This window comes from Equus caballus, chromosome 1, assembly GCF_041296265.1.
Source record: "Equus caballus isolate H_3958 breed thoroughbred chromosome 1, TB-T2T, whole genome shotgun sequence".
Classification (NCBI taxonomy): domain Eukaryota; kingdom Metazoa; phylum Chordata; class Mammalia; order Perissodactyla; family Equidae; genus Equus; species Equus caballus.
In genome coordinates, this window is record NC_091684.1 from 4,013,946 (window position 1) to 4,158,124 (window position 144,179).

The 144,179-nt window shown below is 47.5% G+C and overlaps 1 long non-coding RNA gene across 1 annotated transcript; it reads right to left on the reverse strand.

Moving 5' to 3' along the window:
* Positions 1-34,067: 34,067 nt before the first annotated feature.
* Positions 34,068-96,180, reverse strand: LOC138920534 (uncharacterized). Its single transcript, XR_011431904.1, has 7 exons — positions 96,064-96,180; positions 43,405-43,516; positions 42,219-42,403; positions 40,953-41,028; positions 39,415-39,606; positions 35,234-35,346; positions 34,068-34,911 (listed from the first exon to the last, which is right to left on the reverse strand). It is a non-coding gene; the product is annotated as an uncharacterized lncRNA (long non-coding RNA).
* Positions 96,181-144,179: the final 47,999 nt, after the last annotated feature.

Sequence of the window (144,179 nt, forward strand, 5' to 3'; positions counted from 1 at the left end):
AGGAGGGGCTAAACTAGAAGGGTGGGTTAAAAAATGAAAAGCTGGGACAGCTAGAGAGGGACAAACCCAAAGGAGTCAGATAATGATGGAGGATGAAAGAGGGCAGAGAGGGGCAAGGAGGAGCCTTTGTGCCTGGTGGTGATGAGGGTGCAGGAACTGGGGAGGGAATTTGGCGAGCTGAGCTTTGGGCGTGAGTGTGAACAGAGAGCAGGGTATGCACGTGGTAATATTAGTTGCAAACGAAAGTGAGGTGGAAGTTTGATGCTGCAGAGAAAGAGCCTCAACATCTGCCTTGGACTTCAAGTCTGCCCTGCCACCCCCAGCCTCAGTGTTCCCAGTCTAAATATAGAGATGTAATACTGAAGCCTCAAGGCCAAGCTAAGAACTGGAGATTGTGAGTCCTCATAACTGGGAGCAATGTGATTGTTGTTAGTGCAGGCCTGGGGTTTATTAAAAGCACAGGTTCAGGAATCATCAGCACAGAGGGGAGCCGAAGCTCTTAAGGAGGACGCGGCCAGTCAGCACCTTGGAGAGCGCCTCTGGCAGGCAGTAGGTTGGGCAGGGAGAACCCAAGCTTCCTTTCAGGCGATGGGAACGTGAAGGCAGAAAGCAGAGAAGGCTCCTTAGAGAAGCGCCCTGGTGACGTGAGGCATAGAAAGGAAAGAGTGTGAGGCTGCATGAGACGGGGAGAAGTAACCAGCTTGGGTTGACTCGCCTCCCCTGCATCCACCAGCTTCCCTTCCTGGATGCCTGGTGCCCAGCTCTCTCTGAGACCACAAGCCTGTGGCTGCCTTTTCTAGAGCCATCCACTGTTCTCACATGATCAGGCCAGTGGAGCTGAGTTGCCACGAACTGAGCCAATGCACAGGTCTCATGGATGATTTCCAAACTTGGCACCATCTTGGCAAAAAGAGGCTGGCAGAGATAGATTGGCATGACTTGCTGGAAGCACCAGCTTAGATCAGTGGTTGTAAAACTGAACCAAAAACCCTTGTTTGAAGAAAGAGCCCTCTGTGTCAGAAGGCCACCCTCTTTGACCAAATGCCCCATCCCAGGGGGCCACACCGCAGGAGGAGCCTGGTCAGCTGACTTAGCCAGGGTGAACAGGGATGGTATGCTCACATCTCACTGCAATATATGTGGTGGTTCCAGTGACCCCCGAGTTTTAGTCATAGAAATAGCTAACAATTAACGAGCACCCACTGCACGCCAGCATGCTCTCAATGCTCTACAGAGACTATCTTATTTAATGACCCAATCATGCCTGCAACGCCTGCATCATGGAGAGGTTATCATCCCCACCCCACAGATGACAAAGCAGAAACACAGAGGGGCTAGGGAAACAAGAGTCAATACACCTATTTCAGCCACTCAGGGATGAAGGACTGGCCATGATCACAGAGCTTGTGGAGCATGGACTTCAGGCCCTCCCCATGTCTCCAGCCTCCGTTGCTTCTTCCTGCGCCCAGATATAGTGGGGGGTGTTCCGTCAGGCCTCCTCATATTCCCCATGAAGGTTCCAGGGAAGTGGTTTTCATTCTCAAACAGGAGTCAGTGTGCTCTGTGGAATCTATGAGTGACATACCCACTTAAAAAAAGATTGTCTCGGGGCTGGCCCCGTGGCCGAGTGGTTAAGTTCGCGCGCTCCGCTGCAAGCGGCCCAGTGTTTCGTTGGTTCGAATCCTGGGCGCGCACATGGCACTGCTCATCAAACCACGCTGAGGCAGCGTCCCACATGCCACAACTAGAAGGACCCACAACGAAGAATATACAACTATGTACTGGGGGGCTTTGGGGAGAAAAAGGAAAAAATAAAATCTTTAAAAAAAAAAAGATTGTCTCATTTGTGTTGCATTTAAAATATCTATTGCAGTTTTACAAATAAAATGCAGATAACAAACACTGGGCATTGCCTCTACCCAAGGACTCCAGTGTATTCAAGATTTCCCACCATGAACATGTCTGTGAACACTGTGATTAAAGTTCTGATTTGCATGCAACGCTTTTCTGGTGTATCTGAAATAAATAGATTTCATTCGGCCCTAGCAGTGTCGTCTGTTAAAGGGTTGGTATGAGCCTGATATTGTTTATGCATCAAAATTGACAGGAAAAAATTGGAAGATTATTCTGTCTTCAGATACCCTGTGGACTCTACCAGCACATGTACACAATACCTTGAGATCTTGACCAACAAATAAGAGGAGAGTAGTCCAGCAAGGTAATAAACTGCAGAAGGTTCTGGAGCCTCCGGCTGGGGAGACCAGGCTGTCCTGGAAGCAAGGGAGCCTCATAAAGGGAAGGCAGATGAGGCCTTCTGGGGCAAACCCTCAGATAGTAAGCTTCTCAGACTCCAGTACAGAACTGAACCTTTAAATCAAAGATTAAAAGTTGTTTAAATTATTGAAGTTGTTTATTCTTTTCACATCTTCTGTAGCCCGTGGTATCATACTGCTTTGCTGAGGAGTCCTTTTGAACCTGAGTCAAATTCTAGGTTCACCTTCCTGATCGGCTCACGTTGATTTTTCTCTGAATCCCTCAAGCACTGGGGGCCTGGGCGCTGGGATCACCTGCACAGACCTCAGCCTCCTGAAACGCTTGCCTGTCTGGACACAGTCCAGAACAACGCAGGAACTAAAATGGGATTCTGGTGGACAGAGCTTATCGTGACCTTGGGTGTGGCAGTTCACAGCCTTTTGAGAAAGCCGAGGCCTTGCTCCAAGGTCACACCTCATGAACATTCAGATGCTTGGATCTCCAGATGCCCCGCTGCCCCTGTGTATGTTTCTGTCGGGGCTGCAAGTGCGGGAAACATTTGGACTTGAGTAGGAACACCTTTGCCTCTTGTCCTTCCTTCTAGCCAACAGTCTCTTTCTCCTTGGTCTGATTAACTTTCCAATCTGGCTGCAAGAAGTTTTCCATGCATATCAACAGTATTGTCATAGCAGCTATTTGTACCCTGGCTATGAAAGCCATAGATCATTGAGCCACTATCACCCCTGATTACAGTTATCAGCACTAAGACTCTAACTTATACTTGGGAGGAGGAGAGGAGAGTGATCTCATTCATCACATAAAATGATGGGATCCGATTTTGCAGAGAAAATCAATACCCTGAATAAACTCCTATTTTTACTAAAGTAGGACACACAACTTTGTTTGCTGTTATGAACAAAGCACAGAAGATGCAAAGCAGAGCCAATATTACAATTCCAAAGTTTTTCCCTTGAACTTAGTTTGGAACAGATCTTCCACGCAGTGTGTCTCGTGAATTATACTCATCAACCAACATTTGATGACTACTTAACCCTATGGTGACAGAGACTGTGTGGATGCCAGGGAACAAGGAATGGCCAGAACAGGGTCCCTGCCTTCCAGACCACAGTTTGGTGAGGGAAAGCCCTGCACAAGCAGGTTATGACTGTCTAGTAGATTCCACCAGGATCTGAACAAACATTCAGAGGCAGTAGCGGCTTGTGCTATTAACATCCAAATTCTTTATTAAGTTGAAAGTTAAGTAGCAACTCAATTGACTAATAGTTATATATTTTTAGCCAATGTATCATGCTCTGATGTACTGAGATAAAATTTTGGCTGAGACCCCAAAACCCAATGCGTAGACTCATAAGAACATTTCAGAAGGGAACTCTCTGGCTTCCTTCTGTTGCCACAGATAACAGGTTCTCCCCACCTAGTAGGAGTAGTCACCCTCTTGCAACATCTCTAGCACCTATTCTCACCTCCCTACCCACCCTCACCTCACCAGGGACCACATCTGACCTCTCTGCTCCCTATGGCTCCCTTAACAGGCCACTCTGGACCCAACTTCCAGATGGCTCCTCCTAAGGGCGGCTCTGGCCAAATCTCACCCGACTCAACCCTGCATAATGCTTCCCTTTCCCTGAGGTAAGAGGACTCTGCCTGACTTTCAAGGCTTGACACTCGCTATCCCCAGTCTCTTCGGTAAAGTGCAAACTCCAACGGAATGAAAACACATGTTCTTTTCCCATCACTCAGCCCACCTTTTTCTCTCCTGCCCCTCACTCTCCACCTGTTCCAAATGCACCCATCCTCCCAGGGTCAGTCCAAATGCCACCTCCTTGAAGTCCTCCCCAATTCCACCACTACCATCTCCCCACAACAACCTCTCCCCCTCTGAAAATTCAGAGCACTGGTCCACTCCTCTCTTACCATATACATCTCACGTGTTATCTCCCACTGTACTCACCCCTCCTCTAGGACGCTGTCAGAGTCTGATTTACACTGAGATGTCCTTCCCTCCCTCCCCACCCCTCCCTACCCTAGCACACAGCAAGGTCCTTGAACTAAGTGGGCCTCCCACACAAATGCATAATTACTGCATGAATTAAATTCAACTCGGGTTCAATGGGAGTGTGTAGACTCACCAGTTCTGAAATTTAGGACAATATACAAAAGCAAGTAAACAATAGGGAGAAAATATAAGACATTCAATTTCTGTAGAGGATTAGCACTTACTAAAGAATGCCTCAACTAATAGAAGAACGAAGGCAAAAAATATATACGGTATCCTCTCAAAAACTAGTGCACAAACAGATATTTCTCTAACATCCAAGTTTAATGGTGGTGGCATTCATTCATTCACTCATTCATTCAATCTCAAGACGTACTGAACACCAACCACACACCTGGCCTGTGTTGGGCTCTAGGAACCCACAGAGAACTGCAGACACAGTCCCTGCTCAGTGAGATCTTCCCCAGTGAGGAAGCTGCCACATGTAGCAGATAAACCCTCTTCTACATCCTCCTCAATGTTCCACAGATTCTGCTAGAAAAGCAAAACAACCAAAATTTTCATGGTCTGGGGACATTGGATATGGAGGCTAATAGCTCTGCATAGCTTAACAGCTTGACAGCATCGCTGTCCCAGCATGACATAGTGAGACGGCCAAACAAGGATACTTTACATTCTATACAGCCTCAAAGACCTAAAAATGTGGTATTTGATTTAGAAAGCTATCTTTCAAGGATTATTCTTTAAAAACTGTTGGTGTTTAGGAGAAGCTGCATTTTGGTTTGTGATTCAGATCTCAGGGAACAACATTTTCTCCTGGACACATCTGCCAAAGGGACTCTTGGAAGCAGCATGAGGCCAAGGTCCCCAACACTTCAACATGGTCCCCCAAAGGGATGGAGAGCTGAGCTTCAGGCTGCAGGCCATTCTCTCCTCCATGGGCACAGGCCTAGACCTCGCCTGCTGCCTGTGGTCAGCACCCCAGACATGGCTATGTGGGTTGCCACCCCTTCCCCAGAGACAGCCTTTCCAGGGACAAAGGCAAATATTGAGAGGCATTCTCAGGAAGACTTTGGTACTTATTTGGGATAAAGTCTTGAAAGAAAAACACCAACGAGCCCTGTATTCAGCCAGAGCCTCTAAGAAAGTAGGAGCACAGGTCCTTAGAAGCTCATCCACAACCCTCTTCCAGACTGGATGGCCAACCCCTCTGTGCCCAGTGACCCGCAGCCAGCGGCAGGATCATGGACAGCTCACTGGCCTCCAGGCTTCTAGTCCTGGATCTGCTCTGCTCCTGGGGAAGGAAACAATTGTCTCCATGCTAGCCCCCCTCCTCTGATCTGAAAGGAAACCCCTGGTGAGTGCTTTTCACAAAAAAAGGGTATTTGGAACATGATCTGTGGCTATTAAACATCAACATTCCCTTGAATTCTCAAATGGAAGGATTTTAATTGTTTTATCACATTCTGGTTGTCTTATAAGTCACTCAACTTCAAGACGATCTCAGAAAAACAGATGAGGGCAGTTGTATTGAACTCTTTCTTGACCATCTCTGTTGATGGGCAGAGAAGTGTCATCCCCCACCAACCACCCATCCAGGCAGGGACTCCTCATAGCTGACGGAAGGTCCCTGAGGGCCAGAGACACAACTGGTCACCTTGTATCCTCAGTTTCTATACCCACCTGGCACATGGAAGATGCCCACGAAAAGCTCAGCAAATGAATGGATGACCCTATCTCAGACAGAAAGGATATCTTCTTAAATTTTTCCCCTAAAATACATCCCCAGAGATTAATGATGCAGTCTTGAACTGTGTTAAAATCCATGGGAACTCTCATCCCACTCCTAATACATTCTGGGGGGCTTAATGTAAACCTGATTTAAGTTACTGCTCCTCAGTAAAATCGATCATGGATATTGGTCCAGTGACCCCATCACTTGCTCTGCAGCCCACCCAGGGGCATGCTCACTCTGGTCTGAGAGGCTCAGGCTTATGGGAACAGAGTGTGGCAGGTTAATAGTTTTCAAGTTACCTCTGCCAAGAAACCAGTCACTTGACATTTCTAAAATTTATATCTAAATAATTATATGTGGTAACTGAAAGCATTAGAAAGCATGCTATGTGCCAAGTAGTTAATTAAAAATAAAAAAGCGTGCAAACACAAACACTTTGCTGGTTAAACAACCTCAAATTGTAGCTTGTAATCAATCCTGCAGAGCCCGTAGGCTGACACAGACACATGAGAAAGGTTCATCCCTCCCATTCCTTAAGGTGTGTGGGGATTTGAGAGGGGGTAAGCGTGGGGTGGGGGAATGTTGGAGAGCCGGGGCCAGAGGGAAGCAGAATGCTCACCCTGGGTGGCCCAAGGCGAGTCTGGCAGTGCATTAGCTTCCCGCGGCTGCCATAACAAATTACCGGGAACTTGGTGGTTTAAGACAACATCAATTCGTTCTCTTGCAGTTCTGAAGGCCAGAAGTCCAAAATCAAGGTGATGCCAGAGTTGGTTCTTCTGGAAGCTCTGAGGGAGAATATGCCCTGTGCTTCTCCCCTAGCTTCTGGTGGCTGCCAGCAATCCTTGCCATTCCTTGGCTTGTGGCAGCATCACTCCAATCTCTGCCTCCGTCATCACTTGGTGTCCTCTGAGTCCCCTTGTCTTCTTATAAAGACCCAGTCATCAGATTTAGGGCACACCCTGGTCCTGTATGGCCTCATCTTAATTTAACTAATTACACCTGCAACGACTCTACTTCCAAATAAGGTCCCATTCTGAGGTTCCAGGGGGGGCATGAATTTTGGAGGGGGACACTATTCCACCCAGTACAGGCAGCAAGGACCTCAAGGTCCAGGCAAAAGAGTGAGAGCCATGGTGCTATCCACACTAAGAGGAAGTGACAGGACTAGAGATCTATGTGACAGCGATGCATCCAGCAAGGTATCTTCACATTCGCTCACATGCCCTAGGGCAGCTCGATAGGGAGGACGTCAAGGACTCTGCTTCAGGTCCTTGGAACTTTATTCCATCCCTGTTCTTCCCTTTCCAAAGAGTAAGGTGACGTGTCTGAACGTTCTCTAGCCACAAGCTCACTGAGAGCTGCTGGTCCTTCCAGGCAGGGATGGCTTCCTCGTGGTGAGTTTGTTATCCCTGAAAAGGGCCCTCACCCCAAAAGGCGTTGGTGTGTAGCACAGAGATTCACCAAGAACACAACATACCCTCCTGTTCCCTCCTTTCCATCAGGCTTAGCCCACAGCAGTGGCTCATCCGAGCTGCACAACCCTGAGCACCCCCTACCATACGGAGAGGGGCAGACACCGAGTTCTCCAGAGGCCTTGAAGAAGGGATGTTGCTTGCAACGGCCTTTGAATAGAGAGGAGAATGTTCCAGAAGGAGGAACTGCGTGAATTCAGGAAGGTGGGGGAAGTGCAGGGCATACATGAGAAGCTGAAATAGCCCTGTGTGGCTAAAGTCTGGGTGTGTGAAGGGATAGAGACCAACAGGATGCAAAGGGAGGCGGATGCCAGGGAACACCAGCCTGAGGATTCTCTTCTGAATCCTGGTGCCAGGGGTCCAATGTCCCTCACTGAGCAAGAAGACACAAAAGCCAGTTCCAACAAAGGTGGGTCTTACCACTTTGAGCCATGGGCCCTTTGGTCATCTGGCAAAGCCTATGGACCACTTCTTAGAAGAATGATTTCTAAAGGCATAAAATAAACACAGGATTGCAAAGGAAATCATTTATAATGAACTATGGTTAACAAAAAATGTTTGGGGAAAAAACTTGTGATATGGTAGCAGACCAGGTTCTTTACCAACATAATCAAATATCAAGCCCCAAGCAAGAGGTCAGACACTGCAGGAACGCTGAAGCAGGATGAGCACGAGTGAACGTCCAGGTATCTGCAACAACTGTAATGGGATATGAAAATATGGGTATTGTTCCCATGGGTTTTAATGAGGTTCATGGCTTCCAACATGCAGGACTATCAGACATGCAGGGGGAAACCTGAATTAGGGACAAAGTCCAAGGTATTTGCTAATACCACAGGGCATTGATGTCTGCATTCATAATTGAAGGAAATGCTAGATTTCAGTTAGAGGTTAATGAACATAAAGATGTCATTTTTTCACCTCCTAGTTCAAAGATCCTCTGGATTCTATCGTGATTGGAAAATGACGGCTAGCATCCACAGGAGGAAATGTCAGTCTGGAAAAGGATGGTGGGTGTGAGGATAGAGAAGAGAGGATGAAAAGAAAGATGCCAGGGTGGGACTGATGGGGTACACAAGCCCAGGATGGAAGGAGGGCTGAGATCCTCAGGGTGTGGGAGGGAGAAGGCGCCACCTCCAGGAAGAGGGACAGCAGAAAGAAAGGCAGTGCAGGCAGCAAAGCGACTGTGGCTCTGGTGACCACATGGTGGAAACATAACGCCCACAGGGAAAAGCTCAGCTGCCATTGGAAAAGCAGGCTTATAGATGGGAATCCTCTGGAAGCAATAACCAGTTTTTGAAATGGCATAGACTGCAGAAAATGACAGAAACTAATATTCTAGATGCTCCACCATTTGTTTCATCTTACTCTAAGACGTTTTATTTTTTATTTTTTAAATGTTTTATTTTTGAAATGATATGATAATATGTATAGCTCCCAGGTACTTACATATGAAATTTTTTTTTAATTTCCTGGAATACACTTAAAATTCCTTCAATGTTGTATGAACAACTATATCATTTTCTGATACTTTCTTTTCCAGGTTTATTGAAGTGTCGTTGACAAATAAAATTATATATATCTAAAGTGTACAATGCGATGACTTGCTATATGTATACACTGAGAAATGATTACCACAAATAAGTTAAACAAGACATCTATCACCTCACATCCTTACCATATATTTTGTAGTGTGAACACTTCAGAACTACTCTCTACGCAAATTTCATGTATACAATGCAGTATTATTAACCATAGTCACCATGTCCTACATTAGGTCCCCAGAACTTACTCATCTTATAACTGAAAGTGTATACCCTAAGACCAACATCTCCCCAATTTCCCACACCCCAAGCTCCTGGAAACCAACATTCTATCCTCTATTCCTACGAATTTGATTTATTTTTTTAATAAGTGAGATCGTAGAGCATTTTTCTTTCTCTTTCTGGCTTATTTCACTTAGCATAATGCCCTCAAGTTCCATCCATGTTGTCTCAAATGGCAGGATTTCCTTATTTTTATGGCTGATTAATATTCCATAAATAAATCACATATATCACATCTTCTTTATCCATGCATCCATTGACAGCACTTAAGTTGTTTCCATATCTTTGCTATTGTGAGTAATGCTGTTATGAACATGGGAGTGCATACATCTCTTCAGGATACTGATTTTGTTTCCTTCATATATATTCCCAGAGATGGGATTGCTAGATCATATAGTAGTTCTATTTTTAATATTTTGAGGAAACTCCATACCATTTTCCATAATGAATGTACCAATTTACATTCCCACCAACTGTGTACAAGGGTTCCCCTTTCCCACATCCTTGTCAACACATGTAATCTACTGTCTCACTGATGATAACTATCCTAACAGGTGAGAGGTGATATCTCCTTGTGGTTTGGATTTGCATTTCCCTGATGATTAGTGATGTTGAGTATCTGTTCATGTACCTGTTGGCCATTTGTATGTCTTCTTTGGAAAGATAACTATTCAGGTCCTTGGCCCATTTTTTAAAATTGGATTATTTGTTATTTTTACTATTGAGTTGTATGAGTTCCTTATGTATTTGGATATAAGCCCCTTATCATATAAACAGTTTGCAAATATTTTCCCCCATTACGTAGGTTGCCTTTTCATTTTCTCGACTGTTTCCTTTGCTATGATTTAATTTGGTCCCACAAGTCTAGTTCTGTTTTACTTGCTTGTGCTTTTGGTATCATATCCAAAAACTCATTGCCAAGACTGATATTAAGGAGCTTTTTTCCTATGTTTTCTTATAGAAGTTTTATAGTGTCAGGTCTTACATTTAAATCTTTAATCCATTTCAAGTTAATTTTTGTGAGTGGTGTAAGATATGGGTCCAGTTTCGTTTTTTGCACATGAATATCCTGTTTTGTCAGCACTATTTATTGAAGAGACTATCTTTTCCCCATTAAGTAGTCTTGGATCCCTTGTCAAAGATTAGTTGACCTTATATGCACGGGTTTATTTCTGGGCTGTCAGTTCTCTTCCATTGATCTATGTGTCTGTTTTTATGCCAGTACCAGACTGTTTTGATTACGATAGCTTTGTAATATAGCTTGAAATCAGGAAGTGTCATGCCTCCAGTTTTGTTCTTCTTTCTCAAGATCGTTTTAGCTATTCAGTTTTTTGTGTTCCCACACGAATTTTATGATTTTTTTCTATTTTAGTGAAAAATGCCATTGGAATTCTGATAGAAATTGCATTAAACCTGCAAATCACTTTCAGTATTACGGACATTTTTAACAATACTAATTCTTCCAACCCATAAACAAGGAAAGTCTTTCCATTTATTTGTATCTTCTTCAAGTTCTTTTATCAATGCCTTATAGTTTTCAGTGTATAGGTCTTTCACCTCCTTGGTTAAATTTACTTCTAAGTATTTTATTTTTTGATGCTATTGTAAATGGGATAGTTTCTATTTCTGATAGTTTTCTGTTAGTGTATAGAAATGCAATTGATTTTTGTCTGTTGATTTTGTATCCTGCAACTTTACGAATTTGTTTATTCTAACAGTTTTTTGGTGGAATGTTTAGGGTTTTCTATGTATAATATAAGGTCATCTGCAAACAGAAACAATTTTACTTCTTCCTTTCTGACTTGGATGCCTTTTATTTCTCTTTCTTGCCCAATTGCTCTGGCTGGGACTTCCAGTACTATATGGCATAATAGTGGCCAGAGTGGACATTCTTGTCCTGTTCTTGATCTTAGAGGAAAATCTTTCACCTTTTCACCATGGTAGTTTCTGCTGAGAAATCTACTGGTAGCCATACAGGAGTTCCTTTGTATGTGATGAGTTCCTTTCCTCTTGCTGCTTTCAAAATTCTTTCTTTGTCTTGTATTTTTCACATTTATATTATAATGTGTCCCAGTAAAGTCCTCTTTGGGTTGAATCTATTTGGGGACCTATGAGCTTCATGTACCTGGATGACCCTCTCTCTCCCCAGATTTGGGACATTTTCAGCCATTATTTCTTTAAATAAGCTTTCTGCCCTTTTCTCTTTTTCTTATTCCTTTTTTCTCTTCTGACTGGATACTTTCAAATGACCTGTCTTTGAGTTTGCAGGTTCTTTCATCAGTTTGATCAAGTCTGTTGTTGATGTTCTCTACCTCATTCACTCATTCAATCATTGTATGCTTCAGCTCCAGAATATCTGTTTGGTTCTTTTTTAAAATTTCTATCTCTCTGTTGAATGTCTCACTGTGTTCATATATTATTTTCCTGATTTCACTGAGTTGTCTATCAGCGTCCTCTTGCAGCTCACTGAGCTTCCTTGAAACAATTATTTTGAATTTTTTCCAGACATTTCACAGATCTCTATTTGTTTTAAGTTACTGGAAAATTATTGTGCTCCTTCAGTGATGTCATGTTCCCTTGATTTTTCACGTTCCTTGAGGTTTTATGTTGCTGTCTTCACATATGTAGAAGCCATCACCTCCTCCAGTCTTTACTGAATGACTTTGGGAAATATCTTCACCAGCCAGTCCAGCTGGCGATTCTAAGGCATTCTCAGACTTGTTCTATGGCTACACCTGCTCCACACTTCTTATTCCCTCTTTGGCGGGGGGCGGGGGGGGGGGGGGGTTCTTGAGACTGTATACCTTCTCTCTTTTACACAAAGCCAGGCCCAGTTCTGAGAGCCTCTTCTACGTTTTTCTAGTGAAGTGCCCTGAAAGGCTCAAGTTTGTGAGCCTTCGACCCGCCCTGCAGAGCTAGGCTGGCTTTCTGTTTGCTAACTTGCAACCTGTAAATGCTTGCTCTTGCCACCTTCAAGAGTCCACACAAGGAGCATACCACGGGGGTAGAAGGGTATGGGTTGGGCACATGGAGCTTTGGGCCAGTTGTAGTATTTATTAGCACTGTTCTGGGCCAGGTGGAGGGTCTGCAGGTGAGGTGTCCCCAGTGGCTCATGGTGGGCATCCTGGTGGAGTCCATAAAGTGATTAGGAGGACAAAATATGAAGTGGTTGGTAGCATCCTTTTGATGAGTTCCAAACCCTGGTTGTGCACTCCCAGCTTCTCCCAAACACCAAGCCATGCCAATTATCTCAGTATTCTGAGTGGGGCAAGAAAGCAGTGTGCCTCTTGGGTAGCATCCCACACAGCTCGAGAAGCCGGGCACTGACTCATGTTCACAAGCTCTCACTTTCCCATGTGGGAGAAATTGCCATAGGGAGAATCTGTCCCAGGCCTCCTCCTGTCTTCTGGTGGTTGCCAGCAATCTCTGGTGTTCCTTGACTTGCAGACGCATCACTTGACTCTTCTACCTTCACGTGATTCTCCCTGGGTTTCACATCATCTTCCCTCTGTGTCTGTCTGTTTCCCCTTTCTATAAGGACGAGTCATATTGGATTAAGGCCCACCCTCAGACCTTATTTTAACTTTCTTACCTCTGTAAAGACCTTGTCTTCAAATAAGGTCACATTCTGAAGTACTAGGGGTTAGGAATTCAACACATCAATTTGAAGATGACACAATTCAATGCACACTAGAGGGTGAAAGCAAAGATCTTGAGGAAGGTCAGAGAACGGGCAGCTTCAGGCAGATTATGTGTGATGAGGCCACCTGCCTCAGTGGGGGTGTGGGCAGGAGATGAAGCCATGGACCCATAATCCCTTTTTGCTTCTCTAGTTTAGGCTAACCGGCTTCATTAGAGCCTTCGCTTCTTAGACAGGCCTGGCATGTAAGACCAGTCCTAGGGGTGCTGCTGCCAGTCCAGTAGGTCTGCAAACCCACTTCCTCCTGCCCCCAGCTTGTTCAAGTCCCTGCTCCTGGAGTGGGCAGCTCGGATACCCCTGCCACAGACCAGACTAGAAGTCTCCTGACCCAACTCTGCCCAGAACTTCAGTAGTCACCATGAACCTCAGGTACAAATAATGGTATTTAGCCATAACCAGCCCCTGGGCACTGCTTCTCACCCACCTGCTTTGGGGACCCACCAGAGCACATCACAGGAGAGGGGGAAGCACAGAATACGTCTTAGTCTCCATATGCTGCTAATACTGATGTGGACAGACATTGTCAGACACTCCATCCCCCCAAAGGACTGAAATCAGGCTTCACTTTGACGTGCAACTTTCCAGGTCACACCTGCACTTTCTTTAGTTTAAAAAAATGCATAGTTAATAAACTATTTTCACCTTTAGAAACGGCATCAATGTTATTAGAAACTAACCTGAGCTTATTGGCTTTATTTAACTCTCGACAGGTATGGAATGCAACACTAAAAATGCAATTAACTTGGGCGTTGGGGAAGAAACAAACCCATCAGATGGATGTCTTTTGGGTGAGAGGAGATATTTACATTTCATAAATCTGAAAATTCCCAGTCACACTCCAAAGTAGGACTATAGTACCTTATTATACCGAATTTCTCAACTATTACAGGCAAGTTATTAGTCAGCTGTTACCATCGATCAGAGGAAAAACAAAGACTCTCCTCAAGTTAAACCATTTCCCAATAAAATAAAGTGGATTGGAAGTCAGAGAGGTTTGGCCAGGTCACCTAACAAAAAAACGCCAGATTGTCTGTGATGGTTGATTTTATGCGTCAGCTAGACTGGACCATGACGTTTTGTAAGACGTTACTCTGGGTGCGTCTGTGAGGCAAGAGTCATGTGTGAATCAGCAGCCGGAGTAAAGCAAGTTGCCCTCCCCAATGTGGTGGGCCTCATCCAATCAGTTGAAGACCTGAACAGAATAAAAAGGCTGACCCTTCCACAAGTAAGAGGGAGCTTTCTCCTGCCTGACTACCTTGAGCTGGGACACTGGAGTTTTTTTCTCATCTCGAACTAAGACTCGAACTGAAACCTGGGCTCTTCCTGGGTCTTGAGACTGTTGGCTTAGGACTGGAATTTACCCCATCAGCTGTCCCAGGTCTCCAGCTCACAGACAGCAGATTTTGGGCCTTGTTAACCTCTGTAATCATGTGAGCCAATTCCTTAGAATAATGATAATAATATATATGGATAGAGATAGAGATAGAAATAGAGATATAAATACAAACATGGATATAGTCTCCTGTTGGTTCTGTTTCTCTGGAGAACCCTGACTGATACACCCTTCCTGCCTCATTATTCATTCAGTGATTTAACAAATATGTATTGAGCACCATGGAAGACTGCTATTTTTGCACTTAGCATTGATTATGCATTCTTTAAAAAACAAACCCTGATTTTCTCTGGAGGCTGACCCCTCCCTTCTTCTCAATCTGTGTGGTTTGGCTGGGACTGACCCCACCTCCCTTGACCCCCACAATTCAGGGTCAGCACGTGGCCCGGGCCCAGCAGTTCCACACTCCATCCTGCAGCCATGGTGACTGGTTTAGGGCTAACCACAAGACCCAAGATCACCCAATGACAGACAAGCCCTGGACCCCACTTTGGGGACCATTAGGAGGAGACTGCTCTTTCTACTGGAATTTTAGGTGAAAACACAGCTGATGCTGGAGCTGCTGGGGCCAGCTTATGGGGCCTCACCAAGAGCTACGGCAACACAGACAGAAGCAGAGCCCACACCAAGACGAGCTCAGTGGAGGCCCTGGCCCTGATCCTCCCGCCCTTTTCAATTCTGTGTGCAAATGAATTCCCTGTTTGCCCCCGAGAGATGGGTGTCTGCCACTTGCACCCAAAGAACCCCACCTTCATGCCAGGTGCCTGGAAATGCTTCACTATGGGCTGAGAAACAAGACTACCTTTGTCAGGCTTAGCGGAGCTGACTTCAAAGATAAAGGTGAAGGTACCTTCCATTCTGCACCACACATAAATCTGAGAGGCCACAGATGACCCCTGTCCATTTCCCTTTCAAATAAGGAAGGCACACAGGTGTCATGTGGCCAGCTCCTGGCCACAGAGCAGGAGGTTACTCAGGCCCATGAGCTCTACTGGATAGACCTCCCTCACCTCCCCCAAATGAGGAAATGCTTGGAGGATAAAACCTATTGCCAGGAAGACAGTCTGGGACCTAGACAAAAAATATGGTGCCCACTGACCGCTGGATCTGGCTCAAGTCACTTCTGCTCAACATCAGGAAAAAATGGGAGATATTTCACACCTATTTATCCCAAAACATGTATGTTTCCTGCACACCAGCTATGACGGTCACTCTTTATATGTTGTAAATCTGATTTTATCCTACCGTCTCCCATTTCACTGACTTAACAGGATGGAAGAAATCATCCTATCCGACATGGACATCCATGAAAATCAGGAAGGAGAAAATGAAGGCCCAGAGCAGGCTGAATCTCTCTTTATGCTTTGATGTCTTCAAGGACACAGCATCTAACCCACACTTAATTTCACGGGTTACAGAACTGAATGGTCCCCTCTACCAGCTCAGACTACATAATGAGCTCACACATCTTTTAACAGTCAAATTAATAACCTGCGTATCCAAGCTCCACTTATGAGAATGACTTTCTTCCTTCAGCTTGAGACCTGCCTTTCACAAAACCCCAGTCACTCTCAGGGTTCACTGAGCCCACGATGAAGCAGGTAAGAACCCAGGCAGTGGGCTCGGTCTGCCAGGAGGCTCTGGCTCATGACTGTGGTCACTAGGGCAGCCACACAATGTAGTTACTGGCCCGATCCTGTTCAGCACAGATCCTGCCAAGATGGTGTCAACAAACCAGGTCTCACCACTGTACCAGCACTGGTCTCTCTGGGTTGAGGGAAACACACCTCTCTCTCTAGTGTCAGGCTCAGCTGTTGTCACTTCAAGCCACTATAGCCTTGGGCCCAATCCCCAGCCCTTTACAGACGGTTCTCTTAATTTACACACACATACAGCAATTTTCCTACAGCAACCCAAGGTGCCATGAGGCTGGGTCAGATGCTCCCTCATCAGCATGCACTGCATCTGGACATACAGACGTAACTCCTTTCTAAGTCCTTGGGGAAGGACACCACTTTCTTGATGCCCAAATGGTGATGTCGTTTGCCAAAGGTCATCATTATGACTGCACCACCATTAGCCCAAGATGGGGTGGGGCAGGGGGGACAGGAGCTGAGTGGTACCCCAGACTCTCGTTCACTCCAGGAGACCAGAAACAGCCCCTTCTTCTACACAGACACACAGAAGTACTTCTGCAAGACCTCCCATGTCACCCTCTCCCTACCCCATGGAAACTGGAAGTGACCGTTGTGTCCCCATGGCACCCAAAAGACAATCACAAGAATAACACAGCCCGATGTCACTCCACTTCCCAGAGGCCAGGCTGACCAGCCTTGGCAGGGGTCACCTTGTTAACTAGCATCATGCACTCAGACCTTCTCTGACACACAAAAGGCTTAGTACCAATCAGTGTTAATTGCAGGTTTCTGTGCTACCCTCCTGGCTCAGCTGTTTAGCAAAAATTACATTTCATTACATTGTCTACTAATCAGCTTCAAGAGCAGAGTACAAAATTAACTTGAAATAATTTAATGCTCTCAAGTAACCTTTATTTTCTAAATTGTGGTGCTTTGCAGTAAGTATTTGCTCCTACTGTATAATAACAGTGTTCTTTGCATTGGGGTGTAGCTCTTATAGAACAGCTGTTATCTTAATCAAATATCAATAGCTCACCTTTACTTCAGCATTCAGTCAATAGCACACGCCATTTGTTACTTCATAAACTTCAATACCATAAGTGTTATCGGTTAAATAAGTGCTCTCTGCAGTGTGGTTTAATGAATGAGAACCAATTTAAAAGATAGTCTGGCTTGAAATACTGAAATCTGCCAAATTTAAGACTTCTATAAAACATCAAAATCTTCAGGTGACCAAATGTTCTGCTGTATTTGGAACACGCACCCTCTTCTAACAAGACCTCACATCATGTGGTTTTGCTTAAAATATAAGGTGAAAAATGAATGTTGAGGAGCTACCCAGCTGCAAACCTGGCTTCTGCATTTGTATTTTTGCTCCTTCCGAATAAATTTTTAAAACACATTTGCCCAAACTTGTCCATCGAAAGCTAATATTGAAGCAAAGAAATACCAAGCTTATTATAGCTTAACAATCACGTATGTAAACAAAATTCAGGGGTTGCCATCAACTGTAAGTTCACTGCCAGACAGCAGAATAACACAGATTTCCAAAAGACCAAAGCAATATTGAGCTGCATTAATAGAATCATAATATCTAGGAAGCAGGAGGTAATAGCTATGCCCTATAATTGGAACTTGCCTGGAGTGTCATATTTAAATATGAGTCCCTCGCTTGGAAAGAAAAAGAAACAATAGAGAAGAACAACCTAGATGGTTTAGGGACTGAAAATAGGCCTTTAAGGATACAGAGGAAGGTTGATCACAAGATTCGCATACAAGTCACAGTGATAGGACTCGGACTAATCAGTAAAAACTGCAAGCTAGGAGAAGCTCACTATACACATAGCTGATCAGACATGGAATAAGCCATCTTAACAGGTCAACAACTTGTAGTTCTCTCATTCCAAAAGTGATGGAAAGCTGCAGAGAGAAGACCTAACAAGTAGTTTCCTTCTAACTGCCTAAAAAAGTCAGTGTTTCACTGAAATATCCTCTGGGCAGGGCCCAGTGGTCTCCTCGAGTTGAGGAGCTAGAGCTGAGAATCCATGAAAACCAAAGAGGCCAGAGGTTACAGCGTGCCAGGGAGGGGAGGGCTGCACACAGTGAAAGCTCCACAGACCTGCAGAGGGATCCCCTCAAATAGCAGAGTGCTGGTCAATGCACGCATGTGAAAAAGCTGCTCAAGACCAGGAAAAGGACCCCCCAAAAGCATGAGAGGGAACAGCATTGGAGCTCACACAGGACCAGCAATAGCACTTATTCCCACCAGCCAAAGCGGAAAAATCCTAAGTCACAGTGCCTAGGGAGGAGTACTCAAAAGAGTTTTACCTCAATAATGGAGTAACTTAGGGGCTGGCCCCATGGCCGAGTGGTTAAGTTCGCGCGCTCCGCTGCAGGCGGCCCAGTGTTTCATTGGTTCGAATCCTGGGCGCGGACATGGCACTGCTCATCAAACCACGCTGAGGCAGCGTCCCACATACCACAACTAGAAGAACCCACAACGAAGAATATACAACTATGTACCGGGGGCTTTGGGGAGAAAAAGGAAAAAATAAAATCTTTAAAAAATAATAATAATAATAATGGAGTAACTTAACCCTAGGTCAAAAATTGCTCAGCTCCCACCTAAGATGCATAGAAGCAAAATCTGAAAGGAGCAAACTATTTCCAAGGAACTTAGCCATGTCAGAACAAAGCTCAAGAATGTTTACAAGAATAGAAAAGTATCTAGCATACAGCAAATTAAATTCACAATGTCTGGCACTCAATCAAAGACTAGCAGGCACACAAGGAAGAAATAAAATCATACCCATCATGGAGAGAAAAAGCAAGCAATCAAAGCTGATCCAGCATTGACACAGATGAGAAAATAGTAGAAAAGGACATAAATCTGTTATTGCAACTGTTCTCTCTGTTCCAAAAGATAGAGGAAAGATTGTGCATATTATGAAGTGCTGTGAAAAACATTTAAAAAGACCCAAATTGAAGCCCTAAAAATGAAAACTACAAGGTGTGAGATTAAAATAAATAGGATGGATGGAATTAATATCAGATTAAACATTGTGGAAGAAAAGATTAGTGAACTTGAAGATATAGCAAGAGGTGAAATTAAACACACAGAGGGGGAAATGGCTCAAAAAAATGAATAAAGCATCAGGTGCTATGGGACAACTTCAAGTGGCCAGATATACATGCAGTAGGAACTCCTGAAAGAGAGGAGAGGTAGGGTGACAACACGGCCAAAATTTTCCAAATTTGATGAAAATACAAACCCATAGCTCAAAAAAGCTCAGCAAACCTCAGGCACAATAAACATGAAGAAAACTACACAAGGAACATTATAATCAAATTGCTCAAAGCCAGTGATAAATAAAAAGGCTCAAAAGCAGAGCAGCCAGAGAAAAAAGTCACATTACCTGGAGAAGAAATGAGATAAGGGCAACAGCAGATGTCTCAGTGGAAACAATGCCAGCTGAAAGACAATGAATCAACTTTAAATTATTGAAAAACACTGTCAACCTAGAATCATTTACTCCTTAAAAATAGCTTTAAAAATGAAGGTAAAATGGTTTTTCAGACATGCAGCAGCTGAAAACTACTATCTCCAGTGAAACTGCACTATAAGAAACAAGTCCTTAAAACAAAAGGAAAATGAGAGCGGATGGAAATCAGGATTTACACAAAGGAATAAAGAATATCAGAAATGGCAACTGTATGAGTAAATACGCAGACACATTATTTAAATCACTTTAAAATATAGTTGACTGTTTAAACCAAAATTAATAACAATGCATTGTATGGTTAATAATATATGCAGAAATAAAATGTACAGAAACAATAGAACAAAGGCAGGAGCGAGATATGGAAGTATCCTATCGCAAGGTTCTTATACTACACACACAGCCAGATACTATCACTTGGAAGTAGACTATGACAACTTAAAGATATATGAAGCAACCATTAAAATAACAAAAAAGAGGCTGGTCCGGTGGCATAGTGGTTAATTTTGCACACTCCACTTGGGTAGCCCAGGGTTCTCAGGTTCTGATCCCAGGCGTGGATCTAGTACCACTTGTCAAGGCACATTGTGGCAGCATCCCACATAAAACAGAGGAAGATTGCACAGATGCTAGCTCAGAGACAATCTTCCTCAGCAAAAAAGAGGAGGATTGGCAGCAGACGTTAGCTCAGAGCTAATCTTCCTCAAAAAAAAAAAAAAAAACAAGCAAGACTAAGTTACACACTGTCTATAAGAAACCCATTTTAAATATAAAAACATAAATAGTTTAAAGGTAAAAAAGATAAAGGTGGGAAAAGATATATCATTCTAAAGAAATAAATTATCAAAAGAAAGCTGGGGTGGATACATTGTATCAGACAAAGTGGATTTCAAAGCAAAGAAAATTAGCAAAGTCATTCCATAATGATGAAAGGGTCAATTCATCAAGATATACAATAAGAAGATATAACAATCATAAATGTTTGTGAATCTGATGACAGAGCTGAAAGTACATGAAGCAAAAACTAACAGATCTGCAAGGAGAAATAAATAAATCCACAATTATAGTCAGAGATTTCAGCAACTTTCTCTCAATGATTAAGATATGAAGTTGATAGAAAATCGTAAAGATATACAAGAGTTAAACATGGCCAAGCAAGTTCACCTGATTCACACTGATAGAACATCTCACCCAGCAACAACAGAATTTATTTTTATTAGATGGGCATGAAACATTTACTACAACGCACCATAGTTGGGGCCATAAAATGAGTCTCAAAACACTGACTAGGATTCACACACACGTCTAGGCCACTCTCTGACCAGAAGAGACTTACATTAGATCAATAACAAAGACATCTGGAAAATCCTCAAGTATTTGACCACTAAATAACACACTGTTTTTGGAGGGTAGAATAATGGCCCCACAAAGACGTCCACATGCTACTCCACAGAATCTGTGAGTATGTGACCTTACACAGCAAAAGGGCCTTGCGGATGTGATGAAGCTCAGGCTCGTGAGGGGGGGATTATTCTGGATTATACAGGTGAGCCCAATGTGATTATTAGGGTCCTTCTAAGAAGAAGGCAGAAGGATCGGAGTCAGTACTAGAAGATGTGACAACAGAACCAAGAAGCTGGAGTGAAGTAAGGAGGAGGCCATGAGCCAAGGAATGTGGGTGGCCTCTAGAAGCTGAAAAAAGCAAGGAAATGGGTTTTCCCCCGTGAAGTCTCTGGAATGAATACAGCCTTGTTGGCACTTAGATTTTAGGAGCTGTAACCTCCAGAGCTATAAGATAACAAACTTGTGTTGCTTTAAGCTACTCAGTTTGTGGTAATTTTTAAAGCAGACGTAGGAAACCAGTACAGATGGTAAGCTCCTGGGTGGCAGGTTCCTCCTCAGCAGGAAGCCTAATGCCTTCCCTGTCGGAGATGCCCAAGAATTTATGAACACACATCACTAGGTGGAAAGTTCTCCAGGAAAGCTAGAAAACGACAGGTTACAATATCATGGTCATTTTCCTTTAGTTGCATTGAAAAAAATAGGCTACACAGAAAATGGACTGTTTTAGAATTTAATTCTACCCTCTTAAAAAAAAAAAAAGCACTAAGAAGACATGAGATGGCAGAGCAAGGGGGTCTTCCAATCTGAGCCACATCTGAGGTCAGCTCCAGGAAAGTCTGTCATCAGTACAATGTGGGGGACAGAGAAGGCAAGTGAGGAGGTGCAGGAAAAAAGGAGATTCCTCCAGTGCTGAAATGCTTACCAAAGGCCCAGCCAGACTCTGAAAAACCACAGTGAAATCAGGCCCATGTGAACGAAGGGGTGCGGGGGTCTCTCGGCAACATTGGTGAGGATGCGGAGCGCAGGAGCTCTGATTCGCTACTGGTGGGAGTGCTATGTGGCGCAGCCACTCTGGAAGACAGGCAGCTCCTTAGACAGTTAAACATGCACGAGCGCAAGGCCCGCAATCCCACTTCTGCATATTTACCCAAGTAAAATGGAAAAGTGCGTTCACACAAAAATCTACTCAGGAATGTTCATACAGATCTATTTGTAATAGCCAAAAACTGCAAGCAACCCACATGGCCTTCAACAGGAGAGTGGATAGAGAACCGCGGCACAGCCACACGACAGACTCCTCCCCCGCGATGGAGAGAAATGAACTGTCAACGCAGAGGACTCATGGGAACGGCAAAGGCCTGGAGCAGAGTGAAGGACGCCAGACTCAGGAGGTTGCATACTGTCTCGCTCTGTTTCCATGGCATCCTCAAAAAGACAAAACCATAGGGGCGGAACAGATCCAGAGATGCCAGGGGTTGGGGAGGGTGACCACAGAGGCAGCAGGAGGGAGTGAGTTTTGGAGGTGAAGGAGCTGAGCTGTACCCCGACTTGTCGTGGTGGTCACATGAACCTATTCATGTGTTAAAACTTTTAGAACTCTATACTCTCCCAAAAAAGTCAATTTCACCATTTGTAAAATTTTTAAATAATTTTAAATGTAGTTTTTAAAAAGATAGAGACAACTCAAAGAGGAGGTTCCTCCACTCACGTCATCCTGGAGCGACACCAAGGCAGCAGGCCTCTGGGGCTCAGCCCCAGTGCCAGAGTCCAGGGGAATGGGGACAAGAGCACAGCCCCCCCATCCCGTTGCTGTGAGCCTCACCCAGCAGGAACGCCTGAGGTGGTGTCACAGCTAAGGGCACCCCTTTCTCCAGGGGTGCACAATCACCAAACAGCCTAGTGGCCAGCCACTTCTTGGTCACCAGTGAGGTCCAGGTCCCAACTCAGCCATGCTTACAAGAGGAGGCTGAATCATCAGCAGGCAATTAAAGACTGCTCTGCAAATTCACACGCAGTCTGCATGGCCTAAAGGTGCAAGAGGAGGCGCGCCTTGCAATGCCCTCTGCTGACTATGCAAGCCTGGTGCTCGAGCACTCTGGTCCCCTTTAGGAAAACTCAGATCAGACATGTCCATCAAAGCAGCAGCTCAGGTGGGCGCCCCTATTTTCCTTCGATTCCTGAAGGAAGCCAACCGGAGGCAGCTCCAGGCAGACCAGCTGTGTCTGCAAGGCCAGTTCAGAGCCTGTTAGGCTCCACCTGCAGAGCCTGGCCCTGCAGAGACAAGCTCTGTGCCCCACGGCCTGCAAACCTCGGGGCCCCCAGGCAGCGTAACTGCAAGTGGGCTTTCACTCCCTCGCTGCAGCCCTGGCTAAAAGCATCTGTGGTTGAAAAGCCTTCCTCTGTCCTTTCATCTAAAGACACTCAAACACTGGGCATCCCTCCGAGCACACATCGAACCCCAGGTCAGTCACCAGCAGAGCAGACAGGAGAGCCAGGCCGCCCCAGGCCTGCGGCTGCTTGCAAGTTCAACCCAGAAGATCAGGTTCACGCCATCCACCAGGCACTTATTTCTAACCCATGGTCCTTCAAAACCCACTCTCCAGTGGAGAATTGCAGCAGCAGTAACAGAGCGCACTGTTACTTAACCTCTCAGCACCCGTTTTCCTCATCTGTAAAAGGGGTAATAATGTCTAGTCCATCTGTGATTATGGTGGGGAGAAATGAGATCCTGAGTGGGCATCGGATGCACCTAAATACCCGTAGAAAGTGAGCCCCAGAAATACAGTAAGCCCAGTGGGTGGAGCTGTGCTGGCATCCTTGGTGCTGACACGGCTTCTGATAGGAAGTTCTGCCCAAGGCTGGAATTCTTTTCTATTAGTGACTCAAGTTTTCAATCACTCATTTCATCTTTTTAGGATAAACTTGTTACCTTTTAATCCTCTTTGGTTGATTTTTCATATTGCCTCCAGAGCCAAATTACTAAAACTTAAATTATGGCATTGCTCTGCTTTAAAACAAAGAGCTGGGCCAGCACCTGTGGCCTAGTGGTTAAGTTCAGCACGCTCTGCTTCAGTGGCCTGGGTTTGGGTCCCTGGCTCCAACCTACACCACCAGTCTGTCAGTGGTCATGCTGTGGCGGTGGCTCACATACAGAAAGGCGAAAATTGACAACAAATGTTAGCTCGGGGAGAATCTTCCTCAGCAAAAAAATAAAATAAAACAAAAGCCACCTTCAATGCCTCTCAGGTGCCTCCACAATGAGTCTCCCCTGCTTCTCCTGGCATTCAAGGTCCTCCAAGAATGCCCTGTTCCCCACAGCCCTCCACTGCACACTTCACACAAGCCAGCAATCGTGGATGGATAATGTGCTCAGAGCACTCAGCCCTGGGTCTAGTATATTGCAACGGTCCATCTTCTCTTAGGAGATGGAAGAATTCTTGAAATCAGAGACCATGGTTACTCATTGTATCCCTAGCACCTAATAGTGTTTGGCACATAGAAGGAACTGAACGAAGTTGGCAGAATGATGCTCCTCCCAAAAGATGTCCACATCCTGATCTCCAGAACCTGTTAGTATCTTACCCTTACATGGCAAAGGGAATTAAGCTGGCAGAAGCAATCAGCTGAACCTTGAGATAGGAAGATGATCCTAGAGTGTCCTGGCGGGCCCAGTGTTATCACAAAGGTCCTTATAACAGGAAAAGGGAGACAGAAGAGAGGGAACTAAAGAGGTGGCAGGGTGAGGAAGACTCAGTCAAAAGCTGATGCTTTGAAGATAGAGGAGGGGCCGTGAGGCAAGGAAGGTGGCTCCCTCCAGAAGCTGGAAAGGCAAGGAAATAGATTCTCCCCTGGAGCCTCCAGAAGGAACCAGTCCTCCTGACACCTCAGTTTGAGCCCAGTGAGACCCATTTCAGACTTCGACCTCCAGAACTGTAAGATAACAAATGTGTGCTGTTTCAAGCCACCAAGTTTGTGATAATTTGTTACAGCAGCCATAGGAAATTCATACATTCAACTCATTGAGTGAATGAGAGGATGGATGGATGCATGAATGGATGGATGGATGGATGGATGGATGGATGGATGGATGGAAGGATGGATAAAAGTGTCTGCCACCACCAAACTTGTGGCTTCTACATTATGCATCTGCTGTTTGGGCTTCCCCCGGTATCCGTTCCTTTTCCTCTGGAGAGCACCTCGATTTTGCTTTGGAAACCACTCTTCCTTCATCTTCAATCCACGCGTTCAGATGAGCTACCATGAGCGTCCAGCTTTAGGGGTGGCCCCTGGCCGTGGGGTTGTTGAATCAGAACACATCCCTATGGGCATTATTTGGTTCAGAATGGACACACAGCCACACTGGGACGTCTGCTGTAAGGTTAGGAACGCAAAGCTCTTTTCCTCCAGGGTATCGGAGAGGGAGGGGATGCTGAGTCAGTGGGATGTGCATGTGGAGCTCTTGGTGGCTATTTCTGTGAGCACGTAGGAAGGGTCTGCCTGAGAATGAAGATGATGTAGAGGAAAACACAACCGAGACATGGGACAAGTTCTTTATGTCGTTCCAAGGCCTAGACCTGGCCATGCTCTCCTTGGAGCTTAAGTTAGTTTGTTAGGTTTCTGTCATTGCAATAAAAAGGAAATGTACCCTCTTCCACTAAGGCCTTTGCTCAAGCCTCACTTCAACCAGAATTTGTCTGCTCACCCTGTAGAACTCAGCTAAAGCCATACTTCTCCAGAAAGGCTTCTCTGACCCCCAGATGGTACTCATCTCTCCTAACATTCCCAAAGCTTGATGCTCATTCACCCACTGAGAACCCGTTTCAGTGGGTCTTGGGCTGTGGTCACAGTTAGCACACTTATCCATCCTCACATAACGTGAACTCCTTGCCCTTGGACCATGACTTGCTCACCTTTACATCCCTCTCTCCCTACGGCCAGAAGCTGGCCTCGGACATGCAGGCATGCAAACGTCTGCTAAACCAAACTCTTTGCTAGAAGGAAATTTAATCACGTACCATCACTGCTGGGGGCTCCTGACAAGTCAGCAAAGACTGGGTGGCAGTTTCTGCCCTGAGGTGCTATTTTTGTGGAGGGAAGTGAATGAAACAGAATGCAAGCCTTCAGCACCAAGAACAGCATGCCAGCATGCATCACCAAACATCAGAAATTGAAATTCAGATTCTTGAGGCACTCTGTGGAAGCCTAACTTGACACAAAGCTGTTCATGAGTGCATCAAACAATTATGCAACATGAACGGAGTGCTTTCACAGTGAAACAAGAGCTGCAGCGGAAATGGCAGTACAAATACTCTTGTAAACACAGTGAAGGCACGTCCCTGCTTACAAGAAGTCTACATAAGTCTTTATGAAAGTGTGCGTCTGAGATTAGAATGTGAACTAGCCATTTTCTGTCATTTTAGGACACTGTGGACCTAACAGATCCCACAGAATGTGTCCTGAGTCAGGGCCCCATATTGCACAGCTCTGAGAGGCACCATGCTCGTGACACATAACAGATAGGGCGACAGCTTCATACTTGATCATACTGACAAAAATGGCACATCTTTTTTAGTCTTCTTGTAGCAAGATTGGCCCTACCAGTCATCCAATGGATCAGGTCAGAACTAGGATTTGTCTTTGACTCTTCTTTTCCTTATTCCCAACCTTGAATCCGTTAGTAAGTCTAGTCTTCTCTGCCTCCAAACTGTACACTGGATCCACCTGCTTGCCCTCCCTCCAACCACACCTAGACCCATCCAGCAGCATCACGTTCCTGCAATGTGCAACAACCTCTCAGGTCATCTTGATGCCTGTGGTCTGTCCAAAGCATGAATCAGACCACAACTCTCTCTTTAATCTTCAAAGAGTTGCCATGTCACTAAGAATCAAGCCCAATGTCCTGACTTTGGTGGATGAGACCTTCCCACCCCACCACTATGACAACCCCAGCACGTGCCCTCTGCCTCGGTCACCACACTCCAGCCACACTTCCCTTTTGCTGGTTCTCGAACAAGGTCAAATTCCCCACCTGAACTAGTCAGAGAGGAAAGCTCTCTCTTGCAACAGGTAAACCTGAAGTCTGGATGGCTGAACAAACAAGGTTTATTTCTCACGCATAGATCTCACATAAATTCATTGAGGATAAGGTGCTGTCCTCCATCCTGTAGCTTCACCATCTGAACACATTCTCCAAGGTCATGCAGGCAGACAGAGACAAAGCAGGCACCACAGCCCTGAAGTGCTTCAATCTGAGTGACACACATCATATTTAACAAAGTCCATTAGCCAAGTAGAACACGCAGCCTGAGCTCTGGGGTCTGCTTTCCAGGGAATCTAAACTACGACAGGAATGGAGAATGTAGGCAGGTGAGAGGAAGAGAAGTTCATAGATCATGTGGCCAGGGTAACCTACAAGGGAGTGACTTGGGAACATGGAGCTAAACATTGAGAAGAGACAGCCGAGCGAGAGTGTGACGGAAGAGCCCCCATGCTCAGGTCCCCAAGAACAGTCTGCTCTCTGAGACAGAGGCGGGGCCCCACAGGCAAGTGTGAGCTCGCTGGGACAGCACCTTACATCCTTAGGGACTTCCAAAGCTAGTCATGTATTCACCAAACACACTTATTGAGAGAACCTGTGTCCCCAAATCAGAGAGAGTTTTAGGCACTGAGATTCTAAGAAGGAGATCCAAAGTTAGTGTTGACTGCCTCCCAATCATTTTGGAAGTTGATGTGGTTATAAATATCAAAACTTCAAACATATGCATGTCCCATGAGTCAGCAATTCTAATTCTAGAAAATGATCAAGGATACGCCCAAGGATTTAGCTATAGAAATATTAATTGAAACTTACATTTTAATAGAAAAAACTAATCTAACTGTCCAAAAATAGGAGAATGTTGAGGACTGTTGGGAGCATCTATAAAGTGGAATATTCTTCAGATATTAAAAATAACGTTTTGGAAGAATTTTCAGACATGAAAAGCTAATTGTAATTTGTGGTTGACTGAGAAGAAAATAAACAGCTGCTCTATGAAAAATCAAAGATTACTATGAGTAATTATTATTACGGTCACTCACTACCTTCTTATCTTTATATTGGTGCTGTGCGGACTCCCTGGATGAACATTATCAAACGTAGTCTTTATAATAACTTTACTGGATGCAGACGTGCTCCCATTTTAAAGAAGAGGAAAGTGAGCTCGTCATCGACTGGTCATTCTCCATTTCCCTCCAGATCCACTTCTCTGTGCTGTGTCCCTGCCCTGGACTGTGTCATCTCACTCCTTCCTTCCCTCTGCCTCCTGGTCAGGATCAGCTAACGGGAGGCGCCGGCAGTAGATGAGAGGCTGGTAAGAGAAAGCTCAGGTGATTTGTTCCACTTGCTCCTTCACCACTGGCTGCAGCCCAGGGTAAAGTTTGTCTCAACATCACACCTACAGCCAAGGGGCCTGCTATGGACTGAATGTTTGTGTCCCCTAAAAATTCCTATGTTGAAGCCCTCATCCCCAGTGTGATGGTATTCAGAAGTGGGGCCTTTGGGAGGGGATTAGCTTAGATTAAGTTGTGAGGGTAGGGCCCTATGATCGGATTAGTGCCTTTATAAGGGGATGAGATCAGAGCACTCTCTCTCTCTCTCACCACCATTTAAGGACACAGCAAGAAGGCAGCTTCTGAAGCTGGGGCCTCACCAGACACTGAATCTGCTGTTTCCATGATCTTGGATTATAACAGGTGGTACTATTACTCCATCCATTTAAAGATGATAAACTGAATCCTAGAGTTAATAAATAATTCATCAAAGGCTATGGACAGATGTCCCACAATTCCTGACAATAAAGTGTTTCATAATATTCCCTGTTTATCCTTTCAGTGTCTGTAGGATCTGTAATGATGCCTGCTCTTTCATTCCTGATGTTGTGTCCTTTCTCTTTGTTTCTTGATAAGTCTGGCTAGAGGCTTATGAAATTTATTGATCTTTTCAAAGAGCCAGCTTTTAGTGTAATTTTTCTATATTTTTCTGTTTTCAATTTCATTGATTTCTGCTCTGATCTTTGTTATTTCCTTCCTTCTGCTTGCTTTGGAGTTGATTAGTTCTTCTTGTTCTACTTGCTTAAGAAAGAAGAAAATTCCTGGTTTGAAACCTTTCTTGTTTTAAAATACAAATATTTAAAGTTATAAATTTCTCTCAAAGCACTGCTTTAGTTGCATCTCACAAATTTTTTTTAAACAGTTTTATTTTATTTATTTATTTATTTATTTTAAAGATTGGCACCTGCGCTAACAACTGATGCCAACCTTTTTTTTTTTTTCTGCTTTATCTCCCCAAACTCCTCCTGTACACCGTTGTATATCTTAGTTGCAGGTCCTTCTAGTTGTGGGATGTGGGACGCTGCCTCAACATAGCCTGACGAGCAGTGCCATGTCGGCACACCAGGATCCGAACCCTGGGCCACCGCAGCAGAGCACACGAACTTAACCACTCGGCCACGGAGCCAGCCCCGCATCTCACAAATTTTTATATCTTGTGTTTTTATTTTCATTCAAGAGAAAAGAATTCTCATGTCCTGTGTGGCTTCCTCTTTGACCCATAGGTTATTTAGGAGCATGACTTTTGGTTTCCAAATTTGGAGAAATTTCCAGATATCTTTCTGTTACAGATTTCTCATTTAGTTTCTTTGTAGCCAAAGAATATGCTTTATATAACTTAAATTATTTTAAATATATTGAGGTTCATTTTATGGCCCAGAATATGGTCTATCCTGGTGAATGTTTTATGTGCACTTGAAAAGAATGTATATTCTGCTGCTGTTGGTGAGTTGTTCCGTAAGCATTAATTAGATCAAGTTGGTAGAGACTCCTGTCCTGGTCTTCTTTGTCATTACTGATTTTCTGCTCACTTGTTCCATCAAGGTGGAGTATCATAGTCTCCAACTATAATTATGGATTTGTGAATTTCCCTTTTCAATCCAATCAGCGTTTGCTTTAAATATTTTAAAGTTCTTTTATTAGTTGTGTACACTTTCAGGAGTGTCTCTCTTAGTTAATTGACCTCTTATCTTTATGTAATGTCCCTCCTTATCCCTGACAACATTCCTTGTTCTGAGGTCTACTTTGACTGACATAAATACGGCCACTCCAACCTTCACCCAATAAGTGTTTCCACGATACATCTTCTTCCACCTTTAACCTTTACCCTAGCAACATCCTCATACTTAAAGTGAGTTTCTTGTAGTGGCATATTGCTTGGTCTTGCTTATTTACTAATCCAATAATCTCTGCTTTAAAATGGTTTTAAAAGCTTAGAATGTGTAGGACATTTGAGTTTAATACCATTACTGATATGACTGGATTTAAATCCACCATTTTGCTAATTTCCTTTTTGTCCCAATTATTCTTTGTTGTTTTCCCTTTTTCTGACTCTTTCTGGATTATTTGGGTGTTATTTATGATTTCATTTTGTCTCCACTACTGGCTTATTAGTTATACTTCTTTTTAAATTGCTTTGAGGGTTGCTCTGCTTTAAAATGATTCAGTGAAGAAGAATTCAAATTTGCCAAAAGAGAGAACATGGAAGGTAACTGTTTACTTATGAAAAACTCCCCTATTTTGGAGAATGGATCCACTAGGGATTCTAAGCTCTAATCATCTCCACCAGTGTGTTGGCAGGGTTCTATTTGCACATAAAATTGATAACCAGCTTCCAGCATGATGGCAGCACATTGGTATCAACAAAGGGGACAGTGACAGAGTGAGGCTTCCAGGGCTGGTTAGAGCCTTAGCATCCTGGTGTCACTCCTGGCCTTCCTCACCTGCCACTCCATAGGGCAGTCCCTGCATGGCAGGCTGGACTGGACCAGGAGGAAAAGCCTCAACGTGGCAAATCTTTCTGCCTCCCTCTCTGCTACTCCTCCTGTGCATCCACCCTGTGACCACAAAGAGAAGCACCTAATCAACTCCATCTCTGCCCAAAAGGCAGCAGGGCATCCATCATCGCTCTCCTGAGGAAGAGCAATGGGTTCTGCTTCGTCGCACACTGGGATCTTTAAGGATGAATTGGGACAGCCCCATCCATTCCCAAATGTCAGTTAGCTGAGTTCAGACTCGCATAATAATACTCACATTGTCTGAGAAGCTGAGTATTCAAAAGGTGAATAAAATTCTCAAAGACAAGGAAAAAGATAATGTCCCAACTTCTAAATTAATTAGAAAGGCAAAGGCAGGTTCTTTAGACACTGTTGCTGGGATCGCTGAGCAATCATGAAGCTGTGCAGAAGCATCCAAAAATGAATATCCTTGCCTCAACAATGGAGGGTATGGCGCACCAATAATTCACTAAAACAAAGTCTCATTAAGAACATGATCCATCACCTTGAAAATCTAAAACAGAAAGACTTGACTTCCCAAATGCTTCCCTTTTAATTACGTGCTATCCTTTTGCCCTGTATTCTGATAAAACTTCAATACCAAGATTTCCCAGCGATGACACCGTCAACGCATCCCTGAATCCAACCTTGGGGCACACCCAGATGTTCTTCCAAGTCGCTAGGACTGAGCCCTCCCCCTGCTTTGTAGGACTTGGCAAGAAGCCGTGAAACAACCAAGGCTCTTGTGCGCCCAGATTAAAGTGAGAACATTCACAGCAGATGAAGAGGTCACTCCACGTGGTCAGGCGCTGGTCAGACAGGCACCGGCCAGTCCAGTGCTCTCTCTGGAATGTCAGTTTTGAACCGAATGGCAAAGCGCTGGTTCTGTCAGCTGCAGGGCCCGACATCCTCCCCCCTGACTCTCAGAGCTGCTGGGCCTGCCATCCTCCCCAGGCCTGATTTTTCTGTTTGTATTCCTGCTCCATCAGCCACATTCTTCTTCCTATAAATTCTCCTTTCACTTATGTTCACCTGAATTAGCTCCTATTTGGGGGCTTTTGTTGTTGTTGTTATAAAACAGCAATTGTTACCTGACAATAGGTGGCAGGTGACAGACCTTCAGGGAAATGAGGGCCATTTTCACCCGGTTACCTAGCTGAGCCGGCGGGAGAGCAGCGAACACCATTCCTATTCCAGGATGGGAACCGCCGTCCACAGCGACTGATATCAGCTCCGCTCCCCAAGCTGTCTGCTCTGCTCCCCCGGCCAGTGCTCACTGAGGAGGAGGCTCTGGGGATGGAGATTCCAGCTAGGAAGGATCAAGACGACAGTGGGAGGAGAGCTGGCTGCTTCTGATGCCCCAGCCACCTTGAAGTAAGGTCACCTCAAATCTGTCAATTCTCACTCTAGGCGTGGACTGAGCCCCAGTAATGTCCCATGGCCGTGCTTGGAGAATCTCATCTCCACCCTCTGAAGGGTGAGGTCAGCTGACAACTCGATTCAGGGTTTGTTTGGGTTGCTGAATTCTAGCAGCTGGTGAAAGGCAGAGTGAATCTTCAGAGCAGACACCAACAACTGTGACGGTGCCATTCGGAGGACATGGGAGACCCCAACCCACCCTGACGTGCTCCAAATCTGGGGGCCCCTTTCTGTATACATTAGGGTTCTTTAGTTGCTAGCAACACAATCAGTCTGGAAAATTCAAGCCATTAGAGAATTCATAGAAGCTCATAGAATCAAAGAAAAGGCCAAGGAGCCACGTTCAGAAAGGACAGAAATCTGGGCAGCTCCAGACACTCAAGAATTGCAACACTGACATGCCGCATGCGTGCCTCCACCGGACTGAGCATCTCCAGCCACTCTCAACCCTTTGTGACTTTGCTCAGGAGTCAGAGTCTGCGGAGCAAATATCTGAGGCTGTGCTGAGGAGGCATGCTTTCTCCTCGGCCAGGAAAGCTCAGGGTGCCTTCAGCCAGGTCCCACCAGACTTTGTCCAATGGGGTTAGTGGATTCCCCAAAAGGGAAATAATCAGATGACATGCCCAAAGGAAGGCGGAGTGGACACTGGGTGAAGGGTCAGCAATCAGGGGGCTTACTCGAAGGGCTCCACCCCAATGGGCATCTGGGCCTGGGTTCAAAGGCTCTCAGCAGGAAACAGCTAGAGCATCCACCGAAGTCCCTAGTTGTGCTTCTTACAGTATGGAGGTTCGGTGCACCCCCGGAGGCTGCCGTCTAAGACCCAAGGCCACGTTTAAACAAAATTACACAAATAATCACACATGTTCAGAGCTCAAGGGTCACGGAAGGGCAGTTCTTTAATTTGCCAGCTGTTCTTGCTGTGGCACATAAAGCCACTTTGCAGGCGGGAAGCATGAGTTACACAGTGGGTAGCATGTCCCATAAGGGTGGCCCGCAGAGTGGCCAGTCCCACGGGCAAGGCAGGGTCTCACTCAAGGTGGTGTGCCTGGAGCCCAGAGGGAGGATAGGAACATGGGTTTGCCCAGGACTGAGGGGGTTTCAATTTTAAAACCAGGATAGTCCCAGGAAAATCATCTTCATTTTCCTGGAATTGAAAGTATTCCCAGCAGTCAGGACTGTGAGTTTTAAAGTCAGGAAAGTTCTGGGCAAACCTGGGATGCTCTACCTGGTCACTCTAACCTGGGGTAACAGCAAAGACTTCAGTCTCTGACGCCAGCATTAACACAGCTCCTTCTCCATGAACAGTGGGTCCCAGGTAACCCCTGCTGGCCCATTCCCAGGGCTTTGGGACACACTTGGCCTGGAAAATCGCAGACATTAAAATGTAATTTAAGACATTTGATGTACAAGGCATTAAAAGGCATGAGTCCAGCAAATTCCTTGAAATTCCTAAGTTCCCATCCTACCTTTGTGTTGCTTCATCAACTACTCAACAACTTCAACAGCAACTACTGCAGCGTGTGATATGATGCGATGGGGCTGATAACGTTTTTGCCTGGTTTTCTACTATCTGCCTGTGCAGGTGCTGTCTGGGTCACTCAGTACCTGGAAGGCAGGCAGTGGGCCTCCATACCCTCGGACTCCCCAGGGGCCGGGCTAACGTCCGTTATTTACTATGGAGCAGAATAGCACAGATTCATTTTTGCACTCCAAAAAAATAATAATGACAGCTTCATCAACATTAGCATTTAGGTATGAAATATATGGCACCAATGCCTAATTAACATAGTAATTAGACATATTAATATATTTTCTTCTTCATTTCAAATCCATAATCTACACTAATTGCTTTTAATGTACTCATTTTGGATGGATGCTGATATTTGAGAGTGTAAAATTATAACTTACGCCATTAACCAAAATCCAGTGGCAGCAAAGTCGTCTCTAATGCAATTATGCTTCTTGTCTGTGTTGTTACCAGCCAGCGGTCCCGAAGAGACAAGGATATTTTCATTTGCCAATTACCCGAGCAGGACAGGGTGATTATGACTAGGTATTAGCATTTCTCTCCCACACTGCAGCTCCACACGGATACCAGACAGAATGGTGGCTGCAGCTCCATCAAGACTGAGAAAAGCAGCTCAGGACACGGAGTGTGTGTGTCATTCAGACACAGTAGTTTTCTTTCCTGAGTCAACAGCAAACCAAGTGGCATAGTCCTGAATCTTCCTGACTGGGTTCATGAAAGGCCTTAAAGGAAGGTGGAGAGCTTGAGCAAACTGGGACCTGGGATGTCTGGTTAGTGTCCAGGTGACAGGATGGGTTCTCTCCAATCGGGGTCCCATGTAACTTTCCTCGTCATGGCAGCCGCTCAGGCTCAGGACTGCCACCCTGGCACCCAGCCACTGCCCACCCCACATTGGGCCCCCCTGCTCCCCATCCCTCCGCCTGCCCCAGCATAAGCTGGTCTTGGTGATTTAGGGTCCCTCACCCGCTCTGTGCACGCGCTCAGCAAATCCCAGCTGATGGCCAGGCCCCCTTAGTGAAAGCGTAGACAAGGACTCAGAGCCCTGCATTTTATGGCGGACATAGTGCTACACGGCTGTCTCACATCTGAGTCAAGCACACATTCTCCCTCGTTCCACCTGAACAAAAGAGGATTCATCCTGCACCAAGGTAGGTGGGCCCCATGGCTTCAGAGCCCAGAATCCCTTGTGAATAACGTCGGCCTGACCGCCAGTAGGGGCAGATCCTGCGGGAAGACAGGGAGAAAGCATTGTGTGCAGAAGTCCTGGGCTCCAGTCCTGGCCGCTGACCACCGACCTCCCCACCCCCCGGGCTGGTCCCTCTCCCGTCTCTAAGGCTCCGTTTGCTCATGTGAAAGAAGAGAGGTGGAACAAGAGGCTGTAACCGCCCTACCAATGTCAACATTGGCTCAAAGGCCAACTGAATTGTGCCTTCTTTCCCAAGGGCCCAGGGCACCTGCACCAGGTGAAGTTAATCCCTCCTTTCAGGAAGCTTTGAGCACCTGCCTACAATGAGATGTACCTTAACTTACCCATATGCCGTCTTACCTGCGTTCCACCAGAAGGGGGAGTGCCTCTATTCTCTCTGTGCTTTTGCCCCGCAGGGGAGGAAAAAATACTTCCTGCATCCAGCTTCATTGACTGGGGCCCTGCAAATTAGACTGACAAGACAGATGAACAAGAGACAAACACACAGAAGTTTACTGACACACGCACGCTCAGACACAGGGGAGCACTTGGTGAGGAGAGACTCAGAGGGGTGGCTGGAACTCGGGCTCATAAAGCATCTTAACAAAAGGACAATAAATTTGTAGAGAAGTGACAAGACAAAGGAAAAGGGCTTTGAGTTTCTACAGGTGGCAAATTGTGGGAAGGTAAATATATGGGGAAACTAACGGTAGTTAGGGACTGGTTAGCAAAGTTTGTTACGCAGATTTCTCTGGGCTGATAAGAGTCTAGAGTTTTCTCAGATGATTAACTTCTGTCCTTCCTGGCAGAGAGAGGAGGGGGCACGCCTTTTCAAATTGATGGTCTGCTTTCAGGGAAATAGGGGGAGCGCAGAGAGCTTTTCTTGCATCAGCAGCTTCTCAATCGCCTTCAGCTCAAAATAACCTTTATGCCAAAGTAGCCTATTTTGGGGTGACGTGTTCTGCTCCCAGGGGCTACTCAGCACAGCCTTCTCAGGAGGAGAGAGCGTTACCCACGAAAATCTGCTGGAAGTTTCCCCTATTCTCTAGTGCTCCCACACTGTCGTAAATTTTATTAGTCTTAAACGCCAAACGCTATGCTAATGAAACATCAGCATTCCACATCTAACCTCTGCTGTTGGGAAGATGCATTTCATTTTTCAATTAAAAGCTGATTTTCGACGTTCAGCACTGTTCTGCATCCCCATTACCTCTTTAATTAATTTAGCATCTCTCAACCAGCAGTTGCTAAATTGCCCAAGAAGAGATGGGAAAACGAAACGGAAGCAGCTCGAGCCCAAGGTGAGCAGGCCTCTGGAGCGCCAGGAGACGCATGGCTATTTGAAGAGGAAAGCATTTATCTGACAACGCTTGGCTTAAACAGCAATTAGTCAGGAAGGAAAGACAAAGCCATTTAGAAGGGACAGTTGGCAGGCCCCAGGCCAGCGCCGGGGAAGATCTTCAGAACCCGATACTGCACTTTAACAGGAAGCCTTAATTAGTTCCTGGGGGAATCGGACAGAGAGGTTTCCTACGACCTTCTTATTTGCTTTCCTAGGGGTTTTGTTTTAGTTCCTTTTGTTCTTTAGAGCAACAGTTCCTCAAGGCCCATGTCAAAGGAGACATCCCCTAGTGGCCTGGGTGCTGCCGTGGACATCTGGGCCTGGGGCCCGCAGTGATCTGGACAAGAGTCTCGGGGTGACTGCAGAGGAGGAGGCACATTCAGAGGGGCCTCGTAGCCGCGCCCTCACTGCACCACCCTCCCCATGGAAGCTGCGCGTTAGCCACTCCCTGCTGATTGACCAGAAGAGCCCTGTCTTAGCAAGGCACTTTGGATCAATCTCTTTTGAAGAACCTAGAGCCCCACAAGCACCACCACTCAGTAAAGGGTCCACTTGGGTCATCGCCTCTCCCTGGAAGTCAGCTGAGGCCTGAAGACCTGAGGTTGTCGGGATGATGAGACACCCAGCGTCTGCATCCAGCATCTATGTGCTCCAGACACCCCACTGTGAGTGGAGGGAAATGCAGGCTCATCCCTCTGCCCTTCAGCTGGACCAGTGGTGCTCCCCCTGGCTGCACGTTAGAATCACCTGGGTTCAGACTCAGGATTCGGGATTCCATCCCCAGAGGTTCTGATTTACTGGGTCTGGGGTAGACCCAGACCTGGGGCGTTTTAGAAGCTCTGCAGGTGACTCCAATGCCCTCCCCTGCTGAGCAGCCCTATCCAGGTTAAGCCTCACCGCCTCCCACACGGAATTGGGCAGGGGAGGCGTCTATGCACAGCCCACTCCAACAGCCAGAGAGGAACTCCACAAAGCTCCATTCCTGTCCCTAGAAACCTGGTTCCCAATCAGCCTACAAGGTCCCTGCTATACGGGACTGCGATGTTAATGGAAGACCCGGTGCCCACCCCAAGGGCCTGGGACCACAGCAACATGAGGACAGGCAAGACTGCCAAACCCTTCACACCTGCAGGGAGCTGGACACATACCAGACTGTCTTAATTGGGCCAGATTTTTCTACCTTCAACCCTATTGCCTCCCTTCCTCAGAGATGGAGTCCTCTCCATTGCATGTTATATGTCATTGTGCTTTACATTACAAAGTATTCATTTTATTAATAATAATTATCCTGACTAGTATAATAATAATAATAATAGTAATAATAAGTATCCTGACTAGTACATCCCAGTACTGCACTCACCCTGACTACACAGTTGTGCTTGCAAAGAGCCCTCCGAAAGAGAGATGCGTCATTACGGGAAGGGCCCTGGTGTTTCTGGGAAGTCTTGCTGACAAGGGTCACAAATTATCCTTGCCTTCAAACATATTACCCACTGGCAAAGACCATCTCTCCTGACCTCTAGGGTCCCTGGCTTCAGGCTCTCCACAGATCCCCTCCCGCACTCTTCCTCCATCATGAACGTGAATTTCAGCCTGCATGACTGGGGGCCTGGCTCCCTCTCTGCTGAAGACGAATCCGGAGAATCATGCTGTCTGTCTGAAATCACTGTTCCCAAATCAGTAGAGAACACATTTATAACTGTGAAATTGCCCCAGACTAAAGCATTTCTTGCCAAAGGGATGCAGCATAATTAAACTGCAAACAATAGCAAAAAATTAAACTTTAATTTTTACTATCTTTAGAGGTGTCTGCTAAAAGCTTTCCTTTAAGTAGCTCACTTTTCCGGGGGATAAAATGGCACTAAGTGCTTTCACTAGTGGACATTTGGGGGTTTTTTTCTGGAGTAGATGTGAGAAATGTCAGATCTGCATCAACAATTAACACAAAATGAAAGCCTTTTGAATACTGAGTTTGTAGTTGGCTTTTTATTTATCTGTTCACACATAGAAGTGCCTACTATGTGCCAGACACTGGGAAAATGTGATCTGAACCAGAAACTGAGTTTAAAGTGATAATAAAAAGCAGCAGCTGGGAATAGGGATGAGTCCTCACTGAGAGGCGGGACCTTGGTCACCCTGGAAGGTCCCTTCTTCCTGAGCCTCTGTTTTCCCCTCTGCACCTGAGAAGCATGCGGGTCTGCTAATGCGTAAGCTCCTTTTCATTCATCCATTCCTCACTCATTCATTCACTCACCCCGGTGTTTTCAGAGCACTGACTCTGTCAGGCACTGCTCTCAGTTCTGGGGTTCAGTTGCACACAGAAGGGACAGACTCCACCACCTCCCAGAGCCTACATGTGATGAGGAAATGGACCATACGCAAGAGGAATGAAGAACACAGGCGCCATATTGGAGCATGGAGCAGGTCAGGGAGAGAGACGAGGCAGGAAGAGGGGATGTAAAAGGATTGGGCAGGGAGGGCACAGGATGTGTAGAGAGACTGGACGGTTGCCTCTGGAGCTCCCCCTTGGGGTTGTGCCCCACCCTTGCTCCACATCACCTCATCCAGTGGTCATTTCTCAACCCATCTCTCCCTTGACCACCCCATAGCCTTCGGCAGGTGGGTCTGGTCCTCCTGAAAGACCTTCTTCGTTTGGCTTCCAGGGCGCTACCATCTCCTGGTTTCCTCTCTTCTTTTCTGGCTGTTCCTTCGTAGTCTCTTTTGTGGGTTCCTCCTCCTCTCCATGACCCTGGCATGCCAGAGATCCTAGGGGCTCTGCCTCTGACCACTTCTCCCTCCAGCATCACTTACTCACTAGGTGGTCTCATGCAGGCTCTGACGGCTCCCACATTTATATCTCCAGCCAGGATCCTCCCCTGAGCCAATGGGTTCCGTGACTTCTGTGTATTAAGCACATCTTTTTATTCTGATGCTTTGACATCTGGGGACTTGTTGACCCTGGAGGGACTGCTCCTCCCAGGTCTATCCAATTCCTCGAGATAGTAAATGATTGAGTGCATTTTTCATATGTAAACCAACCAATCCAGAGTCCACACCCCCAACCACCTGCTCTATCTGGCTGTCTCACACTGGGGGACACTAGCCCCCTGCCATAGTCACCCCAGGTGCAGGTACCAGGCCCAGAGCCCACTAAAATTACTCAAACGAGCCAACCCTAAACCTGCTTGCTTTGCCTCACCTGCTTCTTCCTGTGGAAATCACAATAAAGGCTTTTGGCCATGTTTTCTCCTCACTCCCTCTGCTTCTGACCAGCCCTGGTGCTTCTCCATGTGACCCCCATTGCATGGTGTGCCCCCTTCTCTTGGGAACTGTGAGTCACAAACTATCTTTTCAACAGCAATCATGTCCCAATCTGTAGGCTTCATCACACCTGAAAAATAATAAAACCCACATTTTAAGTCAATCTATTCTGAATGTCAAGTTGACACTTTTATCAGTCATATCAGTGCTTGACAACCCACTCCAAATCTTAATGATCTAAAAAATCTGTTTGCTGTGATCCTGTGGATGAGTGATTTGAGCTAGGCTCAGCTGGGCAGTTCTTCTGTTGGGGTCACTCCTACAGAGGCCATCATCCAGCAGCCCGGCAGGATTGGAGAGACGAAGGTGGCCTCACTCATGTGGCGGGTGCTTGGTGCTGGCTAATGGGCAAAGAGTCTGGGAGCCTCAGCCAGGAGAGCTCCTTTCTGTTCCACATGGACTCTGACCCTCCTGTGGGCTAGACTGGGCTTCTTCATGGCCATCTCAGCACCTCAGGGCAAGTTCCTAAGACAGTAAGAGCAGAAGCTGCAAAGGCTCCTGAGGCAAAGGCTCTGATGCCACACGTCACTTCTGCATTTTGTTGGCCAAAGCAAGTCTCGAGACCAGCCAGACTCAAGAGTTGAGGAGACAGACCTCTTAATGGAAGGAGCAGCAAAGGCCCATTGCAGAAGGCCGTGGATTCAGGGAAGGGAGGCATTGCAGTCACCACAGCATCTCCAATGTGGCTCAACTCAACATGCCCTAATATGTCTAAAACTGAGCTCTGATGTTCACCCCAACCAGCCCCTCCCGCAGCTGTCTTCTTCCCATTAGGGGTAGCTCCATTCTTTCGGGAATTCAGGCCACACCTTAGTATGATGCTTGACTCCTCCCCTTCACTCACACCTCACATCAATCCAGCAGCAAAATCTGTTTCAAAATCTTCAAAATGAACCAAGAATGTATCCATTTCTCACAATGCCCATTGCCACCAACTTGGTCCAAGCCTCCAGTCTCTCCAAGCTGGATCATCCCAGCCATCCCCCTTCTAGAGCAAACGTCCCCTGTTCAGTGGTGATTACTGCTGACAGAACCTGCGGATTCTTGTTCTATTGGCTTTGCATCTCACCAGACTCATTGCATCCCATCTCATCTTCAGCAGTTCCAAGCAACCCATTTCTATGCCCTATGGCCTCAAATGTCTTCACCAAATTCTTAGCAATGGCTGATGAGGTGTCAACATTCTGTCCTGAGATCTAATTATTTGAAAGTCATCTTTCAAACCCATGGTTTCCAGAATGTTTTGATACTTCACTCCCATCTGTTAAAGAAGAAATGAGTATAGTCTCCTAATGATGTATATTTATTTCTTGATTAAATCTACATATCAATGACCAAATTAATACATAGCTATGTGCTAGATATTATTAACCAGACCCTCCAGACCTGTGCCCCACCCTTCTCCTGGTTCTGTACCTGGAACACTGTCCAGCATGGACTATATCAACAGCCCCCACATCTTTCGGCTTCCATTGAGCAGCCCTCAGGGAGCCTGGAAGATGCGAGAGAAGAAACAGTATGAGGCCAGGATACTACTTCCCAGCTACCTCCCTGAGGGATGTCATGGCCTTCACCTGCCCAGCTCCTCTCTGGAGATCCCTGGGTGCTGCCTATGCCTATGGTTTCTCAACACCCTGACCACATCTCCTAAAGGGACCCCTTGTCATGGGGTCCCAAGAAGAAGTGTATGGCTCACAAAATTAGAATAATTCAATAAGAGTTTAGTAAATGCACTGTTTATAGTGATGAGAGCAGGATGGAGAAGAACCACAGTGGATTTCACAGTGACTCAGGGCTAGTTGCCGAATCACACTCACTAGACCCACCAAACAGGGAGAGTGGACCTGAACCCCGAAGGGCAGAATTCTGCAGAGAGGCTGCCTGGAGAGGAGCAGGGCCCTCGAGTGGAGGAAGTCAGCCACCCGATGCAATCCCCTGGAAGGAGGGGAGTGAGCCAGAGGAATAACTACCATGTCCTCCCACTCCTTCCTCTTTCCAAAAGCCAGCCAGGGCTCCCCACTGCCCAATCCCAACAAGAGACCAGAGGGTGGGGGTCCAGACAGAGCTCACATAGGGTGGGGGCGGAGGGGCAGAAGTGAGAGTCCTTCTGAAGGGGAAAAGGCATCCAGCATTGCCTTTATTCAAGGCTCCTCGGATCATCTCGATGTTGAGGGCACCGCCTCTTCCCTGCAGGAACTCCCACGGATAAAACGTATATTATGGACATACAAAAATTACCAAGTGTAATTTCTGCAGAGTAAAGATAAGTATCGACGGATTGATGGATGTTCTGGTGTTTTCTGACCACACTTGGGGCTGGTGTTGTGCACCTTCCAGATGCACGCACCCCACTTGGAGGACCCCTCTGATACGGGGCCTGCTGGGGTCAAGAGCCGGGAAGGCAGGTGAGGAGTTGAGAATCCAGCCACCACCCGCTCCCTGGAGGTCCTCAGCTCCGAAATTTGAGCCCAGCAGCCCTCTGCTCAGAGGCTGATCTCTTTTGCTCAGAGCTTATCTGCCACACCGCCCTCCTGTGCTGGTCAGACAAATCTCTCTGGGGGAAGGAGTGCACGGGGAAGCTTCATATGACCCGTCCAGCCGCTGGTCAGTCCCTGCACACAGCTAGGGCACTTCAGAGATGATGTAGGAGTTGCTTTCCTGGCCTCATCAGGTTCCACTCACCTTACCGCGTGCATCTGCCAGTGAAGAGATTTCCCTGATTGTCTATGCACAGCCGGCTAGGGGAGCAGTAGGCCACTTGGTCACATGCACGGGAAGGCCAATGGTCTCTGCAACCATCCTCAAGCTCAAGGGATTGAGCTGAGTCAGCCCTGTGGCTCAGACAGGCATCCGCTCCTCTTCCACCACTGGAGTAAGGGAAGGCGCATGAGTTTCTTATGGCTGCCAAAACAAATCACCACGAGCTGGGTGGTTTAAAACATAGAATCTACCCTCTCATAGCTCTGGAGACTACAAGTCTGAAATCAAGGTATCATCGGGCCAAGCTCTCTCCAAAGGCTCCAGAGGAGGATCCTTCCTCGCCTCTTAGCTGCCAGTGGCTGCCGGCATTCCTTGGGTGATGGCTGCATCACTCCAACCTCCACCTCAGCCTTCATGTGAGCACCTTCCCTGGTGTGTCTGGGTCTCCACGTGGCACTCTCCTCTGTGTCTCTTCGTATAAGGACACTCATCCTGTTAGACCAAGGGCCCATCCTACTCCAGGATGACCTCGTTTTCACATACACACTAATTACATCTGCAAAGACCCTATTTCCAATAAGAACATTAGGAGGTACCAGAGGTTAGGACTCCAACATACTCTTTGGGGACATAATTTAACCCACTGCAGAGGGGTGCAAGGCAACAGGTGGCTCTTCAAAAATGAACGTGAAGAGTATGATTTGGGCGCCACCAAACACCTAGGAGTGTCCTTTTGTCTGGACTTCTTCCCACAGGGGACACTCCAACTGCACCCAAGAGACAATCTGGGGTCCAGTGAACTCTCCTCTCTAAGGAGCCCAATTTAAGAGAACACCTTTTCTAACACGTGTTCTATTACATGGTATTAGAGAAAAAGATTTGCCTAAAAGCCCCAGGAATCGCTATAAAGGTTTCAGAACAAAGCATTTAATTACCTTTCACACACTATGGCAATTTTTACTTTAAAACGCCTTCTGCATTAATATGAATTCCTCCTGAACACCCCTGGTAAAAATAACCTTGTAAAAAGCATCTCTCTGAGGCAAATAATCAGAGTCTATCCCGCGGTTACACCATCTGCAAACCTCCCTCGTTAGCCCCCACACAAATGTATTTAAGAAGCGGTTTCAAATGCATAAAACCAGGAAATAAGAAGTCACTTCCTCACCGAGGTCCAGCCAAGGAATATATTAAGGATCTTCAAATCCTGACTTTTCTGAAATCTCTCAAATTCCTGCTTTCCATGGAGAAATTGATAAGTTCACCTCTGTGTCCCCATCCTATAAGCCAAAAGAAAATGAATGAATTTTCTGAAGAGTTCAACTGAGTTTCATATAAAGAGCATCAAAGTTCAAAGTCTTTATAAAACAATGTCAACACCAATTTCCAAGAGAAGAAGGAGATATCCAAGTGTCAAAAAAAATTATATCTAGGAGTCTCTGATAAAAAGGAGCATAGTATAGAGAAGAGGACAAAAATGTTGAGAATATTGGTTTTGACTGTCTTTGTTAAATATTCTCCGCCATAGGGTCAGCATGGATCCAGAGGGATCTTCCCGCAGGTTTACCCAACATTCACTCCACGTTCACTCACCTCTCCAGGGGAACGACTCACAGATGGTTCACCAACACCAGGAGAGGTCAAAATACTCAAACTCATAAAGCAGACCTGAAAAATCTTGCTAAGGTCATGTTTATTGTTAAAGATTGTTTTTTAATTTTTCCTTTTTCTCCCCAAAGCCCCCCGGTACACAGTTGTATATTTTTAGTTGTGGGTCCTTCTGGTTGTGGCATGTGGGACACCGCCTCAGCATAGCCTGATGGGCCGTGCCATGTTCGCGCCCAGGATCCAAACCAGTGAAACCCTGGGCCACCAAAGGGGAGCGCGCGCAAACCCAACCACTCAGCCACAGGGCCGGCCCAAGGTTATGTTTAGATATGAAAATATTTCATAGATTTATAAGTCAATGTGAAAAATTTAATATGCAAATATTATACATAGGTCAAATAATTTGGTTTGAAAATATAACCAAAATATCTAAGGTAGCGATGCCAAATAAAGCTGAAAGAGAACAAGATAGCAGCTCATGGTTGGAGAAATGAAGAGAGATGAAGGCGCCTGCAACGACACCTGGATGAAAACAGAGAAGGAGGGGCAGATTAGGAAGAGGAATGTTGAGCTTGGGATCAGCTTGGAAACCAGACAAATGAAGTTAACAGAGCAATTAACTGAAGCACCCAATAAACAAGGCAACTACCTGACAGCCCAGGGAATAATTTAGAAGCAAACACGACACTGTGTCTCCATTTCGTGCAGATCAGCCACAAAAAGGTGCTCGTGTTGTCACATTTCAGCCAAATGAAACACCAGGAGACCATAAGAGAGGTGATGAGAGAGCGAAATAGTCCATCGAGTGATGAAAGGCTAATATAGAACCTATCCATTCCGTTGTTTATCACATTTGACAACAAATTGAATCCAGGAAACAGAAATGGTAACAAAACTAACACACTTCATTAGGGGGGAAAGCTTAAAGCCTGTGTGGAACAGCTCATCTGCCCAGGTTCAATTTCTTCTGAGATCTTTGCAGAAGCTATGGCGATTGGAGAAGGAAAAGATTGTGAGCTTCAGAGAATTACGAGATTCGTCGGGGTTTAAAATTTGCCAGCGAGAAGTCCTATGCGACAGAAAATGGAGCTTCAGAGGCTGGCACAAGCAACAACAAACGATGCAAGCATCCAGCCGGAGGGAGGGAGCTCATAATGAGATATGTACCCAAATTGTTCAGTTGCTGCCTGGCGGGGAAGCAGAAACTTGGAGTGCAAATTAAAGGACATTGGGATAATGAGGACAGGAGAGTCACCTTGCATTTGCAAAGTGACTCATTGAGGAAGCCGATGAACAGCAGCACAGAGACGTGAAAACAGAGTTCATCCCAGTTCAGGAGAAAACCGTGTTTAATTGCGAGGGAATTAGGAAAAGATTCTCATAAAAATATATCTCCTAAGACAAAACCCCATTTTCAACTTAAATAGACTTTTACGAACCGCATTAAGTATCATGGCTGTCGGAAGAGAAATCCCACAACACAGCGAGAGGCAGCATCAGTTAAATTCAGAAGCCAGGGATTTGGAGATCTGAATCATCAAGGTGTCTTCATAAAGTGTCCTCTCTACGAAATACACAGGCACAGAGAGTCTACAAGTTTCCAGGAATTTGCTCCTTAATTGTATTTGTTTGGTGGAGAAACAATCTTCCCGGGAAAGAAGGGCAGATTGCTAACTCCAGAGAGTCGCTTGGGCTTGGGGGTCGGTTGGTTTGTTACACTGCTGTCCCGCAGATAATCTGTGGTTCATTGACCTGTGTTTGTCCCCAGAGCTGAAAGAGGCTGCTGGGAATGGGCCATCGCCTCCTCCCCATCCCCACCAGGTGGCCGCGCTTTGCCTGTGACATCTGAGCTCCGCGTCCCAGCATCTCATAAAGTTTTCAAGTTGAGTTGCTGGGCCCAAAGTGCAAGTTGCCTGAACCCCTAGAGGATAAGACCCATCAGACTCTGTTTTTGTTTTGAAATTTGGGGGTCGGAGAGAGACACAAGCAAGCAGCACCGCCCTGGATCTCTCCCCTGGAGATTGAAGTTGGAGCGTTCTGTGGGCCCTGCCAGGAGCAGGGGCAAGCGCCCAGCCCCAGCCAGACATGAGGGGCGCCGACTGCTCCCCACGTTGGCGCAGCCTGGGAGGGGCACCCTCTGCTCCGGACCAGCAGGGGTGGAAGGCAGCTTCGCATCAAGACAGAGTGGGAAGAGGTGGTTTCAGCCACCCTCTCCTCTACTCGCTCGGGGTTTGGAGCCACTTCACAAGCTGCAGGGCATGTGCTGTGCAACATTAACTGTGCGCCAGAGCCCGGAGGGAAGCAGGTGTGGGGTCAAACTGATGCAGAGGTTTGCAACCATGAGCTCCCCCAAGGAGACATTTGGGCACTAAATGGACCTTGCAGCAACAGGAGGGGAGGGTAAGACACAGCTCCCCTCCAGCTGTGCGCTGCGTGGGGGGGCGTTCGTGCACACTCGCTCCACGCGACCGTGGCTGCACTGTCCTCCCCAGCCTGAGCTGCGGGCTAGTCACAGGTACGCCGCTACGCCGCGAAGAAAGAATTCTGTTTAGAAAAAGTTGCAAAATGCTTCACCCCGTTGGCCATTCCAAAGCACATCCACGTCTTTTAGTCTCTGAGAAAGCCACCACAGACTTCCCTTCACTTATTTGAACACAGGATCTGTCTTAAAGCACAGTATGATGAATAAATGAGGACTCGTGCCTCCCCTGGGCCCCCTCCCTCAGTAAAAATGAGCTTTACTGAATTTGCATCCGTAAGTGTTTTCATTCAACAACAAAAACAAAACAAACAGAGATAAAATCTTCAAGTTTTGAAAACGAAAAACAAGCCAATATACTTCTGCTTTCTTGCCTGTGGTTGTGTTTTCACACGTCGGGCAGAAGCCACGGGGGTCCCCTCCCAGGGCCCACCCCTGGTCAGAGCTGGCTAGGTTTGGGGTTAGCAAAGCAACTTTCTGAGATGGCAACCTGGACCCTGCCGGGAGCACCTACAGCACTGGGGCATCTTCCCGAAATCCTAATGTCATATCTCAACTGCCATCATTCGTGATTCACGTCTAATTAAACTCTTAACCTCATGGTTCACTTTGAAAATCCATCCAGGCCACACAGTGAGCATGGGGCTCTTTGCTTTGGACTCTGCCCTCCACTGTGCAAAAGCAGATGACCCCCTTCCTTGGAAATCCAGAGCCACTGCTCCTGCCGTGCTGCCCACAGCCCCCAGTCTGGGCCTCGGCGGGGGCGGCATCCTGCCCACCACTGTAACCAGCACCACAGGCTGTCCTGCACGCCGACAGTCACTGTGCACACATCACAGTTCTCAGCAGCCTTTCCCCCATAATGCTTGAGGGAAGCAGCAGCCCCTGCCCTCGGGGTCAGGAGTAACAGAGGCAAGGGGAGGCCCGGGCAACCAATAACGTAAGGGGGCTTGGAGAGCCTGTCTTGGGACCGGTGAGGCTGGGGCCACCTCACAGGAGAGAGTGTTAGCAGGAGGGGCCATGCCGGTCCAGGAGTGCCCATGCCCCAGCCGGGAGGAGTTAGCCGACAGTTGGTGTAGGAGGTAAGGCAGAGCGGACGCATGCAGCAGCCTCCAGGAGAGAGAGGATGGTGCTCGGGGTCAGTGACGCTGATGGGCAGCTCAGCTTCTGAATGTGCAAAAGGGCAACACGCCAGGCCTGCCTCTCGCTCCGTCCTCCACCACTGCGAGGCCTTCAAAGCAGAGAAGCCTGGGCGTCCTAGGGAGGGTTCAGCACATCCAGAGGGCAGCTGGCCAGGGAACTCCACAGCCAGGAGATGGTACTGCCCACAGGCCTGACCCAGCGACTACCCAGCGAGCCAGAGTCCACCAGGGAGGCCTGCCCCTGCAAGCAGGGCGCCCAGGCTTCTCTGCGGCCTTGAGCAAGTGACCGCCCCAGAGGGTCAGCTCCTACTAGAAAAATGGACACAACAATAATATCAGTGAGAGCCCCTCAACATTGCTGACCAGCTCAAGTGAGAAAACACGCACGAAATACTTGGGAAACTGTGCTACTGCTCAAGCAGCAATTACAGGAGATGCAAAACCAGCTGGCTGCCCGCTCGCAGCCACTCTCCTCAGGGCTGTGTGGGACCCCGCACTTCTTCAGGGATGCAGCCTTTCCCCCTGGCCTCTCTGGTGGGCTGTTACCCAGGCTGAGTCTCTGCCTGCCTGGTTCTGGGACCCCAGGGTGGGCACAGGGCCTTGGTAAGCTGATAAGGGCCCATAAAGACACCAGGTGGCAATCCCTGCAGCCTGTCAATGTGACCTTAAGTGGCAAAGACTTTGCAGACATGATTAAATTAATGGTCTTCAGATGGGGAGATTATCCTGGATTATGTGGGTGGACCCCAAGTGCCATCACAACTGTCCTTAGGAGGGGCGGCAGAGGGAGATTCCACAGCACGCTCAGAGGAGAAGGTGGTGTGACCAGAGAGGCAGAGACTGGGGTGATGCAAAGAATGCCTGGAGCCCCCAGACACTGGAGGAGGCAGGAAGGACCCTCCCCTAGCGCCTTCACGGGACCCCAGCTCTGCGGATACTTGGATTTCAGACTTCCGGCCTCCACAAGTCTGAGAGGGTAAACTTCCATTGTTTTAAGCTGCTCAGTTTGTCGTGATTCGTTACAGCAGCCACAAGAAGAACTACAAGCCTGAGCTAGGCCAGTCAGAGTCCCGTCTGGCTTTTTCAAACTGAAACCAGGAGAATTTTTTCCCTTGTCGAGTGTCCTGGCTGGGAGGATTAAGGACCGAGCCTCCTAAGCCAGCGTCCCTCCCGCCGCATGAAATAAAGCTCGTTTACAGTAGGAAAGAAGGAGGTCACGGCTTAAGAGAAGCAAAACCAGACGTGAGAAGAATTAACAGTGACCCCTGAGGGCAGCTTCCCGAGGTTTGCCTGCAGCCAGGGTGCTCTCCTTGGATGCTTAAGCCAGTCCGTGCTGGGTTTCTCGACAAGGAGCTCCGATTCACAGACCGCTCATGCAGAGAACTTTAGACCTGAGCGATCAGACCCGCTTTCTGAAGACAAGCACGTCCCTGCCTGAGAGGAGGGCTGTGCCGTCGCACAGTGGCCATCTGCCCTTACAGAACCGAGCAGGAGCAGAGCAGGGAGTGTGTGTGTGTGTGAGTGTGTGTGTGTGTGATTTCTATTTTTACGTCTTAGACAACCTTTCTGGCTGGGGAGGGTCTGCCCCTCCCTGAGCTACACAATCCTTGGAGACAGCAGGGGCCCAGCAGAAACACGCCTGTGACGTGCGAACTAGCCATCCCAGAGCCGGATCTCCTCTACCCGGCCAGCACACCCAAGAGGCACTGTTCCTCCACCTTCCTCATCCCAGGGCCAGGTGCCAGGCAACTGGGGATCACCCCCATAGCCCAAAGCCCCCCAGAATGATTCAAACCTGCCAGTCCTAAGTGTTCACCCCTCCCTGCCTTGCCTGTCCCTCAAAAACCCCAACAAAGCCCATCGCCTGGGCTCCCCTCATTCCTGCTTCTGCCCCCTGACCCCCTGGGGCTTCCCCGTGTGGCCTGGCGTGCCCTGGTGTGCCCCATCTCTAGGACCCATGAGACTAATCTGTGTCTTCCTGAGCCTCTCCTCTGTCTCCTTAGCCACACCTGACTGACCATCTCATAAAAACACAAACAAAAGCCCTGCCCAGCAATGCGAGCAGGCAGGGACACCACGAGGAGCCCGGGGGTGAGTCAAGGGCGTGAAGGAGGGAAGGACACAGGCAACCGATACAAAGGAAGACAGTATGAGGAATGGGAATTCAAGAAATGAAATGCCTTTTACTCAAGCAAAGAGAGTGGGCAATGAATGAGGGTCTATTTGCTCTTTATGGAGTCTAAAAATGCCTAAGTGTGAATGCATCCTCTCCTATTTTGTTTAAAATGAAAACTGAGATTCTAGAAGTTTCCAGAATGACAATCAGTAGGCTGTAACCCAGACACCAAGTCTATCTTGGGCAAAGTGGAAGGAATGGCATGTATTTTAAACATATATAAAGTAAAAAGTCTTACCAGTAAGCTGATAGGGTGGTCGTCCCATAAGAGGCTGTCTTTTCTTCCCTGTCCACTGGGAAGACTCTTGGCTTCCAGGATGGGTGGGAAAGGAAACTCGGCCTGCTCCCCCTACAGTTCCCAGATGGGGACCACTGGAGGTGTCTGAGCAGCTGCACCCTCATGCAGAGTCCAGAAGCAGGGAGACGTTGGGACCTCCCAAGTTCAAAGAACCAGTCCCCAAGTCACATGCAATCACGTAGACTTTGGGGGGCTTCAGAAAGTGTCCTTTCAGGACCCTCACCCTCACAGACCGTGTCTTATTTGTTCCCTGTTATAGACCAAGAGCCTCACGCAGCACCCAATATGAAGACGTGCTCACAAATACCTGCTGAAAGGTTGAAACAAGAAGAAGAAGACAGCTTGTTCTAATAGCAGAGAGAAGAAAGAAAATGTAATACTTGGAGTAACATTCTTTGTAATCCCCAGCAATCAACAACTACAGAGGCAGAGGACCAAGACCACAGCACCTCGGCTGCCCAAGAAGCCTGGAGTCCTGGATGCCTGGCAAAGAGCAGCCTGCTTTTCTCCATGGGAACTCCAAGAAATTGGCCCCCCTGGAACCCTCACAAAGCCCCCTCTCGGCCTTGTGTTCATCTGCTGAGAACAGGAAGAATGGAAAACAGCAATTCTGACTCATCCTATTGATTGCAGCGTCCTTCACAAAAGGCAAAGTAGGTGCTAGCAGCATGTTGTAATGCCTTATTCATAAAACTCCATAGTGAGAAGGAAGTAAGTACACAATTTTGCTGCATGATGGAGGGCAATACAGAGCTATTTGCAGCTAGTTTGGTTGTTAATATTCATTGAAATGGGGCAGGATGAGCTGCCCCTGTTAGGATAATGGTCCGTGGGTCCCAGAGAAGCAGAATTCTCTACGTTCCACTTTCCTTTGATTTTAAATGATGACAATGCCAGGAAATGCTCATTTCAAGATGGCTTTCGGTTGTTAAATTTAATTCTAGATCATGCAAAGATAAAGAAAACATGTAACCTCAGGTACAAGCAAACAGCATCCAGACAATTCCAAGGGCCAACTCAGAGAATTCATCCTCCCAGCCTCTCAAATGTGTCAGGACCACGCAAATGAAGGGGGAGGATGGCAATTTTCTGGCGGATCAAGTTACCCAGTCATCATCATTCCTGCACAACCTTCCTGGGACTAAGAGAAAGGCCGGAGAAAGATCTGCACTCTAGTGTATGCTGTTTACCAGCGTATTAGCTTCCCGTGGCTGCCATAACAAATGACCAGAAACTGGGCGATTTAAAATAACAGAAATGTGTTCTGTCAGAGTTCTGGAGTCCACAAGTCCAAAATCAAGGTGTGGGCAGGGTGGGTTCCTTCCAGAGGCTCTGACAGAGAATCTGCTCCAGGCCTCTGTCCCGGCTTCTGGCGGCTGCCGGCGGTCCTTGACATCACTTGGCCTGTGGCTGCATCACTCCAGTCTCCACCTCCAGCTTCACATAGGTCTCTCCCATGTCTCTGTGTGTCCTCGTCTCTCTTTACAAGGACACCAGCCATTGGGTTTAGGACCCACTAAATCCAGGATGACCTCATCTGACATAACTACATGTACAAAGACTGTACTTGCAAATAAGGTCCCGTTCACAGGTGCTGGGTGCTAGGACTTGGACAGATCTTTTGGGGGGATACTTTTCAACCCACCACCACCTGCATTTACAAAAATGTGCCAGCAAAGGCAAGGGTGGGCCAGCCGTGAACTCTCACCCTTAGACATCCATACTTTGATGAAGCCTTTGCTCACAGTGAATGCCTTTGCCAGTATTTTTTTTCTTTCAAAGATTGGCACCTGAGCTAACAAATGTTGCCAATCATTTTTCTTCTTCTTCTTCTCCCCAAAGTACCCCAGTATCTAGTTGTATATTGTAGTTGTAGGTCCTTCTGGTTGTGCTGTGTGGGACACCGCGTCAGCATGGCTTGATGAGCAGTGCCGTGTCCGCACCCAGGAACCGAACCTGCGAAACCCTGGGCTGCCGAAGTGGATCATGTGAACTTAACCACTCAGCCACAGGGCTGGCCCCTTGCCAGTATATTTTTATTAACACAGAACTTACTAAGTACCAAGCACTGCACTAAGCTCTTGGCCCACGTCCCCATTTAGCATAAATGCATCTAGAACATCAATCTTCCACTTTGATATGAATCAAGTGTCTGAGAGGATCTTTTCCTAAGTGTGAGCACAGAGAAGATGAGGTTCCTGGTGGGGACAGGGGGGCTCAGGAGAAGGCCCTATAAAGGGCATGTGGAGAAACCAAGACAGAAGCCCTGACCTCAACATGGCTCCTGAGACAAGTCATGTGGACAAGGCACAGCCAAGCAGATTCCATCCAGAAACTTCTCCCAGCAAGCTGTTGCTCGGGCCCAGCTCACTCTGTCCTATTCTGGAAGCATGAATGGTGGGAAGGGAGTGGAAAGACCAGACTCCCTCACAAGGATTTACAGGCGTCTGCCCAGCAGAAGACCAGGGACACAATGAGTCTGCCTCCAGGTTATTTAAGAAGACCCCATCAGCAGGGTGGCACGGGATGTTGCTGTCAATTTTAACCTCCACATGCGTGAAACTGACGTACTTGACAAAAGGAATCCACACCTGTATGGGTGTCACCAAAACAAGTAATCACGAGAATAATCTGCTTCAAAACTTTGATAAATCAGGTGGAAAAAAAAGCATAAGTGCAGGAAGACAATTTAACGTACAATCTAACAGAGGACAACAGCAGAAACAGACTTTTTAAAATTCATAATAAATATGTTCATAATTCCATGATAATATATTTGAGAACCTGGATTTAATGGGCAATTTTCTAGGCAAATACAAATTATAAAGCTGACCTGAGAAGAACTAGAAAACCTAAACCAGTGGCTCTCAAACTGGAGTGTGCGTCAGGATCACCTGAAGTCTAGTTAAAACACAGATGGCTGGGCCCACCCAGAGTTGCTAATTCAAGAGGTCTGTGGGCAGGTGGGGTGGGAGTTTCCAAAAATGTGCATTTCTAACAAGTTCCCAGGTGACGCTGATGCCGCTGGTGCAGGAAACACACTTGGGAACCAGTGTCTAAACACTAAGTCCCATGAGACCAAGGATCTTGGCTATATGGACACAGTCACTATAATTGGTTCAATTAATAAACGAATGAATAGTTCAATATTAGGAAATTGAATATAGTTCATTATTATAAGAGAAAATCCATGTGCTCTAGGATCTTTAATGTCTATACGGGTTTTGTAGCTGGAGGAGACACTCATACTCTTTAAAATGTAATTCTCAAGGTACTGAACACAGTACCTTATAAATAAAACTTAGACAATAATTGCTCTTAAGCAATGTTTAAAAATGAAATTATTTCAATTTCCGTAAATTATTTGAATTATGTCTACAAAAAAATGATGGACTATCTGGAAGCCTTCAGGCACGTAAAAGGCAAAAAAACATTCACGAGTAGGATGATTATATAAGTTATTACTGCATCCACTCGGTCCAAGCGTGAATATTAACAGCAGGGGTTTAAGTGACTTCGTTATATGTAGTCTGAATCTCGTCAATGTTACAAAATCTTACAAGATGACTTGTTTTTCTACCTTCCTAGGTTTAGAACCCAAAAGGAAGAAGGGAAAGAACATCCCGGTCTAGCCAACGCTGTGGGTCCTGGGCTGCTGGTCTACTGATCCATGGCCCGGACAGAGACCAGCCATGCCTCGGAGGCGGGTGGAGCAGCCTGCCATCCCGGGCGTGGCTGGACTGTGAAGCCTTCACTCTGGACATCAGGCAGGCTTGTCACGCTCAGACCTTTCGTGGAAGTTTGAATCTTCCAAATCCTAATGTTCTTCAAGGGGTGTGTTCTTAATTCCCCTTGGCCATCACTATACAGCATGTGTCCCATCCCTGGTACCTGTGACTGGTGTGTTAACATGATTGGAAACACGCATAGTTCACTGACATCCTATTACAGTGAACAGAATCACTCAGTTTTGCCTCCCGGTCAAGGGTCTCAGGTGAAAGGGACTTTGACTAACACTGTTTTCCATAGGCGGCAGGTTCTTCTGTTGCATTTGCTACTGTTACTCTCAGCGAGCACTAGAGAGGAGATGAGGACAAACCACGCCGAGACTGTCTTCACTTGTAATGACATGCCATTCAAATCAAACCGTTTTTTGTTTCCCAGTGTTTCCCCAAAGCCTATTTTAAAATGTCTTTTCCAATCCCCATCAAAGCTCCAACAACATTTTTCACAGAAATAAAACAAAGAATCCTAAAATTTATATGGGACAACAAAAGACCCCGAATAGCCAAAGGAATCCTGAGGAAAAACAACAAAGCTGGAGATATCATACTCCCTGATTTCAAATTATGCTACAAAGCTATAGTAACCAAAAGGGCATGGTACTGTCCCCAAAACAGACACACAGATCAGTGGGACAGAATCAAGAGCCCAGAAATGTACCCACACATCTATGGACAGCTAATTTTCGACCAGGGAGCCAGGAACATACAGTGGAGAAAGGAGAGTCTCTTCAATAAATGTTGTTGGGGAACCTGGACAGCACATGCAAAAGACTGAAAGTAGGCCGTCATCTTACACCATAAACAAAAATTAACTCAAAATGGATTAAAGACTTGAATGTAAGACCTGAAACCATGAAACTTCTAGAAGAAAACATAGGCAGTACGCTTTTCAATACCAGTCTTAGCAGCATATTTTCAAGTACCATGTCTGACTGGGCAAGGGAAACAACAGAAAAAATAAATAAATGGGACTACATCAAACTAAAAAGCTTCTGCACAGCAAAGGAAACCATCAACAATATAAAAAGACAAGCTAACAATTGGGAGAGGATATTGGCAAACCATATATCTAATAAGCGGTTAATATCCAAAATATATAAACTCACACATCTCAACAACAGAAAAACTAACAACCCAAGTCAAAAATGGGCAAAAGATCTGAACAGAGATTTCTCCAAAGAAGATACACAGATGGCCAACAGGCATGTGAAAAGGTGCTCAACATCATTAACTATCAAGGAAATGCAAATCCAAACTACAATGAGATATCACCTCACTCCTGTCAGAATGGCTATAATTAGCAAGACAGGAAACAAGTGTTGGAGAGGATGCCGAGAGAAGGGAATCCACATACACTGCTGGTGGGAATGCAAACTGGTGCAGCCATTATGGAAAGCAGTATGGAGTACCCTCAAAAGATTAATAATAGATCTACCATACAATCCAGCTATTCCACTGCTGGGTATTTATCCAAAGAACATGAAAACACGAATGCATAAAGATACATGCATGCCTATGTTTATCACAAAATTATTCACAATAGCTGAGACTTGGAAGAAACCTAGGTGCCCATCAAGGGACGAATGGATAAAGAAGATTTGGTGTATATACACAATGGAATACTACTCAGCCATAAGAAATGATGAAATCCGGCCATTTGTGACAACGTGGATGGAACTTGAGGGCATTATGCAAAGTAAAATAAGTCAGAGGGACAAAGTCAAACACCATATGATCTCACTCATAAGTAGAAGATAAAAACAACGACAAACAAACACATAGCAACAGAGATTGGATTAGTGGTTACCAGCGGGGAGGGGGGAGGGAGAGGGTGAAAGGGGTGATTAGACACATGCGTGTGGTGATGGATTGTAACTAGTCTTTGGGTGGTGAGCATGTTGCAATCTACACAGAATTCGAAATATAATGATGTACACCTGAAATGTATAGAATGTTATAAACCAATGTTACTGCAATAAAAATAAATAAGTAAATAAATAAATAAAAATATGTCTTTTCAGGGCCAGCCTGGTGGCGTAGAGGTTAAGTTTGTGCACTTTGGTTCGTTGGCCTGGGGTTCACGGGTTCAGATCCCAGGCACAGACTTGTGCACTGCTCATCCAGCCAGGTTCTGGTGGCATCCCATACACAAAAAATAGAGAAAGATTGGCACAGCTATTAGCTCAGGGCCAATCTTCCTCAAAAGAAAAAAAATCAGAGTCTTTTCTTGTGCTGTTCCCTTTTCCTGAAGCATCTCACCTCCTCTCTCCCCATGTCCCAACCCTGCCTCCCTGAAGCCGTGCACCCCACGAGGAGAGACACAGCCTGTCTTGTTCACCATTACATTCCTGGGGTCTGGCCCAGTGTCTGGCCCTTACCAATGCCAAGTAAACATTTTTTGGATGGATGAGAAAGTGACTGACATACTCTTCAGGTTGAAATGGTGCCATGTGCATGAGGCCTGCCCCAGCACAACCCTGAAGACGTCCAATGTCCTCCAGGCTCTGTGGACGTCTTCCATGTCTCCCTTCCACACGTAGCACATTCTGCCTGCTATCAGGTCTGGACAAACCCCTGCAAGAGCATCAGCACTGTGAGGACAAGGACCACCTTTGCCTTTGTGTGTCCCTCGTCAAGCTCTTGAGCATGGTATGTGCTCACCAAAGTTTGTTGAATGAATGAACAAGCGAGTGAATGAATGAAGCCACGAACAGACGTTTCGTACAGTTCCCCTTATCTCAGGGACAGTCACAAGGAGACCAGCTGGCAATAAGGATTTGGTGAGAAGGGAAGTCTCTCCCGGGGGTGAGGATGTGACCCAGGCCCCGACACTGAGCCCAGGCCTTGCACGGCCTCAGATCCTGCCCAGAGGCAGGGAAGCCCTGATCTCACTCCTCCAGGAGCATCAGCCAGCAGGAGCATAATACGGCTGCCTCAGTAGGGACACGGAGCACAAAAGATAACCAGGAAGACCCGTCATCAGGTACCATTTATACATCAAGACTTAGGAAGTTTAGAATAAATCTGTTAATTCCTGATAAGCCTTAACATCCTGCCCCTGACACCACTCCATTCCTACTCTGCCAAACATTTAGTTCCCAGGTGTAACAGTCAGGTTTTGCTGTGTAACAAACAACCACAAAAATCTCAGAAGAGTCCAGCATAAGCATTTGTTTCTCACTAACAAGTATGAGGGATGACAGGCAGCTCTGCTTTGTGCTGGGGTCATGTCTAAGCTGCTCCACGTGTCTCCTCCCAGAAAGGCAGACACCTGGGGCATGATCTCGTGGCAAACAATGGAAGTTCCCCAAGGGATAAGTGGAAACATGCGATGCCTCTTAGGGACTGGGCTTGGAACTGCCTCCCACACCATCATTTCCTCCCACATTCCATTGGCTAAAGTGAGTCACATGGCTGAGCCCAACACCAAAGGCAGGGACTGGGGGGCAAGGAGCAATCACAGAGGCGGAGGGGACAGGGAGTGAACAAACACTGAGCACTGATCCAGTCTGCCCTCCAGGCCTGGGTTTTGCCATCTCAGGAAGCACCAGGCTCTTTTTGTGAGCTTACCACCTAAGGCTCTTATATTATTTAAATAAAATTATATTGATATTTTTAAAAATATAACACCAACAACAAAATTCTGACTTTGGAGATGGACCACATGGGCTTGGATCCCAGCTCTGGGACCCACCAGCTGCAGTACTCATGCAAGTCACTGGGCGTCTCTAACATCCATTTCAGCATCTTTAAAATCAGAGCAATAATAGTACTGTGCAGTCTAAATGAGACAGTCTACGTAGAGCTTTGGCTCAGTGCGTGACACCTAGAAAATCCTTCTCAAACGTGAGCTGTGCACTCATGCAGATAATAAGTGCCTCCAGATGTCATGCCACCTTCACTGCAGAGCAACAGGGGATCTTGACTATCCCTCAGAAGGTCAGCAGGGTCAGCAGAATGGCCCCCCCAAAGAGGTCTATGCCCGAGTCCCAGGAATCTGTGAGTACATTATATCACATGGCAAACAGGACTGAGCAGACATAATTAAGGCTACGGATCTTAAATAGGGAGATTATCCTGGATTATCAAATCACGTGCGTGCTCAAGAGCAGAGGACTTTCTCTGGCTGAAGCAAAAGAGATGCAGCAGAAAGGGAGTCCAGAGAGATTTCAAGCCGGAGAAGGTGCACCGTTGCTGGCTCGAAGTAGGGACCCACGTGCAAGCACCTGAAGGAGGCCTCTAGGAGTGAAAGGCAACTCCCAGCTGACAGTCAGCAAGGAAATGGGACCTCAGTCCTGCAACCCCAAGGAACTGAATTCACCCAACACCCTGAATGAGCCTGGAAGAAGCCCTAAGGAAGGAGCACAGCCCTTCTGATACCTTGATGCTAACCTGGCGAGACCCAGGTCAGACTCCTGACCTCCAGACACTGTGAGGTGACGAGTTGGTGTTGAGTTCAGCTGCTAACTCTGCAGCGAATTGTTACTACAGCAATAGAAAACTAATACTGTCAGCCTCATGCCGACTCGAATCAGTGAGTACCTGCTCTGCCATGTAGAACCAAGCCCTGAGTTAAGCAGTAGACACACCTTAGCTCCCCTTGTGCTCACATGTGTGGCACACGTATGTGTAGCTGTCCTGACAAGCAAAGACATTGAGGAAGGAAACTAGCGAGTGTTGGAGCCAGGATTCAGAGCCAGGTCAGGAGTCTAGAAGCCCATGCTCCTGACCGATGGGCTGCACAGCCTCTCCCTCTGGACCCTGCAGATGTCCTGAGGGCTGGGTCTGGTGGACACAGCCTCTGGCTCACCATTGCTTCCAGCACAGAGGCCCAAGCCTAGCTTCACAGCAGCCCTCGAGGAAGAGACGGCCTCTCAGCTAGTTAATGGTGGCCTGAGAGCATCACTCAGGTCTCCTGACCCCTAGGCAAGCATTTCAACCTAGGTGCCCTGCACATGTTGGCACCCTGGTTCCCATTTATGGAATAACGATGCCTGAGTGTGTGTTTCCTGAGTCCTCTGCTAACCTTGCTCCCACCCCAAAACTGTTCCACTTCATGGATGGGTCCTCATTCATTGACTACTTTCTGCATTGGCAGAGCACCTTGGGACATGTTGTGATTCCCAATAAGTATTGATTGAACGAATGTTCCCACTCTGGACAATTTCCTAACTTGTTTTCTTTTGCTTCTTGACTAATATTTCATCTCTGGATTAGACCACTCCGTGATAGAGCCTGTCCGTTCACTGAAATCTCCAGTAGAGGTCAAAGAGAAGCAGCGTGTGTCATGGCTGGGATATTTCTGCCGTGCCGGAGATGAATTACATAGGTAATGAGCTGGACTTGGGCCCCGGCGTGCAGCTTGTACACTCTGCAGCCCGGGGAAGAGGACTCAGAGTGAGCAGCATGTCTGTCTCCTGCAGCCGTGCCAGGGTCCCCAGTCCCCCTGCAGAAGGATGCTCCACCAGGCCCCTGCATGGCCAAGGACCTTTCATGCCAAGCACTCTGATCATCGCTGATATTGATTATCTGGGCAGACCCGAACACCTGCTGGCATGAGCTAGCCAGTTCTCTGTCACAGTCGAAGGTTGATCTGCTTCAGAGTGTTTGAATATTCTAATCAGAACAGAGAGATTACTCAGAGCAGGAACCCTGATTTCATTAGCCTGGGAGAAGCATGTTTTAGCAAAGACATCACAGTAAACTGGCCGACTTTAAATTATACTATGCTTCAAAGTCCCCTTAGCCCAGACCACATGCCTTTCTGCTTCCTAGTCTTCAAACTTGTAGGTTGATGTATTTCTACCCCCTTCTGAGTTTTGCCAGCTAACAGGAAAGCCTTAATTTCATCAAACCCTTGAAATTTCTATTTCCCATCCATATTAACACCTTAACGAACAGCACAAGGCTCACGGCCCAGTGTGAACACAGAAAGGGCGGCCTCCTGGCTGAGTGCTAACAGGGAGACAGAGCTCTGTGCCTTCATCATTTGGGAACTTGTGGGGAAGGCACAGGCCACCTCCAATTATAGCACATCCCAGTGGAGCAGTCCTACCTGTATTCAAATGCAAGCCAGCCAGGTGTGCAAGGAGCAAGAAGACCACCAACTGTGTGACAAGGGCAAACGGTGAGTCAGCAGTGCGCTGTTTTTCTCAAGCCAGTCTTCCTGCTTTCAGGTGCAGAGGGGTTTAGTCACTGAGAGAAAGCATCTCAGGATGAAAGTGTCCCTCCCCCGCTGGGCCAGGTCCCACCTGGGGGACCTTCCGGGATCAGACCCAGTGCTGGAGGCCTCGGGCAGCAGCTGGTGAGGCCCTGGTGGTCCTTCTGGCTCTGCCCGCTCCTCCAGCAGGACCAGACAGGTTCCCTAGGTGCACGTCTTCCATCCACAGATGGGGATCCAGGGCTCACTGCCTGCCTGGTACAGGGGTGTGGCAAGAACTGATGAGCGAGCAGCTTGACGGCGGCATTGCCAAAAGGCACTGTAGAAGGACCAAGAACTGCTCTTATTCATCAAACGGAGACACCTCCCGGGACGCCACTTTGTCTGCTGACTACAATCGACCGAGAACTTGCTTGACTCTGCATCAAGAACTGAGATCAATCCACTAATTGTTAAGAGACTGGCAGAGCCTTGAAATAAAACGAGGGTTTAACCTGGTGAGGTTTCCCCTCTCTCAGAGTCTAAGCGAGGTGGGGATCAGCCCTGGGAAGCTGAGGGGAGGGATGGCTGCACGCTGTTGGTCTCCCCTTGGGCTGCAGGAGAGAGAAGGCATATAGGAGCCCCACGGCTCTCCAGAGCCAGCTCTGCCCACCTCTCAGAGAGAAGAAGGAGGCCACGGAGGTCTGTCTGCCAGGAATCCGCATCGCTGCAATTTGCACAAATGCATAAATTTGCATGGTAAATTCAGGTAGCCTCAGGCCAGGTATGCTCTGTAAAAACTATCCTCTTTAGGGCAACTCAGGGCAATTGGGCCACAGCTGTCTTGGCAGCTCTGTGCCTGGTGAGTGTGGTCCTCTCTGGCTCTGGAGACAGCACAAGGACACATCAACGCTGGCCTCTGGAGGGCCATCCTTGCCCACCCACACAAGCCCAGGGCTGGGCCTTGCCGTCTCTCGGCTCCCCAGGAACCGGAGGAGGATGTGTGCCACGCTGCTTCCTCCTGGGACCCCTGCCCCACCCAGGGGCTCTCCCTCCTCTTCCTCCATCTCTCTTAGGAGGCCCTTTTATGGTGGGCTCCCTGCTAGGCACCTGATCTACCTCATTGTCATCTCCATGGCCACCTCCAGGTGAAAGAACTGAGGCTTGGAGAAGTGAAGCAGTTTTCTAGAATGGAACACAAGGAGCCCAAGGCTGAAACCCGTGGGCAGGGGTCTGCCACCCCTCTGAGAGCTGTCTGCCTGTTCATCTCTGCTTCCTGGACCACAGCACAGACTGGGAAATTGCAGCATCGTGCCCCGGTTGGGCTCCAAAGGCCCCTTCACACTTGTCTTTGCCCTTCTGCAGGGCTGGGCAGCCCAGCCGCCCTGTGTTGGCCCCAGGGCCCCTCCGTGATGGCCTCAAGGCCCTTCTGTGTTGGCCCCAGGGCTCCTTCATGATGGCCCCAAGCTCCAGGATCCAGGGTGCAGGGGGAATGGGATTAACCACTCTAATCCACTTGTCTGACCTCCAAGGGTGGGAGCACTAACATCTTGTTGGAAAGGTGGTCACTCTCCCTATTGCCTTCACACCAGGGAGGCTACAGCAAGTGTGGGCTGCCAGGACCCCCTGGAGAGGGTGGATAGAGGGCTTTGCAGAGGGCCAGGCTTTGAGGGAGCTGAGATGGCTGCCCAGATGCTGCCCGACAAAGCCAGAAATGCCGCTCTCGTCCACAGAATGGAAGAAGCACTGAATTACATATGTGCCTGGGGTGCAGCCCTCATTTATGTAGCTGAGATCCCGATGGACACTTCCTGGGACTCTCCCCTCCCCCCACTCAGGCCCCTGGGTGTTCCTGGCACGTCTTGGAGTCGGGCTTGATGCCCTTCTCCTCCTTCCTGCACTGTCTTTCCCACTCTCTCCATCAGCTGCCCACCCTTGTCCAGGGTGTGCTCATATCTCCCTGCATTATTGCATCAGCCTGCTAAATGTTTCCAGGCTCCTCCTAACCCTAACCCAACCCTGTACTGTCCATTCTCCACCCATCATCCGGGATGGCCTTTTAAAACTGCCAGGTCATGACCCTCCCCTCTTCAGCAGCCTCCAGTGGCTCCCCCCCACAGAATGGAATCCAAAATCCTCACTGCGGCCACAAGGCCCACAGGACCCAGTCACCCACCACCCCACCCACCCTGGCCTCTCACTGGTCATCCCAAGTCTTTGCTCAAAGGTCATTTTCCCAGCGATGCCCATCTGACCACACTGTTGAACTTTGAAAACAGCACCCTCCCCACGGGCAATCCCCACAGCTTGCTTTATTTCTTCTCTCCCCCTGATAAGCGCTCTAACTGTTGTGTGCATCATTTCTGTGCCTTATGCCTCCCACAGCCAGCCCTGGAGCAGCCAAGGCCAGGCAGGGGCTTCTTCACCCGTGAGTTCCAGATACCTGCAACAGCGCCTCAGCAGCCCTCTGCTGAGTGAACAACATATGACACGAGGAATCTAAGATCAAAGTTCCGTTTCTGGTGTTTGACCTTTGAAGCGAAGCTAACAGTCAACAAGAGCTGGCTTCCGCTTTCCCAGATGCGGACACGTTTAGCACAGACAGATGGCTGGATTTGCCCAAGGATCTTTCCTGCTATAGAGTTTATTCAATATTTGGCCTTTAGACACACAGTCAACACAAATCAATACAATAGCAATTTCTAGTCAAATAAATTGGTTTTAAGCAGATTTTTGAGCCCCATGCCTACTTGAAAAGGTAGGCTGTCAGAGCTTCATGGAGGTTTGCATGTTGATGACTCGGACCCACCAGGAGGTCCCAGCTTCAGGCACAGCCTCCAGCTGCCTGCGGCCCCACCCTGCAGGGAGAGCCTTGCATCTCACCTGTCTGAAACCAGCTGGCAGCTCCCTCAGCCACATGAGCACCTCCTTCTCCTGAACCCCTGCCTCTACCAACAGGGCCACCCTTCAGGCGCCAAGCCTGGGAGCCGTCTGCATCCACACTGCTCCCAGACCCCACGACCTGGCTAGCCGACCCCATCTCTGGGAAGTGACTTTGACTCTGTCAGCTCCTTATTAGAAACAAAAGAAGGAAGGGAGGGGTCAAGAAGTATGGACCCTGGCTACCAGACCGAATCACAGAAGGGAAAACAGACAGCAAAGAGAAAAAAATAATTTCTCAAAATTATCTTGCAGAGGTAGTCTGTATTAGTTTCCTCGAGCTGCTGTGACAAGATACCACAAACTTGGGGCTTAAACAACAGAAATTGATTCTCTCGCAGTTATGGAAGCCAGAGAGCCAAAATCAACGTCTTGCTGGAACCGCACTCCTTCTGCAGGATCTTGGAGAGCATCATCGCTCCGTTCCTCCAGGTTTCAGCAGCTGCTGGCAATCTTTGCCATCCCTTGATTTGTGGCTGCATCACTTCAATCTCTGCCCCCATCATCACATGGCCTTCCCCCCGGGTGCCTGCTCCTGTTCCCCCTTCTCTTGTCTTATAAGGGCTTGTTTTTGGAGTAAAGGCCCACCCTAATCCCGGACGATCTCATCTCAAGATCCTTAACTTAATCATATCTGTGAAGACCCTTATTCCACATAGGGTCACATTCTGAGGTTCCAGGCAGACACACGTGGTGGGGGTCACCATTCAACCAATTACAGTCCAGACTCCAGCCCCCAAAATTTCACGTTCATCCCATGTGTTGATGACATAGTAGCCTGCTTGATAAATCTACCGTGGTCCTGCATCTGCTCTGGGATCATGGCAGAGAGAATGAGCACCAATCCCATGCCCAGCCTCCACGGCGGGCTTTCCTAATGCCCACTGGTCTCGAATCCTCCTAGAAGAGGAGGACTGGCTCCCCAACTCCCCTGAAGCCAAGGGCAATCACGTGTCCAGTTTGGCCACTGCACTGTGAGCAGACGTGTCCTGTGCCACTCCTCAGCCCAGGCCTTTAACTGCCAGTGTAGAATGCTCTTGTTCCTGCTTCCCCATCAGCTGTGACTGGAGCCACCGCTGACAGTGGAGTCCAGGTCCCTGAGTAAGGACAACACGGAGTAGAGGCCCCAGCAATGTCTGATGGAGAAGCAGGGTAAGTGAGGAAGATAAAGCCTTTATGGTTTTAAGCCACTTAGATTTAGGGTCACTTATTGACACGGTGATACCTGGCCTCACCCATCCCTCAACAAGACAGCACCTAAGCTGTGATGTCCTTAGTTGGCCTTCCGTTGTCACCCAGAAGAAGTAACACGTCTTTTCTCCAAACACCCAGGTGTTTTTGGACCAAAACACAGATACACACATATTTGTTTACCCACACATACACTTAAGGGGATGTAGGCAAGTGTACATGGATTGTCACAGAATCGACAGGGTGAAGCCTTATGACATGAAGCAACATGACTCAGAAACCCTCAATGTTAATGTCCTATTTTGAAAAAATGTTCATCTCTTTCATATTCTGGCTGAAGGATATCTATAATAAATCCCACAGCAGGGATAAATCTAGAGGAAGTCCTCGCATGGAACAGGATGGAAGAACAGCAGACCCTCTGGGGTCAGAGGTCTAAGGGCATTTATGCCAGTAATCTCCTTCCTTCTTCTCTTTATGTAGGATTATTGGCTTCATCAGATTTGGTTAATGATCAGATTTCCCAATTCTTCAACCTTGCCTCAGCCTCTCCCTGTCTAGATTGATTTGTGAATGAATCGTATGTCATTGTTGCATTATTCCATGGCCGTAAATGTGCTTTATTAATTAACTCGGTTTCCAACACCCAGACGGTTAATGATAGAATGAAAGTTTGAAGAGCTGTCTCCATCCACTACATCACTTTTTGTCATAACGTTGGCACCTTGATGTCAAAAGTCTTTATAAAAGTGGGAAGCTTTTCTACACGTGTCGCATAACAATCCATTGCATTTACAAAGGACTTTATGACATATTGTGGGAGGCAGAATTCTAAAGATGTGCCCTTCAGATTCCCATCCGTTGGTTTTTCCATCAAGCACTAGTCTAGAATCATCCCAGATGGCAGAGCAAGACTCTCATTTCAAGGCGGCAACAGCCTCTCCATTGCATTCCCAGAATCTGGCATCCTGGAGCAGCACCCTCCTAGGAGAGCACAGCCCCGCCCAGGCCCAGGCCCTCGATGCACCCCGCAAGAACTGCCTGCAAAGCTTATTAATTTATTCCATATCTAGGGGCATGAAAATCGTGCGATTAACTCTGAGTGATTTTGCATTGCTTTGAAGTAGGAAGAGCTACTTTGTAATGACATTAACAAAGGGCTTGGAGAGCACAGCTCTACAGGCAGAGCCTGCTGGAATGCTTAAGCAGGGCGCGCACATCGGAGCTCCTTGTTTGAGGCACAACAGGATCCGTGTCTGTTTCCATTTGCTATGGTCATTATTAATGATTTAGAGGCCTCCTTGCTCTCTGCAGTTGCTGCAGCCAACTCTGGGCCTTCATAAGAAGGGCCGCCAAAGAAACCCAGGGGCCTGACGGCCTGTTTATTCAAGAAGCTAGTGACCGGCCAGAGGCCATTTAAAATATTGATCCACATTCACTTTCAGCGAATTTCCCATGATGGTGACTAGGCCATATTATTAAGCTTGTGTCTACACATGAAATATTTCACGTCTTCATAAAGTTGGCACACAACTCTAAAATCCAGTAAAAAAAAAAAAAAAGTCAGAGGCAAAGATAACATACACAGCATTGCCTGATAACCAATTTCCTGTGGCTGATGATCATGTAGGTTTTGTCATAATTCATCTTTCCTGATACAATTTGATTATCAATTTAATTATCTAATTTAGATAAAGTAAATATTTCTCTCTATCTCCTTCCCTCCGTCTTCCTCCTCTCTGCTCTTTTTCTTCTTCTTCCCTCTTTGCAAAAATGCAGCTTCATCAGGGCAGCCAGCCGCCCATTCTGCCTCGCTCATTCACTCTTATATTCCTAGGGCAGAGCCCAGTGCACAGCAGACAGCACATGCTTCAAACACAGTTTTTGAATAAACAGATGCGTGACTTCAGAGACTGTGCTCAGAAGGCAGCTTTCGTCCCGGTGGACATGGGGTGGACAAGGAAAGGCTGGCTGTCATCTCTGCAACGTCCAGGGCAGCTGCAACATCCACACCAGTCGCAGATAGTGCATCTCAGGATAAATGTCTGCACGTTTAGCAGCCCTCTGCAGAAATCACCTTCAAGGAAGAGAACTGCCTTGCCTAGGCCCTACCCCTCCCCGGGCAGCCATGTCCAGTGACTGATCCACACGGGTGAACCTCGGCCCAGCCCTTTGCCCCAATTCAGGGTAACCAAAGGCCCTTGGGACATCGGAGCTCCCTGTGGGGTAAATCGAGACCTTGGTGGAGACCCCGGAGCCCACCCCTTCCCCCTATCCCTTCCCTTCCCTCCCAAGGGAACTCTTTAATAAGCCTTCTGTCCTCTAACCTCCCCACACAGTCCCCTTCCCGGGTGACAGTGAGCGAGCAGGCACATCCGCCCAAGTAGGGCATCTACAGCAAATTAGGAGCCATCTTGCATGTTCTTCTTATGAGACTTAAGTATCAGAACATCTCAGATGCATCAAGGTGACCACAGCTGACATGGCAGGGTGGGGAGGGGCCAAGGCACTCCCTAGGAGGGAGACTCAGGACCAGGGAAGATGGAAGAGAATGACATTGCTCCTCACTGGCCCCCAGGCTTGTGAGCATGCCTTTAGAAAATGCATGTGTGTCTGTGCACATGCGTGCTTGAGCACATGTAAACAACAGTGGAGTTACTAAACAGCCGATCCTACAAGGTTATTCCAAACACAGATGCCCCCAAGCACGTGGCTGTGGGTATCCACAAGCCTAGAACAGCACACACTCTCCACTTATACCCTGGAGTCTGGGACAGGGGCAGCCCCGCGACTTTTTCTCTCCACATACCCACAAGAGGTACAGTCAAGGGGCCTTAGGATGTCACTGTCAGAGCCTAGCCAGGTAAACGGCCTGGCTGTCAGTCCATGGGGATGTGAAAGACAGGGCTCAGCCAAAGGCCTCTAAAGCCCTCTGTCCTTGGGCCATCCACCTCCCCCCGCCCCCCATGCCTATCTGCAATGCCCATCAGCCCCTCCATGCTGGAGGGCACCTGGGGACAGGGTGTGCCCCCTGCTCAGGCTGGACAGCCAATAGGGTTCCAGGATCTCTTCCATCCCACTCTCCAGAATCCACAAATCTGGCTGACACAAAGAAATCATCAAGTCACAGAAGGGACAGGGGATCCTGACCACCAGAGGGGTCAGATGCCAAAAGCCTCTGGCCCCCCTCAGCAAGTGGCAGGAGAAGGGAAATGGCAGCGTGCAGCAGCCCACGAGCTCAGCCACTCCCCGTGATGCACATGGAACCTCCAGCACAGATCCTTGCAGGTGGAAGTAAGAACTACCTTCTTCTGTGGGAGTCAGGGGCTTCATATCCAAGCTCAGGAGTGCACGTGTGTGAGGCCGTCCCACAGGACACCCCTGTCCGCTGCAGAGCTCCTGCTCCAAGCACCTTCCAGCCACGGGCTCATCCACCCACCCGACATGACTATGACCCCACTGTGCTGATGAAAAAAGTAAGATCAAGTCACGGCAACCTGCTTGAGATGATGTGACAAGTAAGAGGCAACAGCCGCCACCTGCTCATGAGCTGGCCCTGACAGCCTCCTGGATTTGCAGCTAGCCTCCTGTACGTGTTTTAATAAGCTTTTTCAATGATAACTAAAATTCTTGGTTGCTTTAAAATCAGAAACAAAAGTAGCTCTTTCAGTCACTCATTTATTAATTCAACAACTATTTGTTGAGTTCTGACTATGTGCCAAACCAGAACTGCCCTCATGTTGAATCAAATTGATACCAAAACAGCTGTGAGGCTTGTCCCAATGGGCCAGACTCTGAATCAGACCACCTTGTGCCCCTGTATGCCTCCCACAGTGGCGAGACCAGACGTGGAACTCTGTGTATGCAGAGCTCCACATGGGGGCACGGGCCAGGGAAGGTTCAGGGGGAGTGTGGACAGGAGGGCGGCAGGGAAGTGTCCTCAAGCAGAATGGAGGTGAGTCTCAGACCCAGGCACTTCCCAGCCCAGCTCAGGTGCCATGTGGATGGTACAGCCCACCCCAGGGGCAGGGGCTTCTAGAAGACACAGTACTGCTGGTGGGAGGGCAACTCACCAATGGAAGGTTCCTGGTGACTACACTGGGGCCACTGGTAATTGGGGTCTCATCAGTGTGAAGGCCACTGAAGGTGTGTCTGGGCCCCAGTAGTAGTATCGACCTTGCCTGGGAGCAGGTGAGCCAGCCAGGCACCAACGTGCCGCCAGCCAGGCCTCAGCCAGCAGAGAGACTCAAGCCCATGCCTGGGAATTCAGGTAGAATCCAGGGCACCCACTGTTCTGTGCCTCGAGAGCAAGCCCTTATTTTAAAGGCTGCACTGTGCGTTGTGGATGAGACATCTGAGACAGGAGAAGGGGGCTGCAATCAGCCCGCCCCTGACTACACAGAAGCGGCTGCAAGAAGAAACCTACAGTTATGGGTTGTGAGGTCGGACAGGAACTAAGTCACCATGCGACCCTCAGATCCAGGCCTCAGACCGCGATTCACTCCCTCCTGGAAAAATTCAGAACTATGTTGCAGAGAGGGAGGCTGGGGTCTGGGACGGGGGCAGCCCTGCGACTTCTTGTCTCCCCATGACTACCAAGAGGCCTCACGGTGTCACTGTCAGAGCCTAGCCAGGGGGAGCCACGGGCCCCAGAACAGATACCCACATGGAAGCTGATACTTTCATGAGACATGAAACCAAAGGAAGGAGGTAAGGACCAAGATCTGAAAGCTCAAAAGGGAAAAAGGACAAGAAAATAGAATACAGGAAGTGGAGCCCTGCGAGGGCTCAGATCCCACAGCTGCCCTAGGCCAGTTCCTCAGCCTTGGGGAGCCCCACGGCCCCTGCTGGAGCTGCCCAGAGGCCATACAGCCAAGCCTGCCTAGAAACGGTCCATACAGGGTCATCCAGGGCCTGTTCTGGCTTCAAGATTTGCATAGGTCCTCAGGATACACAGGGCTCTCAGGACACACTGAGCTCTCAGGATGCACTGGGCCCTCAGGACGCGCTGGGCCCTCAGGACACGCTGGGCCCTCAGGACGCGCTGAGCTCTCAGGACGCACTGGGCCCTCAGGACGCACTGGGCTCCCAGGACGCACTGGCCTCTCAGCATGTGCTGGGCTCCCAGGACGCACTGGGCCCTCAGGACGCGCTGGGCCCTCAGGACGCGCTGGGCTCTCAGGACGCGCTGGGCTCTCAGAACTCACTGGGCTCCCAGGACGCACTGAGCTCTCAGGACGCACTGGGCTCCCAGGACGCACTGGCCTCTCAGGATGCACTGGGACCCCAGGATGCACTGGGCCCTCAGGACGCACTAGGCCCTCAGGATGCGCTGGGCCCTCAGGACGCACTGGGATCTCAGGATGCACTGGGCTCCCAGGATGTACTGGGCCCTCAGGATGCACTGGGCCCTCAGGATGCACTGGGCTCTCAGGATGCGCTGGGCTCCCAGGATCACTGGGCCCTCAGGATGCACTGGGCCCTCAAAATGTGCTGGGCTCTCAGAACTCACTGGACTCCCAGGACGCTCTGGGCCCTCAGGACGCACTGGGCCCTCAGGATACACTGCTTGACCATCACTCACTTAATCTCACAACAGCCAGACCAGTCATTTTCACCCAAAGACAACTTCTACAGCAAGTAGTTTCCCCTCCGAGGAGGAATCAGTGCTGCCTGTTAGAAATCCCAGCTACACATCTGCAGCACGGCGTCTGGTAGGATAGCTCGGGCACGCCAGGTGCATGTACACACAGGATCTCAGAGGCATCCGAGGCTGGGCCACTCCTCTGGTGAATGATGCTAACGTACACTGCTGCAAGGGCAGATGAGGGATCGAATCAGTCCTTCCTTCAGTCACCGTGGAAACGATGGGGAATGCCCGATCGGGAGCACGGGGGACATGTAGCAGCAAAATATTCTTACTTGACATGGTATCTAAAATGTGGCAGCCACAAAAGGATGCCATTTGTGGTCTTAGATGTCCCCCTGAGCCGCAGGAGCACCGCTTCCCATGAGGAGCACACAATCTTGCTCTGGAGTTTTCAAAGAGCAGAATTTCTCACAGGGGAAGAGCACCTTTGAAGTTGCTGGGAAGCCTCTGGAGAGAGAGAGAAACGCCCTCCTCCCACAGAGAGCTTCCAGGGTAAAATCCATGCGGAGGGGTCCTTCCCCTCTACACTCCCCGGGCCTCCCCGCCCCAGGGCGCACGGCAGGCTGAAAGAAGGTAGGACGCGAAAGGCCCTCTCTCCGAGCAGGACAACGCCATCATGATAAACCTTTCAGGAAAAACAGCTTCTCTAGGACTCTCTGGAAGAAGGTCCAGAGAGGCAGAAAGAAAGCAATGAGCTCACCCCATCGCAAAACATCCAGCAGGTGCCAACTCTCTGAATCTGCAGAGGGACTTTGCTGACCTACTTTAGTCCCACCCTCAGCTAAGACCAAGACAAGGACAAAATCCTGGACCATGAAATTCAAGAGCTTCATGACTGCAGGAAAACCGCCCAGTCTTATCAGAAATCTCCCTGCACTCTGCTTCATCGTGGTCTCAGGTTTGGTTAAGAGGAGCTTGATTTTGAACTCTCAGGGGTGGGTAGTGTCGAGCCAAGGGAAGTTTATTATTTTGTTAAGTCATGTTACGTGGATGGCAGCGTGTCTCATAGGAGAGTCTGTATGGAACAAGGCCCATTGGGATTCTCACTGGGTTTTGGGTTTTTAGGCAGAAAGGAGGGCACCGACTTGGCAGGGAAATGAACACACTGCGGTCAGCGGGAAGAACACGCGGCTGAGATGCTCGGGGACTGAAATAGTGAAGGCAAAGGGACCACACAGGTCTGGTATGTGCTGTGACCGCGAGGGGAGGATGGACTGAGGGGGCTGGGAGGAGCCCAGCTAGAGACAGTCTGAGACCAGCTGGGCAGGATTCGAGTTAAGGGTCAAGGGGGAGGCCCAGGAGTTGTGAGCTTGGCTCCCACCGAGCTGGAGGCTCCTTCCCCGGCTTGGGCTGTAGCGAAGGGAGATTGAGCCGTCCTGCTCCCTGCCCCTGGCCTCGGCCAGAGAAAATCAAGACCTTCCAGAGAAGGTAGGACAGGGACCAAAATCTCATAAAATTCCAAGTAAAATAAGCCACAGTTTCAACAACCAAGAGCAGAGATTGAGGGGGCAGCATCCCTCTCTCACTGCAACATGGTACATTCGGGTTTCACCCACAAAAGCATCAGCACGCTCCCCAATTTCCTTTGGTTTCTGCTGTGATGAAAGGCGGGTCCCAGAGCACAGCCGATGATTAGGGGCTCTCAGACGGCACGTGAGCGCTCAACTCCGAGCACCTCAGAAAACTGTCCCCAAAAGAGGACCAGGCCAGAGGCCACCCCAGGACAGCAGCAGGGAGGGCCAGTAAAGGGGGTGTTTCCCCGACGTGGCAGAAACTCCAGTTGGATGTAAGAATTGAGAAGACAAGAATGGATTAACGAAACAGTTGATCACCGGATCCACAGGTCTTCCTTAGGCTTGCTCTCACACCACCTCTTTACTCATGGAAGAGGAGACGTCGGGCCTTCCTGGTGCCCCAGCTGAACGCGGCTCTGGGAAAGACCCCCGCCTCCATCAAAGACTTCGCCAAGGTGGCCACTCCTGCGAGGAGCTCACCTTTATTGTGAGTGTAATGGAGAGGAAATAAATGCAATTTAAAAGCAAATTGACTGCCATTTCTCACCTCCTAAGGGAGCAACATGGCTCCTCTTCAGAGCAGATTGTGCTTGTAGGTAAAATACCTTGATGAGCCATGTTGGCTTTAGAGAGAAAGGCCACAGGGCAGTGTCTGAAGGACAGTCACACGAAGGGAGGGCTAAGTCACTCTGTAGGAGACATTAGCCAGCGCTGGGAGCCAATACGGGGACAGCTGACCACATTCGGGGAGGAGAGTGGGGCCGGCAATCTCTTCTGTGAAGAGCCAGATAGTGTGTATTCTCAGCTTTGCAGATGACACAGCCTTCGTATTGCAGAACCGGCCAGGACACACGCAAACAACGTGCGTGGCTGTGTTCTGATTCATTTGTTATACAAACAGACCTGGAGGTGGGTTTGACCTGTGGGCCCTGGTGTGCTGACCCTGATGGGGAGGGACACTGGGTTTTGACAACACGGGCTATGGGGGGGGCAGTGTGCTCGTGTGTGCTGGGGTGGGGGATGTCTTGCAATTTCATTTGAAACAAAGAACACCCCCCTGGTGATGTCAGGATTACAAAAGCAACGTGTAGATCTGGAAGCAAACAGTGATTCCCCCAAATAACCTCCTGTAAGTTCATATCTGGAAAATGTCATTCTGGGGTTTTCTTATTTGTTCATTGTGTTTTTACATCTAGGTGTGTGAACAAACATTTCTTGCACCACTTCTGGGAGCCACAGTGAGCAGCACAGACTAGGTCTTGGCCTCCAGACTCCACGTTCCAGAGCCCACATTCCAGGACGAGGTGGGACCAGGCGGCAGCCCCCTAGTGCCACTGTGCAAGCTCAGGGGAGCAGCCCTTCCCCAGGGCCACTTGAGCTGGCCATTCCTGGCCAAGCTGTGGCCCACAGTTGTGAATGCATGGCCTGGACTGGGTTCCAGCCGCCCTGCCCAAGGCTGTTGTGGCAGAATAAATATATCTGGTTTTTGCCCCCAGTTTTTGGCACAGAGCTTCAAAATATCTTTGAATTTCTTGAGTGACAGAATGTCCGTCATGCTAATGAGGTGCCTCTTGGAGAGGAGAGAAAGAGCCTCAGGATGAGACTGGTCTCCAGAGAAGGGACCACCATGGGAATAGAGGGCTGGACCTTTTCGGCCACTGGCCTCCAGGAGGGTGGGGCTGGAGGCTGAGTTCAGTCACACAGCAGGTGATTTAATCAATCACACCTGCTTAATGACACCCTGATAAAATCTCTGGACAACAAGGTTGGGGACCATCCTAGTTGGTGAACACATCAATGTACCAGGAGGGCAGCACATCGCCACTCCATGGGGACAGTGGCCCCTGCACTTGGGACCTTTCCAGATCTTGCCCCATGTAACTCTTACCTGGCCCATGATTTGTATCCTTCATGGTAAAATGGTCCTTGTAAGTACAGCACTTTCCTGAGCTCTGTGAGTCATTCCAGTGAATTATTGAACCTTAAGGGAGGTTATGGTGTCGATGAAAATAATCCATAACAAATCTATAAATGAAAATTGGAGTGAGTTTATTCTGAGCTAAATGTGAGGATCAAAAAGCCCTGGGCCTTCCTTCCTCGAGGGAAGGGTACCCAAGAAGTGGGGTGTACGGAGTGGTTATATACCCTCTTGGAACAAAGAGCATACATAACATACGACAGGAATGTCCCTTTTACAACAGTCACGAGATTGTTTAGCCAGCACAGCACAGCGATTCACACAGCAGGTAGCAGGTCTGCCGGGTGTCAGAGGGTGGGCCCAGCAATCAATCCCTAGCCCAGGGAGAGATGCTTATCCTTAAGGAAATGCCAATGTAGGGGAAGTTGCACCTTTATCTTAAGGCTATTTGTTCTTGTCTGTGGGACACAGCAAACTCTTAAAGCCAATGTACAATGCATGCTCAACGGCCACGTTAGGCCCTTTTGGAAAAAAGGTCAGGCTGAATTAGGTTTACACCAAATGGCTTCCTCATACACTCCAATATCCTATTGCTTGCCCTTTGTTTATCAATGGGAACCCCTGAATTTGTGGTCAAGTCCAACAGAAGTGTGGGTGGCCTGGGGAACCCCATCTGGGGCTGACATTGAGGTGAGGGCAATCTGTGGCACTTGGCCCTTTAACTTGTGGGGTCTATGCTGCCTCTTGGCAGTCAGCGTCAGAACTGCATGGAATTGTAACTCAGAGAATTAGAGAGAAGTGCTGTGGAAGCGGAGCCACAGAGGGGGTCACAGGGGCCAGCAGGCCCACCCCTCCACCTCCTGCTGTCTCAGTCACTGCCCAGCTCCCCTCAGGGCCTGCTTCTCCATCCAGGGCCTAGGGCTCATCTTGAAGCGTTCTTTTTGGAACCTGCAATAAAATCAGGGTTCTTTGAAGGTATCTACCTTCCGGCATCAAAGGTCCAAGGACTCGTTTCAGTGATAAGTGAAATACAGGATCAAAGGACAACAGAGCAGGGGAGACCAGATTCTATTGGCAAAGTGATAAAAGGCATTCATAATATATCTGTGAGGTACCAGCCGGGGAGGGGGACTCCGCGTGGGAAACTGCCATCTTTCCTCTCAAGCCCACGAGGTTTTCCAGGAGCTATTCCCGAAATTTGTTAATTAAGCCTAATTAGTTCTATCAACCCTGCAGACGCCATGCCTCAGAATTCTGTGTTAGCCTAAGGGCTGGAAAGCACACATTTTAATCATGGAAGCTTACCCCTGCGGTGACGGAGACTTCCGGCTCTGATGGAGCATTCAAAGAGCACCTCAGGACGCTGGGATGGAAGATGACGGAGGGGACCTCGCAGGGACCACACGCCTCGCTCTCACTGCAGCCCCACCACCCACTTGGGCAAGCCACTTAGCCGTTCTTTGAAAGAGATCCAAACCAAGAAAAATGTTTACTCTCCTGAGGTCCTGGGAGGGAAGAAGACCCAGGTGCCTAGTACACCAGGGGTCTTCAACGCTCCAGGATGGAGGTGCAGGGAATGAAGACCTGCAGAGCTGGGGCAGGGCACAGGGGGCCGGCTTGGGCCTCTCTTTTACCACATTTTCTGTTTTCCCATTGTAAATTGTTATCCATATCACTGATTTTACAGACTGTTAAATACTCAATTAGTCTAAAGAACACACATTCCACTGTATTCCAAGTCACACATTAATTACCAACCTTCATGAATACTAATTAAAACAAATATAGGGCTGGGGGTCTTCAATCAACTGGAACCTACACTCTTCATAAAATAGGTTTCTCCCAAATCCTGGAGTGGTTGCAGAAATGAAACTGTGGCTGTGCACTACAATTTCCACTGGAATCTGAAAATCTAAGTTTCCGGAGTTTCTATAAACCTATTGATGGTAAAAATATTTGCAGAGTCCAAAAGAAGGTAGGACATCAACAGGTCAGTTTTTAAAGTTCACGGCATTAGTCATTTAATGAAAATAATAATGTGATCACAGAGCCCCAAACAATAGTCATTTGCACCTAACGCTTCATTCACTTCTGAGTAAAATAAAATCACCCAAGATCCGTCTTTTCCAAAAATGTTTTAATTATAAATTAATCTTCAGTTGGGAAACAAACAGGTTTTTTAAAATGTTTTTGAAGTAGTTTTATCTACTGCCATAATGAAATTTGTTTTCCAGGAAAATACTTTCATTTTTCAGATAAAAACATTAATCCTAAATACATTTTATTGTAATTCTGCCACCATATTAGAGAAAAGTCAATAAGTGAGTTTTGTGAGCTACTCACAAGGGCCACCACCCAAAGCAGAGCTCTGCTGGCTGGGAGGGCGGAGGGTAATGCCCTCTAGCGATGGGAAGGCCAGCTCTCCAAACAGAAAACCCAAAGGGACCCAGGCCATGGCCAGGCTGGAGGGCTCCTGGGCAGAGAAGCTGTCAGAGCTGGGGAAGAAGTCCCCACATCTGCGCTGCTCCAGCCCTGAACTGCCACCATGGAGCGGCGGCTCTGAGCCATGGAGAGCGACAGGGGCCTTGTGTGGGGCTCCCTGCAGGAGAGCTCTGCTTTTCCCCACCCAAGCAGCCTCTGGACACAGGGATGGCTCACTTCAGCGCTCAGCCCTCTCGCCTAACTCAGTTCTCCCCTTCCCCTTAGAACAGTCAGCGGAAGAATATTCCTCCCCCGTACAGTCTTTGTCTGGTTCCCGTCTTTCGGGGCACCATTATTCCGTGACTGGGTTTTCTTCTCCAGCTGCAGCACCAGCTCATTTTCTCTGCCTGTGATGATCCCCATGCAGGAGCCACAGGCAAGACCAAAATGTAGCAGAGAAATGAGATTCGAACGCACCCTGTGATCCGTGCCCGTGCACGCAAGCACACCAGGGCCTCCACTCTGCCCAGCTGTGCTTGGAGGATGGCAAGGCCAGAGGGCCTGCGGGAGAGGACAGGGTAGCGTTGGGCCCAGGAAGGCACAGTGCAACCCCTGCGACAGGGCTGGGCCAAGGGATGCCTTTCATTGCCTGAAAAGGGCCAACAGCTCTTGGATTTACTAGGCATAGCAAGGGACATCTCTGCCGGGGGACCACCCCACCCAGGACACTCACTGAGCACATGCCACACTGGCCAGACTCTGGGTGTTTCTGCAACAGGCCCAGCACACTGTGCATGCCAGCAGGACAATACTACACATACAAGCTCAAGTGTGGAAGTGGCGGGTCTCTGAGCAGATCCAGCAGGAGGCCTTGCTCTGTTCTCAGATCACACCTCATAGGGGCCAGACAGACTGGAACAGACCAAGGCCTGGCGCCTGGGCTCTGAGGGGTGTGGGCCTCATGTCCTGTGAGTCCAGGTTGAGGGAACAGACATGGTTAACCAGCAGGCTGCCCGGGTCCCAGCTCTTCACCCTACTGCTCACAACTGCCTCCCAAGTGCTCAGTCAGTGGACATTCTCAGGCCTTCCCTACAGACAGGTGACCACCCGGACCACTCGCTCTTCTCACAATTTCCGTCTTCTCCCCTCCCTCTCTAATCTTGCCTTCCCAACCCCCTCCACGGCTGCTCCCTGCCCCTCCCCCAAGGATGATGCACAGTTTGATCTGACCTCGCCTCCTGCACACCCGTGTGCTCTCCCTCTACAGGGCCGGCTCCCTGCTGGGCCCCCTCCAGGCCCATCATGCCCCAGTCCTGTCTCCAGACATGTGTGGCCAACACCAATTAGACTCTCTGTTCAGTGACCTTCTCAAACTGGAGATGCGCCGAACAGAGCTCAGCTTCAACATCTTCTGGTGGGACACAATTCACTCTATAACAACATCCTCGAAGGGCCACAAACCAAATCCCACCTGCTCAATATGTCTGAATCCGTCCCTCCCTGTATACCCCATGGCTGCTACCCCAACGCCTGATCCTAGCCTGCAGCAGGGACCTGCGCCCACTGTGATCCTTCTGGACACCCCACCCCATCCCGGAAGGAAGCCCACTCTGCAGCAAACGAGCCTCCTTGGGCCCCGCCCCCCACAGCTTCTGTAGACTCATGTCCACCCCACCTGTATGTGTCCTGAGCTGTGGCCACCCAGTTCCCCAACACACCTGGCCCGTAATTCACAAGCCCCCAGCCTGAGGACTAGGTCCCCACGCCTGCCCCCTTGGCCAGTTCCCACTCCCTCTCAGCCCGGCGTTACCTCCTGAATGAAAAGCCCCAGTCTGCGCTAGTCTAGCAGCCCCGCCACCTCTCCACTGACTGTACAGACTCTTTTCTCCTCTGTGAGCTCCTTGCAGGCAAGGACCACATCCTCCTGTGGGTCTCTCCAGCGCCCAGCCCAGATGCTCGCAGAGTAAACACTTAAGAACTGTGTGTTTGAACTGAACTGATAGATGGGATTTGACATCCATTATACAAAAGGGCAAGCACTCCTCATGCCAGAGAGACCCCAAAGCCAGGGCCCTGTGTTAAATGGGCCCCTTGCCAGCACCCGTGTAGAGATTCCTAACCAAACAACTCTGAGCAGGAAGAATGGATGAACTTCCGCTTCCCTAATATCAACCAGTTCTTCTCACAATCGAGACGCTTAGTGTGTCATTTTACACATTTCCCAAATGCGTGCAAAATCTGTCAAAATCTTCACTTAGAAAATGGCATTAGGTTAGAAAATTCTGCTTCCAAACATTTAAAATGTGCAGCTATAGACTTAAGAGACTGGCAGATCGACTAACATTTCCAAACATCAGCTTTTGGTTTTTTCATGCTTTCTCCACAGCACAAGTTCTTTTCAAAAAGTAGTTTCTCTCTCGTTGGTTCGATAGCATCTTTACTTTGAAGGTTCAGATTAAAGATACGCATTTTTCTCAGAAGTCTATCCTAGGTGGCATGCTCTAAGACCCACTTGTCATCACAGAAAATGTCAGCAAATTTAAAACACATTCTTGTAAAAGAAAAATTATGTTTGTTTGACAAATCTTTTAACCACACAATATTTTCATAATCACATTCCATTTCATTATGAAATACTATAAAGGTTCTACTATATTCCAAAGTCCTCACTTTCATAAAATTAATCATATAATTGATTTTCTATGGCACTTTGTACACTTCTAGTCTCAACTTTTTTGCTGCACTATTTTGACATTTAACGAGGTAGAGGATGAATACTCCACATACCCTAGCCTCTAACTTTGTCCAGAAACCCTCTACTTCTTAGTTCTAGTCCAAGCTACCATCTGGGGCTATACTTAGACTGATTTTCCTACAACATTGTTTTTATTAAAAAACTACTTACTGAATAGACACCTTCTCCTAAACATCTTCCCTTTATTGACTCAAGAGAATGGGTTCTTCATGTATTTCCAAACTAAGATAGATGTTAGCAAATATCAGAGGTCAAGATATACAAGAATCATCCATGTTTTATGCACCTGCATGGCACGCCTCCCAGAAAATGTGTAATTTTTTCCTATTCTAATTTGTTCAAATATTCATCAGTGTCTTTTACGCAACTTCCAACAGTATTTGCTAACAAAGAATGCATTTGGGTTTGTCACCATATTTTTTTATGAAAATTGTTTCAGCCATTTCCGCTTAATGGGAAGAACAAATCTACCTCAGTGCCATTATGAATTATTGTCGTTCACTATGAAGTCACAAAACAAGCTTCTAACTATATTAATATGTTTAAGTTATATAAAATGATAAATTAAGTATGGCATGATTTCAAAATCTCTGATTTCATTGGGTTTTCCTCATATTCTTAAAGCTTAATTTTTAAATGGCTTGTTGTATCTTGTTCTTTATTCCATCATTTGTTGGTATATAAAGGCATAAAATTCAGTTAAGTTGAGGACAATATCACTAAGAATAGTGGATGTGGATTTCCACTTGTGGCCATGATGGAGAAGCTGATACAAAATTGCCCTCCCATCACACAACTAGAAAACAAGACACAAGTGTGGAACAACAGTTTTCCAGATGACAGGTAGGACCTCCCTGAGCATGTGCAGGATACTACGCTGTATATACACAGGGTGAAACCCCACAAGGCTGGGAAGAGAAAGGCAGGGAAGCTGTAAAATGAACAATTCTCAGAGTTCACATTGAGCTGGGCGCCATGCAAGTTCCAAAGAGCCAGAGTGGAGAGCTCTCGCTGAACCCCAGGTGAATTCAGTAGAGGCCATGCGTCAACTGTAAAGCTGAGCAAGCCCTAGAAGAAAGGCTGCTCTAGACCACCCTAACAATACTTAAAAACAAGCCTTGAAGGAATAACACTGATTGACAAGTAACTTAATTGCCTGCCAGAAAATAGTCCAACACTCTTTAAAGGAAAATAACAAAATCAGCACTCAACAACGGAATATTCAAACTGTCAAGTATTCAGTCAAAAAATTACTAGGAGCAAGCCCAGGGGCACAGCAGTTAAGTTCACACGTTCCGCCTTGACTATCCTTGGTTTGTCGGTTCGGATCCCAGGGGCTGACCTAGCACTGCTTGTCAAGCCATGCTGCGGCAGGCATCCCACATGAAAGGTAAAGGAAGATGGACACCAATGTCAGCTCAGGGCTAACCTTCCTCAAAAAGAAAACAAAATTACTAGATATGTGAAGAAGCAGAATAACGTGACCCATTACTAGGGGGAAAATCAGTCAATAAAAACAAGCCAAGAAATGATAGAGATGATGGAACTTACAGTAAACCTATAAAACCTATTATAAATAGGACAAAGATTGAAATGAAAATATAAACATAATAAGGAGAAAAATAGAAGACATAAAAAAGAACAAAATAAAACTTCTAGGCTAACACATAGACTAAATAAATACTTAATTGAAATTAAAAATTAACTAGATAGATTTAATAACAAACCAGGCAGTATAGAAGAAAACATCAATGAACTTGAAGACATGCCAGTAGAAACCATACAGACTGAAGTGAGACAGAAAAACCAAACAAACAGAATGAACTGAGCTTCAGGAAACTTTGGGACAATATCAAGAGGCCTAACATGTAATCGGAGAAGCAGAGGAAAAGAAGGAATGCAATATGATTATTTAAAGAGACAGTGGCTCCAAATTTTTCAAATTTGATGAAAACAACAAATGCATACATCTAAAAATCTCAATGAAACCAAAAAAAGACAAACACAAAGAAAACCAAGCCAAGATACAGAATATTCAAATTGCTAAAAAACTAGAGATAAAGAAAAAAATCTTTTAAAAAGAGGCACTTAAAAGGACCCATATTACCATTCTCATGAGTAAAACAAAGTACATCACCACAAAGCCTGTAAATATTATAAGGATAATAAAGGACTAATACCAACCACCTGATGCCAAAAACATTAAAAACTCAGACAGAATAGACAAATTCCTTAAAAGACACAAATCACCAAACTGACTCAAGAAGAAATGGAAAATGTGAATAGTTATGTATCTACTAAAGAAATTTAACTCATAATAAAAACCTTCCATGAAGAAAACACCAGTACCAGCTGCCTCCATTAATGAACTCTATCAAATATGTAAAGGAAGATAGCACAAATCTTACAAAAATTTTGAGAAAATAGAAAAGGAGACAACTTCTCAAACTATTTTGTGAAACTAGCAATACTCTGATACCAAAACCAAATGAAGATATGAGAATAAAGATACAAACCTACAGATAGATATCACCCCTGACATATAGATGCAAAATTCCTTAACAGAGAAAACTACTTCAAGTCAAGATGGACTAACAGGGACTAGATTTATTCACCTGCCTGAAGCAACTTAAAAGAAAAACAAAATATATGAAACACAAGACATTGGAATTAGATAACCAAGAACAGTAACCCATAGAGACAAGACACAAATGAGGTAAGCCCTATGATGCCCAGCTACTTCCTGGAGGAAGTTTCCAGGTCTCAGAGAAAGAAGGGATGCCCAATCAGAGCAAGGTGGTCTCCCTCAATCAAGGACACATCTTTCAAAGTCTGGGAAAACCAAGGCAGCTAGAGTTCATGAGGCAGAGTATCACAGAGGACAGTTTCACAGAGAAGGAAATCCGGAGATCAGCAGAGGGTCCCCTCTGGGATTCAGTTGAATGCTGACCAGTGCATGTGTGTGAGGACATACTGAGCCTGGGGAGAGAACCAACCAGAAGGATTAGTGGGAAGAGTGCCTTGTGCCCAGGCAGGGCCTGGAATAGCACCTGTTCCAAACAGCCAGAGTTGAAAACCTTATAATTCAAGAGGCATTAAGAGACTATTAAGACTATTAGATAGACTATTAAGAGACATCTTGACTCAGTAGAGGGGGGGAAATTAACCCTAAACTAAATGCAGATATAGTCCCAAATAACAAAGTTTAACAGCCAGATGCAAATGATCAAACTATTTACAAGCAAACGAACCATGTTCAAGAACAAAATTCGATTCTCTTTATAGGATACAAAAATACCAACCATCCTACAAGCTAAAACTTACATTGTCTGGCAACCAATCAAAAATTACCAGGAATGCAAAGAAGCAGGAAAATACAACCCACAATGAGTGCAGAAAAATCAATGAAAACTTACCCAGAATTGACATAGATGATATAACTAGTAGACAAGCACATCAAAAGAGTGATCATGACAGTATCACATTTCTTAAGGAAGCTAGAGGAACAACTGAACATGTTAAGATCATGTTAAGATCTAATACATGACATAGCCATTCCAGTCCTAGGCATTTCCCAAAGAGCGATGAGAGAACATGTCCACTCAAAGACTCCTATGTGAATCTTCCCAGAAGCTTTATTGTAATAGCCCAAACTGGAAACAACCCAAATGTGTATCAACAGGTAAATGGATGAACCATGACACATCCATGCAATGGAATACTACTCAATAATAAAAAGCAATGAACCACCAATATACACAACAAACTAACTGTACCTAATGAAAGAAGCCAGACAAAAAAATCCACTGTATGCTTTCTAGAAGATACCATCTATATTGATAGAAAACACATCAATGATTGCCTGGAGATGAGGGTAGAGGGAGTCAGGAAGGTGGGGTCTAGGAATTACTAGGAGATACGAGGAAACTTTCGGAGATGATCTATACGTTTATTATCGTGGTTACAGTGATGTTTTCACTAGGGTACGCATATGTGAAAACTTAGCAAATATACACTTTAAACATGTACAATTTATTATATATCAATGATACCTCAACAAAGCTCTTAACATTTTCTCAACAAAAGATTAGCAAATTGAACATACCAATCTACACAAAGAATGATAACATTATAAACAAGTAAGGTTTTACCCCATGGCTGATTTTCCATTCTGTCTGTTATGATATGTTGTTTCATTTGAAGGATATGAAGAAAATCAGATCTGACAACAATAAAAAAAGAGCAGAATTTTAATAGCTCTTTCAGATAATTTGATACCACACCATAAACTGGCAGGAAGTGGTTTCTTAAATGTTGGTTGTTATGTGCCATCTAAAGCCATCAGTTATAAAACCCATTAGTCATTTTTCTACTTTCAATGTATCTTTTATCCACATTGGTCATTTGGAAAATATTGGTTTGCTGAGTTATGCAGATCTTTATATTGTTGACACAATTCTTATCCAACACTAATATATCACATTGTTAATATCACCACTGATCTCACCACAGAGATGGATATATAGTTTCCAAAATTCTAATTTTTGCTTGAATGCTCAAATTTTATTATTAGCAACAAATATCATCAGTTACTTTCCTTAAACTAACAAACTCACATTGTTCATTTTCAAGAAAATTATGTTAACACCCAAGTCAAAATAATCATAATTTTGTGTCAGTTTTTCTTCTAAGTAAATATTGTATTTCATGGAAAAGTTGCTTCTCAGCTTACAACTCAAATGCCATCTTCAAGCCAAGGATCGTACGTCACAATCAGCGGGAGTGCTGTATGTCTGCTTCCCATTTCATCACACAGAATATTAAAATTTTGCTCTTGTGGATTTAAAAGTAATAAAAATTATTAATTTTTACTGCTACATTAAGTGAACCTGAATTTTGGAATTTTACTGTGAGTTCAAGGAAGTGAAGAATGCAGTGGCTACAAAGGCAGTGTAATATCTCCACCTTGATTCACACTAAGGCACAAGCATCTTTACCCATCGCTGCTTTGCACGTCAGTGCAAATACCAACACAATAAAAAAGGAAAATAATATGTTAAGATATGTTTGAAAATAGTTATGACCCCATAGAGACCTTGAAAGTGCCTCAGGACCCACCAGGGATCTATGAACCACATGTTGAACAAAACTGACATAGAAAATCCTCACAAAGCTGCAAAAAAGCTACTAGAACTAACATGTAAATTTAGCGGGGCCATAGGATACAAGGTCAGCATGCAAACATCAATCGTATTTCAATATAATAGCAATAAACCTTTGAAAATGGAAATTTAAAAAATACCATTTACAATAGAAAAAATATGAAATATGTAGGAGTAATTTAATAAAATATGTGTGAGACCTATACGCTAAAACCTATACAACATGCTGAGAGATCAAGGATTATTTTTAAACTTTGAGATACATACCATGTTCATAGATTGGAAGACCCAATATTAGTAAGATGTTAATTTTTCCCAAATTGATCTATAAATCCAACGCACTCAAAATCAAAATTCTAATAGGATTTTCTGTAGAAACTGAAAAGGTGGTTCTAAAATACATATGGAAGTGCAAAGGACCTAGAATAGTAAAAAAAAAAAAAAAATTTAAAGAAAAACAAAGTAGAACTTGCACCACCTGATTCCAAGACTCACTATACAGCTGCTGTAATCAAGAGTGTGAGCTGGTGTGATAGACACAGAAGTCAGCAGAACAGAGTAGAGAATCTAGAAACAGACCCTCTTCTAAAAGGTCAGTTGATCTTTGGTAAAGATGTGTGGTATAACAGAAAATATATATTCAGCCTTTGTCCCTGGATCACAGAGCTCCTAAAACCCTTGGAATTTCCTGAGTGATAAGAGAGAGGAAAATATTTTGTAATTCATAACAAGCTCCTTTCATCCATACCTGAGTTTATGTTAATGAGGTGACTCCTGTCACCCCCGGATAGCTTCAGGATGGGGGCTGGTCACCAGAAAGATCAAGCCATGATTAGAGGCTTGGAACACTCAGCCCCACCCCCAACCTCTGGGGAAGGGAGGGGGCTGGAGGTTGAACTGAATAACCAGTGCCCACGATTTGATCAATCATGCCTGTGTGACAAAGCCTCCATAAAACCCCTCAGCAGTGGAGTTCAGTTTCTGGGTTGGTGAACACATCACCAACTGGGAGTGTGGGGTGCCCAGAGAAGGCATGGAAGCTCCACACATCCTCCCCACCCCCATACTTTGCCTGTGCATCTCTTCCATTTGCCTGCTCCCAAGTGGTATCCTTTATAATAAACCGGTAAACTTAAGTAAAGTGCTTTCCTGAGATCCATGAGTCGTTCTAGTGAAACATCAAACCTGAGAGGAAGTTGTGGGGACTCCCAAATTTGTAATCAGCCAGGGCACCCCATTGCAGCTAATGTTTGAAGTGGGGACAGTCTTTAGGGACTGAGCCCTTAACCTGTAGGGTCTGAGAGTTAGTGTCAGAATGGAAGTGAATTGTTGGACACCCACTTGGTGTCAGAAAAATGACAACACAGATGCCAAGGTAATACAATAGGAAAAAGAGAGTCTTGTCAACAAATGATACTGGGGGAGAAAAAGAGATATTCATATTAAAAAAAAATGAACCTCAACCCTATCTCAGATCATACACAAAAACTATCTTTAAAATAGCTCATAAGGGACTTATGCTTCCTGAAGAACGAAGGATATATAGTTTTCCTATTCCTCCTGCTGAGGACTACTAAAAACCCTGGACACTATATGTAAGACAAATATGAGAAGACTCTGAAAGGTGGAAAGAAGAATGCAGCCCAGCTAGGGATCGTGGGACCCAAAGAAGGACATGGTGGTGAGTTTCCTGGGTTTTCTTTTGCCCTCATGTATCCCAGAAGCTGACAAAGTCGGCAACCTGGAAATGCCAATAGACGCAGACAAAAAAAAAAAAAAATGCCCCAACCAAAGCCTACTCTCTCTATGCAAAGGACAAAGAAAAGAGTAGCCTAGCAAGACAGAAAAAAATCTAGACAACTGCTCTACTCCAACCAAACACCACTGGTAAACTGTGACCCCACCCTCACCCACACCAGCAAAGGCAGAGCGGAAACCTTTGACTTCAACCCTTGTGATGCTATGACAAGACATCCAAAAACTCCCCTAGGTTGATGTCAGAGCCAGAACTTTCTTTCCCAGCAGCTGGAAACAAGGCCTCTCCCTCATCTGCAGTGTCAGTGGAGACCATGTGGGAAGCCTAGGCTTCCATCCTCACTGAACAGTAAAGAGGTGTCCCTCCCTCTCCCCACCACGGTGGGGCCACAGTCAGAACTTCCACCACCACACAGCAGTGACAAGGACATCTCCACCACAGTAACAAAGTGCCCTCACTCCTCGGATGTCAACAGAAGCCAAGTAAGAACCTGGATTTCTACATCCACCTGGCAGTACTGAGGTAGCACCCCTCCCCTACACTATTGGAGTGGGATTTTTTTTAAGTTAAAATAGAAAGTTTAATAAGATACAAATACATATAACATAAAACAAAAAGGGCTATGTTTCAATAGAAAACCATTCATCATAACAAGAAACAGGAAAATCTCAAACTACATTTTGTGAAGGCAGCATTACCACAATACCAAAACCACACAATGAAAACACACACAAAAAAAGAGATCTACAGACCAGTATACCTCATGAATATAGATGCAAAAATCCTTAACAAAATATCATCACATAGAATTCAGCTATAGATAAAATAATTATTTACCCTGACCAAATGGGATTTATTCCAGGGATATAAGGCTGGTTCAATATTTGAAAATGAATCAATGTAATCCACTACATTAACAGGCTAAAGAAGAAAATTCTCATAACCATATCAATCAACACAGAAAAAGGGGCCGCCCCATGGCTGAGTGGTTAAGTTCACGCACTCTGCTTCAGTGGCCCAGGGTTTCACTGGTTCGGATCCTGGGCACGGACATGGCACCACTCATCAGGCCATGCTGAGGCTACATCCCACATGGAACAACCAGAGACAATCACAACTAGAATATACAACTATGTACTGGGGGGCTTTGGGGAGAAGAAGAAGAAAAAAACAGAAGAAGATTGGCAACAGTTGTTAGCTCAGGTGCGAATCTTTATAAATGAAAAAACAGAAAAGAATTTGACAAAATTTAATACCCATTTATGATTTTTTAAAACTCTCAGATAAATAGAAATAGAGGGGAACTTCCTCAACTTGATAAAGAGTACTTCCAAAAAGCCTGCAGTTAACACTATACATAATGATGAAAGTCTGAACGCTTTCCCACGAGGAACAGGAGCAGGCGAGGATGTCTGCTCTCACCACTCTTATTCACCACAGTGCAGGAAATTTTAGCCAGTGTGATAAGACAAGAAAAGAAAAGAAAAGAAAAGTCATAGAGATTGAAAAGAAAAATAAATGAATAAAACTATCCCTATTTGCAGATGATGCAATTGTCTACATGGAAATTCCCAAGGAATCTGCAAAAAAGACCTCTTAGAACTAATAAGTGGGTTCAGAAGGGTACAGGTGTAAGATAAACATTCAAAATCCAATTTATTTCTATATACTAGCAATGAAGATGTGGACATCAAAATTAAAAATATGAAATCAATTATAACTTTCTCAAAAAAATGAAACAATTAGATGTAAATCTAACTAAACATGTATAGGGCTTGTACGATGAAAACTATACTATGTTGATAAAAGACATCAAAGAAGACCTAAATAAATGTAGAAACATACCATGTTCATGGATTGGAAGACTCAACATAATAACAGTGTCAATTCTTCTCAAATTTATATACAGGTTTAATGCAATTCCTATCAAAATCTCAGCAAGAGATTTTACAAATATAGACAAAATTACCCAAAAATGTACATGGAAAGGCAAACTATTTAACTAGACTAGTTAAAACAATTTTTTAAAAATGAATAAAGTGGAATGGATCAGTCTAACTGATTTCAAGACTTTTTATATAGGTACAGTAATCAAGACTACATAGTATTGACAGAGAGCTAGACAATGGAACAGAACGAACAGCCCAGAAATAGACCCACACAAATATGCCAAAGTGATTTTTGCAAAAACAATTCAATGAAGTAAAGGTAGCCTCTTCAACAAATGGTGCTGGAGCACCAATTGGACATTCCACAGACAAAAATAATAATAATAAAAGAGGGACTTTGATCTATGTCTTGTACCTTATACAAAAATTAACTGCAAATAAATTGAGAGCCCAGAGATAAACCCACACATATATGAGCAACTAATCTACAACAAAGAAGCCAAGAATATGCAATGGAGAAAGGAAAGTCTCTTCAAAAAATGGTGTTGGGAAAACTGGACAGACACATGCAAAAGAATGAAACTAGGCTATTATCTTACACCATATGCAAAAAATAACTCAAAATGGATTAAAGGCTTGAAACTAAGACCTGAAACCATAAAACTCCCAGAAGAAAACATAGGCAGTACACTCCTTGACATTGTTCTTCGCAGTATCTTTCTGGATATGTCTCCTCAGGAGAGAGAAACAAAAGCAAAAATAAACAAATGGGACTACATCAAACTAAAAAGCTTCTGTACAGCAAAGCAAACCATCAACAAAATGAAAAGACAACCTACCAAGTGGGAGAGGATATTTGCCAATTATATATCTGATAAGGGGATAATATCAAAAGTATGTAAAGAACTCATACAACTCAATAAAAACAAAGAAACCAACCTGATTAAAAAATAGGCAGAGGATCTGAATAGCTATTTTTCCAAAAAAGACATACAGATGGCCAACAGGCCCGTGAAAAAATGTTCAAGATCACCAATTATTAGGAAAATGCATATCAAAACCACAATGAGATACCACCTCAAGCCTGTTAGAAATATTATTATCAAAAAGACAAGAAAAAACAAGTGTTGGAAAGATGGGGAGAAAAGGGAACCCTCACATACTGCTGGTGGGAATGTAAACTGGTGCAGCCACTATGGAAAAGAGTACGGAGCTCCCTCTGAAAAATTAAGACGAGAACTATCATGTGATCCAGCTATTCTGCTTCTGGATATTTGTCCAAAGTATCAAAAAATAGTAATTCAAAGAGATAAATGCACCCCTTTCTTCATTGCAGCATTATTTACAGTAGCCTAGATATGGAAACAACTTAAGTATCCATTGATGGACAAATGGATTAAGCAGATGTGGTATATATACACAATGGAATACTACTCAGCCATAAAAAAGATGAAATCTTGCCATTTGTGACAACTTGGATGGACCTTGAGGGTATTATGCTAAATGAAATAAGTCAGACAGAGAAAGACAAATAGCATATGACTTCACTCATATGTGGAAGATAAAACCAAATAAAACAAATGAACAAAATATTAAATAAAAACAAACTCTTAGAAGCAGACAACAGATCAGTGTTTTCCAGAGTGGACTGGGGGTGAGGGGAGAGTGAACTTGGTAAAGAAGGTCAACTATATGGTGATGGATGGACATTAGACTTTAGGTGGTGAGCACACTGTAGTATATGCAGATGTCAAACTATAATGTTGTACACCCGAAATTTATATAATGTTATAAACCAATGTTATCTCAATAAAAAAAGTTAAAATAATATTTTTAAGAAATTAAAGGCAAATGGATCACAGACAAATGTAAAATACGAAACTTTTAGAAAATCAAACATATGAGAAAATCTTCATGATCTAGGAATAGGCAAAGAGTTCTTAGACTTGATACCAAAACACGATCCATAAAAGAAAAAGTTGATAAACTGAACTTCTTCAAAATTAAAACCGCTTGTCTGCAAAACACCCTGCTAACAGGTTGAGAACACAAGCTGCAGGCTGGGAGAAGATATCGGTAAAGCACGTACTGACAAAGGACTAACAGGTCTGGAATACATAAAGAACTGTCAAACTTCACAATAAAAAACAAACAATCTAATTAGAAAGGGAGCAAAAGACGTGAAGAGACATTTTCCTGAAGAGCAGATACAGATGGCAGGTAAGATCGTGAAAATGTGTTCGCCATCACTGGCCACTGGAGGAATGCAAATTAAAGCCTCAATCTGTTAGCACTACACACCTGTTGGAATGACTAAAATTAAAGACATCGACCACATTAAACGCTGGCTAGAATTCACAGAGACCGGATGACTATAAAATGGTACACCCACTCTGGCAAATGTTTTGCCAATTTCCATGAAAACTAAATGTCCATAAAAACTAAACCACACGACCCAGCAATTGAACTCCTGGCCACTATCCCAGAGAAATGAAGACTCACACTCAGCTGGAAACCCGCACGCGAATGTTTATAGCATCTCTATTCACATCAGACAAAAACTGGAAACAACTCAGATTGTCCTTCAGTGGATGAAGGGTTAAAGAAAACTGTGGTACATCTATCGCATGGAATCCTACTTAGCAATACAGAGCAATAGCATACTGCTACATGCCACAACCTGTATGAATCTGCAGAGAATTATGCTCAGTGAAAAAAGCCAACCCCAAAAGGTTTCATATTGCATGACTTCATTGACATAATATTCTTTAAATGGCAAAATTACATACTTGGGGAACAGATTAGTGGTTTGCAGGGGTAAGGGGGGCAGGAGGCAGGAGAGAGGGAGGTGTGGCTGTAAAAAGGCAACATGAGGGATCCTCGGGGTGGTGGAACTGTTCTGTATCTTGACTGTATCAATGTCAATATCCTGAATGTGATATTGCACTACAGCTTTGCAAGATGTCACCATTGGGTAAAGGGCATGCCGGACCTCTCTGTATTATTTCTTACAGCTGCATATGAATCCACAATTACCTCAAAGTAAAGAATTTAATTTAAAAAAGGAAAAACTCTGCACCTCCAATCATAACAGGCCCTGGGAAGCAAATAACAGCTTTTGCCTAAAAGACAAAATGAGGTATGGTTGGGGGGAGCTATGGTTACATTTGCAGCCAACTCTCGCACATAGTAGAGTTCCAACAATACCCCAGGTTATCTGCACTGTCACAGAGACACAGGAAGGGTATTGGCAAAAGCTGATCATAGAATAATTTTAAATTTGTGTCTCTTTCCCAATCTATACCGCCTGGAGCAAATTATTACTTAACACTTTTTTTTAATAAATCCTGTAATTACGTTGAGAATAGAAGAATCTTATTACTTTTCTCTATCTTAAAGCATTATTTTATTGAATGTCAACCTGTAAAATGTCCCACAATTTCTGTGACTCTGCTTGGAGATCTTCATGTCTTAATAAACCATGAACCTCAAAAAATGAAAGAAATAAAAAGAATATTGTCCTAAATGTAAAAGCCAGAATTATAACTTCTAGGAGGAAATCTTTGAGACCTTGAGTCAGGCAAAATTTCCTAGGACCCAAAAAGCATAAACCAAAAAGAAAAAAGTGAAAATTGAACTTCATCAGAAAGAAAACTTTAGGGGGCCAGCCCCAGGGCCGAGTGGTTAAGTTCGCATGCTCCGCTTCAGCTGCCCCGGGGTTTCACCAGTTCGGATCCCAGGCACAGACATGGCACCGCTCATCAGACCATGCCGAGGCGGCGCCCCACCTGGCACAGCCAGAGGCAGTACATATAACTATGTACTGGGGGGCTTTGGGGAGAAGAAGAAGAAAAAAGAAGATTGGCGGGGCTGGCCCCGTGGCCGAGTGGTTAAGTTCGCGCGCTCCACTGCAGGCAGCCCAGTGTTTCGTTGGTTCGAATCCTGGGCGCGGACATGGCACTGCTCATCAGACCACGCTGAGGCAGCGTCCCACATGCCACAACTAGAAGGACCCACAATGAAGAATATACAACTATGTACCGGGGGGCTTTGGGGGGAAAAAGGAAAAAATAAAATCTTTAAAAAAAAAAAAAGAAGATTGGCAACAGTTGTTAGCTCAGGTGCCAATCTTTAAAAAAAATGAAAGAAAATTTTAGTTTTTAGAAAGACACACAGCATCTGAAAATCCTTGGAATCTTCAGAGTGATGAGGGTCTTTCTGCATGTAAAGGAGCTGGTTGATCTAAGTAATAATCTAAAATATAATGATCTAAACTTTTCTTCCCACAGCGCACTCTGCAGACCTCAGCCTTAGAGCATAGAGAGACTCAGGCAGGCAGAGAGGTGGAAAGAGGATGAAAACGAGGCCAAATCCTGTGGCAGGAGGGAGCTCAGCCGCTCTTATGTTTCAGTCGCATTAAATAGAAGGTCATTTTGTCTTGAGATGTTCATGATACGCGTTGAAATCACAGATGCTCCTCGGCGTCGCCGGACGGTCTGGCCGTGAACGGTGAGCATCAAAGACTCTGCCCAGAATAACCTTGCAATTTTGCACAACTTTACACACGCACTTTCACCTCCGTTATTTTATGCACTCATCTTTCCACTCGATGTTTACAACAGCCATGGGAGGAAGACAGGAGAATGGATATGATTTTTATTTAGAGATGAGCCCGCTAAGCAAGGAATGAGCGAGCCAGGAGAGCAAGAGAGCCACCTGCTCCTGCTTCAGCAGGGCGGCAGGACCTGTGCTGGGCTTTGCTCATTCTCCTCTGCTGTCTTCAGGGAGACACACACAGGTGTACACAGACACACATACCACAGTCACACCATTGCCACGTTCTAGACTGGACAGGTGCGGTCTGGGCTTCTCCATCAGAACTCTCCAGCCCCCAGCTCCTGTCTCCTCTTGGCTTCACTGATTCTCCTCCTGCCTGCAGCAGCCAGCAGGAAGCAGCCCAGCAAAGCTCTACCCCTATCTCCTCCCTTCTGCTCCACATGAGCAGGGTGGGGGATGACGAAGGTGGGCGGAATAGGCAGAGTTCTGCCTCCTCAAAAGGGTACATGCACCTCCTGGTTTTCCCACTTTCTATTTCAACAGAACTCCATTCTTGTAGCCAGAAGGAGTATGGAGTTTGGGGCAGTACAGAGAACCCCGTAGTGAACAAGCAACCTTCAAGCAGAGGGCCCACATTTTTCTGAAAACACCGCGGCTCACCCCATTCTCATTACAGGGGCCTGCAGTGAGCGAGAATTTGACCCCAAAACAGCCCAAACACTGATGCTCAATCCATCCTCTGAGCCCCCAGCAACCTGGAGACGGTTTTAGGGAGACTCTCCCAGCAAATGGCTGCCTTTGGCTTCATCACGAGCTCCGTTTTGCAGATCTACTTGACAAGGGCACACTCTGAACTGGAACCCTACGGCTTGTAGATTTCCACTGTGTGTCCAAGAGAACGCAGCAGAAAGATCCTTGGGAGATGCTGTGCTCTTCAACTTGTATTCATGATTGATTCCCAGGGACCCTGACTGTCAATGTTAACAAATCCAGTGGGCCTCCTACCAGAGGGAGCAGTACTTCCTGCGGGCAGAAGTCCTTTGCATGTAAGGACTAGTCCTTCTGTCATCAGACACCAGAGCTGCGTGGCCCTCCCTCAGCTTCCATGCAGAGCTAATCCATCATTTCCAGCCCTAGAGACGCAGAAAGGAATGTCACCACTCTCCTCCCACAGAGGGTTGTAGTTTAACTTTCTTACTTTTTCTAATGTCACATTTAGAAATAGGAAAAAAAAATGGCTCTGTTCAGTTGTTCTCTGTTTGTCCCCCTTCCTGGCTTTAAAAAACCATCCCCAAAGATGAAGCTGGTCAGACAGAACTCCAGCGAACAGCCTGGACCACAGCCCCATTGGCAGGGCTCAGCAGGAAGGGTGGCAGGATGCAAGCAGGGAGGCCAGAGCTTCCTCAACTTGGAGACAGAGCCAGCCCAGGCCAGCTGCAGCTAACCCCAGAAGCCAGGGCTCAGGGGGCCATCCACCCAGCCAGCCCGCCCAGGAGTGGGTCCAAAGGCAAAGAGAGCTGGCAGCCAGCCCAGCCATGCCCCTCCTCAGAACATGCCATGCTGGGGGCAGAGCTCCACCACTGCACCTTTCAGCCAGGCTGGGATTCAAATTCTCCACTTGGAAACAAGTCAAGGGCAGGTGCAGAAGGAAAGAATAGCAGCGGGTTGAATGGCGCACCCCCAAAAGACCTATGCACGTCCTAACCCCTGAACCTGTGAACGCAACTGCATTTGGAAAGAGGGTCTTTGCAGATGTAATGAAGGATCTCAAGGTGAGACTGTCCGGACACAGGGTGGGCTCTAAACACGGTGACTGGTGTCCTTATAAGAGAAAGGAGAGGGAGCTTGGACACAGAGACACGGAGGCAACGATGGGAGCATTGTGTCTACAAGCCAAACCCCATCATGGACTGCTGGAGCTGCTGGAAGCTGGGGGTGACGTGGGGAACAGGTTCTTCCTCTGAGCTTCCAGAAGGAACCAACCCTGCAGACACCTGGATTTTGGACTTCTGGCCTCCAGAACCGTGGGAGAATACATTTCTGTTGTGGTAAGCGACCAGTTTGTGGCATGTTCCCACGGTCGCTCTGGGAAGCTAACACAGGGTTCAGGTGCTAATCCAGAGTTCGTGTCATTTGAAAAGTGAAGTCTGAGCTATAACTACCTCCTGGAAAGGGCCGTGCAGAGCTGCCGGCAGACAGAGGACAGGTCAGTGCATTTCTGGATGAAACGCATCAAATGCCTCCGTGGGCAGGATCTTTGACCACACACTTTATTTCTGGAAACTCTAAGGAAACCATTGGACATGCTCACAATGCCACATGAACTAGGATGTCATTGCACCGTGTGTGTATAGCAGCAAAAAAGGGAGGGCGCGTGGCCTCTGCCATCATCTTACACAAGCAGGAACCCTCCCTGAGCCCTTCCAGGACCCCTCCCCAGCAGAGCCTCTGTAGGTCTTGGGCCAGTTCCAGTCACCTGCAGTAGGTGATTCCCAGATGCACTGTCTGCCCACGGTGGGCAGGACAGGACCCCCTCAACCCCAACATGCTCTGCCCAGGACAGTGCAGTGGACGCCTGCTCATCCACTGTCCCATCCAGTTTTGCATTTGTCCCAGCAATTTTTATTCTTAATGAAGTAGGATCATTAGGGGCAGCATCAAGGTGAGTCCAGACAGGTTTGCAGGGCCCCATCTCTGCTCCCAGCTTCCCATGGCAGGGCCCTGGTTTGGGAGACAGAGATGTGCTGATCGGAGCCCACTCTTCAACAGCTGAAAGACGCCAGTGACAGCCTACCCCTCTCTCCAGGTCCCTGCCATATTGAAATGTGTGAATACCTCAGTATGACGAAAACACTAAAATAACTCCCATTTAGAAGAATTTTCTCTAAATTTGCCAGAGTAATTAAAATAGTATCATCTGCAGAAAAGAAAGAATTCAAGGTGCCAACATCTTCAATCTATTAACAATAAAACACAACTTGGAAAAAGGCTGCAGGGGGCTGGCCCCATGGCCAAGTGGTTACGTTCATGTGTTCCGCATCAGTGGCCTGGGGTTTCACAGGTTCAGATCCTGGACACAGACTTGGCACCCTTATCCAGCCATGCTGAGGTGGCATCCCACAGAGCACAACCAGAAGGACATACAACTAGAATATACAACTACGTACTGGGGGACTTTGGGGAGAAGAAGAAGAAGAAAAAAAAGGTTGGTAACAGTTGTCAGCTCAGGTGCTGATCGTAAAAAAAAAATTGATTTCAGGGGCCGGCTCCGTGGCCGAGTGGTTAAGTTCACATGCTCCGCTGCAGTGGCCCAGGGTTCAGATCCTGGGCGCGGACATGGCACTGCTCGTCAGGCCACGTTGAGGCGGCGTCCCACATCTCACAACTAGTAGGACCTGCAACTAAGATATACAACTATGTACCAGGGGGTTTTGGGAAATAAAGCAGGAAAAAAAAAAAGATTGGCAACAGTTGTTAGCCCAGGTGCCAATCCTTAAAAAAAAAAAAGAGAGAGATTTTTCCTCTTAAAAAAAAAAATGATTTCAGGTAATTTGTTGAAAAACTAAAGAAAACACCATGTTTTTAAAAATTTATTTTTTAGGACCCACAACTAAAATATACAACTATGTACTGGGGGGATTTGGGGAGAAAAAAGCAGAAGGGAAAAAAAGAAAGAAAAAGGAAAAAAATAAAAATTTATTTTTCAGAAAACTACCAGTGACACTCAGTTAACCAACAAGGAAGGCCACATCCCTGAAGGAGTAATCCATCATTAAAATGCGAGGGGACTTCTGGCAAAGTCAGCACAGAGAGAATGATGCTCTGGAAGGGGCTGATGCAGGCTCTGTATTTAGGCTAAACTCCCGACAGATAGAAAACTGCGTGGGGAGCGTCCACTGCAGGATTTAGGACATCACTCTGGGCCGCACAGTCAGAAGCAGACCCCAGGTTCCCTTCCCTCTGCCTTCAGTGCACACCCTGTCTCCCCACAAAGGCGGTGGGACCCATGGGGCAGCCAGTAGCCCTCCCATCCTGAAACCCTCAGGGCAGGAGGAGCTGTGTCTTTATCAGAAGAAACCCAGAACTTCATTAGCATATCTGGTACCCATAAAGGGTATTTTCAAAGTGCCCCCCACCTGACACCCACTCTGAGACATGCCAGCCTCATTCGGCGGCTCACCACCCATCTGTTTTCCATGAGGCCCATGCTGGCCCAGCTGGTCCTTCCATCGGAACCTCCACAGGGCTGGGGGGGCCACTGAGTTGCGATTGGACAGGCCCAGCAAGGTGCAGGGCCCCACACAAGTTAAAGGGCCAGATTCTTGGTCCAGTCCCAGGCTCTGGGATGCCCTCCCCTGGCCAGACACTTAAGTGTCTGTCATCCTGAGTCTGGGCTGCCCCGGGGGACCTCATGCACCCCGTCCCAGCTGGGGCACCAAGTCCTCACCGAGTCTTGGGTTTCTCCTCCTGCAGAGCTGTGGGCAGCTTTCTTTACTGAGGTCAGAACCTGGACACGCCTGGGCCACCAGGAATCAAGCAGCTTCCAAACTTAGCTGGCTCCATCCTAGTGCAGGGGGAGGGGGACAAGGCCAGGTGTAAATCACCAACCAGATCAAGGAAAGAGCGAGACTGTTGTCAGTCATATCATGAACATAAAAGACTCCAGCAGACCCACACAGACAAACACACACTCACACACACGTACGCACACTCACACTTGTTCTCACACATGCCAAAGGCAAACACTGGAGCTCTCCATCTCGCACAGAGAACGACCACAGACAGGCGCCCCCTTGGCACCCTGCACTGTGGTGGGGTCACGGGTGGGGGCTGAGCTGGGATCCGCCAAATCCCGGCCGGGCCAGGCCAGACATGAACTCCCAGACAGATGACCAGGCCAAGGGGTACAGCCCAGAGTGACCAGTCCTGCCCAGCCCAAGGCAGACTCGTGTGGGGTCTCCTGTCTGGGAGGCAGAGGGCCTCACCCTTAATTTGTCCATCTAGGAAACACACCTCGCCGGCCCCCCACAGCCTGTGAGCAGTGTCTGCAGGCCCTTGCGTGAGGACCTTCTGAAGAAGGGCTGTGAGCTGGGACTTGTGTCAAGAGGGCCAAGCCAGCAGCCCGACCTGCTCCTCGACCTGTGTTAGATCCTGTGACCATGCTGAGCCAAGATGGTGAAAAAGCTGATACAACAAGCAAAAATGGCAGCTGCACCAAGCTCTCTCTCTTCCCAAATTGTGATGCTAATGAGATTAAAGTGTTGGCACAGCAGGGAGGTCGGTGGCCTGGGCGCTGGCCTTGCTGCCAGGGTCCATGTCAACAGCTCCGTGCTTCCAGGCGGCTGTTTTGCCATCAGGGCTGAAAGCCTGGGAGTTGACCAGGTAACTTTACCTCTGTGCCTTCTCCTGAGGTGCCAGGCTGCAGATGGACACAGGTGAGCTCCAGGACACACGGCAGCACATGGTTTTAAATGTCAAATGCCCAGAAACAAATTCAGCATGCAACAGTAAAAAGGAAATGCTGGAATCACTCCTGGTGCGGGTCAGAGATTACCTGAACATCAAAAATGACACCAGGGGGGCTGGCCGCGTGGCCTAGTGGTTAAGTTCGTGCACTCCGCTGCAGGCGGCCCAGTGTTTCGTTGGTTCAAATCCTGGGCACAGACATGGCACTGCTCATCAAACCACGCTGAGGCAGCGTCCCACATGCCACAACCAGAAGGACCCACAACGAAGAATATATAACTATGTACCAGGGGGCTTTGAGGAGAAAAAGGAAAAAAACAAAATCTTAAAAAAAAAAAAATGAGACCAGGGAAGAATTTATAAATTTGTGAGACATGCCTGTGAAAGAATACTGAGAAAAAAATTACAGTACAAACCTGTCTACCCCCAGTCTGGTAAAAAGGCATAATTCCTGCCTCTGCAGGAGTGCAGCCTACGAGACAGCTGAGAACAGCTACAGCACGGGCGACGCACGCCAGGATGGAGGGGACCGCAGAACTGACACAGACTGACCAAAGGGTAGCACGTTGCTGGGAGCGAGTTTTAAGCATGAATTAAAATTATGAGCTGCACACATTGCATTTCTGATGCTCTTAACACAACAACCCATGCAGAAAATAGAAATCAAGCACAAACACATGCAAGAAGCGTGGCTGCATGTAGCCAGGAAGGTGGGACAAGATGGACTGGAGGCTGGTCCTGCCTCAAGGCTTGTGGAGCAGATAAACAGTCCTCAGCACCTCTGGAAGCCCAGGGGCAGGGATTTGGGAAGGCAGCATGGAGGAGGTGGCCTCTGAGCCAAGCCTTGAACGAAGGGACGTAAGGAGGCAAGGGAGAAGGTGTGCGTGGAGGGAACAACGAGGCACCCACAAGAACAGCAGTGGCTGAGCATGGGGAGGGTTGAAGGAACCCAGGGAGAACCAGGAGGAGGCTCTTTGCTCTTAGTTTTGTGTAAGAGCAGAGAGTGCCCTCCAAGAACCATGACTCACCATCAATGCTCTCAGGGTCATCATTAGACGGGGCGGCCTCATGTTATGGCGAAAATTCATCAGTCTGCCGCTCCTGCCCAAGCTAACACGCTCAGCTCTATACCACTCGATTGATTTAAAGGCCGTAGTTGCAGTTCAGGTCACCTTGAGCTTTGCCTGTTCAAATCCAGCATCCCAGAGCCCCCACGGGGAAGACGGGCAGCACGGCATCTTTCCCACATGGACGTCTGCACCGCGTCGCCCAGGCCACCCACCGTCACTGCCAGCCTCGGAGGTGAGAGAAAGGGGCTGTGGGGGTTGGGGCACTGGCCACGTGTCCTGGACCATCAGGTTAATTCAGCAAACATTCACCCAGCTCCCACATGTGCCAGGGTCCTTTTATAAAATTAGTCCAGTTAACACGTGCATCCGTTTCCTAGGCCTCTGTGACAACCCAGAGGACTCAACAACAGAAACGGACTGGCTCAGTTCTGGAGGCCGGAAGTCTAGACTCGGGACATCAGCAGGGTTGGTTCCCGCTGAGGCTGCGAGGGAAGACACGTTCCCGGCCTCTCTCGCTGGCTTGTTGATGGCTTTCCCCATGTTCACGTGGCATTCTCCTGTCTCCAAATTTCCCCTTTTGATAAGGACACCAGCCACACTGGATTAGCGCCCACCCTAGTGACCTCATTTAAACTTGATTACCTCTGTGAAGACCCTGTCTGCAAACACAGTCAAAGTCTGGGGTCCTGGGGTTAGGACTCCAACATGTGAATCTGGGGGACACAATTCAGCCCATAACCCGGCTATAAATCTACAAGGCACTGTCCTCATAGATCCAGAAAACTGAGGCTCAGAGGAAATGAGTCATTTGCCCCAGATCACACACTAGCACCGTGGCAGGGCCAGAATTTGAATACCAGCCTGAATCATCCCAGAGCCTCTGTCGTTTCCTCTGGGTGAAGGTAGCAAACGGTGACAAATGCAGCAGAACGGAAAAAGGAAGATACGGGAGTGTTGGGGAGGGAGGAACGAAGCTGGACCTTGCAGGCAGGAAAACACAATGGGAAGCAGCTCTGGAAACGAGGGATCCTGATGCCGCCTTCCTCTGCCCGGACTGCTCCCAGCCCCAGCGTAGCAAGGGACCCCTCTCCTGCCTCCCTCCTCACCACTACGGCCACCCTTCTGCAACCGCCAGCCGCCAGAGGAACTTGCTCACCTTCCTGTCCACTGTTAAAGAAGTTCCGCACGTGGCCACCAGGGTGGCTGCTTAGGTCCTAAGGATTATTCCACGGTTTTATTGGATGCTGAACTATGTGGAAAATATTCACTCACCTCCCTCCACGCACATGGCCTGCAAAACAGAAGGGGATGCAGTCGTCTGACAGGTGGACCCCAGGGCGGCTCCCTCAGCAGGATCAGGATGCCAGGCTAGAAGGCAGGCCTGCTTCCTGGACAGCTGTGTCGGCCACTCGGCCTGGGCACCAGACCGCGGGGCTGGGACCCTCATCAGAGGGTGAGGCCCACAGCTGGTTGTGGTTCGAACAACAAACGCCCCCATGGTAGGGGATCAAACTGAGCCAGTGATGCGGGTGAACGGAAATGCCACTGATATTTACTGAGGACACTGGGTGCCTGCCAGGTTTGTCCCCACAAAGCAGGACTTATGGTCACCCCACCCAATGAGTACCCTGATGACGACTCTGGAAAAATTCCTTCGCATCTAATGAGACTGCTCCACAGCAGGGAGAAGGTGCCAGGAACTGAGGGACCACGAGAAGGGAGGGGGTGGAGAGTCCCCTGAGTTAGCCCCAGAGGGGGTGAGGGTGAGGGTGGGGGGCCGGGCCTGTTACAGGGGTGCCCTCTTGGTTTATCCTTTGGAGTTTCTGGGGGTTAAAAGCTTAGATGTGGAGAGATGCTGCCCATTCTGCTGACCTCCTGAAAGGGCAGAGTGGACACCCAGCCCCGTGGACCACTGCCCGCTCAGGGGAGGGGTCTCCAGGCCAGGCCTGTCCACTGTCCTCCTCGGGGCTGGTGGGTGGCAGACTCTTCCCTTACAACTTTGGAGCACAACCGACCACCTTGCGTTGTATTTGGGCTCACGTGTGGTCTGAATGGACGTTCGCTCAGTCCCGTGCCCCGAGTGAGAGAAAACCCTACCCAGCCTGTCAGGGGGCAGGTGTGCAGGGGGCAAGCAAGGCCTTGAGGGCCCTTGAGGGCGAGTCTCCTTCAGGGCAGACCTCTGCTTCCCAACCTCCAGCCAGATGCAGCTCCCCGAGGAAGGGTGGGGATGAGAGAAAAGAGCAGAGCAGGGAGGGAGCAAGGTCCCTCTGCTCTATACCCATCTAGGGCAGCAGTGGGGCCAGATGCCTCAGGCCCCTGGGTGGGGTCGGGGGACATGGCCCCCTGGAGGCCTCACCCGCCCTCCCGCTCTGCAGAGGCACTGCCGGTCCCCAGTGAAGTGATCTTGAGCACCGAACATCAGGATTCACGGGACTGAGAGGATCGGAAAGGAGCAAATGTGCCAATACCAGACTCGTACCTGAGAAGGAGCTTTCTGTCCATGAGATCAGCAGACTTCCCGGCACACGAGATGTCCCCTCCTTGCAAGGAACTCAACAACTGGCAAGGAGAGTTCTTTTCAAATCAAATGCCCCCAATGTCTCTCGCTCTTCTCGGGACCTAGAGACCGCAAATCTTCTCTGCCCCGTTATCGTCACCATCCCTGCAGGCCATTCCTCAGATTTCCTTGCAGCACATGGCAGACACAGTGTTGATGGAAGAGGGAGTGTTAATCATCTGATTTTTATTTCTGCAATGACTCCCAACGTCTTGGTGTTGCCAAGTAAACATCCGTCCTTGTGGTCCTCTCTACACCTTCCTTCCGGGTCCCCAAATCACTGGTTCACGAGGCCCACGAGTCTGAATGTAAAACAGTGAGGGCACAATGGACGCCCTCCTTCTACTCCGATAAAGCGATGCTATTCTTTCTTCTTTCTTCTGTTCTACTCATGACAGTCAGCAGGACAGGGGAGATGGGCTTAAAACCGTGAGGAGAATGATAGATCCACTGCAAGGACTCAAGTGAAAAACCACAATGGATATCCCTTCCCACGCATCACATCGGCAAGTACTTAAAAGTGCGCTACCAGCAGGACTGTGAGTTTGACAGACACACTGCGGGCCAGCCGAACAACAGGGATCCGAATCTAACGTGCAGACCCGTGACGCAGCCATTCCTTCCCTGGGGATTTGTCCCATTGCTCACTAGACAGTGATTGCAAAATATGAATTCAAATCTCAGTGAAATAACCTGAACGCCCGTGATTATGTGGTTGGTTACCTAAATGGTGGTATTTCAATTCAATGGAAACTAACGTAGCCTAAGAGTGATCTACGCCAACGTCATCCACATGGGCAATGACATTGCTGGGTGAAGATGGACGATTACAGCCCATGCCACATCACGTTGTTTCCAGAGTCGTGCGGGTGTGCGTGTGGTGTGCACACATGTGTGCTATGGACACGTGTGTGCCTGTTTGCCCAGAAGAGATGTGAACAGTGGCTCCTCTGGAGAGACATATGGGAGTAGCATTTTACTTCTCTCAGCTCTGTATTCTTTACTGTTTCACAATTAAATACATGAGAGTGTATTATTATCTTTGTGAAGATAGAAAAAAAATTCAAGTTTTCATTTGAAAAAAGATTCAAAGATAACTTACTTTTCTGAACTCAAGCCATAACTGGGAGATGACATTACGTTGTAGACTGCTGTAATGGCTAATTTTCTGTGTCAACTTGTCTAGGCTACAGTATCCAGATATTCAATCAAACGCCAGTGAAGGTATTTTCTAGATGAGGTTAACATTTAAATCCATCTGAGTAAAGCAGATGACCCTCCATACCGTGGTTGGGCCTTGTCTAATCAGCTAAAGGCCTTAAGAAAAAAAATTGAAGTCCCCCTGAGGAAGAGGGAATTCTGCCTTCACACTGCCTTCAGACTCCAGCTGCAACATCAGCTCTCCCCTGCCCTCCAGCCTGCGGCCCGCCCCGCAGATTTTGGATTTGCCAACCCCTAGAATCGCGTGAGCCAATTCCTTAAAATAAATCTGCCTCTCTCTCCATATGTACATATCCTATTGGTTATGTTTCTCTGGAGTACTGTAATACAATTGCTTTTATTTTTAAAAAAAACATTGTTTTTTAGAGAAGTTTAAGGTTCACAGCAAAATTGAATGGAAGGTACAGAGATTCCTCCACATACCTCCTGCCTGACAGGAGCACGGCCTCCCCCACTGTCAGCATCCCCGCCAGAGTGCTACATTTGTTACAATTGAAGGAACAACACTGACACGTCAGTATCACCCAGAGTCCATAGTTTACATTAGGGTTCACTCTTGGTGTTGTACATTCTGTGCGTTTGGACAAATGTACAGTGACACATATCCATCAATACAGTATCACACAGTGTATGCACTGTTTCCTCTGTGCTCTGTTTATTCACCCCTCCCCACAGCCAAAGGCAACCACTTACCTTTTTATTGTCTCCATAGTTTCACCTTTTCCAGAACGTCATATAGTTGGAATCACACAGTACCTGGTCTTTTCAGATTCCTTCTTTCACTTCATAACACGTGTTTGAGTTTCCTTCATGTCTTTTCATGATTTGATAGCTCATTTCTTTTTAGCACTGAATAACATTCCATTGTCTGGATAGACCAGTTTTTTTTATCCATTCACCTACCAAAAGCTTGATTGCTTCTAGGTTTTGGCAATTATGAAAAAGGCTACTATAAACATTCGTGTGCAAGTTTTTGTGTGGACATAAGTTTTCACTTCCAAGGAGTGTGATTGCTGAGTCCTATGGTAAGAGTATGTTTAGTTTTGTAAAGAAACAGTCAAGATGACCTCCAAGGTGGCTGTACTCTTTTGCATCCCCACCAGCAATGAATGAGCATTCTCATTGCTCCACACCCTCACCAGCATTTGGTGTTGCCACTGTTCTGGATTTTGGCCATTCTGCTAGGTGTGTAGTGGTATCTCATTGTGGTTTGCTTTTGATTTTTCCACAAAAATTACAAGGCAGAATACATCTTGAGGTTCCCATTTCAAAGATGAGAACTGTGGCCCATAAAGTCTAAACGACTCGCCCAAGGGCACAGACTACTGGAAGCAAAGCCAGGGTAGCACTCGGCTTCCCTGACTCTCAGGCCGACAATTCCCGCTCGACTTCACCAAGCCTGGAAGCCGCGTGCCAGTGAGAGGGAACGGTTGGAAGCAAACAGAAAGAAGACAGCATCGTCGCCTGACCCAGCCAGCGCTCACCACAAGATGTCGGGCGGGGGCACAAGGGCAGGGGTGGGATCAGCTGAGGGTCAAGCCGCTGGACAGATGCACTTGCACATCTTCTGTCTCCCAGTTTCCCGGGTGGTCCTGCTCCACTTGTTTCAGCCTCTTCCAGGGTCTCCGATGATAAAAGTTCCTCTCAACCGGGCCTGAGGAGCCCACAAGCCGGGAGCACCCCAACTTTCTGCAGAGAAGGGGATGTGGGCACCAGTCCTTGCCAGCAGCACCCATCCCATGGGTAAGGATGCACGAGTTCCCATTCTCCTTGGCCCCTCGGCTTGGGCCTGAGTGTCACTCACAGCACCCTCCCATGCTCTTCCCTGGGCTTCTGCAAAGATGAGGGGGTCACAGACTGGCCAGTAGGAAGGGCCCGCAGAGTAGGGTTACAGACAAAATACAGGACGCCCACTTGAATTCAAAATTCTGGAAGCAACAAATAACTTTTTCGTGTAAGTTTGTCCCAGGAAAATATTCACTCCACTTTCATTCGCTAAATCTGCAAGTCCGCCTTGGAGATGACCCAACCAAGGCTCCCACCTGAGGTCCTCAGCTCCCAAACACAGTAATACCGGGCCTCTGTGCTCCCTCCAGAACGGCAGGCAGCCCATGGCCTTCCTGTGGGCACAGAACCCCCACCCCCTTGACTAGATCCCCTCGGCTGGTGTGCTGGCTGTGGCCAATGGTGACAGAGGCTGTGCCCGGAAGTTAGAGGGATCTCTGATTCGTAGGAGGATGGGGGCACTGAAACTTGGTGATGCTGTAAGTGCGTGTACATGTGTGTCTTCAGAGAGGAAGCGCCTAGTAAAACCACTCAGAATGTGGATTCCATGGAGTGGATAACAAATGGGATCCTTTCTTATGGAAAGGCCAGAGAACTCTCATTTCACAGTTGGGAGACTTAAGTCCACACGGCAATTCTTGCAAAGGTCTCTGACCACATCGAGTCTCCCCATCCACTTCGCTGGAAGCCAGGTTCCTTCTCCCAGCCTGCTGCTCGGTGCTTCCACTCCTCCAGCTCCCCTCAGGCACAGCCCCGCCGCCCCACAGCTGTCTAAGGAAGGAGTGTGGAGGCCTCAGGTCAGACCCGTATATCGTTTGCCTTGGCGGAAACCAATCTCTCATTCCCGCCACCCGCCAGGCAGGGCCAGCCCGGAGCACTGCCACCCCAGTGATAATAAAGGTAATGGCAGCAAATTCCAGAACCAAAGGTCAAATCGCTTGATTGCAAGATTTTTAAAAACCCCAATTTAAAGATCCATTTGCTTCCAGCACGGTGAAGCTGGTAGCTGACTGCCCATTAGTGGCCTGTGCCCGTGACGGGCCGACCCCATTCATCACCTGGGTCAGCAGGGACAAGCCAGGCGTCACCGTGGGGAGGGAGCAGCTTTATCCCTGCGGCCTCGCAGGCTGGGGCTTGGTAGTCTGGTGACCAGGGAAGAGCAGGAAAAGATCCTCGGACCAAGGGTGGGGTGGATGCTGTGTGTCCCCTGGGTCTGAAGGAAAGTGCCAGGGAGTCATCACAGGGACAGTCACTGCCCCAGGCTCTCAGGCTCCAGAACCCTGCGTTGGGAAGGAGAGCAGAGTTCAGGGGACCAGCCTACATCTTCAGTGAAGCACTTCTCAGTCTGCACGGCCCTGCCTCTTGCATACATTTCCTAAGTCACAGACTGAGCTCTTACTGTATGCACATCCATATGGGAGAACAATTTGATCCCCTCTACCTGGGAAGAACACTATCAGTGTCCCCACTTCCCGGAGTACCAGACAGAGGCAGAGCAGTTCAGCCCCACTTGGCAGGAGGCGGAGACAGAGAGGGACCAGGTGGGCTCCAGTCTGCTCCGCAGCCTCCCCCGGCCTCACAGTTGCTCCCGGGTTGTGTATACACGCCCCAGGATAATCATCAAACATTATCACGTTCGCTGCCAATAGAAGCGAGCGTTCACATACCATCAAATGAACAAATGTCCTTTGACAGGCAAATGATTTTTAGCCTTTTAGCCTGAAAAAGACAACTTAGGGGAATAGGGAATTATTGTTTCCTGGGGAGAGAGTTTCTGTTTGGGCAGCGAGAAAGTTCTGGACATGATGGTGGTGATGGTATCATTGTCAATGCACGTAATGCCACTGAACCATACACTTAAAAATAGTTAAGATGGTAAATTTTGTGTTATGTATATTTTACCACAGTAAAAAATAAAAAGATGACTTACTCTAACACTTGGTTCTCAGGCCTAGTGAAGTGAGATCGACTCCAGACTCAGGCGCCTGCCAAGCGTCCACAGGACGCCAACTAGGAGCCAGAAAATGTCTGGATCCCCAGGATGGCTCAGGAAGAAAAAACGCATCTACTTTTGAGATACACAACAAATCATACAACCTAAGATTTGTTCCTAAAACTAAAGGAGGACAGAGTAGAAAGTTTGCGTTCCTATAATATATAATAGATGCGATTTTATTAACAATAAAAGTGTGGTCGTTGGACATATCTACAGCCCAAATCTTAAACTCACCCAGAGCACGGATTCCATAATGCTGACAAAATTCAAAGATCCACCATAATGTATTTTGGTGAATTTAATGACAATTGAAAAGTCAACATTTGTGGATGACATCATCGGCTAGTATTTTTATCTCTTCAGTAACCATCTCTCTATTACACCTTGAGAATTGCACAAGCTGAGAGGAAGGCGAGGCATATACATTACATACTAGACAAACATGTCACGTGAGTGAGGCCGGGAGCTATGCAGGTCAACCCCGTACAGCAGAAAACACCCTGAGACTCAATGGACCCCATCTTATCAGAGACCGTAAAGAGAGAGCGTTTCAGTGAAAAATACAATGGGTCAACTAGAAAATAAAATGAAGGCTCAGTGATTAGCTGAGATTCGAGCGAAGAGAAGATTAACAAAAATGAGTATCATGAGGTAGAAATGAAAAGGTCACCATTTTTAAAATAAAGAAATAAACATCAAAATAATTTAGAACTACAACCCTATAGTGTTGGCATAAGACAGGCTTTGGCTGATGGAAGTTGGTGGATACGACCCAGCCAGGCTAAAGACGTGCTTGTGACATCTGGGCTCCGACCACGTCAGGGAGAGAAGCAGGACCTGAGTGGCCACTGATCCCAAAATGATGAGAAACCATGTTGGGTAGACTGGGAGCCCATGCAGGCGTTAGAGGGAAACATACATGCTAGACACAGCTTTGAGGTGGCTTGTCCACACATCACAATGATAATAGCCCACAGACACATGGCTGCTGTGGGCTGAACTGTGTCCCCCCCCAAAATCCCTGTGTGGATGTCCTAACCCCCAGTTCCTCAGAATGTGACTGTATTTGGAGACAGAGTCTTTAAAGAGGTGATTAAGGTAAAACGAGTCCCTTAGGGTGGGCCCTAATCCAATTGAACTGCCGTCCCTATAAGAAGAGAAATTTGGGGGCCGTCCCCAGGGCAGAGTGGTTAAGTTCGCACACTCTGCTTCCGCGGCCCAGGGTTTCACCGGTTGGGATCCTGGGCACGGAGATGGCACCGCTCAGCAAAGCCATGCTGAGGTGGCGTCCCACACAGCACAGCCAGAGGCACTCACAACTGGAGTGTACAATTACATACTGGGGGGCTTTGGGGAAAAGAAGAAGAAAACAAAGAAGAAGATTGGCAACAGATGTTAGTTCAGGTGCCAATCTTTAAAAAAAAAAAAGAAGAGGAATTCGGACACCCAGGGAGACTCAGGGCTCTGCTTGCCCACAGAGGGAAGACCAGGTGAGGACGCAGGGAGCTGACGGCCGTCTACAAGCCACGGAGTGAGGCCTCAGGAGGAACCAGCCCTGCGACGCCTTGACATCAGGCTTCCAGCCTCCAGGATTTCGAGGCGATAAACTCCTGTCGTGGAAGCCGCCCGTCTTTGTCAAAACAAACAGCCATGGCAAATTAATACAATGGACGACTGCTACCTTCTGTCCTCTGTAACATCTGCAGGTTCCCGAGCTTGTCTGCGACAGTGCCCGGCCATCCCCCTGTTTCCACACATTGTCAGTGAGGAAGGACAAAGCGCAGATGCTCAAACCTCAGGAAAAGGAATCACTCACCCCGTGAACTTCGGTGACGCCGCGCCTGGGGAGTGACAAGGCTCCAGGGCATGCCTGTCACACACTGTCCCCCGACACCCTCTCCCAGCGCACTCGGCGTCACGGCTGGCCAGACAGCGCCATCGCACATGGTCGAAGTGCCCCGTCGAGGGTGACAGGAGAGGCCCTGCAGGACCCACTGTCCGGCTCCCCAGAGACTTCTGGAAGGAGACCTTCAGCCGGTCCTCAGGCAAAGGGTCCCCCATCAGCCTGGACGTGGAGCAAGGCAGAGCTCCAACCCCTCTCACTGATGGAAAGTGCCAGAAGAGCACTCTGGAAGACTAATGGGAGGAACGGACAGGTGCAGGGGGTTTGAGGGCCTACCATCTGGTGAGTGCTCAAGTACATTAGCTTCTGCTGCTGCCCTCTCCCGCCCGGCCATCAGGCTGACCTCAAGCAATGTCTCTGGGAGTGGGCGTTTTGCCCCTTGGTGGCTCGCTCTGAGCAGCAAGAGGAGACAGGGAGACACGTGAAGCACGAATTGCTCATCTCACCCACTCGTCTGGCAGGGTCCCATTGGGGCTGCTGAGCGGGGACATTCCGATGTGCCACGTTACCCTTGACGAGGTCGCAGTGCTGTCGTCCAGTAATCGGGGTTGTTTTAAGAACAATTGTTTTCTCATAAGCTCTGCTGATAGTCTCCTTTTATTGCTTTTCAGAGGAAAGATTTAGGACAGCAGAAAACGCTGTGAAAAAAGATATTAGGCTTAGATTGACCATAACAAAATTATTATAGGAACTGAGCTCTCTAGTTTATACTGTATCATTAACTACACATTTTCCCAACGTGCTACTCAGTCGACCAGCAAAGCAAGTGTTGGTTGCAGATTTCAATCTCAGTGAGCAAATAAACTCACTGTTTTGTATAAATATATTGCACAAACTCTGTTTACTGTGATTCCCACATATATGGGATGGGAAAGTGTCAGCACAGGATTCCTCCTTCTCACAGAGGCTCAAGCACCAGAGAAGTAAATCCTACCCGTTTAAGTCCGAGCAGGTGGGACGAGCGGAGAGGGAGGCGGCAAAGCGAGATTTTACGCCATAACTGCGATGCACCCTCTGCGTTGTCAGCTGCAGGTCAGGATGCCCAGTCTTACTTTTAATCTGCCCCAGAGATCTCTGGGATTGCGAGTATAATATCCTAACCAACAGCACCTCTCCCAGCATCAGAGATGCCAACAACCCCAGAGGGAGACGCCACCAGTACGGTCACCTCCAACCCAGATGCAGAGCGAGGGGGCCCCTGGCCTTGAGCCTTCCTCCCTCCGACCTGAGCAGCTCCTTCTGCAACTCATCCTCAGCTGGCCCAGGCCCCAGGCACCTCTGAGCCCAGCCTGGTGCCAAGGGCGTCTCTTACTATCTCTCAGCACCTGTGGGGTGTTAACAAAGCACACTGCAGGCTCCTTAGCCACCAGCACATGTAAATGTATGAGCTTCCCATGGCTGCTGTAACAAATACCACACACTTAGTGGCTTAAAGCAACACAAACTTGTTGTCTTACAGTTCTGGAGGTCAGAAGTCCTAAACTCAAGTCACTTGCTGAGCCACTCAAGCAGGGCTGGTTCCTTCCAGAAGCTTCTGGGGAATTCCATTTCTTGCCTTTCCCAGGTTCTAGAGGCCACATGCATTCTTGGCTCCGGGCCCTTCCTCACACCACTCTGACCTCTGCTTGTCCTCAGACTCTGCCCTCCTACCTCCCTCTTACAAGGACCTTGTGAGTCCACTGGACCCACCTAGCTAGCCCAGGATCATCTCCCCATCTCAAGACCCTAATCACATTGCACAGTCCCCTTTGCCGTGTGAGGTCACACATTCACAGGTTTGGGGATTGGGATCCAGACATTTTAGGGGCCATTATTGTGTCCACCACAGGAAATTCTGGTTTTCTCTGTAATTCTGCACACCCTATGGTTTATGAATATTCTTGCATGTTTCTCAAATCTCAACCTTTTATTCTAAACGTACTGGCTGTGAGCACAGAAGTAAGCCTGTCTTGGGGGCAGGGGCATAGAGAAGGGACAGACAAACTAAGGAAACTCTTCTCCACCGAGGCACCCCAGTCTTGGGTGACCCAGCGGCAGAGTGCCCGAGGCTGGGGGGCTCGCGGCCGGCCGGGAAGGCAGCGAGGCAGGCAGAGAGAGTGGGCGCCGGGCCCGCGGGCCTCGCCCGGACAGTCCCGCAGGTTTAAGAGGGGACGCCAGGAGCTCCTCAGCTCCCTGGAAGCGTCACTTCATTTAGCAACCACGGACCCTCTGCCTGTCAGGTGCGGGAGATCACCAAGCACGTTCACTAACAGCCACCCATCATCGCCTCCGCCTTAGGTTCATCCGAGGCAGCGCTCCCCAGGGAAGACAGCACTCCGGGACCCAGGGCCGCTTCCATAATCCCCCGGCTCTCTCCACGCCTGCTCCTGGAGGGTGAGGGTCACGGGATAGTCCTTGCCTTGGTGGCTTGGGGATTTCAAAGGAGAGCAGGAGGAGTCCTGTGTACACAGAGGTGTAGTTCCCGTCTCCTGGAGGAACCAAATAGAGGGCTTGGAAGCCTGCAGTCTGATGTTGGGACTTCCATATTAGACTCTCAGGCAGAGTCTGGGGAGGGGGTCCAGAGCCCCCTCCCAACCTCAGTGGGGAGTAACACAGGGGGCAGGCACATTATAAGGGCAAGAGATAGAAAATCCAACTCAAACTGGCTTAAGCAAAAGAAAACCTACTGGCTCACACACTGAATAACTCTGGGGTCAGTGGTTCAGGCACAGTTCGATCCAGGAGCTCAGACAATGTCATCAGGAATTCTTGTATTCCCTCTCTCAGCTCTGCTTTCAATGGGCTATCCAGGGCCAACTTGTACTTGCATGACCCTGAGAGTGACACCTCCTTCAATTCTGCAGCCCAGGTGCCAGCTGGCCTCTCCCCAGACCCTGCTTTGGTGTTGTCCCCATTCTTAGGCAGGTGACAGAATAGCTGCAGTGCTTCAGCGCTACACACTTCCAGATTTGGTTCTATGGGAAGGAGAGAGCCTTCTTCCCCAGCAGCTCAGACAGAAGTGTCAGAATTCAGTCTCACTGGCTGACTGCCACATCCTCACCAGGTGCCTAGGACCAGCCACATGGGATGGGAGTTGGAAGGGGTCCTTCTCCCAAAAAGAGAATTATTGCCTGGAGGCAGGGCAGCAAAAGCCACAAATGTCCACCTCAGCCAGGAGGTAGAGAAGAGACCAGACCGGAGCCCACTCTGACACTCGAGCGTCCGCAGAGGAGAAGTGGGCCTTTGAGAGCAGATGCTGGCCTTTCCCACCCAAACTGCTGAGAGCGAGTTGTACCCAGTTTCTCGAGAGTAAGGGCTGTAAAACTACTAAACGAGCAAGGCCAACCGCTGGGCACCTGGCAAAGACTTGACGGCCTGCTAGTAAAAATGTCCTCCCCAATGTGGACACAGAGGAAACCCCAGGAAAATGAGGCTACAGCCAGAAGCAGGGCCAAAAACACCAGCCAGGGGGCTGCAGCCCATCAGAGCATGGAGCACATGAACTGGAGGGCAGAGTGAGGCCGGCAGGAGGAGAAATCACTGCAAAGGGCAGGGACTCGCTGGGACCACACCAGGCTGGAGGCATCTGGAGAAGGGACAGGGTTAGTTTCCTGCAGCTGCCGTAACCAATGACCACAAACTGGGCAATTTAAAACAACAGAAACTGATTCGCTCATGGTTCTTGAGGCAAGAAGTCAGAAATCAAGGTGCTGGCAGGGCCGTAGTCCCTCCAGAGGCTCCAGGGGAGAATCCTTCCTTGTCTCGTCCACCTCCTGGTGGCCCCAAATGTTCCTTGGCTTGTGGCCGCATCACTCCAATCTCTGTTTCCGTCTTCACTTAGCCTCCTCCCTGTGTGTCTGTGTCCTCTCCTCTTCTGTCTCCTCTAAGGCCTCCCATCATCGGATGGAGGGCCACTCTTAACCCAGGACGATCTCAGCTTGACATCCCTACCTGGATTACATCTGCACAGACAATATTTCCAAATGAGGTCACATTCACAGGCACCAGGGGTCAGCACCTGGACATATCTTTGGGGGACACTATTCACCCCACTATAAAAACCATCATCATCATCTTCAAGCTCATCTCTGTCTTTGCCCACTTGTACAGGCAGAAGCTCCTTCCGCAGCCCAGGTTCCCAAGCCTCGACTGGAAAAGAAAAGCCCATCCCCCAGTGAATCCTTTAAGTCCATCCTCTGACTGGGACATGAGGTTGAAAAACAGGGGAGGCCCATGGAAATCCAGCTCAGGGGTGCCCTGCCTGGAGTTCCAGCCAGGAAAGGTCTCTGAAATCTGAGACTCGATGAAAATTATAAATTGCTCTTTATTGTCTAACCACTCAGCTCGGTCTGCCTCCTGCTTTCCTAGAAATGAGCTTAGTCTTTGTCACCTCGCACATAAATCAAGAGAATTACGGGAATCTCAGAGCTTCTCAGATCCGATCTGATCATAACATCCTGGTGGGCAGTGATGTCAACTCAGATGTCTCACACGTGGAGGGGAAGGTCCAGAATATCCCACCCCATCTACTCTGGACGAACAGCGATGACAACAGCAGAGGACAAGGCCATCCCGCAAGTCCTGCATCGTCAGGTAAAACATTCTAGGTAAGATCCAAATGAAAGTTAGAACGAGGCAGATTCTAAAAGCATGCTTTAATGTAGCATAGACGATCTCTCAAGATATTTCATCAGAGCAAGGAATTCGTTCTCTCATGAAGGAAAGTGTGGGGTGGTCTCGTGAAGTTCAGATCCATCTATATCCTGTTATTACCAGCCTGGAGAGCAGGGAGGGTGGTCCCCTCTGGGGACCACCCTATGAGACTGAGAAAGGGGTACACAAACTCAGATCAGACTCAGGTCAGAAACTCTTAGGTCTTTGCAGCACCAAGCGCAATTGCTGGCTACCCATCTCACCAGTGAAGCGCCTTCCCCGGGCCCTCTGGGCATGCCCCCTGCATGGACAGTGTCCCATGTTCTCTGCTTGTGCCAACAGATGTCACATTGATCTGAGTCATTGAAGCCTAGAGTGGGACCTTCACCATCTCTGTCATCTTTGTGACTGGTCCATCCTGGGGCCATCATGCTCTATGCTTTGCTTACATCTGTCCTCACACCAGCCTTATGAGATGGCATCACTGTTATCCTCATTCTCAAAAGAGGAAACTGAGGCACAGAGAAGTGAGAGACTCTCCCCAGGTTACACAGTCTTACTCCAGACGGCTAGACTTGACAGCCCCAGTTCTCCACGCCCAGGCAGCCACAGAGATCACACCCAGAAGCTCTGCCACCGCTCAAGCTGGGTTCCCACACCGGGGCCTTGAGCAGGCTCCAAGGACCAATGTGAAAACCCCCTGTGACCATCCAAGGGCCTCTGCTAGGAGGTCACTTAGGAGCCAGGATGACTTTCTACTGTGATGACGCCCATCCTCATGCTGCCCTTTGCAGCAGTGGGTCCTGCGTCTCTACATGGTGCCGCCACCTCAAGGTCCTAGCTCAGCTTTGGAGAATCCACAGTGAAAAAGCAGAGTCTCGCCTGATGAGATGACCCCCTCTTCCCTCAAAGATGGAAACAAGGGCCGTGATGATGGAGGCCTGAGCTTCCCCAGGGAAGAGCCAGGAGCTCTTAGCCAGACTCTCAGGGACAATGCCGCCACGTCCACCAGGACAGCGTCAGTGTCAACATCACCAAGTCCAAGAAGACGGTGCAGAAAGATTGAAGGCAGGGAGTGGTCACAAGTGGGGAGGGTGACAAGAGATTGGACCCCCAGGCTGGGCGGTAAAGGGAGGAGAAGAGGGGGCCTTCGATACTTATGGACCAACCCCTAAGGCTGGTGGCTGTTTGGGTGGACGAGTCGCCCTCCTCCCAGAGGACCAGGCAGGCCTGCGCTGGGCACATCTCCCACAGCCAGGACGGATAGGACACGGAGATCTTGCCAGAACGTCCCACATGGCACACACCCAGGGTCCCTGTAAGACCCCAGAGACGGGGAGGGGCGCACTGACAACTGTCAACACTGGACACCTCGCTGGTGCAGGTGAATAAGGGCTTGATGGTGGGTTTAAATTATCTAGAAAAATCAAGCAATGCGATGCCCATTGCCTCCCAATGCTGTAGAGCAAATGCAGAGCCGTTACACGTGCCGCCTTCTGGCTGGCAGAACTGTCTTGTCTCTGCTTTGCCAGGTCAACCTTCACCCTTCCATGCTAGCTGTCAGCCTAGGAAAAGCCTGAGTGCGCAGCTCAGGTGGGTGTCTTCCCAGATCAGGGCTTTCTGAATATCAAGGTGCGCAGGAATCATTAACACGCAGATTCCTACATACCTGAGATGCAGTGTTTCTAGCAAGTTCCCAGGGTCCCGAGGCTTTTGGTCCAGGGATCACACCGTGGGTGGACATTCTCCTCGCCCTGCTTGCCCACCCCTGAAAGAAGGGCTCGAGCCTCAGGTGCCTTCCTTCAGTGACAGCACAGGCAGGATTCTGGACCAGGCGCCTCACCTGCCCCGGGAGCCCTCCTGAAATCGTGGCTGTCTCCTGCCCACCGCACCCACCTGCTCCTGGACTCTTTCTCTCCTGCGTCTCCGGCTCCTGCAATTTCGGTATCCTGAGGAAAACTGAGGTTTCATGTGCACAAGGAGTGTTGTAAAGCAACCAAAGAGGAGATTTAAAAAAAAAAAAAAGAGACCATCACCGTGCCCTAAAGGATTCTGACACAGCGGAGCCGGCGGGGTGCTGGGACCCCAAGAGAGGCAGGAGGTCGTCAGGCTGCCGCCTCTCCCCTCAGCAACCATCAGGCTGCCAGTGTAAGTGCTCCTGCAAGAACAGACCCGACCATCCCAGAGTCTGCAGTGTGCATTCAAAAAGCACCAGATACAAAACCTTCAAATGTTTTCCTCTGTGTCTCTGCTATGCTAGTTCTCTGACTGGCTGGGAGTTAACTTCCTGATAAACCCATAGCCCTAACTCATGGCAAGTTGACTGGGTGAGCAGAGACAGAGATTATAAAAATGTAAACCAACCCAATGAGAGATTTAACCACTCCCAAGGAGGTATAGTCTGAGATCACTCAAGAGAGGTAGGGAATCTAATTTGTTTCTTGGGCTGGAAAACCTCTGCTCCTGGCCGCGGCTCTGGGCATAACTGTGGGCCTTTCCTACCAACAAAGAAAACAAAGAGAAGCAGGGTGGCCCCACCAAAAACTCGCTCTACCATTGCTGGAGGGGAGCAGGGCATGAAACCACAGTCTGAGACGCTTCATCAGCACTTATCACAAGCCTTGAAAGGGTTTATGCCCTTTAACCCAGAAAAGTTTTGGAAGTAATTCACAATAGAGAAAATACTCTAGACTTTGGATTAAACATGGGAGCTTTAAATGCACTTATAGCTGCTACCTACAAAAACTCTATTAAAATAATAGCAAAAGGATAAAAATAATATAGGTTCATGAGGACGGAATCAAAGTAAATAAGTCAACAGCAACAACTTTAGAAAAAAAACAGATGGATCATTCTACTCTGGTTATGGACATAGCTCCTATTGGACCAACCCTCCCGCAGATAACAACTAAAAACCTTAGACAATGTTTTTAAGTCTTAAGGCACTGGAGAGTGGTGAAAGCAGACCGACATTGAGGGGAAAGACATTTGGAAGAAGGGAGCAGCATGGCATGAGTTTCCCATTTTTATGCCTTTTTCTAAGAGCAAGACCACATCTGAGACATTCCTGGTAGCCAAAATTCAATAGCAAATCTTCCGTCTTTCTGGCTTAAGGAATCCAAGAAAAGAGTGTGGGGCAACCACACCCCTGGAGAATAAAGGGAGAGGAGAGAGCCACGACAGGAGGAGCGACTCTGTGTCTGAACTCAACCCAAGTACCAGGCCGGCCACTGACCAACACACGTGCAGGGCAGGCTCCAGCAGCCCAAGAGCTCGACTGAGATGGGAGCTACGCATGAGGAGAAACAGGGTTTGAAGCTTGAATTCAGCCACATATACTGTCTGCTTAAAAAAGAAGGTGAGTCCTCTCTTTGGAGGCACAGAACAGAATTCGGAGTCTCTGTGACTATCACCACCAAGGTACAGGATATAATCCAAAGTTACATGATTTATAAAGAAATCGGAGAACAAAGCAATCATAAATGGGCTTGCACTTAATAGAATTTCAAACTCCACAAAGCAAAAATTGATAGAATTAAAAGGATAAACAGATAATCCCATAAGTACTGTTGAAGACTTTACTATCCTTCCCTCATAAATTAACAGAACAAACAGATGAAAAATGAGGAAAGCTAGAGATTTACTCTCTGCTACAAAAACTTTCTACTACCAAACTCTTTACTACCAAAAACTGCAAAACACACATTCTTTGCAAGTCCACATAGCATGTTCACCATCATAGACTATATACAGGCCAATAAAATAAGACTTAAGTATAAAAAGGCTAAAATCATATAAAGTGCGTCCCCTGACCAAAATGAATTTAAATTAGAAATTAATAACAATAAGAAATCTCAAAAAACTGTAAACGTCTGGAAATTAAACAACATACTTCTAAACAACCCACATCTCAATAGATGAAAACACGAGGGAAATTTAGAAAATATTCAAACAGTGAAAATGAAAATACAACTAACGATTTGGGGGATGTGCTTAGAGAGAAATTTATAAGCTTAAATTGTGCTTAGAGAGAAATTTAAACGTTTATATGAGAAAAAAAGGACAATTCAAAAATTAACGGACTAAGTGTATAACTCAAGGGCCTAGCAAAAGAAGAGGAAAGTAAACCTAAATTAAGTGAAAGGAAGGAATAATAAAGATAAGAAATAAATCAATGAAATAGAAAACAATCAAATCAACAAAATTTACAAATCCCTAACTGTGCTGGTTAAGAAAGAAAGAGAAAGAAGAAAATTACAAATATCAGGAATGAAGGATGGAATACCAAAAATGTCCCTTGAAAATGCTGAGGAATTTATGAAACAGCTATTGAAACTAATAAGTGAATTAGCAAGGACATAGAACACATGTTTAAAATATAATAATAAATTGTATCTTTATATCCTAGCAGCAAACAATTGGAAAATCAAATTTTTTAAATGTCACTTGCAATAGCATCAAAAAATAAAATAATAAATTCAATAAATTTCATAAATTTAGTGAACATGCAATACCTGTTCACTAAAAACCATAAAATATTACTGAGAGATGTTAAATAAGACCTAAATAAATGAAGAGACATCCCATGTTCACAGCTTTGAAGATTCGATGTTGTTAAGATGTCGATTCCCCCAAAATCTCTCTATAAATTTACCATAATCCCCATCAAAAGCATAGCTGGCTTTTTTGCAGAGATTCACAAACTGGTTCTGAAATGCGTATGAAAATACAAAGTACCTAAAAACGTCAAACCAATTTTGGAAAAGAAGAACAAAGTTGGAGGACTATAGCACCTGATTCCAAGACTTACGACAAAGCGGCAGTAACCACGATACTGCGACACCGGCACAAAGCATCAACAGAGCAGTGAAACAGAACTGAGAGCGAAAACAGATTCGACGACGGCACGAAAGCACGCTAATGTGAAAAGGAAAGTCTTTACAGCAAACGGTGCTAGCACTGGGTGTTTGTATGAAAATAAAGTCCTTGACCTTACCTCATGCACCACACAAAAATTAATTCAAAATGGATCACAGCTCTGAACTTAAAAGCTGAAAAAATATAGCTTCTAGAAGAAAACATAGACGAATACATTTGCAACATGGGGACATGTCTGTGAAGCCAGCCAGCCATCAGACACAGCACCCTCCTCCTCTGCAAATTCCAGCGTCCACAGGTTTTGACCACAGCTCCAGCAGAAGGACTTGAAGGGATTCAAGTTCTCCCTAAACACAGCTTCTCAGTGCCCGCCCAGTCCTGACTGGCGTCAGCCCCAGTGACCTAGAATGACACACAGTGATCACCAGCACTTTCTTTCTGATTCTAGGAAGACAGCTCTTAATAATTCTATTGAACCTGTTCCAAACGGTTTCATTCTCAGTGCAGTGCTCACTTAATAGAAGGATGGTCGCTAGAAGTGAGTATTATGTCCAAAAACTACAAATTTATTTGTTGGCACTGATGTCTTCTTTAAAAGAAATTGATGCTACAAAAAGTCCCCCAATGCCATGTTGCAGCTTTCCACATTGAATAACAATAATGACACAAGGTGCGCTGCACAGAATCACCAAGAAGCGGGGCAGCTTCTGTTTGCCATGGCCAGTGTGTGTGGCCCTCTCTTGGCTGCTCTCTGACCAGTGGGGACATGTCTCTGAGCCCTCCTCTATGGAAGAGGGTCCTCTCCAAGGCCCATCGCACCCTTCCATTGGCCCTTGTCCTAGTGACATCCAACTGGGACATCTAGGGAGGAAAAGGGCCACAGGGGGCCGCTGGGTGTGAAGACTGTGCAGAGGAAAGAGTCTTCCACACCCACACAGCACCGACAGGGCCATTGGTTCCTCCAGCAGGATGGCACTGCATTCACCCTTGACAGAAAAACAACATTCTTATTCTGCATGTTCAGTTACATGAGCCAAGAAAGCCCCTTTTCTGCCCAAGTCTGTTTTAGCATTTACGGTTGTAAGTCACTATGCTGAAAATGACAATATTCAGGAATTTCAGAAATGAAAATGTACTGATTTTAGAAAAAAGAGAAGTACCCAAAAAGATGGATTCTAAAAGTACCTACATACAGGTGACATGGAGGAGATGATGAGGACCCTTCCCCATTCCCGTTGCCAGCGCACACACCTCCGATGGACTCCAGCCTCCAGGGTTGGAGCCATCAGAGCAGGCCACTCCTCTGGTCACCCCAGTTGGTCTAGGGGTCCGCACAGCACATGGGACAGACTGATAATGGCCAAGGAGACGCAGGCCCCTGCTCTCCACGTAGATGAGAACAGGAGAGGGGAAGTGGCCAAAACTGTGTGCCCTTTCTGCCCTGATAAAGGAGGCCACACCACGGAGCGGAGCTGAGAGTGGGAGCAAGAACCCTGATCCTGGGGCGTCCCTACAGACTGCCTCTCTCAGGACTACCGGGTGCGTGAGCCTGCACATTTCTTTCATGGCTTAGGCTGGTTTGAATCAGGTTATCTGTCACCTAAAACAGACAATGTCCAAACCCAGGTAGAGAGGCCGGCCCGTTACCAGGCAGAGTGACTGCCCGACGGAAGCCCCATCTCGATTCTGAGCTTCCACACTCGTCTTGTGACGGCTTTCAACAAAGAAATTTTAAGCCACAAACTGAACTTTGGTTTCCAGCATCTCGGCCCTGTCTCACCAACTGTCACCCTGAATGACGCTTGACTGACTTGTGAATCACCCACCCGCCCAGGGTACAGAACGAGCTGCCGTCGTTTCCTCTTTTCACCAAGGTAACAGGAAAAATGGCAAATTTCCGTCTCTGTCTCTGGACTGTAGAGACAGGTCCTGGAGTTTCTGATGCCCGACAACTGAGCCACATTCTGGCGGCCCGGTTCAGTCGGAAACCCAGAGGCCTCTGTGACTCCATCTCGTGAGGACGTCTGTGACAGAGGATGGGTTTTCCGTTCTGGTCAGACAGCCCAGGCCAGGCGTCCAGGAAGCACGGTGCTGTGCAGAGAGCAGGCTGGGCCCAGAATCTCGGCTGCCCCATGAAGAGGCAGCGAGGGCACATGACCCAGCACCTGGAAGACATGAAGACATCCACCCTGCAGTCCCATCGGGATGAAAGACAGGAACGCAATACACATGACAGCAAAACACCTTTCCTTCAAGCACCGTGAAAGCTGCCCATGGGCAATCATGCAGTAAGTTCTGCCAAAACCCCTGCTCGCCAAAGTGCCCGGGTCTCACGTCAGAGGCAAGCTGAAGGACTGGAGGAGGTGAACCCATGCTTCTCCTTCCCATCCCTAATCAATGTTCCCTGAAGGGATGTCCTGGCCCTTGCTTCATGCTCCTGTCCTTCCCCGGCTGCCAGATGGTGGGGGTCACCGGGCAGCCTTGGCCCATCCCTCTCACAGTGAGAGATGCTATGGGTCAGGCAGCCCCAGGCCTCTGGCCTGGACCCTGGTAGAGCAGCGGCCTTGCAGGCCTGGCCTTCAGAAGAGCCTGCCATATTCCCTCCACTTTGTCATCGCCTTTAAATGAGGCCAGCCCTACCTACTGGTAGTGCCGCAGGAAATTCGGGGTCAGGTTGGGAAGGCAGCCAGCCTTTAGCCTCAGCATCTGAATCCACCCGAGTGTCCCCAGGGTACCAAGCACAGAGGCCTTGCACAGCCCAGCCCACTGAGCTAGCACACACCCCATGGCTATCTTCTAGCCCTGGGCGCCCCAGAAGCAGCTGGTGCTAAATGAGGTAGGCGGTGCAGCCCCCACAGTGGATATTTATTGGTTGGTAAAGGGTCTTAATCCAGGCTGCTTGGCTTTCCAGCGCTCCATGTGTTAATTTACCAAGCTGTCCTGTGTTGAGCTGCATTCCTTTTTAATGAGGTTAACTTGGGAGAGTCTCTGAATTTAAATTAGATTGTCTTTCAAGGCAATTTCTCCCATGTCTGGAGTGCCCCCATCCCAGCTACCCTCACCTCTCCCCAGCTGTCCCAGCATCACCTGAGCCCCCATCAGTTTTCCACTGGGCAGCTGGGGGAATATATTTAATCCCTACGTTCAATCACATCTCTCCACTGTTTAAAACCCTTCTACATGGCTGTCTGTTTTAAATCCGGCTTTCTGCTTCCGTGAGGGTTCCCCTACCACCCTTCCATCACGCCCCTCCCAGCTCCCTGGCCTTCTAGGTAATTCCAGGGTGCTGGGTGCTCAGCCTGCCTACCTGCTGCCCCCTTTGCCAGAAGGGCCCCCTTTCCTCTGGGAATCCCTGTTCATCCTTCACTGATCAGCTCCAATGCGACTTTCAGAGCCCCCCAGACCCCAACACCAGGCCAGGCCCCAGAGGCAGCTGTACCGCCCCCTCCAGCTCTCAGCACACTTGTAATTAAGTAATTCATTATGTGCCTGTTGCATAACATCTCCTCCTTCCAGGAGGCATCATCTCAGTGACTCCAGGGACTGTCTTGTTCTCCACTGGCATGTCAGGCTCAATAGACATTTGTTCAATCAATGAACGAGTGAAAGAATGAACAGGACACGTAAAAGGATCCGAAATGGAGCAGCAAAATGCACGCACTTGAGCGAACAAATAATTTCACCAAGACCACGTGAAATCCCAGGACTTCTAACAAGTGTGTCAACACATTGGTACAAATATGTGACGTCTGTAATCTGTATAAAAAAAAATAGGATCATCGTCCACATACCATCCCACACGTTTTATTCACTTAAGGACACGTCCTAAATAGTGGCTAATATTCCTTGAGTTCTTCCCCGGTCCCAAGCACTGCCTGTTCTAAGCACTTGCTTTTATTAACTCATTTAATCCTCACAACAAGCCTATGAGACAAGCTGTACAACTGTCCCATTTTACAGATGAGGAAAGTAGAGCCCAGAGCACTTGATAATTCTCCCGAGGCCACACACAGTGCGTGACAGAGCTCAGGTGTGAGTCCAGGAGGTCTCGCTCCACAGCCAGAGCTCTTAGCCCCACCTGCCTCTCTGAGAGGGTCCTTGAGCTCCAGCTGCACCTTCTAGAGGGCGGGGGAGTTGTTAATGTGCACTAATTTACATAACCACTCTCCTACTGGTGGGCATTCAGATTACTGCAAACGAATAACTTTGTGCATGTATCTATGTGCATTTTCTAAGTATTTCTTTAGGATAAATTCCTAGAAGTGGGATTGTTGCATTCAAAATCCCCCTTAAACGCAATGAAAAATGAGAGCTTCCCAGAGCTGCATGGAAGTTTCTCTAAAGGGAAGCTCCTGGAGGGTCCCTGCTCCCAGCCAGCTTCCGGGAGGCAGAGCTGATGCTGGCACTAGCCTTGCACCCATCTGGCAGTTTGGCAGGACCATGGCATGCAGACAGAGCCTCGCAACCCACGTCTCTGTCCCGAGCTCTCCACCACAGATGCTGCATCTCACAGGAAAGTGCGAGGGCGCCAGTAACTGGAAACGGGAACGCATCCCATCCTCGCAGACACTGGTTGGAGGGTGTGCAACGGCTAACCCACACAGGGTCAGGGGTGCCCATCCAGCAGTGGTGAGTTACTAGAGAAGAAAGCCATCCCTATTTGGGTCACAAAATTAGGATCAATGAAAAAGCATGTCCCCAAGCCTTCTTCAAACATGAGTAGACATATTACCTGGTTATCTCATTCTTGTAATTTAAGGTAAATATTAGTTAATATCTATAAAAGGAATTTTAACCCAATATTCAACCCATATTTCCGTTCTAATCCAGACGGTTTCTAGCTGTTTTGTTTCTCCGTTCCGATTCTTGGGACCCCTCAGTGGACCAGAGATTAAAAGCTTTGTTATGACATGGAGGAGAGAGCTTGAGCGGAGAGAGTAGCTGCACCAGAAACCCAGATTAAGGCTAGTTCCTGAAAAAGCACTAAATCCTGAATCAAGAGCAGTTACAGACGAAGGCAGCTCCAGGATAGCCAGCAACAACCAAAGGAAAAGTTGTCTCTGGGCGTTTCAATCGCAAAACACAAGGGAGGTATAGAAAGTTGACAGGTGGCCCCAGGAAGACATGCCCATGTCCTAACCCCAGGAAACTGTGAATGTGACCTTATTTAGAAAAAGGATCTTCGCAGATGTAAATAATTAAGGATCTCAAGATGAGATCATCCTGGATTTAGGGCGGACACTAAATCCAATGACAAGTGTCCTTATAAGAGACAGAAGAGGAGACACAGACACGAGGAAGAAGCCATGTAAATGTGGAGGCGGAGACTGGAGTGATGCATCTACAGACCAGGAAATGCCGAGGATTGCCTGGAACCACCACAATCGGGAAGAGGCAGGAAGGATCCTCCCTTAGAGCCTCTGGAGGAAGCACCGCTTTGCTAACACCTTGATTTTGGACTTCTGGCCTCCAGAACTGCAAGAGAATACATTTCTGTTCTTCTAAGACACCCAGCATGTAGTAATTTGTTACAGCAGTCCCAGGAAACGAATATAGCACAGGTGTAGCTCCCAGGTTCAGTTTCTGGGAAAATGTTCCAAAGAAATGCCTTTAAACAATTATTCCAGTAATGATTCCCTTTGGGAATCTGGAAAACCCAATTCATATGGATTTTGTTATTGACTAAGAGATGGAGTTCTGTGGCTCAGTGATTAACCCCTTTCTCCAGGAGCCGACTGAGTTACAAACAAGGAGCTATTGAATTGAAAGTCCTGGGATTTATAGAAAAAAGGTATGTTTGGTAAAATCCTTTTCCTGTCAACTGAAATGAAAGTAGAGAAGACATTGAGGCTCAGAGGACAGGAAGTTCTGATTTGGGTAAATAGCCGGCCTGGGGGCTCCGTGACAGGAGGAATCTGTCTTTGAGATGCTTCTCACCTGCTCATAGCCTAAGAGATCATTTGAAAATGTGAAGCATCCTCTGGAAGAGAAAGGAAGCACGTGGAGTATTTTGCTTTGTGCAAAGGGGATGTACTTTTGTTTCCACAAAAGAGGAGATGACAATGGTGCACAAAACCCACACATGAGCCAACAGACATGGGAGCGAGGGTGGCAGATACATAGCAGCATCACAGCCAATCCCACCAACATGAAGCCAGGGGTGAGCTTGGTCCATGATGGCACCAGGGGCACCTCAGGGTATCAGACATCACGTTGGAAAAACCACCTCCAGGAATGTCAACTTCCATGTCAACTGGCCAGTGTATCTACAAAGACCCAGGATTCCCTCCAAGGGAATGGGAAACAATCCAAAGCAATTGAACACGAACTCCTAAAGGCTCAAGTTCACCAACCTCTCTGCATAAAATTCAAGTTTTGTTGAATTTGAATGATCTAAAAATAACACCATTTCCCCGTGAAAACATGCATCTTTCAAATGATAGCCCCAATTATCCGTAAAATGAAGTAATCTCAAAGAAATATACTTGAATTCAAACCACTCTCGAGTTTAGTCTCTGAGTGTGAGTGCGAAGTAAAAAAAATTAAACTTGATAGGATTCTTGGAGGTGGTAGTGGTCACGCTTTCTGTGGTTTCTAGGGAGAATATTTCTGAGCCTTTTGGTTAAAGGACCACTGACCTTGTGGAAACCCTGCCACCCCTTCTAAGAATATGAAAGCATTCCTCCCTGGCTTGTTCCTAGGCAGGCTTCCTTTCATCCGGTGAAGTCAGCTCTCATCAAAAGGATGCCTGCTCCCATGGGCCCAGGGTCATTACGCCGCATTGGCAGCACTCGCTCACCATATTATACATTTTCAAAAAACTATTGATTCCACTACATTTGCATTTAAAAGTTCAACACACCCATGCAGACCAATGTGTGGAGAATCTTTTCCTTGGAATTCTGACTTCCTGAGTTCAATGCTTTCACCGGAGGTTCTGCACGATGGTGGGGTTTTTCTTTCCTCTACAACATGAAGAAGGCTTTTTTGCCAAACACATATGACAAACTCTTGTGGAGAAAAATCACGTTTCTTTAGAAAACTCAGTGTGGTCCCCAAAAGCCCACTTTGAAAGAAAAAGGTCACATGTGCCATGTAATTTAGACAATGTGACGGGTACTTCAGCAAACAGGTCAAATTTGCATCCAAATACACATGGTTTCCTAAGCAGATCTATTTTTATCCCATTATTGGAAAAATCTCTTTGGCAGCTGCTTTCAAAGCATAACAAATTATTTATTTATTTATTTATTTTGGTGAGGAAGATTGGCCCTGTCCTAACATCTGTTGCCAATCTTCCTGTTTTTGCTTTAGGAAGATTGTTGCTGAGCTAACATCTGTGCCAGTCTTCCTCTATTTTGTATGTGGGACGCCGCCACAGCATGGCTTGATGAGCAGCCATGTCCAGGATCTGAACCTGTAAACCCCAGGCCACCAAAGCAGAGGGGGAAAACTTAACCACTACACCATCAGGCCAGTCCCCAAGTTATTTCTAAATGGTAGAAAATCTTCAAATTTGGAGGGTAAATCAGAAATTGGGTAACACTCAGACATCATTTGCGGTAGGATCTGCTAAGCCGAGAGGGTGAATGAATGGAGAGAGCGCTATCATGGCCAAAGGTAAACCCGGTTTGCTTCTGGCAGCTGTAGCTGAAAGAGCAGGAGATATAGCATTGGAGGGGGAGGGGGTCTTGACATTGAACCTCTGCACTGATAGATCAGCATGCGTCCCTTCATGTTGACCCCTGGGAGGACACTCAGCATTTGCCATCTCCTCCACGATGGAGAAGGACCACCACGAGACTTCAGCCAGGCATGGCACAGGACTCCAGGGTCATTCCCAGGTGTGGGTGACTTCTGCATTGGTGCACCTCTTCTTACTGGCTTAGCTGAAGATGCAGAACGGGTTGGCAATGCAGTATTCTGGAGGGATCTTGTGTGTCAAGTATAACAGATGAATTTTTCCCCAACAAAATAAACAACTCATTTTGAACAGACTCCTCCTACAAATGGAAGACTCGTCATATCTTAGTTCAGATTCCCCCAGAAGCAGACCTTAAGACAAAGATTTGAGTGCAAGTAGTTTATTTGGGACGTGATCCCAGGAAGCACAGTTGGGAGAGGTAGAGTGGGAAGGGGCACTGGGAAGGGAAGGAAGACAAAACAAGGTTGTGTGACCAAGCAAGTGACACTGTGGACAACTGGTGCCTAGTCCCGCCAGGGAAGTGCTGAGACCACGCAGAACATGTACCTCAGAGTTACTCACCTGGGGGGGCAAGGGCAATGCAGTATTTATCCACCAAGTCCTGTGGGTCAGTCATTGGTTGAGAGCTTCTCTGGGGTGGGGTTGGGACCCAGGCCAAGTGTGCTCTGGCTGCAGAGAAAGCCCTCAGGTAAAGGGATAGAGTTCCCACAGTTGGAAGTGGCGCATGGAAAGGCTCGTGCTGAGGGGGTTTGGCCAGAATCCCACAGAGTCGGCCTTATTCCATGATGGTCGAAGAGACCATGCTGCCATGCTGCTTCCACCCACCCAGAACCCACATAAGCCCTGAGGACCCAAGTGGGCACAGAGCGATTCCCCAAGGCTCTGCCAAGGGGGTGCCACGCTGGCTCAAGTTGGCAGCCGCCTTCTGGCCCAGGCTCCCGCCACCTTCTCACGTGGGCGTGAAAACTCCCCCATCTCAGCAAGTCACAGGGCTGCCATGTAGTTTCCTGCTCGAAGTCATCGCCATAAAAACAAGATATTATGGGAAATCGACAAAAGTATGCATTGGCGTAAAGAAATTCGTAACTCTTTTCTCTGAGTGGGTTTACGCCAGTCATCCCGGCATGAATCTCTGACTTCAGCTTTGAGACTGAGGAAGCCCTCATCTGTTTTTGCAAAAAATGAACCTCTCTCTGAGTGTTTCACACTTTACAGGTGAAGTCGAGGCTTTCAGATTGTGTTATGAAAAACTTTACTAGAAAAATTAGACCAACAATAACAGTAAATGATGGCTTGTTCATTCTAAGCATGAGCAAATGGTTGCAATTATAACCTAAATCTTGTTCAATATAAGCTAAAAAGTTGATAATTTTTAGTTATTTTTTTTCAAGTCCAAGGACCGAACAAATCTTTTTTCACCATTTACTGTGAAATGTGGGTCTGTCAAGTGGATTCACTCCACATAGCCTTTGTTAGGCACCAATTCTCCACATCTGACAAGTCCCTCCTGAACTCGCCATCATGTCCCTTAGTTGGGCCCCCATGACCCATACTTCCCAGCCCTGGTCGGCTGTGCGTGACAGTCCTGACTTCACTCGCATGAGAAGGAAGCATGGAAATGGGTCAGAGGCGAGTCTAGTGGGGCAGGTGTGGTGGGCTTCTGTGGGTCCCTTGGGTTTCTGGATTACAGGCATGCAGGAGAGAGATGCCACCAGCTATTCATGTCACAGCCCAGGGCTGGCAGGCATGTAATTGCAAATAGCAAGTGGACTGGATTTCCAAGTACTTTCTCTTGCATTTCAGGGCATCAGCTGGTTCTAGAAGTCCTCTTTAAACCCAACAAAGAAGCCTCTCGCTGGGGACCCTCCTCAGAAAGGACTCAGCTACTGCCAGCCCCTTTCACCCTGCCCTGCTCATCCTTCCTGGGTCAGGACACACAGAGGTGCTGACAGGAAGCGGTCCTCCGCTTTTCCCAGACGCTCAGGCTGCGACGGGCTCTCTCACTGGATTCACCAGAATGTGATTTAAGGAAGGAATAAGTAGGGAGAGAGTCAGGGATGCCAAGTGAAGAACTTAACACCAAGACAGGCCAGGCCACCCAGAAAGACAGCCAGGGAGAGGGAAGACAGCTACCAAGAATTAACTGTCTGCATTCGTCATAAAATCATCCCCAATAAACTCAGAGAGGAGGAAAAGGAGCATGGACACGTTGTATTCTCACTCTGGGCGTTGAATGACTGACTGTGAGAAGAACTTGTTCATCCATTAAAGGCCCAGGAGGACGATGCTGAGATGACCCACAGACTCCCAAACTCCCCCTCCCCTGCTCACCCACAATCCCTCTCCACTCCCACCCTACAGCACAATCCTGTGTAAAGCTGAGACCCTCCTCGTTGGCCTGAGTGCCACCATTTTCATCTCCTAGAGACACACTGGGAAGCCCTTCGGGGGTGGCTCCACCCCAAGTCCTGTGCCTGTGTGCGTGCATACACACACACACACACGCACATGCACACACACATGCCTGCTTCCAGGTCCCGTTGTGTCTTTGTACCTGTCCTAGGTCCCCATCTCTTGGTGAGAACTCGGCTGTTCTGAAGTGCCCCAAGCACAGAGACCTGGCCTTGGGACCCTTTCATCTCCTCCTGCCCCTCATCACAAGTGGGTGCCCACCCTCCGAGGTGCCTTCCTCCAGGAAGCCTTCTGGTGCCCTCACAATTATTGTGTGATAATCAGACTACCACATGTGAGGAGGGCCCAGGAAGCATCAAGGCCAACGAGGGGTCTTTGGTGCCCTCGAGGGCAGGGGATGCTGTGATGACGGGAGGCTGGCGCCACGTCACCACAAGGAAATCATGTCAAGCAGAAGCGGAGCCAGCCATGGAGTGGTTTGGTCTTCAGTAGAGTCCTACACCCACAGGCTGCATGCTGCTGCTCACCTAGAAAACAGAAGAAACCTTAGTCTGCCCGGGTGGCCCCTGGAACTTGGGCTTCAACCAACATGTGGGCTCGAGCTTCCAGTGAGCTAGTCTCTCTGGGGGGCTGACAAGCCTCAGATGCGCTGGACTCGCCTCTCAGGCTCCTGCTCACTCTTCACATCTCCATGTGCTGGGAGAAGGAACCCTTGGTCTATTCAGAAAGCAGAGATTCCAAGAAACTACTCAGGACCAATTTACGTCCAATACCCTACAACCTGCCAAAGCAGGAATGAAGCATCTCTCGGAGAAGGAAGGTCAGTGCCCCTGTGGACATGCTCCTGGGAGGGAGGGCAGGCTCCAGCCCGCTACTGCTGCTCCCTTCCCAGTGGCAGCCCCTCCCCTCCACCCCTGCACAGCCTGGCCTCTCTCAGCCCCTCCCTCGTGCCCCCAGGGGTGGGCCTCGATTTATCTGATTGGCAAATTGGAAAGAATAAAGTAGGCTCCTGTTCTCAGGTCCTCTCTTCAACTTCCTGAAGCTGGTACCTGCGGGGAGCCTGTTGTTGCCCCTGCCCTGGGGGTGGGGAGGGCGGGAGGGCTGAGGGGTCTCAGGGCTGCTTTCACCCAGCCTGGCACATCTGCCGTTTGGGGTTCAGGTCCAGGAAACTCCCTTCCCACGACAGCACAAGACCTAGGCTTTCTCAGGTTCTGCATCTGCCTGGATTTTTTTGGTCAGAACTTGGTCAAGGAGGAGGGAGGGTTACGTATGGGCTCCCCCAAACCCCAATAACATTTCAAAGACATCAATCAGAAACCCAAGCTAATAGTGGCCTAAAAATAAACGACAGTCAGTGCTGGAATTATTAATTTTAGCAGCAACTCCACACCAGATTCTGTGCTCCATCCTTCATACATTATCTCAACTAAGCCTTGGAGAGAGAAAGGCAGAAGCTAGAAGTTTTCCCCCAATGTATCTGTGAGAAATCTGAGGTCTAGAGAGAATGGGAAACTAGCCCATCAAATTGTGAAGTTATTATTACTTAATAATTTGGCTGGTATTAAATTTGCTTCAATTAAACTAACAGAACAACGACCTTTATAATTACATAAAAGCATAAAATATGTAACAGCATAAGATATATTCAAAAACGCTATGAAATCTATCAGAAAATGAGATTTAATATATTTGATGTTAGAAAAACATACATTCTGCTTTAATTTAAAGTGGATTTAAAGTTAAAAATGAAAATCAAACTGAGTTGTCAGAATTTGCATATTTTGTTAACAAAAATAGAGAATCAAGCAATCAACTTAAAAGATAGAACACGTCGTTTCAGCATTTCCTAAGCGCCTACTGAACCAGGCACTGTAGGAGAAAAGCGTCAGGATGACACAAGAAAAGTGCAATCAGAGGAAGCCTGTACCCTGGCTTAGTGCTCTGTGATGACAGCGCTCGCCCAGACCAGCTCTTGGCAACCAACCCACATAACACCCCTGTGGGGCTGTACCATTCTTCCTGCCTTACAGCTGAGAAGACCAAGACTCAGCGGCTATGGAACCAGCCCATCCTGAGTCAGACAGGGAAAGACAAGCACTGTATGATCTCACTGATAAGTGGAATCTAAAAATGCCACACTCATGGGAACAGAGAGTAGAGGTAGTTGTCAGCGGCTGAGGGTGGGGAATCGGGGAAGATGTTGGTCAAAAGGTACAATCTTCCAGTCATAAAACAAATACGTTCTGGGGATCTAATGTGTACCAGGCTGACCATAGTTACTAATACTGTATTATATATTTGAAAGTTGCTAAATGAGTAGATCTTAAATGTTCTCACCACAAAAAAAAAAGTAATTAGATGACGAGATGGAAGAATTAGCTACTGCAAGGGGGTAATCATTTTGCAATATATAAGTGTATCAAATCAACATGTGATACACCTTAAACTTATACAACGTTATATGTTATATATCTTAATAAAGCTGAGGAGGGAAAATGGAGCCAGCCTCTTCTGGTTCCAGCAGCTTTACATGAACAGGTCTCAAAGCTCAATATTAAGTGGCAGCAGCTGAGCCTTCTAGATTTAAACAATCAGAAAAACTGTATTAAAAATAGCCAACAGCAGGGGGCCAGCTCGGTGGTATAGCGGTTAAGTTTGCACGCCCTGCTTCGGCGGCCCAGGGTTTGCCGGTTTGGATCCCAGGTGCGGACCTACGCATCGCTCATCAAGCCATGATGTGGCAGGCATTCCACATATAAAATAGAGGAAGATGCGCACAGTTGTTAGCTCAGGGCCAGTCTTCCTCAGCAAAAAGAAGAAGATTGGAGGTGGATGTTAGCTCAGGGCTAAACTTTCTCATCAAAAAAAAAAGAAATAGCTAACACTTATTTTCTAAAATAAACCATCTTGACATTGGTTCTGCTATTTCTCCAGGGACAATCCCAAGAGACACGTACCCCACTGTCGGAGGCCATGAGCATGAGTGCATTGTCACTCCGTTGTAAAGACGTGAAAACCATGAATTTTGGGGATTTGGGGACAGCACTTGTATTTTCAAGTATTTCTCTAGGAAACCATGAAAATTCCATGTGTCACAGAAATAGAATTGATATAAGGTCGTCAAGAAGCACTTTCAGGCTCTCTCTAGGAAGGCCTCGAGGACTCAGGGGAGACACGTCGGGAGAAGGGAGAAGTTTCTCTTGGGCAATACATCGGCGTCTGGAGCAAACTGAACCCACAGGCCAATTCCCACAGACGGGCCGTGCCTGCAGCACCGGCCTTAGCGGCAACAGCACCAGTAAACCAAAACCAGCTTCCAGAGATATTATTTTGAAAACACTTAGCAGTTTGGAATTAAAAAGCCTTACGTGGCTCTCACTTATCAGTTTCATGCATATTCATTCTACTTTTCTCTGAGTTTAGAGACAATAAAATCCCAAAAAAAAGCCTCTTTGTTTTGGATTTTTCATCACGGTAATTTAATGCTAAATTAAAGTTCAAACACTTTCATTATTCACAAGGTTTTGTTCTGTTCATTTAATCTTTGGGCAGCTTCCAACTTAATAACATCCCCTCCTTTCTTAACTGACAGCTGGCTGCCTGAGAGCAGGAAGCGGCCGGCGGGCTCCAACGCTCCCCCTCCGCCTGACGAGGCACTTCCATTCTAGATGTCAACATGAAAAGTAATCACTTTTAATAAATAATAGTTAAAGCCAATTACAAATTTGCTATTATAATCACACTAATTCCACTTTGAAGCATGAAGAACAAAATTAGATTTCCTCTTAAAGACGAAGCGCTCTTGCGCCTTTTTAGAGCACAAACCCAGCTGAGCGCCCTGCCCGCTAATCTTCCCTCTCTGCTGCCCCAGGCTGGATTGCACGAAAATTTCAAGCTGAGCGCCTCCTGAGTTCAGAGTCTGATGTGTTCTCTCCCATCACAAGGGGATGGGAGAGAGAACTATAACAACAAAAGGGCTTCAATGGTGACCACAAGTAAAAATAATAATTGCTATTAGTATTATAACAATTACCTAGGGAGATAATAGTAGCTAATATTCACTTGGTTTTAACCATGTTCCCAGCATTTTGCTGAGCATTCTAAATGCATTATTTCACATAATCCTCACAACACCTCTATAACACGCATCTAGAATCCTGTTTAACAAATGAGGAAACAGACTCAAAGAGGGTATGTAACTTGTTCACAGTCACGCAGCAAGCAACTCAAAGCCACGTCCCTTAACTCCAATGTCTAATGTGGCAAATTGGTTAGGTTAATGGTCCTAATAGTGGCTCCTCGTATCCTCCCCTTTGCCCTGTAACCTTGTAGTCTCCTCTGAGCTGATTCTTGGGCACCTGACCTCTTTTGACCAATGGGATAGTAACAAATTTGACATCAAGAAGCTTACTAAGTGCTTGCGTGTTTCCGCTTCCTCTCCTGCTCCTCTGCAATCACCATGAGACTCACGGCCACGTCAGTCTGAGCATGTGTGAGCTAGCAAGCTGGAGGGACGTGAGATACAATCAGGGGAGAGACAGGTTGTCCCCGCTGAGGCTGTCCTAGGCCAACCAGCCGACCACAGACACATGAGCAAGCCCAACCAAGACCAGCCACACCTGGCCCGGGCAGACAGAACCACCTGGCTGACCACAGACCCACGAGAAACAAGAAATAGCTGATGTCTCAACCAGCAGGTTCTGGGGTGGTTTGTTAGGCAGCACCAGAACTCTTAACGGCCACTCTAAACCTCCAGCCAGGGAGCTCTCTTCATGGCGTGTGGTCAGCTGAATAGCGACCCCCAAAGATGTCCAGGTCCTGATCCCTGGGACCTGTGAATCTTTCCTCATATGGAAAAGAGACTCTGCAGGTATTAAGTTAGGGAGCTTGAGATGGGAGATCTTTCTGGATTATCCAAGTGGGCCCTAAATACAATCACAAATGTCCTTATAATGGGTCTACAAAATGGCAGCTACTAGGCATGGGTGGCTTTTAAGCAAGTGAAATGTAGCTAATAGGACTGAAGAACTGGATTTTTAAATTTTACTCAATTTTAATTAATCTAAGTTTGAGTGGTGAGATGGTTAATTTTTGGTGTCAACTTGACGGGGCTAAGGGATGCCCAGAGAGCTGGTGAAACAGTATTTCTGGGTGTGTTTGTGAGGGTGTTTCTGGAAGAGATTAGCATTTGATTCAGCAGCTGATAAAGAAGACTGCTCTTACCAACATGGGTGGGCATCATCCAGTCCGTTGAGGGCCCAAATAAAACAGGCAGAGGAATGGTGAATTCACCCTCTCTTCTTGAGCTGGACATCCATCTTCTCCCGTCCTCGGACATCGGAGCTCCTGGTTCTTGGGCCCTGAGCCTGCAGCTGGGACTCACACCATTGGCTCCCCTGGTTCCCAGGCCTTCAGACTCCGACTGAATTACACCACCGGCTTTCCTGGGTCTCCAGCTTGCAGATGGCAGATCCTGGGACTTCTCACCTCCGTAACTGTGGGAGCCAATTTCTGTAATAGATGTATATTTCCTATTGGTTCTGTTTCTCTGGGGAACCCTGACTGATACAAGTGGCCATGTGTGCCTGGCAGCCACCACAATGGACAGCACACGTTTCGTCAGTAGGAGAGCTCCAGGCTCACAGAACTGGGAGACTTCTGTGCGGTGTGATCCCCAATGGTTGTCAAAGTTGAGTTGGTGACCAACTTAGCAATGGCTTTGCTCTTTACTGCGTATGCAGCCATCTTGGAAGGTCTCAGTTTTCTTGTCCACTGGGAAAAACACCCCCTTATTATAGATAATCTCCATAAACTTCCAAACATGCTGCTTAAAATCAAATCCAACAAAACACGGGAGCTACCATGAGTATAACCAACTCTTTTTTTCCGTGATTCAGCAATCACTGTCTGTCTTAGTTCGGGCTGCTCTAACAAATTACCCAGACTGGGCAGCTTATAAACAACAGAAATTTATTCCCCACAGTTCTGGAGCCTGGAAGTCTGAGATAGCATAGTGGGGTTCTGGCAAGAGCCCTCTTCCAGGTTGCAGACGGCTGCCTTCTGCTTCTGTTCTCACACGGTGGAGAGTGAGAGAGCTCTCCGGGCCTCCTGTAGAAGGGCAGAAATCCCATCATGAGAGCTCCACGCTCATCACCTAGCCACCTTCCAAAGCCCCACCTCCCAATACCATCTCGGTGGGGGCGAGGATTTCAACATAGGAATTCAGGAGGACACAAACGTTCAGTCACACTGTCAGATTTGCAGTGTCCCCAGGTAACATTATCAGTATCTGTCATCATTGCACCAGGCTGCAGCTACCCAGAGACTCAAAATTCCTCTTGAAAAACTGGGCAAGCAGCTTTGCTGTGGATTTATCTTTGTCCTGTTTTGCGTCAATCTATTTGGAGGAGACAGAACAAGCCACACAGCAGAATGGATCATGAGGACAGAGAATGGCTACCACACCGCTCAGGATGAAGGGACAGTGCCTGACACTCAAACATTATTGCACCAGCAGGGCCTGGCCTGTGCGTGGCTCAGATCAGCGGCTCCCACTGGAAGCCCAAGGGCGTGGCTGGGCTGCAGCGCCCTCTTCTCATCGTTTCTCCTCCCAGACCACTCTGAAGGAGTTCTCCATGGCTCTGCCCTGGAGGTGGCACCGCAGGGTCCTCCCTCCCCAGATGCCCGGGACAAATGGCCCATCACCCATCCTAGAGTTGAGCGTAGGGGGCTGTTCACCTCCCGTTGCCTCCTTTATAGACACGTTGGCGGCACCAAGAGGAGGGTCACTACAGACAACACTGCAGGCCGCTTTCCCCCAAAGAACCAATAACTATGCGGAGAGATTGCCTTTCACATAAATGTTCTATGTCAGATGACCTGGAAGCTCTTTCTAAGCCCTTTCTCACCGATCTTCTGTAAGACCTCTAGGAAGACGGCGATGATGTAGCATTATTCTCTTCTCATGCTCCAGAAATTCAAGACTCATCAGTGTTGGCTAAAGCAGCCCAAACTTGCAGAGCAAATCCAAGTTCAATGTGATGGTGCAATCCCAACTTTAAAACCCAACCATAATAATGGCAGCAAATAATTGCTGGGAGTCAGCCATGTGTCAGGGATGGTGCTGAAAACTTTACACCCCATGTCATCTTGTTTAACTTTCCCAACAGTACATGGAGTTTCACAGGTGAACAAGCTGAGGCTCCAAGAGGTGATGGGACTGGCCCGAGGTCTCGGCGTTGCTACAGGCTGGCCAGGATCCCAACCCAGATTTGTGAACCTGCCCCACCTGCGCCTTCCCTCCCACATGACTGGGGCAGAGCAGCAGCCCTTGCTCTGCCCACCTTCCCGCTGAAGGTCGCTGGCCTGGGCAAGGGTGCCAGCCAGGAAACACAGCGCTGACGCCACCTGGCATGCGGCTCTGCCAGAACCGACTCAACAAGCACATGGACTTACGAGGCAGCCCTGAGATTCAGCCCCTATAGCAGAGACTTACAAACCAGATCTAGTTCCTCGTGCTCTGCCTTCTGGGACAAATCTCCCTCCCAACCTGGCTTTTGTTCTGGATCTCCAGTGTTTTCGCTTATGGATCACATGCACAAAACCTCAACATAACCAGCACAGAGGAAATTGAAAAGATAAAAGCTACAAAATCCAAGCCCCCCTTGGCCAGGAGGAAGCCAGAGCAGATGGGGAGGGTGAGCACAGCGGGGAGAGGGGTGGTGGGAGGTTCCAGGTGAGAGTCCAGGAGCTGGGAGCTCTAGGCACGGAGCAGGACAAGCCAGAGGCAAAGTGGGTCTTCAGGTGGGCAAGGGGAGATCTCGGGATGATAACAGCCCTGCTTTGACTCTGTGAGTTTGGAGACCAGGAGGACATCCAAATGGAGGGGCCCATCAAGAAGCTAGAATTCTACTCCAGAGCCCAATGGGGGCTGAGGCCAACCCCAGAGAGAGAAACTGGGAAGAAGCCAGCCACAGAGAAGAGGAGAGGAAGGCAGAGGTGCATAAAAGCAAAGAAAGGAGTGGACAGGGGAGAAGACCAAGCATGGTGCCTGGGGGGAATCAGAGGAGTCAGGATCTCAAGCAAGCGAGGGTCTCTCTCTCCCAAGGGCCGACATGGCCTCCCTGGCATCCCTAAATGGTCACTCAGCTCCTCCCCCTTCCCTGCACTGGGGGCTGTCCCCTCATGGGAAGCTCAGACAGTTAGAAACAGCTTCCTGACACAGGGTGGCATCAGCCTCTCTGTGCCCCTGCAGAGGGGTCCACTAGGGCCCTCAGTCTCCCGAAGGAGGGCACTTCAGGTATCTCAGCCCAGTATGCACCTCTTCAACTTTCCACAGCCCCATGTCCTCCACCTCTTGCCTCAAACTGTGAGTAATATCACTGACCCGCCATCTAACACTGGTTCCCCCAAGCATTGTCATTAACTCGATAGCCTGATAGCCTGCACCCTCATGTCCCCATGACCACACAATTAGTCACCCCCCTGCATCCCCACGTCCAACCTCCAGGCAAGGGCCAGGCATTCAACGGAACGGAAATGAGAGACACGCCAGGGGCAGATGGAGACCCACAAATCTATGGATTATTACCCTGGTAAGAAAAGGAAGGGGCTGAGAATTGATAATAAAGTGCTCCCCAAACAGTAACCATGACAACCAACAGCACGAGAGGGATTTCATGCCTCCTCCAAGCTTTATGAGGCACACAGCACGGCTCGTTTATGGACTCTGGCATTAATTACGCTCATCACAGGACAGAGCACACTAAACAAGGAAGGTTATTCACCCGGGGGGCTTTGATAAATTCATATCCATTACCCATAAAAGTTTAAGGAAGTAATTAGGAAGATTCCCACTGGGGTTGCTTTATTATTTAAGAGTTGATAAGACAAGGTATTAAGGTCAAAATGTGAGTTTAAACAATAGAAAGGAGCAGGAAGAGAAAAACATTGTTGAATTTTAGGCAGAACAGAATATCAGCTTGAGGGGATGGTGATGAATTTCCTGTCAGATAAAGACAAGTACTTGGACATACATATGAAGAGGGGAAAAAATATTTTGATTTGAGTCTTAAAAACTAGAGCAGATGGCAACACCAAATCTCTTTAATCTTTCAAGGTTCCCTTCATTCAGAAATAAAGGCAATGCTGCTATTTCATCGCTGGGGGTCCCTACCTCCCAGAAGCAAAATATCTTCACTGGGTCCAGACAAAATGAACCCATGATTCTATTTGAGCTTCAACCCTTGTCCTGAGAGCCAAACCTTCAAGGTTTTCTGCAAGAAAAGAAGATGTACGCAGTTTCACTCCATGGACTTTGTGCAGCGATGAAGTCCCACTCATGCGACACCACTTTCTTGGGTCATGGAAATGAAAATGGTAAAGTGAAGCATGTCCACGTGGCTGCCTTTCAGCCAGCTCCGCACGCTCTGAACTTCACTGTTCTCCGGGACGGTAGACTTCTGATTAGACACAGCTGATCAAACGCTCCCTGTTTCCTCTGTTCCTGCCCCAGACCCATGAAAATGACAATAAAGGAATAAAAAAGGATAGTGCCACAAGGACAAAGACGAGAAAGAAACTGCTACAGACCAGTGAGGTCAGCAGCCCGGAGAGGCTGGAAGAGGTAACACCTGCAGAGTGGAGAAAGCTGAAGTCGAAACGTTTAGGGGGTGGGGGTGCAGAGCTCAAGAATTCCTGAAAAAGGCAATGGGGAGACCCACTACTCTGAGAAGCCCAGGGTGTGCCTGCAGACAGGAGCCGTGGTGACAGGCGTCCTGCCTAGCAGCTCCAGACCCCTCCCCAGCCCAGAGTCACACAATGCCCCCACCCCCCACCCCAAGAGAAAACAAGAGATGCTCTCTGGGTAGGAAGACTCAGGAAGACTCTGGACTCAAGGACATGAAACCCGGCTGAAAATGGGAATGGAATGAGGCACCAGAAGCAAGAGCATCAAGTAAAAGTTGACATTTAACGTGAGGCTCCCAGCCCCCGACCCTTGGCTCACAGAACACTAACTCCCAACTTATACCCCATGTTATGGACTGAACTGTGTCCCCCCACAGTTCATATGGTGAAGCCCCAACGCCAAATATGACTGTATTTGGAGACAGGGCCTTCAAAGAGGCAATCACGGTTAAATGAGCTCATAAGAATGGGTCCTGATCTGATGGGATGATGTCCTTGCAAGAAGAGGAAGAGACGCCAGGGCTTCATGCAGGTGCACAGAGGAAAGGCCACGTGAGGACACCAGAGGGTGGCCGTCGGCAACCCGAGCCGAGGAGAGAGGCCTCAGGAGAAACCAGCCCTGAGGCACCTTGACCTCAGACTTCCAGCCTCCAGAACTGCGAGGAGATAAATTTCTGTTGTAAAGCCACCCCATCTGTGATACTGTGTTATGGCAGCTGGAGCAAACTCATACACGCTGTAGACAAGAGGTGGAGGGTTCTCCTGTAGGAAAACATCTGACTGGGAGGAAAGACAACTGGAGATTCCCAATAAAATGAGCAGGCGCCAGCAATCATTCACATGAACCACCATTAGAAAGTGCCACCTGCACAAAGCTTCACCCAGCATCTTGGGGCCTCTCTCTTCAATACCAGGGGGCACCCAGGAACCACAAGCCCAGTGAGAAAGGGCTCTGGGGAAGAAATCAACCCAACAAAACAAAATGAAACTCAGAGGCAGCAGGCACAATGCAGGGACCAAACAGAAGTATTGTGGGAAAAAACCTATGATCAACATCCTCAGAGAAGTGGAAGCAGCTGGTGCACCCACAAAAGAAGAGCAGGTGTGTATCAAACAGGGGCATTCAGTAACAAGAGCACGCTCTTAGACATTACAAGTGTGAGAGCAGAATTAAGGAAAATTCCCAAAGGTTTGAAAGATAAAATGAAGGACATATTCAAAAAGGTTGAGTAAAAAGACAGAGATAGAAAATAGAGATTAAAAAATAGGAAATTGGGTGATTCATTTAGGAGGTCCAACATTCAAACAACAGGAGTTCCAGAAACAAAGAAAAAACCAAAGATGGAGAAATTATCAAATAGTATAAGTCAATGGAAAGTCAATAAGTAATACTCAAAATGGAACAACCAAAAGTAGCAGTCTATGCCCATTTTTAGACATATAGATAAATTTTAGAAAAAAACAACTAAAAAACTGATGGTGGTTTCCCCTGGGGGGCACGAATCTCAAGAGAGAGCAGGTCGGGGCAGCAAGCGCCATATTTGGTCAATAGCCTAGTAGTGCCATGTGACTTTTATACAATATACATTTATTACTTTGATTAAAAAAAGAAAAAAATTTTGAAAAAATGAAACATTACAATGAATCTAAAGTTCCCTTTCCCCTCCCAAAGAATAGACCTTTTTCTGATTTTGTGCATGGATGATGTGTCCTGACAGAAACTATATATTACTGTTTTTATTTAACTTGTACACAATTGACATATCATTTTTTAAAATTCCTACTACTGGATACTGGAATCTTCTGACTCAAGGACCCCAGGAGCAAAACTCCCAAACTCGAGTCTTCTTCAGGAGATTCCTTTGACGGAGAGAAATATAGGCTGCCCAACCTGGTGGTTTGGGGTGACGGGAGGCGCTAACCACCAGCCCTGCCTCCAGAAGGGCAGAGGGTGTGACTCAGAGAAAGAGTGTCTGAGAGCTCCCCGCCAGGCCATCACCTGCAGAGCTGGAGGGACTTGTGGGAAAACCTAGCCCCCTTATTCCACACCGACCTCATTCCATTTCTTCCGTCTCCTCCCTGCTCTGACAATGAAGTTTTAAGTCAGAACCATTTCTTGCCCACTTTGTCTTCATAAAAGTAGTTTTTATTTTTATAGGCTTTGGGGCATGTCGTATTTCATATTATTCACACCATTATGATTCTGTATTATTAAACTCTGGTTGACGAAAAGCCCAGTTGGTTATGAAAACAAATGAACAAAATACTATTGAGAAGACACAATGAAAGGGAAATAGCAAAAAGCATCCTCCACTCCGGCTTTTGAGGATTAGATCTGATATCTGGATCACTAAGACACACTCCATCTGCACATCCCAGAAGCACAGGGAGTTCTCACTCCCGGGCTGTGCTGACTGGAGGCCCCTGCCGGGGTGTTGCAGGGGGTCTGGGGCAGACGGGCACCCAGATGATGAAGGTCAGCCGGGACTGACTCGCCCACCAGGCCCCACCCTGTCACAAAACATGTTCCCTGTAGGGACTCAACAGTCACAATGGACCCAGACTGGTTATACTTGAAACTTATGAAAAGCAAACAAAAACATAAGGTGAGGGCCATTAAGTAGGGCCAATGTCCACAGCTCAACGTTAGATATATCTGATACTACAGCCATTGGCATAAAGCCCTGGCAGCTTCTAAGGACCAGAGAAATTGGAAATATAAGACTCCATCCATGTTTACACCTCCCAACTTGTCTAACTTCTTCATCCGCCGTGTATTTGCAACGTCTGCCGGAGCTGGGGTGCAATACCTCAGTTAGGCAGTAGGGCTTCCCATTCAAGACATTAAAATTCCTTATTTTAAGAAATTGCGTGCATAAAATATTTTTCCTAGTTTATCCATCCTTAAGCTAAATATTTTATTTATTGAGTATAGTAGATTGAAAAATGTCCCCCCAAAATTCACATCCACCTGGAACCTCAGAATGCAACCTTATTTGGAAATAGGGTCTTTGCAGAGGTCATCAAGGTAGGATGAGGTCACACTGAAATAAGGCCCTAAAGCTGAAGACTGGAGAGGGCCATAGGAAGAGGAGGAGAAGGCCAGGTGACAACAAGGGCAGAGACTGGAGGTACAAAGCCACAAGTCAAGAAACACGAGGAGCCAGCAGAAGCTAGAAGAGGCGGGAAGCATCCTTCCCTGAGCCTCCGGAGGCAGCGCGGCCCTGTCCACGCCTTGACTTTGGCCTTCGGGCCTCCAGACTGTGAGGGAATAAATGTCTGTGGTTTTCAGTCGCCCAGTTTGTGCTGATTTGTTACAGCAGCCACAGGAAACTCATGCATTTACTGTACATGTGACAGCGAAGAATTGGGCTCCTATAAAATTGTCACTCGATCTACTTTAACTGTTCTATAAAAGCGAGTGTTTCAAAAACCAAACATTTTTAGGAGCAGACAGCGAGCACATCCCTCTCCTGGCCCTGGGACAGCTTGGGTTTCAAGGCGAGGTGACCTCCTCCTGAGGATAGAAACTGACCAGCTGGTCCTAAGACTCCAGGCGCCCCGTCCTGCGCTTCAGAAAGGGCAGGAATGGCTCGAAACTATCACTCGAGAATTCCCCGGGCTGCTGAGAACAAGCACAGGAAAAACATTTTATCAAATATTTAATTCTTCAGGAAGACATCCACTTAATAACAGGAAAAATACAGGTTTGTGCTCCTCAAATTTCTTTCCTTGGGGCTCCATTATAAATCTCTCCGCCTCATTTGAAGGCTCGGGGAATTTGGTCTAAAATGACCCTATTACCCCTGTGAAATTTATGTGGCCACATCCAAGCTAAAATTCCTTTTCCAAAGATCTTATTGAGATTTTTTTCGTTTTTCTCTACTTTATTAATAATGCATTGGGTATGAACATGACTTTCCTTTCAGTTTTATTTTGCAACTTGAATAATTTGAAAATAACACTGAAACCTATTGGCTGGACACTCAAAAAGTGACATGTAATCAGGGGCTTAAGTGAAATCTATGCACAGATGTTCCGTGGTTCTCACGAGTTGATTTAGAGCTCAGCAGTTTGATATATACATACAAACATCATGCGCACACATGTATATATGCATATGCATACACACACACATACAAACAGACATATATATGTACCAAGAAGAGGCTCCCAAATATTTTGTCATAGAACTCTTGCTTCACATAAAAGCACACTGGTCCTCACCATTGATTTTGACAGTCGCTACAGTAGGGTACAGTACATAGGATTTGGGGTCTAATCTGGTCCTGCCACTCTCTGACTGTGTGACCTTGAGAAGGCACTTCAACCTCTCTGGGCCCAGTTGCTCAACTGCAAATACAGGTAACACCACCTCCCTCCAAGGGTTGCTGGAAAAGCCCCCTGGACTGAAGACGTGGCACCTCCACCAAGTAGGGTCTCAGCTAGACCCTAGCCCCCAGGCCCCCTTTCCAATACATCCTCAATCAAAATTTTTCTTTTACTGGAAAATAGCCACAGACAATTATCCTTCAAGGGCAAAAGGAGTAACACTTTTCGAATACTTAGTATGTGCTAGTCAGCAGCCACAGGATTTACCTGTTGTTTCATTTGAAATGTCACATAACACGCACAAAACACTAGTAGTTTGAAGTAATTTGAATTTCTAGAGACAAATCATTTTTAAAACTCACTTTTCAAAACCTCATCAAAAGCACCAAATAATTCTTGAAGGCCTCAGATGAGGCGATGGTGACCGCCCTCCTTATTGTCCAGAATTGTGAGACATGCCCTCCCATGGAGAGTTTGTGAAGGGTAAATTGGCACCCAGACATGGAGACATTCTCTTTGCAAAGCACTTGGCAATATCCATCAATATCTCAAGTGCATCTGCCCTCTGACCCATCAATTTCAATTCTAGGACTGAATATCATGGAAATCCTAGCCTATGAGCACCAAGGTGTATGTACCATCATGTTGACTCTATGGCAGTTTGAAATATCAAGTGACTAAAAACCACCACTAAGGGACTCATTAAACAAATTGTGGGGCATCCACTTACTGCAATTCTAGGCAGCCTGTTCACAGAATGGGACAGATCTCTAGGTGCTAATGTGGAACAACTTCCAAGACACGCTGGGTGAAAAGCACAAGTGGCAGAATAGGATGTACATGTCCTGTTTTCATTAAATTAATGCCTGTGTAAATACACGTGCTTTTATACGCTAGCACTTATCTGCAATGATACCCAAGGAGCCAATGACTGCGGTTGCCTCTGGGTAAGACACTCAGGGTCTGCAATGGGAGGGAAGTGTCCTTTATCTCCCACTCCTAAATTGATGACTATGCCATTGTTTACCAATCTGGTGAAAATAAATAAATAAACCATACATTTGTTCAACAAACATTACCGAGCACTTATGCTGCACAAAGCCATGAACTAGATGAGCTAAACTTGGGGTCCTAGCCTGCGGTCACTGGGGTGCAGCCCTTGTCCGTTGTAGAAGAGCTGGACCGCATTCACATCCCTGTGCGGATTTCCGTGCTGGGAGGGAGGGAGCGGTCGGAAAGACTCACTTCTTCCCCAGGGCAAGATCACAAATGCTTGTGGCTCAAAACATCGCACATGCTAAAGACGCCAGGGCTTGGAGCGCCCCACCTGCAGTGGGGGACAGAGTGTGGTCAGTCTTTCAGAACCTTAACCCTGTGTTTCATGCGTGACATTATCCCAGTTTCCAAAGTTCTGAGAACCTTATGCTTGTGGCTGATGAGAACAAAGCGCCCACCAGCACAGCCACTGTCGCTGCAGGCTACATGCTGGAGGCAGGGCCCAGCGAGGGGTGTAGATTCAGTTCAGAAAAGGAATAAAGACAAAATCCAGACAATTCCATTCTTCTCTCATTAGCTAGGAGAAAGTGCATTCTGGCCTTCTCTGAAGTAGTGCATATTTAGAGAAAAAACCTTAATCTGCCAATAATGGGATGCTATAATTTGTAATAATATAAAAATATGCACAGTTTGCTACAATTGCCTCCTGGCAAGTCTGTAGTTTCTGTTGCCTCAGTCTTTCAAGAGTTTGATTTTTCTCCCATTCCAAAGGGTGGGGAAATTCATCTTGATCTGTCTGCTCTCTACCTGTGGGTCTCGCCAATTCTGCAGGATGCCACCCATGTTCCCGTCCCCACAAAGGCCCCAGGACCAGGCCCGGCTTCCTGGCCTCTCCCTTCCCTGTCCTCCTTCGTGGAAACTGTGACCCTGCCTTCTGTTGAGTGGAGCACTCAGAGACTGTCTTCAGACAGTCTTCAGCCCTTCAACTAGAGGGTCGAGGGGCTAATCCTCAGTTGCCCCCTCGAGCCCTGAACCCATCCCGAGACAAAGGAGTAAGGTGGAGGGGGACCAAATGTCTACCTTGTTCCTCACGGAGAATGTGGCTTCGGTGCCCGACCAGCTAGCTTCCCAACCCCGCACACAAAGCAGTGACTCCCACCCAGGCCAGGCCCCTGGTCAACCACAGGTTCCCCAGAGGGCAGGCCTTGAGCTCTTACTTTTATTACTATTATTATTAATATCGCCATCACCCTCCAGCAATAACCAGACCATCGCCTTCCAATCTCATCAGGAATTGCACTTGGCACAAATAGGGAGGCTCTGGGTAAGAAAACAACCCTCCCCAGAGGCAAAACAAGCACTTGGACACAGGGAGAAAAGAAGGTTTAAAAGCGAACCATAAAAGATGGAGCCGGTTTCCATCCTAAACTCCTGCTGCCCCCAGGTGGGGAATCATTGCAGGAATCCGTCTGCCAGGCTTGTGTACAACAAACTCCTCTATCTGAGGACAAACGGGGCTGGCAGGGGAGCCGGAGGGTCGGATCAGGTTAGGATGAGTTCATCCTCCTCAAAGAAGAAGCCTATTCTTGCTTTGGGATCTCAGGAAAACCCCCTTGAATGTCCCTTTTCAACTGCTGACTATTTTTCTAAATCATTCCCAAGAAAACGAGAAGTTGAAAGGTCAGTCGTCCTATTGGGTTGTACCAGGCGTGCTGGAGGACCAGAGGGTGACGATTTGCAGGGTAGATGGGGGGAGTGTCCCAGACCCAGAAGAACACAACCCCAGCCACTGGCAGGCAGGGTCTCTTTCAAAAGGCAGTGTGACACATTCAAAGGTAGTTAGTGACAGCTGGAATCCACACGGCTTGTGTAGCCATAACCACATTCCCCTGAGAAGCAGCCAGCATCTGGACAGTGCCTAAA